This window comes from Arvicanthis niloticus, chromosome 30 (genome assembly GCF_011762505.2).
Source record: "Arvicanthis niloticus isolate mArvNil1 chromosome 30, mArvNil1.pat.X, whole genome shotgun sequence".
Taxonomy (NCBI): domain Eukaryota; kingdom Metazoa; phylum Chordata; class Mammalia; order Rodentia; family Muridae; genus Arvicanthis; species Arvicanthis niloticus.
The window spans coordinates 23,441,235-23,570,732 of record NC_133438.1 but is presented as its reverse complement, the minus strand read 5'-3'; the positions used below and the strand labels follow the sequence as shown (position 1 = coordinate 23,570,732).

At 42.5% G+C, this 129,498-nt stretch overlaps 2 protein-coding genes and 1 long non-coding RNA gene across 5 annotated transcripts; 2 read left to right on the top strand and 1 right to left on the bottom strand.

The window, feature by feature from the left end:
• The first annotated feature begins 17,154 nt into the window (after positions 1–17,154).
• On the top strand, positions 17,155–42,128 carry Tbpl1 (TATA-box binding protein like 1). Of its 2 annotated transcripts, none has more exons than XM_076928111.1 (7): positions 17,155–17,422; positions 34,505–34,577; positions 37,022–37,104; positions 37,237–37,300; positions 38,555–38,658; positions 38,739–38,833; positions 41,605–42,128. In XM_076928111.1, the coding sequence occupies exons 1-7, from the start codon at positions 17,301–17,303 to the stop codon at positions 41,682–41,684; spliced, it is 621 nt and encodes a 206-aa protein (XP_076784226.1). In that variant the 5' UTR covers positions 17,155–17,300; the 3' UTR covers positions 41,685–42,128. The 2 variants fall into 2 exon arrangements, with proteins under 2 accessions (XP_076784226.1, XP_076784225.1); XM_076928110.1 differs by having other exon boundaries at positions 17,183–17,422; positions 34,399–34,577.
• Positions 42,129–43,614: 1,486 nt separating this feature from the next.
• Positions 43,615–102,257, bottom strand: Slc2a12 (solute carrier family 2 member 12). 2 transcript variants are annotated; one of them, XM_076928108.1, is made up of 5 exons: positions 101,955–102,257; positions 78,094–79,434; positions 58,567–58,689; positions 54,549–54,681; positions 43,615–45,569 (listed from the first exon to the last, which is right to left on the bottom strand). In XM_076928108.1, the coding sequence occupies exons 1-5, from the start codon at positions 102,067–102,069 to the stop codon at positions 45,416–45,418; spliced, it is 1,866 nt and encodes a 621-aa protein (XP_076784223.1). In that variant the 5' UTR covers positions 102,070–102,257; the 3' UTR covers positions 43,615–45,415. The 2 variants fall into 2 exon arrangements, with proteins under 2 accessions (XP_076784223.1, XP_076784224.1); XM_076928109.1 differs by lacking the exon at positions 101,955–102,257 and adding an exon at positions 97,946–98,021.
• Positions 101,917–107,240, top strand: LOC143441051 (uncharacterized). Its single transcript, XR_013108307.1, has 3 exons — positions 101,917–102,062; positions 106,646–106,904; positions 106,996–107,240. It is a non-coding gene; the product is annotated as an uncharacterized LOC143441051 (long non-coding RNA).
• Positions 107,241–129,498: the final 22,258 nt, after the last annotated feature.

Sequence of the window (129,498 nt, the reverse complement as noted above, 5' to 3'; positions counted from 1 at the left end):
ATTTATAAATCTTTGGAAATCTACATATGTAATATAAAGTTGTATAGATATACCTTATATATACATATGTACATATACATATATAAAATATTCAGTGACATACATTTGTGTATTTAATGTATTAATGTTAAATTAATATTTAATTGTATTAAGTATTAATTATTTTAACCTATTAATATATATTCTATAATGAATATTAATCATTAATGTTAATAAATTAATGACTATATAAGTATATATTATATAGTGTATGTTATATGTTTTATGGATATAACAGTTATACATTATATTTAATTATATTTAAATTTTATATATTATATTAATTATATAATATATATTTAATTATTATAATAATTATATTTAATAATTAATACATATTATATTTAATATATAACATTATATTTAATATGTTATGTATGCATAAATATATAAACCCAAGCTTCTGAGTATGTTTAGGGTAGCTTGAGAGTATATGATTTCAAGGCTGACCACTTTGTATTAGATAACCAAATTAGGGAGCTACTCCTTGGGAGAGGCTCAGTCTTCCTGACCCAGTAGTCATTAGTTGCCTGTAATTCTTTGTCTTGGGGTGGGTCCTGTGAGACTTCTCCTTGCTAGTTAGCATTTCTATTGATACTCCTGTTCAGGTTATGTTTGGGCACACAAGCTACTGAGGAATCATAGGTCTTGCTTCTTGTCATTTTCAGGAGGCTCCATATCACATCAGACATCATACAGTCTTTCTGCCCTCTCCACTTCAATGTTCCCTCAACTTTAGCTTGTAGGTTTTATGTGGTGTCTTAGTTAGGGTTGCCATTGCTGTAAGGAGACACTGTGACCACAGCAATTTTTATAAAGGAAAACATTTAATTGGGGCTGGCTTACAATTTCAGAGGCTTAGTTCATTATCATCATGGTGGGAAGCATGGCAGCATGCAAGCAGACATGGTGCTGGAGGAGTGGAAGTTTCTATATCTTGATCTGAAAGCGGCCAGAAACAGACTGTCTTCTGCAGGCAACCTGGAGGAGGGTCTCGATCACACTGGCCAGACTTGGGCACACAAATGTGCTGAAATCCTCATCTCCACAGCAGCACACTTCCTCCAGAAAGGCCACGCCTCTAATAGTGCCACTTCCCATGGGCCAAGCATATTCAAACCACCACTTGCGGTCCACATATCTCTGCATTATGCTCGTGGTTTTCAGTGGTCTCTGTTTGTAAATTTAATAGTTATTTTGTCAAACTAACTTTGGGCCCTGTTAACTTCTCTGCGGTGAACTGCTGTTTTACTGCTCTGACATGGCTCTCGTGATCTCTGATACTGCTCTCTGCTCTAAGAACTGTCTTACTTCTCGCTACTTTAATTTGGTCTTGGTTAATACCAAGGGTTCTCTTGCTTCATACTTTGCTTTCAATCTTTATGGCCTTACGATTTAGATGTAAACTGCACGTAGTTGGATTTTATCTTGTTGTCTTTTTCTTAATCATATTTAATCAGTTTCACTTTTAACCAAGGCGTTAAATCTGGATACTTTTATTGTTTCTGTGCCAGCTTTTCTTCCACCTGGTCATTAAACACGTCTGTTGTATGTTGATTAATACATGTATGGGGGGGAGAGGTGTTCTCATCTGTGCCTGTGTACATGATAAACATTCTCATTCTTGTATGTGCACACAAAGGCTGGAGTTTGATCTGAGACGACCTTCTTTTATCAATCTCCAGCTTCTTTTTTTAGACAGTCTCTTGCTGAAACTAGACCTTGTTGTTTCCACTAGACTTTCTGGGCAGCAATACTCTGGATTCCACCTACATTGCCTGTCTAAGAACTGGAGTTGTAAATCTGTGCTATCTCACTCAGCATTTTAAGGTAGATGTTACAGATCCACACACAGGTCTTATGCTTGTGTGGCAAGCATGTTACTCTCTGAGCCATCTTCTCTGCCCTCAGTTGTCACTTCTATTGGTTCTTGTTCATGTTGTATCTTCAGTTGTCCATTGAAATCTGACTATTTACACATGAATAGTAGTACTTAAAAATGCCTTCATAGGAGACACTTAAAGTCTAATAGAAATCTACCTTCCTGCAGAGAAATCTGAGTTCACCAACTTTAATCAACATACAACAGATGCGTTTAATGACCAGGTGGAAGAAAAGCTTGCAGGAAAGTAATGAAAGTTGTAGCCAATCTCAGGGTCATGGGTTCGAGCCCCACGTTGGGTGCCATTCTGAAGCCAGGTTCACTTGAGAGGAAGGCTGGGAATGAAAGGGGAATGGAGGGCAAGAGAAGCATGGGGCCAAGACAACATATTCTGATCAAGGCCCAAAGTTTAATATTTTGCTTTTACATAGAAAGGGGAAGCCCCACCCCCCCAGAATCTCTTCTTGGTTCAGCCCAGGGGCTGGGTGAGGAGATAGTAGCCTGAAGGTGGTGTAAAGGCAAGCTCAGCAGGAGATCCATTCTTCTTAGCTCCGGTTGCAGACTACAGGGTGCCAAGGCCTGCAATGTAGTGTCTCCCAAGTCCTATTGTTGTTTCGTCTATTGAGGTAAACAGCTCTTCTGGCCTGCCCAGCCTGGCAGGCTGGGGGAAGGGCACAGAAAGTATCCAGATAAATGCCTTGGTTAAAAGTGAAATTGATTTATTATGAGTTTACTAAGAGTTAAAAAAAGAGTTCCTGCCCTCCAAGGTTCTAGAAACAAGAAGCAGAAGTTTGCTCAGTCTATTCTTACCTCAGGATGTAGCTTTTTTTTATGTCCCATCCAGGGTCAGAAAGCCCTTAGGTTTGGCCTCCTACTTTGTACAATCTCTGGATAATTGTGTTTAAGGAGGAAATCAAAATGGGCCTGAGCCAAGCAGCAGTGTTCCCACTGATGCTCAAAAAATGGTGGCTCCTTAAGAACAAGCCAGATTAGGTGTGGCAGTTATTAAATGTTAACTTTAACAAGTGTTGCACCAATATTCAGGACGAATTCACTAAACATTTAAGTACATTTCACCTAAGAGTAAAAGTTGTATTTTTATTTAAAAAAAAAAAAAAAAAACACAAAACAAAAAGTGAGTGCTAAGATAAGTCACATGATCCCTAGAGCAGGAACTGTGAACAAATAAACTACAGGCTGAGGTCCCCTGCTGTGGGAAAAGGCAGCTTGCTTTTTGTTAGGAAAAGAAGGAAGTAGCTTACTTTTAGGGCAGAGAAATTTGAACTGTGATTTAAAATTAAGATTATTTGTTTGTAAGATAGATTCAGAAACACTTTTGTCCAATTCTTGTGGGGAATCTCACCTGTGGTTTGGAACAAAGATAGGTAGGGAAAATTTATCTGTGGCTCTAGGCACAGAGTCACAGACAGACAGGTACACATTATTAGCTGCTCTGAGCCAAGAGAGCTAAATAAATAAGCCTCCATTGTGGAGCAGTTACTGATTTAAGTATAAAGTTACAGTATAGGGATTATTTTGTTTTTAGGAAAGATTTATAAACAGATTTGTCTGAATCATGTGGGGAATCTAGTTTCTGGTCCAGAACTAAGATAGGGAAAATTGCCACTGACTCTAGAATAGAGAGTGCAGTGTATAACTAGAGGCTCTCTAGATAGAGAGCCAAATAGATAGATGGTATAAATAAAAAGCTGTTCTAGGCAGAGGGCAGAACAGAAAGATATAAAGATAAAAGTTATATTGCCTCACAGGAGACTCGGATTCTGTCTAACATGGGCCCCATGGGATTTCTGAGTTCATTTCGTACTTGGTAAAATAAGAAAGTTCTAAGAATAGGCACATACAGTACTTACTTCATTTGTCTTAGATTGATTTAATTTTCAAAATGGGTGTGATTTTCCGTTTTGTGGTTATATTTTTTCCTCTGGGAAAGAGGTCAAGATAAAGGTTTTTCTGGTTACTGGCTCAAAGATATTCTATTTTGGGAAAAAAGTTTTGTCTGTGTGTTTTCAGAAGAGATGATTAAGGTATTTCTATCTCCCAGAATTATATGGATTAGACATGACAGAGGCAGGCCGCCAGAAGACTAGATTCCAGAGATTCAAACAAAAAATTATCTTGATTCTAAAATTTGTCTTGAGAATTGTATATTGCAGAATACACAGCCTTGGTGTAGCTACTCATCAAGCAAGCTGAGCAGACCTGCTTGAACCTCTGATGTCCTGGAATTCCAGCTGGATACAGTGAAGACACAGATGTCAGAGGCTTATCTATGTATCCTTCCCCCTGCCCTCTTCTAATATCTTAACACCTGTATTAAGCTTGAATAAGTTAATGAAGAGTCAGTGCCCCAATTCCCTGGGCTTGGAGACTGAGGCAGTTAATATTAGGCTGTCTTTCTAGGGGAAAGTAATGGTTTTATTGGAACTTGGAGGAATAGCTAGAATTGATTACATAGCCATAACCTATGGGTAGAAATCTGTAAATCTGTATAATTGTTACTAAGCTAAAGTTATAATTTCTTAGATAGTACAAAAATTATTTTGATTTCAAATTCAAAGGTTTCATTAGTATATTTTCTTCTATTAATTCGAAATTGGTGGGTACAGGGCTTAGACCCACTCCTTTTTTAATTTTTTAAAACTGATCTGAGATGGTTAGGCTGTGAGTTAAGGGCCTAATAACGAATTCATGACTCTGAATTTGTTGTTAGCGTGTTTTCCATATTTTATTTAGAAATAGCTGAAAGGTAGTAATGGACAATAGTCCAGATTGCTTTACATAAATAGTGGTTTTCAAAAATGTCAGAAGGCCACAGAATTGACATTACAAACATTTCTGTATTACTGTTCATTTGATTAGAGACCTGTCTGCTCCTGACAGCTTCCTTGTATTGGATTCTAAGAAGAAATTGAGTATCTTTGGAGCTACTCCAGTTGTGGTGAGACAGCCACTAGGCAAGACTTGCCTCTTTTCATCTACAAACAATATACTGTCCAGAAAAAGGACACACTTGCAGAATAGTCGACTGATTATATCTGCCAAGACAGAGTGATCAGCCCTCAAAAATTCTGCATTACTAGGTCTGTCAGATGATCCTGGGCTGGAAGGCTGAAGACCAGATGCCCCACGTTTTGAAGTATAGGAACTGTCCCGGTGATCAGCGGTCTATATAATTGGCCATGTTTTAGAAGCTATGCTTTGTGTTTCCCATATTTTTAGTTAATTCAGTCATTCTGGATTTCAGGCGGGGTTGAAGACTTATAGTCTCATAACCAACCCAGGTTATTTACTTGAGAGAACAGATTTGAGAAGATGGTTTTCAGATGGCACTCATTCTAAAGCCAAGACATAAGTTAGGTACAGAACTATAGTCTTTTAAGTTAAAATATATGACAATAGTCTTTTTATTGACAATATATTGGACTGGGTATTAGGTCTATCTTGAACCTTAGTGTTACAAATTGGTATCGTTGTGCTCTAATTATATTTTGAGAGAAAGTTTTTTTTTTATTCTGACAAGAAGGGTGATATGTAGCAGAATATTTCTCCCACTATAGTTTACAAGAAACTCAGTAATTTGGGAGGAGCTAATGTGGGAGGAGTAAGGAGAGGAAGAGGAGGAGCTAAGAAAGCAGAGGAGAGGCAGGATATAGGAGCCATAGAGAACCACGGGTCTAGGACTGTCCTGGGTAACAACTTATGTCTAGGTTAGTTAATTGGGTAACACCAGTAATTGTGTGGGCCATCTAATTGTGTGAGCCGTCTCCCACGATGGCATCTTGTGAGTGGCAGGGCCAGTGCTTTTGGACCAGTATGAACTGCGGTCAGAGTTGAGTAGCGGTGGGAGCACACCGCCGCTCATGGCCTCAGGTTAAAAGGGTTAAAAATTTTCAAAAACTCCTAACAGACAGAGCAGAACCAAGAGTGCAGGTCAGCTTGGTCGTGAGCTCTGTGTTTCAGGAACTTGGCTGACCACAAGATAGATGGTTGATTATGCATAGGCTCTTAGAGAATAGCCCATATAAAATGTTCCCCATGACTGTTCCTTGGACCCTGTCACAAACTGAATAATGGGCTGGCACTTTCCACAGGTACTCTCCAATAACCCTCCTTCACTCCCCCTGGGTTGTGGTTTCCCCACTGAGTTGTGATTTTTGGCTTTAAATTATCTCTGTCTCCAAAGCCCCGGGGTCAAACCCCACTGCCCCTGTGTGGATCATGGGTCTTGACCTCAACATGTTGATCGAAATATACCTCTTGCATTGCTGATTGCATCAAGTTTGGTGTCTTGTGAGTTAATGGGTGGCTGCAAATTCCTGAGGCTTGGGTAAGGTCCTCCCTTCGTGGAGGCCTTACAAGGTCTTGCCTAGTTGGGAAGATGGTGGCCCCATAACAACAAGATTTAAGGTGCTGCCACATTAAATATTACAGTAACATATTGCTTTTTATAAAAAAAAAAAAAACAAAAAAAAAAAAAAACAGAATCTTCTTTTTGTTTTACTATTTCATAGTTTATCTTTGGTCCATATTTTTCTACTATCTAAGAGTTATCTTTTTTTACTTTGCTTTTATAAAATAAATAGCAAGTTAACTTTTTAACTACATTTTATTCCAGTCCACTCGGATAATAGCTTTTCAATTTTTCATGTTTTTATATATTAATTTTTGTTATTTTGTCGGAAGTTCATATGGCTACTAATTTTATTTTTTAATTTCATGTGCATTAGTGTTCTGCCTGCATGCATGTCTGTGTACCACATGTGTGCAGGGGCTTTAGAGGCCAGAAGAGAGCATTGGATTTTCTAGTTACAGATGATTGTGGGCTGCCATGTGGGTACTGAGAACCAAACCTGATCCTCTAAAAGAGCAGCAAGTGTAATGAAAGATATAGAAAACTTATGAAAAGTATAGAAAGTTTTTATGACCCCTAAACCTGAGCCAAAAAAATGCAGGCCATCTGGTTCACTAGTTCCACAAAGAAAGCAGAACTAAATGTGAGATTTTAGGTCTTCACTGCCCCGAGATACATTCTACATTCTGGGAGGAGTACATTACTCCTGAGTCAGAGGACACTTGCTGGATTAACATTCAGGAGAGGAAGGTAGAGGCTGATTAACATTCCTCAGACATCAGGGAAGGGAACCCACCTGCGGGTGGAAAGGCCCAAAGCCTTTCCTGACACATTCCTGACCACAAAGAAAGATGCAAGTCATCTGGGTGGTCCCAGGAACTAGCTGACCACAAGATAAATGGTTGGGCAAGGTTACAGTCTTACAAAAGATAAGTGTACAAGATGTTTTCCACATGAGCCTGACTAAATTATGGATTGGGACTTCTTGAGACTTTCCACTGTTTTTATGTTATGTTTCTTTAGTTACCCCTACCCCTCCATTTGTGGGTTGCCCTATATAAGACCTCCCCTAGCCAGGCTGTCTTGTCAATTCCTCTGCTCCTGCATGAGTTATGGATTGACCATCAGCCGGTTGATCCTGAAATATACCTCTTGCTGATTGCATCTAGATTGGTATCTTGTGAATTATTAGGTGGCTGTGACATCCCGAGAGACTTGAGTGAGGGTCTCCCATCTTGGGGGTCTTTTATACCAACTCATCTCTCTAGGTCTTGGGGAGGAGATTTCCTGCTAGAATTTCCCTAGACTTCCCCCCTCCCATGATACACTTGATCTCAAATCTTAGTCTTAAGTGATTCTCACGTCTCCGCCTCCCAAGTAGCTGGACTGCAAGTGTGTCACTATTCCTGACTTTTTTCAATTTCTTCATCTTTATATTCTTCTGTGCTGTGACTGTAGGGGTGTGTGTGTGTGTGTGTGTGTGTGTGTGTGTGTGTGTGCTTGTATGGCAGCCAGAGGACAACCTCTCTCCAGGTACTGTTTTATAAGGCGAGATCTCTCAGTGGCCTCGAGCTTGCCAATTAGGCAAAGCTGACTGGCACAGAAACCATGTTTGGATCTCCCATTCTCTGCATACCCAGCCTGGGAGTCCCAGGTGTGGTCATATGCCTGACTTTTAACATGGAGCTGGGGTTCAGCCTTAGGTCCTTGTACTTGTGGCTTTATTGGGTGAATTGTCTCTACTGCCTTACACATTTCTGTTCTTGAATATAATAAACCTTTTGAAGAAGGTTTTATTGATTTATTTATCTAATCCACAGGAACAATCTGTTTTCATCTCATGAGCTGGCTTAGCAGGTAAAGTCACCTGCCACCAAGGTTGACCCCCAGAGTTTGATTCCCCAGAAGCCCTTCTATCAAAGAGAGAACTAATGCCTGCAGGTTGTCCTCTGACTTCCACACATGTGTTATGGCACAAGTAGTTTCAAATGTATGATTATATACACACATACACTTGTATAAATGTATGATCATACACACACACTCACATGTATAAATGTATAAGTGTACATATTCACATACACATACACTCTCACAGACATGTATAAATGTATGATTGTACATGTACACATATGGGAAGCGGCTCCGCTCTCACCATTACAAGGTGGCGCTTGGCATAGGCATTGCTTGAGAGGAAAGACAACTCCATATATGGAGTTGTATGCGCTGAGAGGTGTGGTTACCCAATCGCCTTACCTCTCGTCATTGAGAGTGGCCAATTAGTAGTGACATAGTGGCAATCGCTGATTGGAACAAGGAAAAGTTTTTAAGGGGATGCACGGGGAGGAGAGAGAAGAGAGAGAAGAAGCTTGCTGTACAGCGATAGCTGAATAAACCACTTGAAGAAGAACACGATTGCCGTTGCCTTATTCCACGGGTCGGACATGGGTAACGACATACACACATTTATATAAATGTATGATTGCACACAAGCACACGTGCTCAGTGCACACATGTGCACACACACACTGGTATGAGTGTAGATATACACATGAATACACAATAAATAAATGTAAAGAATTTAAATAATAGTTATAGAGTCGAGCTGAATTATTTAAGTTCATGATGATTATCCCCACCCCAGTGGTGCAGGACCATGTTCTCACTTTATAATACAGGAGTGTAGAACTTGTTTCCACTTTCCTCGTACTTTCTATGTGTGATTTTTCACTCCCTGTTTGTTTTACCACTCATGGCTTCTGTACATTTCTTATTCTTTGGTTTGGTGGTAGTGGGGGGTTTTTCCCCTCCTTCTACTAAAAGGGAATCTATACATGATTTTTTTCTCTTATGGGTAGAGATGGTTTGAATTCACTTAAAAAAAAAAAACTAAAACTAAAATTAACCTTCTTCCAAACAGTACAAGCCTAAGGACTCTTCTCAGATCAACCTCCATCCATTTCCTCCAACTTAATAGCATTGGTAAAGATGTGTGATCAAAGTTTCCAGTTTAGAAATACCATGGGTAATTTTCCAACCACTAGAGGGTAAAATGCATTTTCAAAATAATTTTTTATGCATTTGAAAGTAATTTTGGAGCCAAACGTAATGTGCACATCTTTAATCCCAGCACTTGGGAGACAGAGGCAGGTGGATATCTGAGTTTGAGGCCAGCCTGGTCTACATTGTGAGTTCTAGGACAGCCAGAGACCCTGTCAAAGGGGAAAAAAAGAAAGAAAGAAATTTTGGCATTTATCCTTAACTTTATTTTGGTTATACATTTAATTTGTAAAAATGCTCAAGTGCACATTCTGGCTTAACAACAAATACTTACTTTGTTGCCCTTATGAGATCCAATTAAATTAACATAATAAAAACATAAGAATTGAAAATCAGATATGATAGTTAATAAGTATAACCCCATCACTGGGAGGCAGCAAGAGGAGGATCAGCAATTGTAGGTTATCCTTGGCTCCATAGAGAATGTGAGGCCAGCCTGGGCTATATAAGATCATGTCTTAGAAAACACAAAAAGAGAATTAATTCTGGTGATGCTTGTGTTCATTCCTGAAGAAACCATCCACAGCTAAATCAAATGTGCATGAAACCTCAATAAACAAATAAAGCGCATAAATAAAGCTCTCCTAACCCAGAGAACCTGTAACTAGAACCTTGTTTGGAAACAGGAACCTTGAAACTGGAATGAAATCTTGATTTAAGATCAGCCTGGAGTAATGGGTAGGTCCTCAAGCCAATGAGGTGTCTTCAAAGGAAAACGTTCTGAAAGGAAGGAATGAAAAAAAAAAAAAAAAAAACAGATGCAGAGATGGAGGGATGAGATGAGAGTGGTCTATCCCAAGCCAGGGAATGCCAAGGGCTGCCAAGTGGCCCATAACACATCCTCCCCAACTCCTTGTGAAAGGAGTCAACCTGACACCCTGATTCCAGGCCTCTGGCTTCCAGAATCAGGAGAATGTGCTTTCTCCCTGTTTTCTAAACCACTGACTTCGTGGTGCTTTGCTATATTGACCACAGAGAAACTAGTACAGTGAGAAGCTTGAACATAGAGGGGTAAGACAAAGACAATTTTTGGGATGTACAAACAGACACACAAGAGAAAACCACCACCAGATTATTGAGAACACCTCTGCCTTTCTTTCTACAGCTCAGCCTATATTCATGCTTTTTCTTCTGACTATTCTGTATTTCTCCTGCTCTCAGCCAGGACTTACCCTGTTTTCCTGGTGAAGTGGCACAAACCATTTGTGGAAGGTGATGTCCTCAGACACCTTGTGTTTTACTTTAGCTGTTGTCATTTTCATTGACTCCAGTATTAATTGGTGACACTAATATAATGCCCTGGAGTATCTTCTTGCCTCTACCGCATAGAACCAAGCAAACTTCCTCTTTGAAATTGGGATAAATCACATCATCTAGTAGATTAGTTCCTGTTTTTCCTTTTCTGTTCATTGTGTAAAGAACCCAAAATACCCAGGTGGTAGTCTTCCTGTCTCTTGTAATCAGTGTTACCTCATCTGACAGAAGCAGTCTCCCCTTGGGCCTCTTTTCGGAACCCACAGCAGCCAAGGTTCCCAGGCAAAGAAGAAAATGAGGAGCTTGTTAGATGACACTGTAAGATAAACCACTGTCGCTGCCACATCTTGATTCAAACATTGCTTTTTATGAGAGACGGTGTGACACAGCCTGAACTGAAAGGAGAATCTCATTTTCCAAGGTACCGTCGTCTCCAGCTGGGATCATAACTAAGTTTTTCATAAGTCATTTCACCATCCATTGAAGCCAGATGCTTCCCAGTGGTGTGGGTGGCCAAGCCAATTAATCCCCTTGCTGTGAAAGGAGCTCTCTGATCAGAGGCAGTGTCGACTAGGATGCACTGATGGCAGATAAGGTATTTTGTGAGTTCACAGTCAGTGGAGCTGGCAGAAACCTTGCATGCAGAAAAAGCCAAACCGTTTCCAGAATGTATGATCACTCCCAATCAGGGTGAATCTTTGTTTCTTCCACGATGGAAGATATCCAGTGTAATCAACCTGCCACCAGATGGCCAGCTCATGGCACCTGGGAATGGTGCCATATTAGAGACTCGATGCTGTTCTCTGCTCTTGACAGATTAAGCACTTGGCAGTAGTGTTGCCAAGGTGACCCCTGCTAAGGGAAAGTCCGTGCTGCTGAGCGCATGTATGGCCTCCATCCTGACTACCATGGCTGTTCTGCTTAAAGGTCCAGTGGTTCAGCAGTAAGATGGCTGGACAAAGACACTGACCATTGTCTGGCTACTGTGCTCTAGTGTGTTTGCCTGATTATTAACAGTCTCTTCTGCACAGGATGCTCATAGTATTTATTCAGTAAGAATATAAGTATTTTACAGTGTGTACCCATTCAGGAAACTTCCATATACCTCTTAACAGGCTTCCTTGTCATGTTTCCCAATCTCATCTCGTTCCTTCCAAATCGTTGATCTTTTAGACGAATCATTAGCAACTAGTTTTAGCACATTCCAGTTATCTGTTAGTCATGGGGTTTGTTTGTTTGTTGCTTTTCTAGACAAGATCTTGCTATGTTAGTCTAGCCCTGAATCCTAGACTCAAGTGATTCTCCTACTTTAGGCTCTGTGAGACTTCACTACTGTCTGTCAGACCCATACAAAGGGCTGTCAAAGCCACCTGTGCTGCAGAAGGTGGATTCTAACAAGGCCACCTAAGCTATAGGAGCTTATGGGAGAACATACTGTAAAAAGAAAACTTTATTTCAGTATTTGCAGCTTTATCAACTAACAGAGATCCAACCTTGTGATAACAAGCACAAAAAGCGAATTGTAGGGTCTAGATTCATCTTCACCAAATAGGAATAAAAATGAATATAAAATTCAGAGGCTGATCAGTGGTTATGCACATGTTTAATCCCAGCACTCAGGAGACAGAGACAAGTGGACCTCTAAGTTCAAGGCCAGCCTGGTCTACACAGTGAGTTCTAAGACAGCCAGGCCTACACAGGTTCTATGTAGTTGGCCAGCTCAGGTCAGAAACCCACTTCTCTGTCAATTAGAGATGTTCTTACTGACTGTTAAGCTGGGGCCCAGAAGTAAGAAGTCCCCAAAAGAAACAAAACGTGAACATTTTCCCAATAGAAGAGTTCCACAAACTAAAAAATAAAATTCCAATAAAAATATCTTCCTGGACTAATCAGATGCTCTATGGGTAAAAACACGTATTAACAAACCTGACAACCTGGATCCAATCCCAAGGACCCACACGGTGGAGGAAAATAACTCATGAAGTTGTCTTCTCAGTGCATGGTGAAGGGGTGTGTGTGTGTGTGTGCTCTCACCAATGCTGTCCTGCTGGATATCAATCAGCTACCCTGAATACTACCACAAACATGCAATCAATCCATCCTTGGCAGTGAAAAACCCATTAAACCCCAAATTCAGGAATCTTTGAACAATGTTATTTTGATCAGGTCTGACTGTGGCCAAATGATGAACATGGGTTCATCATTTGTAAGACTGCTAAAAAAGGAAAACAAGACAAGGAAAAGCAGCTTGTGATGGTAACGAGCATCCACCATACTTTGCTCAACAAGAGAAATGGAATAAGGGCTGCCCTTTGACAGCACCCAAGTTTCTCTTGTATCAGAGTCTGCCTTAAAGGTGCAGCAAAAAAGTAATCCAACTCATCTTTCTGCCAGGTCTGAAGCATGGGGACATTGCTCTTGAAAACAGATCATCTTAGGCATCTCTTGCCCTGCTGAGGACTTTCTGGAAATGCCTTAGATCTTTCCTAGGCCGTCAGTTAATGTCATCTGAGGAACTCTGTCAGCTTGTTGGGGAAATCTTACAGAGACATGAATTTGAGTATGAATCTTCCCCTTCCACTTTCTATCTCTTGGAAATTGGCCTAGCTACTCTGTCAGCTTCAGACACCTTATTCAGTGGCTCTTGTCATGAAGTCTGTCTGGGAGTTAGGCTGTAGACAGTAAACTGGTGTTATGAAGCTAGGTTATAGCATCATGCTATCTTTTAAGCTGTCTACCACTCAGCTGGTGTAATGGGAGGACTGCTGTTATGGTAATGGGGCATATCAGAACACATCAAGGAGAACCCCCGAGGAATGAGGCAGCTCTGACACCAAAGGCTCCCTGGTCTCTAGGTTCATACTGCTTGCATTAACTTGGTGTGAGACAAAAAGCCTAGTTGCTCTAACTGGCATAGTAGAGCTTCACCGGCACAGGATGGCTAGCGACTGGCAGAAATAACTGTACCTATGATGCAACATGACTTCCATCCTATTGCCCATCTTTTGCAGGAGTTCAGGAGGCTAGAGGAGCCAGCACATTCCATAGCTTCATCTGAAAATCTAAGTTTCTTAGAGTCAGGCTTTCTGTGACAGTTGGCTGTTGTCTTAAAATGTCTGTAGTAAAGGGTACATTTTTGTAGGTTTTTTTAAGCTACTAGAACACTGTGTATGTGCTTTTATACATAAAAACTATATTATTAAAAAGTTCAACATGTCCCTTTATATTTCAGTCTTATTTCATTGTTGACTCGAATAGCTTGTAGTTATTTTAGCCTGTGTACTAATTACTCTTCTCAAGGATGCAACAAAATTACAACAAAAGGGAGGAAAAAAGGGTTTATTTGGGCTGTTTATTTAGGTGTTTGAGGGCACATCCTATAACAGTGGGAAGGCATTTGACAGAAGCATGAGGCAGCTAGTCGCTTTAAATCCACAGTTGGGAGGGAAGCACAGAATGATGAACGCTAGTGCCTGGCCAGTTCTCTCCCATTTCTTCAGCCTGGGTTGCCATCATGTAGAATGGTGTCAACCCACATTTTCTGTCCCATCTCAGTTAACCCAATCTTAGAAACTACCTCACAGTTGTGCACAGATGTCTGTCTCCTAGGTGACTCTAATCCCCACCAGTCAGTCAGTCATGGCTTCTATGATACATTTGCACTTGCAGATTCTCACCAATGAAGCTCACTAGTCTGTCTGGTCTGGGATGAATAGGGTGTCACTGCCCATCAGTCCTTGACTGACAGTAGTGGTTCTCAATCTGTGGGCCACATCCCCTTTGGCAAACCTCTGGGGGGGGGTGTTTACATTGATTCATAAGAGTAGCAAAACTAGTTATGCAGTAGCAATTTAAATAATTCTATAGTTGGGGGTCGCCACAACATGAGGAACTGTATTAAAGGGTTTCAGCATTAAGAAGGTTCAGAACTGACACTTTGCAGTTAAGACAACTAAGACTCCACCTCTTTAGGTTGTTGGGAGCCGCACTAGCCCCACGTTCGGGTGGCCAAAAAATGTTGAGGCCTAAGCTGGCCCACTTGGGGCGACCACTGTATTCCAGCCCAAGCTGCCGATCCAGTCCGCGGGTCGGGTCGGGTCGGGTCAGCAAGAGAGAGGGTGAGGGAGACCAGACAGAGTGTGTTTCAATCCCGTTTATTCTTCAGTCTCTCTTCCTAGTCCATGTCCCAAGTCTTGAGTTCCTAGTTCCTAGTTCCTAGTCCCTAGTGCCTCCAAGTTCCATGTTACTTCTTCCAAGTGCCTGCTACCTACTGCCTAATTCCTACTACAAGTTGTACTCTCTGAAGTGTCTCTTTCTCTCTTCTGTGTCTCCCTAATGTCTGATTCTCTCCGTCTGCCTCTGCCTTTTATATGTCTCACTTCTAAGCCATGCCTTTTGGTCACACCTTTAATCATGCCCTTAGGTCTTGTCTCTAAATCTGATCTCTACACTTCTAAGTCAAACTCTTAAATTACATACCTTTAATCTCACACACCCAAGGTATCTAAACCAAGATTATTGGAGTGTGCTCAGCTGTTGTAGGCTATTGTAATCCAAGTCTCATGTCAGGGTATATGGCTCAAGATGGCTGCAAAGCTGATAGCTGCTTTCTGCTAAAAGTCGGCCCCCAACATTAGGTATCAGTGCCACAGTGTTAATAAGATGCTTAGCTTACAACAGGCTGCAGACCACAACTTTGCAACAGTCTTCTGCGTACATTATAAGAGCAGAGATGGTACTGTCCCATTTCTTTCACTAGAAGGGAATGTCTTGGTCAGAAGAACAATCAATGGGGTAGGAAAACAGTATGGAAGTATTCTAGTCATTCGTGGGAAATGGACATATTAGGTACTTTTGTCTGGGAGAAAAACCAAAGGGGGAAAAAAAAGAGGGTTTCATGGGTGACAGTCTATCATGACCAGGCTTGCATTGAGCAAGAGTTCCCATCACCCTTCCAGGAAGAAAAGTGAAAGCAGAGGCCAGGGCAAGAAATGTCAGCTAAAAGACACACCCATGACCTACTTCTTCCCAGCAGGCCTCTCCTACCTTTCATTTCCATGTAATAATGCTGCCATACGAGAGCAATCCATTTGTCTCTAAAGGCGCTATCGAAAATACACTTAAAAGTGTGCTTTACTTATCTAGGGTTAATCAGGCTAACAATCAGAATCAGCACCACTGCAAACGGAACTTGCAGGCGAACTATATCCACTTCTATAATAAAGGCTCCTTGGCTATAACAAAAGGCAACCCAAAGTACAAGGCACTAGGCTCCCCTGGTATCCTGCTGGGCTTTTTGAAGGAAAGTATCACAAAGACCTTAGAATCAGTCGCCATTGTTGTAAAATTGCCTTCTAAGCAGGGGCAGTAGCCCTTAAAACTAGAGGTTTTCTGGTTTTCATTTTCTTGGTAAACCTTCTCCAGCGCAAACTCCCTAGCATTTGGAGGAGAATTAAAACTCCTGTCTGCAAAGCACAGATGGTTTTGGGTCTTAGTTCTCCTCCAACTTTATCTTGTCACTTTCTCTTAGATGTATTCGCTGTGCCCTATTCCTATAACCACCCCCCACCCACCCCCCACTCCCAGCGTAGCCAGACCTCAACATCCTCTTTTTTCCCCTCCTCTCAGTGCCATCCCTTCTAGATCTGTCGAAATCAGTCACTACAGGCATGACTTTCTCATCCAGCTTCTTGTTTCTTCTATCCTACACAAGGTACATTTATTTAATACTGCAGAGAGAGAGAGAGAATGAATGAGAACTAAAGCTAATCTGTCCTGCAGAGCTTGAAAACGTTCGAGCGTGCTGTGCGTGTAGCATCCTTGGCTACCCCTCAAACACTTCAAAGGCCCTACTAGTTGCGCACTCCCAAACTCTCCCAAGTCAGCTCAAGTCATTCTCAAAAGGCCAAGTGGCCCTAGTCAAAGGCAAAACCACCGGTTTGCGTGGCCTTTTAACCCGCTGGCCTCCCCCCCGACTGTCCAGGGCGAGCCAGCAGGGGCAAGAGCCGGGTCGCGCGGCGGCACTCGGGCCGTTATGAGTCTCGCTACGCGGGCAGCACGGCCCACGCCGTCCCGAGGGCGTACTCGGCCCGGTGCGGCCGTTCAAACCGGCGAGTGTGCGTAGCCTCGCTGCCAGCCCCGCTGCTCCAGCCACGCCCGGCCCTCGATGAGTAAGACTGGGACCCCTTTCACCCCCGGGTCAGGACTAGGGCCCAGTGGCTGCTAACTAAGCTGTACAAACGGTTGGGTACCAGGCACAGTTCTGGTTTAAATGAAAATTAAAGTCCATCTGTGCTATGCTGCTCGCCAGCGATGAGCAGAAAACGAGCACGGGGCTTCGGACCCTCCCAGGGCGAGCTCAGACCGGGTACCCAGCACCCTCTGGCCACTTCCGCCTCGCCCCGTCCACGGGCAGGAGGACTTCGCCAGCGGCTTCAGGAAGGAGGAAGAATCTAGGGGCCGGGGCTGCGAGGGGAGCAGCGAGAACCGGAAGTGAGTGGCTAGCGCGGATACCCGGAGCACCGGGGGTCCGGCGGCGCTCTAGCCGCCGCGTGCCATCTCTATGCTCCCGCGCGTCTAGTCTATTTATTGTCGCGGGGGAAGCGGCGGCCGCCCTGTACCCGGAACAACAAAGCGAGAAACGGAGCTCGAGCCTTGGGGGGGCTCCTAGCAACGGGCCTAGGCGGGAGTTCCATGGAGACTGGGGAGCGGACCCGTTTCATCTTCATCCTTGTCCTCCAGCTTCTTCTCCGCGTCCGACGCAACCAGCAGCAGCGCTGCCGCCGTGTCCTATACGACCGCCCCGTCTTCCCACGGTAACCCTGTCGGCGGTCCGGGGAGGGGGGCAGGGGGTCCGTGGGGTCCGAAGCGGCCGCGGGGCGTCTGCGCGCCCGCCGGGCTGTGGGGAGCTGTGCGGGGCGGGGACCTGAGCACGGGAGCGCTGCGGGGCCGGCCACCAGCTAGTGTAGAGGACGGGCCGAGCGGCTCGGGCATCCCAGTAGGGATAACGGGGTGGGGGTGGGGCACGCCTGCCGAAGAAGACGAGCAGGGATGGACTGAGTCCCGGAGCCCGCCCCTGGGGGGGAAGAGGGACCTTGCCACTAAGCGAGGGGGTCCGTGGCTTCTCGGAAAACTTGGAGCAGCTGCTCGAAGGCTCCCCAAATAACGGCGCCGGTGCCTCTCGCTTCTGGCACTTGCCGGGAGCCCTGCTCTATAATAATAGTAGCAGCCGAATTAAGCTACGGGAAGAAGGATCTGGAACGCGGGAAGATAGAAATGAATTGTGAATAGGGCTGAGCAGGGATGAGAGTTGGTGGGGGTGGGGGGTGGGGGCGGTAATCGCTCCGTAATCGCCTGGACGGGTCCTAGAAGTATATAAAATGGGAAATGACTGAAATAGAAAACACTCCCTTTGCTGAGCTGTGCATCTGCAGGCTCTGCCAGTGTGCACGTTGCACCGAGGGTCAAGCTGCAGCCAGTCCACATCTGTGAGTTTTACTGCATCTGTCACCTGCAGAGCGAGACTGACAGTGACTAGTGTGAACTTGGCTTGGCGTGTTTATGGTTAAGAAGAATGGCTTAGAATTGTGGCTTGTGTGTGAAGCCATAACAGATTTCCTGAGGTAATTGAAAAAGGGAAATGTAAGGAGGGCATTCAATCTTCTAGCCAGAATTTGCAGTCCCTTTCCAAGTTTGAGAAAATAGCTGCCCATTCAAATCAAGAAGTGACTTTTAGCACTGTCTGGTTGGAAGAATTATTTAGGGTTTGGATATGCCCAGTTAAATATTCATCAGTTTGTGTTCTTCAGCCTTGTGTCACAGACCACTTGTTTTATACTTTGCTAAACCATATTAGGTGGAGTGTGTTGGCACATGCCTGGGATCCCAACATTTGGGAGCCTGAGGCAGGAGAATATGAGTCCAGGGCCTGCTTAGGGTACATAATAGTAAGTTTCAGGTCTTCCTGCGCTAGATATCTGTCTCAGAAAACAAAACAAAACTGAATTTCCCATCAGTAAGTGACGTTTCTCTATGGTCCAGAAAGGTTACATTCTACAGTAATAACATTTTTATGGTCAGTAGGAGCAAGGCTCTTCATACAAAGTTGAAGATTAATGATGGAAACATTGATAATCATCTAGCAATATGCCCACCACAGGTTCAGTTGCTAAGCCTGGCTTCTCCTAAGCAAAAGGATGTCACTGTTATTGCCAGTCCTCTTGTATATTCATTCTGTGCTCCCAAAATAAGTGCCCAGAGGTGTGTGGTTTCTTGAAGAGGAGCCAGGCAGGGTACACTTTTTTTTTTAAGTCCTGTATTTCATTTTAAGCTTCTAACTGGGACTCTGGCGTCCAGCGTTGTTAGCTGAAGTACTTCCAGGTTGACAAGGATATCAGCAGCTTACCTTTAAAAGGACTGGAGTCTTGAGCATTGGAAATCAAATTAGGTTTTAAAACTCTTGAGATGAAAAAGTTGGTATTTTAGAAGCCAGGGTGAGTCTTTGCTTATTTTTATATGGCTATTCTGTGGAGGCTTCTTGAGGATCGTCCACTGTCGGCTGCAGAGCTGGGCAGTGGAACTTCTTCACAGTGTGGGTCTTAAGGAGTTCCCTGCACATCAGTGTTGCCTTTAGACTTCCTTCACCGGGACTGTCTGCTGAGACCTGTCTCTTGTGCTCCCTAGATGCTGCTCAGATCTAGCAGCTAACTTTTATTAGTCCACTTTAGGCTTTCCATGGTATTGGCCCCATCACGCCATGTTCTTTTTTTTTTTTTTTTTTTTTTTTTTTTTTGGTTTTTCGAGACAAGGTTTCTCTGTGTAGTTCAGGCTGGCCTCGAACTCAGAAATCCGCCTGCCTCTGCCTCCCAAGTGCTGGGATTAAAGGCATGCATGTTCTTCTTAATTGTATCCTGATCGGAAGTGCTTTTTTTATACTTTTTTTTTTTTTTTTTTCTGTTTCATAGGGAGTATTCAGCACATGCTCTGGGCTTATGTATGTTTTTCATTAATGGTACTTTAGTTGCATTTTCATAGGAACTTTTTTTGAAGAATTGAAGTGGACATGTCAGAAGTTCTTTATATTTCAGAATAACTGCTAAGGTTCAAGTACATTCTGACTCAAAAGATTGTATTGAAATAAAGTTTGTGAACATATTTAAGTTCTTCATCAATGGTGTGTTCAGAAGCCCATGTGGTACTACTGTTTACTATATAGACAGTCACTGTTTTTGAGGATAACCCTGTTGTGTGTTATAAACGGAACATAAGGTTTTTGTAATTCTTAGTTTAAAGCTGTTTTCACCACCTATCTTACCATTTTGTATCTGAATATTTGACTAAAATTACATTTTGTAATTTTGAAGGAAGTGCAGAAGTGGCTTCCACACATTTTTCTTCAGGTGGAAAATAATCTGATGAAAAATGTTGTGGGTATATCTGAGAAGAATGTGCAGAATTTGCTATAATGTACAACATGAAACACAGCTGAATATTTTGAATTGCCATTTCTCATCAGAAATGTGACATTATTTAAAAGGTAGCAAATTCTATATAATGTAGTTGAGTAGACATGAGAACATTTTAAACACTAAGTAAGCAACCCTAGGTGATTGATTTCTTTCTGTTGCATCATCAACTATGTGATGAAATTATTACTGTGAAAAATAAAAGTTATATTGATTTTGAAACAGTTTAGAAACTTTTCACCATGTTTCCAAGTTAAAGCCTTCAGTGTCAAGATTTTTAGCTGACATTTGAGCTGTAAAATTTTCCTGAAATTTCTGTCCATTTTACTTCACACCTTTTTTGACTGGTGCCACTTGAAGTGTGCTTTTTGTGTATGTGTAGCTGACAGAGAAATGACAGACATGGGTAAACATAACGGATGTGAATTTGAGTGGCAGATATTGTATTAGATACGTGCTGGTAGTATAATTGTTGGCTGGTAGGTATTATCATGCCTGATACAAGAAGCTTCTAGAAGGTCAGCACTATGAGTCATCACCATGTTGTGTGTTCATATCCTCTGTGTGTGTGTTCTGAGGATTGACTTGTTTACTGGATGGAGATGAAGGAGATCCTATCTTGTGTGCTGAGGCCTGAGCCCTGAGAAGAGCCTTCTGACACCTAATTCTTCCTGTGTCACATCTGTTTGTTACTCTGTGTAGTGGTGCAGCTATAGGCACCAGCAGGTCAGAGGTATGATTAAGGCTGGTTTAATAGAAAGAAGGGCTGACTGTTCCCACGTGAGCAGGAGATGCAGGGATGTGTGCATCTTAGGAGTACCACTGTAGAAGAGTTCTACAAGTAGAGATCAACCTGGGGTCTTTCAGGACACAGACAAATGTGATTTTTACATTCTGGGTTTTTGGTTTTTGGTTTTTTTTTTTTTTTTTAGAAGGGATGTGGAATATGTGTTGTTTTTATAGTTGTGAAAAAGCAAGGTCTAGAAGTATGTCATCAGTGGTAAGTGGTTGTACCACTTAGGAAATTCTGCTCCCCTGGTCTTGAATGACTGAATGTTAACACAGAAGATAATTTATCTTGAATGGCTGGGTTTGTGCAAGGAAGCATGTTACCAGGAACCTTCTTAAATGTTTAAACATTACATCAAAGTGTCTTCTTGGGCAGTTTAGATCTCTTCCCAATGGGGTCACCAAAACTTTAAAGTACACCTCTTCCCATACAGTACAAAATAAGCTATAGCTTATTTTAACTGTAAAGTATTTATTCATTAGAAAGTGCTGAGACCTAGGGAGATAGCTCATTGGGACAAGGTCTTGGCATGCAAATGTGAGGGCCTGAGTTCAGATCCCCAGAATCCACATGGAGTCAGAGGAGGTGGTTTGTCTGTAATCCTTGTGATCCTGTGGCTAGAAGAGTTGCAGAGACTAAAGAGTCCCCCAAGCATGTCAGAAGTAGCAGTGAATCAAGACAGCCTGTCTTACATAAGGTAGAGAGGGTGGGGACTGGATCTGAGGTTGTCCCCTGACCCCTGTGCACACCCGTACTCAGGCACATTCAGGCACAAACCCATTTATGTGCACACACAAGATGAGAGGAAAAAAGGAGAAATTAGATGATGTGCTACTGATAGCATTTTATCACGGTTGGTCAGTACTAATGGTGCCAAGCAAGAAAGACAGCTTTGCATATAGATTGGCCTGGATGAATGTTTTACTAAGTGAAACATTAATTAGCTTCAAAAGTGTCAACCTTCCTTCTACCTTTGAAGCTCTTGGTTGTAAGGCAGTAACTTGATCAGGAGTGGTTACATGTTCTTGGTGTTAGAGCAGGTGTATTAAAGGTATGGATGATGCCTACTTAGCAGCCACCTGTGCTGAGCATCAGGGTTCTGCTTTTGTTAATGGTGTGACATCACTGTCTACAATGTGGAGTTAATATCTGAACTTAAAGGGTCATGTGAGGCTGACAGAGCAGGAGCAGGTGCTGAGAGGACTGGTCCCCTGTGGCATGCGTGTTCATCAGATCACTCCTTTCTCTTGTTCCCAGACTCTCTGTTACTTTATTGACATTCCCTTTGATCCCAGGCTATTGAACTCATCTGTGCTATTAGGTTTTACTGTAGGGGAGTGCTTTTGAAAATTTCTAATTGTCACAGGAGCATCTGGTTATCACTTATGGCAGATGGGCTAAGTAAAGCCAGACATCTATGTTTCTTAGAAAAGGAAAACCAACAAAGCCTGGTCTGGCTCCTGGTTACAGCTATTGAAAAGCTGTTTCCCTGTGGGCCTGACTGTTTGCTGTGTAGTACTTCTGAATGAAAGAAACAGACCCCATCGATTCATTTGGCAGAACTGGCCTTTTTTTTTTTTTTTTTTTTTTTTTTTTTTTTAAAGCATAGTTACTTGTATACCTTAATTGATGATAAACTTGAAATTTGTTAGTGCTCATATCAGTCATTTTGAGTTTTCCATGCCACTACAGTTGTTGTAAAATAAGTAGTAGCTCTCTGAGAATTGCAGGAGGAGCTGAAGCAGTTGCTCTGTGCCAGGGATTACAAAAGGGCTTTAGAATTGAAAACCTTTGTTTATTGGGTAAGACTCAACCCAAATATTGAAACTATTTAACCTGGGAAATAGTTTGATAATTATAGTTGACTATCAAGATAGCTAATATAAGGTTAAGTCCAAGTCTTATAGTTTAATTGAACACTTGAAACAAACAAACAAAAAAAAAAAGTTTGCTGAGCCTGGTGGAGCATACCTGTAATCTCAGTACCGGGTACTCAGTAACCAGATCACTGTGAATTTTAGTCCAGCCAGAACAAAACCCTGTATCAAAAAGAAAGTTTTTTCACAAAAAGAAAGTGGAGTTCAAAGTATTGTCTTCTATTTTGTCTTAATATTTAAGTCCTATTTTCTTGTTGAAATAATAATTTTATAAAATGTATACCATCCTATCATTCAAAGTATATTAGCTGAAGATTCAACTCAGTGGAAGTTACTGCCTGAAATATGTCAGGCCCAAGTTTGATGCCCAGGTGCAAGGTGTCTTCTCTTACGTAGAGGTAAAGTTCTGTAGTTCTTTTCCAAGTATGCTTGTATCCAGAGATAAGACTTGTTTTTGTTTTCCTAATTAAAGAAAGTGAAGCCTGGCAGATCCTGCTGATTTGGTTGAGCAAGTAGATTAGTCAGAGTCTGTCTTGTAATGATTAAACTTTGTTAACCCTTTTTTCATAAGCCACATTGATCCCAGATCTTAAGACAGCAAAACAAAAGAGAGACGGAGATGTAAGGAGAAGTAACTGTGGCTTTTTTGCCCTCCAACCCAAATGTATGTTTATAGCTTCTTTAACTTCAGATACTCTGAAGACAGTGAGAATAGTTTTAAGAGAGCAGGTCTGTGTGGCATGGTGGCTCATGCTTTAATCTCAGTGTGGTGGAGGTAGAGGCAGGTGGATCTTGTGAGTTTGAGGCCAGCCTCATCTCCATAGTAAATTTCAGGCTGGCCAGGGCTACACATTGAGACTCCATTCTGGAAGAAAGGAGTGGTGGGTGGTGTAAGAGACTGACGGCAGTATGTCAGTACTGCTTTTTACAATAAAGCCTGCCTGATTGGAGAAGGGTTTTCCTGGTGTTTTTCCACCTTACTATTTGAAGGCAGATGCTGCTGTACAGATAGGAAGATATGAAGCTCCTCTCTAACCCAGGCTGCAGATGGGTTAAGGTTAGTCTGAGCCTCAGATAACTCACAAATGAACTTGGAGCTTTGGTGGAGAAGGTTTGCCCCGTCCCTTTTCAGACACTGTTCTGGAGCCACCACAGCTGTGGTCACTGGCTTGATTACGATGCTGTGCATCTTGTGCATCTCCTCACCTTTAACTTCAGACAGCCTGGTGACGTAGTCCTGGGCATCCTTTAGTTGATCATGGCCTGGCCACATCCCAGGATCTTCACTTGGGAGGTCATGGAAGCACAGCCATGTTGAAAATGGTCACCAGTTCATAGTCAGCAGACATGGTATGCTACTCTGAAATGTACTCTCTGTTCTGTGCTGTTATGGTGGCACAGGGACAAAGATCTGACACGATATAACAGATTAAAAATTCCTAGATGAGCCAGGCATGCTAGTTGATGCCTGTCATAGCATTGGGAGATAGAGGCAGGAAGATTTGGAGTATAAGGTGTTTGTACTAGCTTATGCTAGTATACTAGCACTATGTGTTAGCTGCATAGTGAGTTGGAGGCCATGTTGAGCTACATGAAAACATGTGTTCAAACAAACAAAAAGTCCATATGACCATCCTCTTAGCACATATTGCTAGCATGAGTTACAGTATGACAAATTAAAGCTTGGCAGTAGTCTAAAAACTCACTGCAGTGCAGACCTGTTTGAGCAGTTTCATATGCTATCCAGTGAAGCCGTGGTCACTGGAGGACCACATAGATGATGGTTGCCTTATCATAAAGAATATGAAAATTTCCTGTTACTTTGTGTTTCTATTATACCTTCATTTAGGTGCACAAATAATTATCATATTTTCATTGCCTCTGAAATGCACAGTGGGAATTACACTGTACACATTTGTAGGCCTAGGTGGAGGCTGCACCACACAGCCTGAGTATGTCTCAGAACATACCTCTGAGAAGCAGCAAGTGACTACTTAGTTGTGTTTATGTTAAAAATGTATGTCTCTAGCTCAACACAATGGCTCATGCCTTTAATCCCAGCACTCAGAGGAGGCGGAGGCAGGGGGATCTCTGTGAGTTCAAGGCTAGACTGTTCTACAAATCGAGTTCCTGGACAGCCATGGCAGTTATACAGAGAAACCCTGTCCCTCCCCTCTATACACATAAATGCACCTCTATTTCAGCTTTTTTATTTCTCTCTTGTTAAAATTAGAAGGCTTCAGATGTCCGAAACATATCTGTCTTGCGTTGAGGTGGGATCTTGCTGTGTATCCCTGACTGGCCTCAATCTGGTGATCCTCTGACTCAAAGTCTAGCTTTGAAACTATACTTTTGCTGGACAGTGGTGGCGCACACCTTTAATCCTAGCACTTGGGAGGCAGAGGCAGGCGGATTTCTGAGTTCGAGGCCAGCCTGGTCTACAGAGTGAGTTCCAGGACAGCCAAGGCTACACAGAGAAACCCTGTCTCGAAAAACCAAAAAAAAAAAAAAAAAAAAAAAAGAACTATACTTTTAGTTTGTCTTGTGTTGTTTTTGTTGTTGCTGCTACTGTTGTTGGTTTGTTTGTTTTCTGTTTTATGGGGTTGGTTTGTTTGTTTGCCTCCCTTTGTAAATAGAGGAATAAGAACGTATCTGTGAAATGAACACCATCCTGACAGACTGGACATGTTAGCTATTCTGTGATGACGCTTAACCATCTAACAGCTTTAAAAGCTGCACAAGTTAGGTTCCTTGGGTGACAAAGAATGAAGTAATTTTTGGGAAAATGAAAATGATGAATAAAGTGTTACCTATAAATAAGTCTAAATCCTAATTTCTGTTACCTATTGCTACCTTGAATATAATCTGTCCAGCAATTCCTTGATTTGTTCCAGAAATATTCTTTTAGCTCAGCTACCAAGTAGCTGATCCAATTGCTAAAAATATTTAGATTGAGCTGTTTCTCAAGAGAGCGTAGTGTTTGCTATCCAGTAGACAGAGCACGGACGGTTTCTGGGGTGTCCTCCTATTCTGTGGACTAAAAACTCTAATTTCTAAAGGTAGTTGAAATGACTTCTCTGGATTGTCCTCCTGCGCCTCTCTTTCCTCTTGTTTATTTCCAGGTCACAGTTTCTCATTATTTCGTTGCTGGCTTATTTGCCATCTGTTTTTACTGCTAGACGAACTACTAAGAGGTTCCTGCCTTGCCGACCCACAGGGCTTGGTTGACTCCAGTAACATAGTAAATGTACAGTTAGAGTGAGAGTTTGTTAGCTCAAAGAATGGGACAGGCAGAAAGGGATCTGCCCTTGGGAGCAGTATGCTATAAAGGAGACGTGTAAGGTGTATTGTAAGTAAGTTCAGCTATAAAAGGAAAATAGGGGATGGGAAACACTCCAAGCCAAGCAGATTAGATCCTGTTTTGTTTGTCTAAGAGAGCCAAGAGGTTGGTGTGTGTCTGTTTGTTTGTTTAAAGTAGGGATGTAGCACAGTTAGAAAAATAATTCTAGTAGTTGTTTGATAAATGGACTAGATGCTGGAGACGGCAAACAGAAAAGTTGTAGTAGGAGGGCTCTTGCCGTAATGATGTTCAAGAAAGCCTAAAAATAATTCTTGCTTCAGATACAGAAAATAAAGCTATGTTTGAAGTTAGCTGAGTATAAGAGAGAAAATGATGGATCAAAGAAGGTTCTGAAGCTTTGTGAGAGTGGTGCTGTGGGTTTCAGCCAGGGTCTCACTTGAGCCCAGGCTAACCTGGAGCTCTCTGTGGAGCTCAAGCTAGCCTTAAACCAATGATAATCCTTACCCTCAGCCTCAGAGTTCTGGGATATCATACACGAGTGGACATGTCTAAGATTCAGAGATTTTTAATTTAATTTCTCAGGGGCTGAATTAGACTTCAATAGGATGTCTGATTTAACGAGGAGACAATACTACAAAAAGTCATGGTGTCACTCTGTAACCTAGGATGACCTGGAACTCACTTTGTAGCCCAGGATGGCCTCAACTCCAAGCAACCCTCCAGCTTCAGCCTTCTGGTTACTGGAATTACAGGCATGAGCCACCCCACCCTTCTCAGTGTTTCAAACCATAGTCTGTAATCAGTGAGAATAGAGACCCATGGAAGACAACCCAGCCAAGAGAAGCAGCACCCTAAAATGCAATGAGTATTTAAAGTTGACTTTTCAAACTGAATGTCTAAACTTGTAGTATATTTAGCTTTTTGGCTTCTGTGGGGATCTGAGTAAAGTTGAACAAAGTAACGAATTTGTATTGTGCAGTCAGTACCTGCTCAGTCATTGCTGGTCCTGCTCTCCCCCAGCCACCATCCCCCCACACCCCCCACGCCACCTCCTACCCCCACCCCACCCCACTCCCACACAGCTGCTTCTCAGCCAACCATCTCTTTCCCATAAATAGTCTTATTTAAGGCTGCAGTTATTATTAAATTTGTAGCTAAATTTATGTTTCTACCATACTAATTTTATTGATCAGGTACATAAAATTGTATGCTTTATTTTACTTCTTGCTTTTAAATTTGAAGACACATGAAATATTCTTGTGTTCCAAAGCTTGAAGACTGTAATGAATCACCAGAAACCTTTTCCATTTTTGAACATTTCTCTGCTCATGGAAGAGGAAGAAAGGAGATAATAATAGTAACAGTGAGCATGGCTAAGTCCAAATGCTTACCATGTATAAGTACAGTGCCAAGCATGTCACATGGAATTTCACTTCATGGCCTGGCACTCTGATAGGTCCTGCGCTGTGTTTTATACATGGGGACACTGAGGCACCTGTTCAGTAGCTCCCCTCTGCTTCTACCCCATCATATGGATCATAAGAGATTGCTTTACTGAGCAGTCTGCTAAGCTCTTAGACGTCCGTGTCATTCTGTATCTCCTCTTCAATGTCTCACAAGTTTTGGAGTTCAAAATGTTCCAAACAAATTGTTCTGAGCGATCCAAGGCCTTTCTTTCGGTGTCAGGAAGTGAGAGCCTTAGCCAGAGACCTAACATCACCTCCACCAGCCTAAGAAAATGTAACAGTGATTGAATATTTCCTATGTAACCAGAACTGACATGCTTTCTTTAAAATCATATATTTCAGTGTGTGATGGCACATGCTTTTAATCCTAGCACTTGGGAGGCAAAGGCAAGTAGATACTGTGAGTTTGAGGCCAGCATGGTCTGCAGAATGAGTTCCAAGACAGCCAGGACTATATAGTGAGACTTTGTCTCAAAAGGGGGTGAAAATACATATATATACATATACAAAGAGTTGGGGGCTGACAGTGTCTTACTTCCTTTTCTGTTGCTGTGACAAAAATACCCTAATGTCAACTTCAGGGCAACAAGATTGATTTAGGTTCACAATTCAGGATTACGGTCATCTGTCATGGTAGAGAAGACACAGCTGCAGGAGCTTATGGCAGGTGATCACATGACAGCCATCATCCAAATGAGAGAATGTTAAGTGCTTGTGCTCAGCTTCCTCTCTCCTGTGTCAGGAGTTCAGAGTACAGCCTGGGAATGTTGCCTCCCACCACCTTGGTTAACCTAATCAAGGAGACCCTCACAGGCATGCTTGGAGGCCTTTTAGGTGGCTCTGGATCCTATCCTGCTGATAATTAACCAACCATTAATAAACCATTAGAGTTTACTTAAAATATTAAGGGACATATCTAAAATAAACTTTGTCTACCCAAAATAAGGAGCAGGTATATCTTTAAGTTTGAGCCCCAAAATTTAAATTTGTATTTAGTAAAAAGTGGGTGGCTCCTGGTCTACTGTGGTTCAATTTATGAAGGTATAAAACTATTTTATAGAAAACATACTCAAGCCGGGCAGTGGTGGCGCACACCTTTAATCCCAGCACTTGGGAGGCAGAGGCAGGTGGATTTCTGAGTTCGAGGCCAGCCTGGTCTACAGAGTGAGTTCCAGGACAGCCAGGGCTACACAGAGAAACCCTGTCTCGAAAAACCAAAAAAAAAAAAAAAAACCAAAAAAAAAAAGAAAAAAAAAGAAAACATACTCAAAATTGGAATTTCTTTCCCTGGCTAGCAGTGGTTGTAATAAAATCCACTCTCCTGGTGCTGGGCAGTGGCAGCAAGCCACAGCTCCTAGTCAGCTACACAACCTAGAGAGGAATCCCCTAGCGGTGGTTTCATTCAGAAAATGAACAGCATTTACATTTCTCCGACTGCCTTTTAGGCATCATTGCCTAAAGATAGCATTGAAGTGTTAGATACACTTACTTTATATGGTTTTGTGTGCTCAGTAGAGAGTTGCCAAAATCCAGAGAAATAGTCTTTGTAGCTCCCTGTAGAATTACTACATTTAATTCATTTCATTTATATTTGTTATCTGTGTATGTTCACATGGCTGTATCAAGTGTGTGGAGATCAGACAGAAGACAAGTTTTGGGGAGTTCTTTTCATCCATCATGTGAATCCCATGGAACTCAGGTTGTCAGGTGTGGTGGCAACAGGAGCCTTTACCCACTGAGCTGTCTCTGGCCTTTTCTGTAGAATAGGTTTTTTTAAAAAATTATGATAGTCATTTTAATGCAAATTATTTACATGGATGCCACCAGTCTTCAGGCTGGGTGGTGGTGGTGGTGGTGGTTGGCCTTGAACCTGCAAAGATCTCTTTCTTGCTCCAGCCTTCCAGTTGCTGTGTTTACAAGTAGATGGGTTATTCAGAATAAGTAGTATAGTTAATAGGTAAAAATGTGTATAGTGAACATTATTTTTTTTAATGAGGTATGTTTGTTTCAGCATTTATTCAGTACTTTATGTAATATGTCATATCCTTTTTGTGTGAGTTCAAGCATGCTATAAATTCTTTTCTTACATACTTGGAAAAAAAGTAAAATCTAAGCCTGGGGTATATGCTATTGAGGCAAGTACAGAAATGTCTTTGTGATGGGATGGCACCTGCCAGACAGCTAACAGTTTCCTGTTCACTAAGGCCAATGTACTGTGGCCCGGCAGTAATGTGCTTCCTTTATCCTCTTGCCACCCTTGGAGAGGAGGCGGGTAAAGGGAGTGCAGGAAGTTCAGCCTTGAGAGAGCATATCTAGGCTGACAAGAGCCGCTAGAATTAAGATAGAAACTTAGTGTATAATTCCTGAATTTGTATATATTACATGCCTTAATCTTTTCCCATTAGATTGTGCAGATATGTGTGGCAAGATTTCAGACATTGAGAGACACTGGACACCAACAAATCTGCTACTGGGTTCTGATAGGGAAGGATTCTTGTATTTTAAGGTTCAAGTTGATCATAGATATATGACAATACCTGAATACCTCTGCAAATCTCAAAAATTTATCGTAGGTCTCTAGATCACCACTCTTACTATCTCCCTAACAAAATTCACAGGAATTCCCGCATGTCCAGTCCAGTAGATACACATAGATCATTGGTAATGCCCTTAAATGCCTTTTATACTGGATTGTTAAACAAGAGTCTAGTCAAAGACCTTGTTCATGGGTACTTCTTGTTAATCTTAATTTTTAAAATGGGTTTTGTATCTTTTGGCATTAAATATTTTCTTGGTGTACCTTAGTGGGGTCACACGTTTTCAGAGGCACATCGTAAGCAGTTCAGGCCTCCATGGTCTTGCTCAGCACCCCTCGCCTGCACTGCAGTCACTATGGAAACATCAACATGGCTGAGTCCCAGGAAAAGTTTTACTACCCAGGTTCTAGCCCATTGAGCATTGTGTGTTGACCCTGTCTAACCTGTTAGGATCTGGTTCTTTCTGTCTGTTGTGATGGCACTTGAGTTTGCTGTTTAACTCATTTAGTGGTGTTCAGTTATCATATGTAACTGTAAAGCCATCTACAACCTTGGTACCTGCTACTTGCTATCTTCTTGATGACAGTAGTTGACCTTCCCTTGGCCGTGTATGTGATACCACCAGTTTACAGAAGAGGAGCTGAAGACTTGTAGAAAGCTAGGTGACTGATCACTCCACAGAGTTAATGCAAGCTCCAAAGCAAAGCCCTCTTGTGTAGTTTATACTTTATCTCAGAGATGAGAAAGAATGTTCTCTAAAAGGTTAAATAGGATTCTTGTTCTCGGAGGCGTGTTGACTGTTGGGTAGCATGGTGGAATCAAGATTCTTGTTCTCAGAGGCGTGTTGACTGCTGGGTAGCATGGTGGAATCAAGATTCTTGTTCTCAGAGGCGTGTTGACTGCTGGGTAGCATGGTGGAATCAAGATTCTTGTTCTCAGAGGCGTGTTGACTGTTGGGTAGCATGGTGGAGTCAAGATTCTTGTTCTCAGAGTGTTGACTGTTGGGTAGCATGGTGGAGTCAAGATTCTTGTTCTCAGAGGCGTGTTGACTGTTGGGTAGCATGGTGGAATCAAGATTCTTGTTCTCAGAGGAGTGTTGACTGTTGGGTAGCATGGTGGAGTCAAGATTCTTGTTCTCAGAGGAGTGTTGACTGTTGGGTAGCATGGTGGAATCAAGATGTAGCACTGCTGCTTTATAGAGAATACAGTGTTAGTGTTGAACTGTGTTGTTCTGTCTGACATTTAGAAGAGAGAGATCTCTTGGGACTGCGTGGGCCTGACGTGTTGTAAATTGGTCTGTTACCAGACTTGCCCTAAGTTGGCCAGTTCTCAAATTATGGATGCAAACTTTGTGGTCAAGCCTTTGAAGCCCTTCCCAACATTCGCAGCTGTAACACAATCTCTTCTTACAGAAGAGCAAGACTCTTCTGCTGTGTCGAAGCAGATCTATGTAGTTTGGTTTTTTGGGCCCTCCATTGGATGATAAGGTTATTTGTGTTTTGTTTTTATGACAGCATTTATTGTGATCCTTTGTGGAAAATGTGATGTGGTTGCTTCTGATGAAGTTTGTCATCAGAGCCAGGAGGGGGCAGTGTTCTGCAGGAGATCCAAGGTTACAGTTGCTGAAGCTATGGCTTTGCAGTGAATGCCAAGCACTGGGCTAGAAGGCCTGAGACCTAAAGATAGGTGCTGTGTTATCCACACAGTCTCTGTGCAAAGAAGAGGCTCTTTCTGCTTCTACATGTATGTTATAGAGTGCTGGGAACATAGCATTTCAGAACAACGAGACAGTTGTCATTCTAAACATTTTATTTAGAGATATTTGAGAAATCAAACTCAGACTAGGCATTTACTTAAAAGTGAGACAAAACAGTTAAGCCATTTTAAAATATAAGTCCTGGACAGAGAGTATGCAAGTTGAAATAACTTTACTTTTTAACAGTAAACTTAATATGTATTTGTTGATTTAAGAATTCAGATTCAGGGCTGGGGTATAGCTTAGTTGGTAAATTACAAGTTGATGTTCATCCTCAGATACAGCCTAAGCTACATGAAAGCCTGTCTCAACAAACAAAAGCAAAATCTAGATTCTCTGAATAGAGAAGTTAACATTTTGATGCATATATATGATGAATACATATATAGATATATATCATATATATGTGCCAATAAAAACTCATATCAGGCCTCCATACTAGTTAAGTGTATGTGCTGCACATATAGATGCCCAAAGAGGCCAGCGAGGATTGACCCCCCTGAAGCTGGAGTAAGGATGTCGGTGATCCTTCTAGTGTGGGTACTGAGAACTGAACTCATGCCTGTGGAAGAGCAGCAAGTGCTCTTAACCATTGAACAGTCTCTGAGTAACTTTATACACTAGCACCACGAACCTCTGTCTAAGCTTTTGTGTTGTGTACTATTCATAAAAGGGTATCTTGGTGCTGAAGAGATGGCTCTTGCAGAGGATCTGAGCTCAGATGTAAGCACCCACGTGGTGGCTTACAACCATGCATAATTCTAGGTTCAAGGGATCTGATGCCTCTATTGACCTTTGAGAGGACACACACGTGCACATGCACACACACATACACATAATATCTTTTGTAGAATGTTTCTATATCTATAAGATATTTATACTGTGTTTATACTGTAGCTAAAACCGTCTTTTAAGTTAGCATTTCCTAAGCTACTAACTAGTAAGGTTTTTTTTTTTTTTAAAGCATGTTTATAAAATTATAAACTTTGAATAACTCATCCAAGAAAAACTAACAGAATTTTAAATGTCACGAGAATTGATAGGCAATGAAAACATACGCCCAAGTAGAGAAACGCTGAAACAGCAGGTAATGATGGCCTTCGATGTTTATTTTTAAAGAGAGAGAAAGGAATTCAAACTTAAGTAGTTTTCATTGTAAGAATTTAAACATGAATTGAGCAAATCTCAAAGAGATAAAATAGGCATAGGCAAAAATAAAAAAATAAAAAAGCCAGGATCAGCTTAACCAACACAGGAAGGAAGGCCTCTCATCTCAGTGCCATGTGAGCTGCAGTGGGAGGTGGGTGGGCATTGCTGCAGCTAGCTTAGACCATGCAGTAAGACCCCAGGAAAACCATTGCTCTGTAAACCAAACAGTAAAAGATATGGAAACAATGTCCATTGTCCAAAAACACCTACTAACAATATTGAATTTGTTTTCCAAAAATCTCAAGCAAATAACAAGTTCAAATATTTTGAAAATAAGCTCTTATATATTGTTTTTCAGGGAATTTTTTAAAATTTTATTTACATTTAAGATGCCATCCCCTTTCCCCATTTTCCCTCCCTAGAAAACCCCTGTCCCATGCCCCCGCTTTCCTTTTTGCTTTTATACAATTTTTTAAAAATGTTAATCAAAGGATTTATAAGTTTGGTAATGCTCAATCAGAAGTGTAACCCAATACCCAACCTAGATATAAAAAGTATCTTTGACTGGTGGAGACATGTGAACATCTGCCTCCATGCCCCCTCTCTCTTTCTCTCATCACCTAGCTTCTCTTCTCCTTCATCTTCTCTCCTTGTTCCATCTCTTCCTCTCAGTACTCCTTCCCACTTAACTCTTTCAGGGAATTTTAAAACAATAAGAACTACCCTAAGTTTTCTGAAACTAGCATAATCTTGGTACTCAAATTAGATAGGATGGTACAAAAAAAGGGATGCTATAATTATAACCATTAAAATTCTACATAGAAATGTGGATATATTAACCTTAAGTGAAGGATTAAAGGAGTTCAAATGTGCATATGGGACAGAAAAGGAAAGGTATGCAGATTAAAGGCCAAAAATAACAGCCAGGTTAGGGCATGGTTAATACATAGAACTGAATACTGTAAATACTGTATGGTTGTATACAGGAGTTAGAAATTTTTATTTCTTAATTTTCTAAAACAGGGTCACACTATATAATCCAGGCTAGCCCTAAACCTAGGGCAGTCCTTCTGTGTGCAGGGATTCTCAGCATGGGCCACGATATCAGCATAGAGTGAATCCTTATATAAAATGCTAGGGTTTTGTATTGTGCTTACAAGGACTCAGAACCACAAGTTCCAGTCCTTGAGTGTGATATGCGTCACTTCTTACTTTAACTATAGCACACCTGAAACATGGGTGTGACTCTTGCATGTAAAAGTTACTGGGTTTTAAGGATTGAAAGTTATTTAAAGATAATTTTGTTGCATCTACTGTGACATTTTGTGATAAGAGACGTGATTTTATTCTCATAATGTTTGAAAATACTTTTTACATATTTTAATTTTAAGATTATTTGTGAAAAATAGCAGAACATAAAAGTTCAGTGACTATTTTGTTTTCTTTCCTAGGATGTGATCTTCGTGGTGGGAAACCAAGTATCTAAACTACCCCAATGGATGCAGACAGTGATGTTGCATTGGACATTTTAATTACAAATGTAGTCTGTGTTTTTAGAACAAGATGTCATTTGAACTTAAGGAAGATTGCTTTGGAGGGAGCAAATGTAATTTATAAGCGTGATGTTGGGGTAAGTATCTGAGTTTCAGTATGTGTACTCTATAGCCTGATTTGACATGCTTTTAGTGGTGCTGTATGTACTGTACAGGTAAGTTGTGAGCACCTTACTGTGCTAGGTGTAACTGATGCAACATGGAGTCCTGCAGAAGTGGCCTTCTCATGGAGACTGCAATTCTGGAGACAGCACTTTGAGTCTCAGTGGATAGATACCCTTGTAGCAGGAAATTTTCCCCACAAGTTAAGAGGAGCTAAGGTAGGAGGAGTAAGGAGGGGAAGAGGAGGAGTGAGAGAGGGAGAAATGTAGGAGGATGGAAAACCACGCTTGGACTGAGAGCAGTACAAGCCCTAATTTAATTTTGTTATATATAAATTTTCCTGTTCCTTTTTAGTTAGCTAAGTTATATTTTTAATAATCAATTGCTAAAAAATGTGATTCATGTTTTAACGTAGATGTAAGAGTTTGTTTTCTTAAACCCATTTAACCTACTTAAAGCATTAGTGTTATTAAGTAACAAAATCTTAGTGATTTGATGTCAGCGTTATAGTGACAGAAGGTGTGCATTTGGCTTTGATAAAGTACATGTTGAAAAATGCAGCCAGAAAACATTAGAAATGTGGAAAATGCAAAATTAAAGTATATCGGTGTTCCAGGTCACCCTAGTCAACATGGCTTATAGAGAAAAGGGAATAACAGATGTTGGTGTCTTATTTACTTTTCTATCACTTAAAGAAGGAAGAGTTTATTGTGGGCTTATAGTTTCAGGTGGTTATGGTGGGAGCATGGCAGCAGGCAGGCAGGCATGGGGCTGGAGCAGAGGCTGAGAGCTCGCATCTTGATCCACAAGCATGTGGCAGAGTTAGGGTCATAGAGAGACTGACACTGGGAATGGCATGGGCTGCTGAAACCTCAAACCCCAGTGACACAGCTCCTCCAAGGCCACATCTCCTATTCCTTCCCAAACTGTGCCACCAACCGAGGACAAGTATTCAAACCTGTGTGCCTGTGGAGACCATTCTCATTCAAAGCACCACAGCGGCAGGGGGTGGAGCCTTATCCTTATACACTGGTGATGGAATTATAAATTTAGCCTCTGAAAACAGCTGTTACAGAGTCAGGCTAGGTGCCCATCAGGAGATGAGAGGACAAAGGAAATGTGCACACATGTACAATGAGCGTGTCATTTCCTGGAGAATGCATGCAGTGAAGGTCATCCTGTTAAGTGGAGTAAGCCAAACTCAGCACAGCAAGTATCATTCCTTCTCTAACAGACATTACATACGTACACATATACACAGCCCAACAGAGGGAAGGCTGAGGAGAGAGAGGAGACTGACGTGGAAGCAGGGAGGAAGGAGATAGCAGGGCTGCTGAGGATTTCGGTCCACTGAGGATGAGTTGCCTATGAGACAGAGCACTAGAAGGGTCTGACAGCCAGGAGGTGGCTCGGTGGGTAAATCACTTTTTGCACAAACTTGGTGCGTTGGGATACCCAGAACCATGTAAAAACCAGGTGCAGTGCTGCTTGTTCTCCTGTGGGAGACAGAGGCAGAGATGGAATCCCTTGGGGGTACATGGCCCAGCCAGTGCGTCACAGAAGAGACTGTCTCAGTGTAGGGCAGGGTAATACACACCACAGCGTATGCCTGCACACACAGACTCATGAACGTTCACTACATATCATAGACACAGTAAAGACTTTTTTAATTAAGGGATGAATTTGAAGGCTCAATTTAAATTCTAAAAACTAAGTGCCTGTGTCTCTAGGTAAATTATCTCAAGTTTTTAGAACTAGAAACTAAGAATGAATTAAATTCAACAAAAAGAAAATCTCATTGGCCAATTAAGATTTTTTTTTAATGTGTTAGTAATAACATCTTCCCTTAACAAAAAAAGAATACACAGAAAGTCAGGTGCCAAAACACATGAATATAGTCTCCACACAGACTGTTGGATCATCCACTGTTGGCTAGCTTGGGCTACCTAAAAAGACAATCCCCATCAGAAAAGCAAAACAAAATAAGAATTTAAGCCGACAGTCTTGAGGTGGGCGAATAATAACTAAGTGTCGGATGATTTCATTTTACGGTTTCTCGTCTGAAATTTTACAGCTTATTTTAGTTTGAATGTCATCTTACTCCCTGGCAGATTTAAGTCTTGCTCAGACTTAGTTGTATTGTAGTTTATAATGTGCACATAATGGAGCAAGGAAGACCTCTGCTGGGAGAGATGTGTACAGACCTTCTCTTAGGTCTGTTCGCACACCTCTAAGTCATTCTTGAGACTTTGATTGTATTCAGTATTGACCTGGACTTGAAGGTGGTTCCTGGCTGAGTAGTGTCTCAACCCTGCATACCATGTGGGTGATAGATATCATGGGCACACAGGGCAGAGCTATTATTTGTCAAGACCAATGCTTATTACAGAATTCTGGTTTGTTTGTTTTTTTTCCCCAGAAAGTGTTAATGAAGCTTAGAAAACCTAGAATTACAGCTACAATTTGGTCCTCAGGAAAAATTATTTGCACTGGAGCAACAAGGTGAGTGCCGCCTAGGCTGGGCTCTGAGTCCTCTGCTCCCCGAGAGGACATTTTCCTGCACTTAAAGTGCCTCAGCTTTTGTATAGAATGTATTTTCTGTGCCACTAATCATCTTTTTTACTTCAACTACAGTGAAGAAGAAGCTAAATTTGGTGCCAGACGTTTAGCCCGCAGTCTGCAGAAACTAGGTTTTCAGGTAACATCTTCTAAAAATATGCATACTGCACATGTTCAAGGGTTTAATTTTATAAGTTGAAAAGTTCAATAGACTAAACAAATCACAAGAATTCTTCTCTGCTGATTTTTTTCTAGATTCTCTATATTTGCCCTTCAGTGTGAACATTTGGTAACAAATTATGGCTCTGGAGATTTAGAAAAGATGGTACTTTTTCCTTAAATCGTCTACCATAGAGACTTACATAATGCTCTGTAAACTCAAGCTTTTCTACCTCCCTCACCACACACATGCATTCATCAGGAAATGTCTTGATTGCCTCAAGACACCTGGTCAGGATGGTTAGCGAGCTATAGAGCCCTGAGGCAGACATATTGGGCAGCACCCTCTCACATGTAGAGCTGCCGGTCACTGGCTTGTCAACTTTCAAGTACTTTGTCCCCATCAAAATGTGAATAAAATTACCACTTACAGTGGCCTTGGTAGGTCACATTCAGTAAGATGTCCTTGAAGAAGTGCTCTTGAGTAGGGCTGTAGGTAGGCATTAAGTAGACAGAAGTGCACTGCCAGTGAGGGCAGGGACCACAGAGCATGGTGACGTGGCACCATAGCATTTGTAGCTCTACTGCTTTGTGCCGGCCCTGGGTTGGAGGGTAGCTCTCACTATAACTGTGTTTTACAGAGGCGTGTCTAACTGGGAGTGTATATTATATATAGCACAGTGGGAGAGACTTGCCTGGAATGTGGCAGGCTCTAAGTGTGACCCCCATTGCACAGACGCACACACATGGGGTTTGAGGGCAGAGAATGAGAAGGGAGAAATGGTTTTAAAAGATGTTAGCAGGAGCACCTGTTAACGTCAAAACAATCAAAGCTGCTTGCCCTAGCATAAGCTTGCCAGGGTTAGAGAAATCTCTACTGGTTAACAACAGCTTCTGACTGGATCACCACAAGGACACAGGAATGCCTTTAAAATGAATTTAAGAACCCAGCATTCACTCTGTGTATTAATTCTTCAAATGACAGCTTTTTCATTCTGACTCTGGAACTCCTTTTAATTCCTTTCCTTTTCTAGCTCTTTTCTCAGTTTTAAATATTCCATTTTCAACATTAAGATTAATTTCATAAAATTTAAAAGACAACAAATACAGTTTCAGTTATGCAAATACCATTTTATAATGATATTAACAGAGAATTTGTAATTAGTACAGATTGCCATAGTGAGACTTTCAAATGCTTCAAAATAATATATGTTGTTTAACTTCTCTCCCACAGGTAATTTTTACAGATTTTAAGGTTGTGAATGTTTTGGCAGTTTGTAACATGCCCTTTGAAATCCGTTTGCCAGAATTCACAAAGAACAATAGACCTCATGCCAGGTAGGTCTTTTGGGATAACATACAAACTTTGAAGCTGCCATTCGGTATAAATAACGAAACATAATTGTGTTTTTATATAGCTATGAACCTGAACTTCATCCTGCAGTGTGCTATCGGATAAAGTCTCTAAGAGCTACATTACAGATATTTTCAACAGGAAGTATCACAGTGACAGGTAATCTACGACATGGATCTGCAGGTGTTCTGGATTGAATCACCCACTTCTGATCTATGCTAGGCTTGTCTTGTGTCTGCTCTCATGATCATCCTCAGGAGGCTCCTTCTTCATGCTCTCATAGTTGTGTTCACCTCACATAATCTCAGTGTACCTGGTACACAACTGTACTTTATAGACTTTTGAATAGGAATATCCCACTATAATCTTCATAGTATAACTTTTTTAACTTATACAATATTACATTTAAATTACATAGGATAAACTCATTTTTTAAGGTCTGGAGATAGATATTAAGTTAAGATGTTAAGTTCTCCATGTGTTTCATTTTCTCATTTGACTCCTCCAGGTACTTGGAAGGGGTGGCTTCAGTGGGTGTCCATGTCCAGGGAAGCATTTGCTTGCAGGTTGTGTTTAAGTACACTGTGATAATACATTATACTTGGACATGCTTTAGGAGTCAGGACCTGAAGACTAATGTGAGCTAAGATAGATTCCTAGTCTTGTTGTTTGTAATCCTCAGTGAATGAAGACAGCAAATGAGCTGCAGCTTACCTCAGGCTATGTGTTCCCCATCTTCCTGGGGTTTACCTCAGGCTATGTGTTCCCCATCTTCCTGGGGTTTACCTCAGGCTATGTGTTCCCCATCTTCCTGGGGTTTACCTCAGGCTATGTGTTCCCCATCTTCCTGAGGCTTACCTCAGGCTATGTGTTCCCCATCTTCCTGGGGTTTACCTCAGGCTATGTGTTCCCCATCTTCCTGGGGTTTACCTCAGGCTATGTGTTCCCCATCTTCCTGGGGTTTACCTCAGGCTATGTGTTCCCCATCTTCCTGGGGTTTACCTCAGGCTATGTGTTCCCCATCTTCCTGGGGTTTACCTCAGGCTATGTGTTCCCCATCTTCCTGAGGCTTACCTCAGGCTATGTGTTCCCCATCTTCCTGGGGTTTACCTCAGGCTATGTGTTCCCCATCTTCCTGGGGTTTACCTCAGGCTATGTGTTCCCCATCTTCCTGGGGTTTACCTCAGGCTATGTGTTCCCCATCTTCCTGGGGTTTACCTCAGGCTATGTGTTCCCCATCTTCCTGGGGTTTACCCCAGGCTATGTGTTCCCCATCTTCTGGGGTTTACCTCAGGCTATGTGTTCCCCATCTTCCTGGGGTTTACCTCAGGCTATGTGTTCCCCATCTTCTGGGGTTTACCTCAGGCTATGTGTTCCCCATCTTCCTGGGGTTTACCTCAGGCTATGTGTTCCCCATCTTCCTGGGGTTTACCTCAGGCTATGTGTTCCCCATCTTCCTGGGGTTTACCTCAGGCTATGTGTTCCCCATCTTCCTGGGGTTTACCCCAGGCTATGTGTTCCCCATCTTCCTGGGGTTTACCCCAGGCTATGTGTTCCCCATCTTCTGGGGTTTACCTCAGGCTATGTGTTCCCCATCTTCCTGGGGTTTACCTCAGGCTATGTGTTCCCCATCTTCTGGGGTTTACCTCAGGCTATGTGTTCCCCATCTTCCTGGGGTTTACCTCAGGCTATGTGTTCCCATCTTCCTGGAGTTTACCTCAGGCTGTGTGTTTCCCATCTTCCTGGGGCCTTTCAAAGCCATTTGCCAGGCTCCTGCCTGTATCTTAAAAAATGAGGCAGAGAAACTGTTCTCTTATTTCAGATGCTTCTAAACTTCTGAGCCTAGATTTCTGTATAGTTAAGTCTCTATACAGATATACTAAATACAGAGTAACACAGTGTAAACCTAAAGAAGTGTGTGTGCATATGTATCCTGGGTGTGGTAGCTCATGCCTTTAGTCCCAGCACTCAAGCAGACAGATCTTTGTGACGCCAACCTGCTCTACATTGTGAGACTCTGACTTAACTCAGTAAATATATATGATAAACAAGACACCATAACAAACTTAAGAAAATTGACCTGATTCATTACCATACTTTGTGTTTGACTGTTTTTTTTTTTTAATATAATTATTGAATTGATAGAGGACTGGTTAAACACCTTACCAAACTTAACCTGATTGATTACTATGCCATGTATACATATGTGCGGAATGTCCTATGACTGTATAGTTCTGGAGAGCACTGTAACAGTGTGGTGAGCCAGAAAGGAATGGATCAGAATACAGTGTGTACAATACCAGGAAAGCTTGCAGCAGATATCTAAGTTTTCATGACTTTTCAAGGGGTGATTATATTATTAGTGAGACAGTTTTATTCACAAATTTAAGAAACATTTCTTCATTTCATGTACCTTTTGATCATGTTACTAATTATGACATTGCATAGCCTCATTATCTGATGCCTCCCCCAGAATCCTGAATCAGATAAGCAGAGGTCAGTGGTCACCTCAGTGCTGACATGAAGCTAGGCACTTTTCAGACCCTACAGTGAAAGAGCCAGAGCTTGGGTAGCCAGCAGTATTATATCTCTTGGCTGGACCCTCAGGGGGACTAAGTCTAATCTGATGACAGTGACCCAAAGATGGCAACTGTGCAAACATTCTGTCCTTCCCCCCTGTACTGATGGCTGTAGGACCCCTCTGTGACAGAGCAGTTCTTCATACCAGTGCCAGAAACTACAGCACATAACTTTGTGTTTTAAAACAGTGTACTGCCTGGGTTCTTGCTCTGACTGTCCGGGACTGTGTAAGTGTGCAGCAGTATTGTGTACAGAGGCCTGAGCTTCTAGACCAGCTTCTAGACTAGCTCTGGGAAGTCAGAGTGCCCTCGCTGGCCTCCTCTCAACCCTTCTCATTCTCCTTATTACAGGGCCTAATGTAAAGGCTGTGGCCACTGCCGTGGAGCAGATCTACCCATTCGTGTTTGAAAGCAGGAAGGAGATTTTATAACTCAAACTTTGTTGGTTAGAGCCTCTAACTGAGCACCATTTGAAACCTGCTGCACATTGGACTTAAAACACAAGGAAAACTGGACCAACAGTGACTGAGGACAGACTCGTACTCACGGCTACAGTGTAAGCTCCAGTCCCTTTGGATTTTACTTCAACCTTTGCTGTAATATAAAAAGGAAGTTTACAAGACATGACATTGCTGCTTTTACAAAAGGACGTTGTATTTATTTCCGCAGTAATCTCCATGTCCCCGCAGGCAGCGCTGTCACAGTGTGCACTACCTTACAGTTGTTTTATTGATGTCATTATTTTTCCAGTTGGAGCTAATGTGTTTGATTTGTGAATAGTCTTTTACATTTTTGTATGCTGAATATGGGCACCAAAGAACCTGTAAACGTTATCTTTTTAAATTGAATGTGCACAAATAAAAGTTTGGAAAAGATCTCTCTTCATAGCCATTCTGTAACTTAATTCACCATTTTCTCTTTTAAACAACTGCATTCATAAATTTTTAAAATCTATGCCAGCTTAGACTTTGGCTAAAGTATGTGGGCTTCTTTTTGGAGTGTGTGTGTGTGTGTGTGTGTGTGTGTGTGTGTGTGTGTGTGTATGCTACATGTATATAGTATCTTTTTATGCCCTGTTACCAAATATCAATTAGAATTTTTTTCCTCGTAGATTGGAAGTAAAAACCATGTATAATAAGCTCTAGGTAACTAGGGTAGAACTTCACAGATAAACTATGATGTTTGTGTTACTAATTTAATATGGTAGAAAATGTTAAATGTGTTTTAAAAGCTAAGAAGTTGTAGTTTTGAAGAGGGGCCTTTTTCCTGTCTAGATGGATATACAGTAGCCCTGTTACCCTTGTCAGTCTGGAAAGCCTGGCTGTAGATGGAGGAAGCAGTTGAACTTCTTTTTACCCTTAGGTTGGTGCTCAAGGCTATGCTAAAAGTCTTGTCAGAAATTGATTGACGTTGTGTTTTAACAAGAAGTGCCCATGATCGGTGACTGTGCCACTGTGTGGTTCCGGCTTGACTTGACCCAGAAAGCCGCTGGCAAGCTTGGTTCCATCTTCCCCGTGTCTGACTAGTGTAGGTGAAGGGTGACACCTGGAGGATTGAGAGAGGCCACCCTTAAACTTCCATTCTATGAGACAGGGCTCTTAGCCATGCATGAGCTCTGGATGGAAAGGCAGGGCCCGCAGGTGCTTAGTGTAGTCAGGAGTGGCTTTACCTACAAATAAGCCAAGTGGAGTCAAAACTTAGATTCTCTGTACAAACTAACTATTTCCCACGAAGCTCTGGCTTACTATTGTATTTTTGAAACATTTGCAAAGGATTGTGACATGTGCCACATATTACAAACCTTACAAGGCTAACTTAAGCACTGGCTGAACAGTACGCAGGCTTCCATGTTCAGTTTGTTTCCTTAAAGACTTCTCATACCCTGCCCCTCTGCCCCTTCAGAATGTGCGAGCAACGGTGAGCTTTTACACTTGCTTTTCCCATAGTCAATTGTGACTTTTTTAAGCCTTCAGTTTTGTGTAAATTGTTTTTATATTTGAGGTGTTGTTGTTTGTTCGTTTTTGCTGTAACGTTATAAAAAATTCAGAGGTAGAGGTAGACTATTTTAAAACCGAGGGTTTACCACTTGCTTAACAGTGAACTCCTGATTTGCAGTGTTCAGAAACATGTATGTGAGGTTGTAACCGTTTCAGTGTTGAGTGACCTGAAAGCCAGGCAGAGCCGAAGCTCTTGGGACATGTGTGAGGAGCGAGCGTGGCCGAGCCTGGGCTCACCTGTGTGCGCACTGTCCGGCACCGTCCCTGGGACAAAGCGGGAAGGAGTGAGTGGTCTTGTGTCGCCTGGTTTTCTACAAGTACTGTAAAATTTTTTATGTAAATAAAAACCGTGAATATATACATACAAGTTTTAAGTATTCCCCCTTTTTATTTTTGGAAACCAAAGGCTTCATGTGCTGGAAGGTAGGGTGGGGCTAATACTGGGTAAAAAGTTGTCTTGAAAACACAAGTGTTTCCATACTGTGATAAGAGAACAGTAGAAGGTTTACAACACTTCCCTTGAAGTTATTAGTATTAAGCTAAATTTGCTTATTACTTTTTGCCCATCCACAAGGAGTTCACAAAAGAAATAGCCCAGTGTATGTGTCCATGTATGTGTAAAACTGAATCATTTAACAATTTTTAAAATATCTTCATCTGAGAACTTGGAGGGACAAAAGAAAAAAAGCTTGCTTTGATAACCTGCCTTGAGTATTTTTAAAACTGTGGCCTATAATTCCAGACCTGTGATGAATTTGAAGTGATGCTCTGTAAAACATACCTTGCCCTCTCTTCCCTCAGCGAAGGAAACCCGTGCACATGCTTACTAGATGTGAAATACACTATGACATAATCAAGACTTAAGTCTCCCTCCCTTACAACTTCTTGGTTAATTTAGAGGCTGCTTTTAAGAACCAGGCCTCCTGCCGTGCTCCTGAGGCTCAGGCACTACTTACTTTCTCACTGCTGCTTCCTTGTCATTGTCTCTGCTCTTTGCTGCCAAGGCCTGTGGTGGGCATGCACTCTGTCAGACTGGGACCATTTGGTAGTGAAAGGAAGAAAATCCCAAATTAAGGGGTCTGGGCCTGTTTTCTATCATATGCAAATTCTGTTGGTAAAATGCTTTGTCAAATTTTAACATTCAAGTGGAAAAAATAAGAGGCCAGAGAAGCGCGCATCCTGTGGGTAAAAGCTACCTTGCAGGCATGGCTCGACATCTCTGCTTATCACAGAAAGGAAGGTACCTATCCTGATGTCAGTGCTGTTCCCCGTGTGTGAATCCATCAGAGGCGAGCACTGAGGGCCAATCTGCTGTGCCTGAGGTAGAGTGACTCCTGAGGAGTGGGAAGAAGTGCAGAAAGCTGTGGGCTGCTACAGGCTACCACAGAAGCCTTCTCAGGAGGCAACTCTTAGAGATTTGACTGTATAACTTAAAGCTAACTGCTTAGAGAGCTGGATAAATAATACTATGTTGGACCCCTTTTCTAATATTTACTAACAGCTGTTTCTAAATAAATATGGTCCCAGGAATTATAAGGTGATCTTTCTAATCATTTAAACAAACAAACAAAAAAGATGGAAAATGGTTTTATCTTAGAGTTTTTAAAATTGACATAAGACTTACAAAAGAATCATTTTGATTGACTAGTGTCTCATGTGTGATATACAAGCTGCATAATCTTTGTACTGGTGGACTTGGGTGACAACTGAAGTCTTATCCAGGACACCATCCTAATCTACAACATAGATGCAGTGAAATCATTCACAGTGTGTTGACAGAAGACCCGGAGCAAGGAGTGTCTTCAGAGACACAACATGGTAAGTACCTGACCAGAACACGACTACGTCAGAGTATCAAGCTGAGTGGCATCTTAGACAGCCTAAGGCAGAGGCAGGCCTCATCACTAGAACATAGTCTTTTCAGAGCTGAAGTAGAGGAAAAGTTGAAGGCGTTGAACCTGCCAGTATTGTTTTACTTGACCTGATGACATCAGGGCTTTGGTACCTCATGTACCTTTTGGCAAAAGTCTGTTTTGGGGAAGAGGAATTAATTGTGGTCTTTCTAGATTCAGGGTGTCCGTGTAAAACTTCTCCATGACAGTGAGGAGAAACCATGGCAGAGACTCCTGTAAGTCCTGCTGCTGTGCCACAATGGATGGAACCCCTTAGGTCTCTGTCGAGGGCTGCTGTGACTGTCCCCTTCCACACAGCTTCTTACACTCTGGGAGCTGCTCTTGGGGCTTTCTTTTTTGAAGCTGTGTTGGCACTAATTCTTCCTGGTGATGACTCATAAAACAAATGTTGTTTTTCACGTAGTTCCTGAAAGAGAGAGAGGTGTTCATGAAAATGCCATTCTTCGTTTATGTAGTATTTGAAAGTAATCTGCAGCATATTCCTTTTAAAGTTGCCCTGGGGTTGTCATGGTTTAGTTCATGGGAAAACATTTTTACTGTGAAGCCTTCATGTGTTGAGAACTGTGATACGCACACTCAGCTTTTGCTCAGTCTCTTCCAGAGAGTAAACTGGGGCAACTGTCCTCTCAGAACATGGTCACAGCACCCCTCTGAACAGACCAAGACTACAAGAGTATGTATTAGCAGCAGGAAAGGAGTGATTTCACCCCTAATCCTGACTCACTTTCTTGCATTTTCTAGCTCCCAATTATGCCAATATTCCGCCTTCTGTTCCCTCTTTCACAGCATAAATTATCCCTATCCTCATAAAATATGCTGTACCCTTTTATTTATCAGGAAGGAAGTGCCTTTGAACCTCTCTCTTCCATGGGGAACAAAATAGGTCTCAGTAGGCAATGCGGGTAGAGTTGGATAAGACTGGCTTCCAGGGGACTTGTGCTTTCATAAACAAGTGCAAAAGCATGTGATTTGGTGTTGTAAAGCCACTGATGAGAAAACAGAACAGGAGACAGAGGGAGGTTTGTGGTAGGGATTATATATTGTTCAACAATCCATAATTCCTGGAGGTCAGCTTGGGAATCCTCGTGCAGAATCCCAGAATACATTAGCACGGTACTTGGAGGGACTGTGGCTTGTAATGAGGTACAGGGGAGACAGAAAGCATGATTGTCACAGAAGGAATTGACCAAGAGAGCCATAACAGAAAGTGGGGGGGGGTGGTGTTAAAATGTCATCTCAAAGAGTGGAAAGGTCTGCTCTCTCGGGGAACTGTGCCAGGTGGCAGGGCATCCTAAAGCCCTATTCAGGTTTGTGTCCCCAACCTTGAAGGAGATTGGTCATACTGCATTTGCTCTCCAGATTAGGGATAAAATAAGCTGAGAGGTGTTAATGAGAGTTAGGTTTTCCTGAATGACAGGAGGATGGGTCAAGGAGGAAGGAATCTGAACCAAGCAAGACAGAAAGTGAAGATGTGGGTGGCAAGGTGGCAAACACAGGGCTTCAGAGCCCTGGGGAGGACTGGAGACCTGGTCTGTTGAGCACAGTACTTGAGAACATAAGGGACCAGTGAAGGTCACCCTGTACATTTGTTCTCCATGGAAAAACTAGATGCCCTCCCCACTGAGACAGCATCAGCCCCCTACTCCTGAACTTACTGGAGTCGTAAGCCTGTGATGCCTGACCTTTCAGCCCACACCACCTTGGAACACCTCTTGGCTTTGGTAATATTTTGTTCTTTTGGGTTTCCTCACCATTGAACTCCCGGTCCTTGGGGATCTCTTTCTTCTTATCTCTGAATATTGGCCTAATGGAGGGCTTGATCCAATCTTGGCCCTCATTCTCCTCTGCTTCTGAAGAATGCTCTCATCTGGTTTCATAAGGCCAATGGTTTCCAACATTCAACTCTATAAAGACTTATGGACTTAACATTCACATTCAGCTGCCTACTTAGTGTCTCTAATGTCTGATGAACGCCTCCAAAATAATTCATCTAAAATTATTTTAGCTGCCCTTGTGCCTTGAAGCCTCGGCCCCTTCAGGCTGCTGTATCCTGGCGCCTCAAAAGCTTAGATGTCACCTTGACCGCGCCTCACTCCTGTATCCAGTTCTGCTCATTTGTTAATGCATTCAACACTGAGCTGCTTTACAAGCCAGGAGATTGTGATGAGAAACAGCAGCAAACTGTAAAATTCCTGTCCCATGGGGTCCACCCATTAACATCTGTTGTCATAGCAGAGAACCTTTGCATGGTTCCCAGTACATACCTGGCAGGTCACAAGTGTCCTTAACTCCAGCCTTCGTCTAGCCTCTGCTGGCACGAAGCATTTATGTGGTACATATATACACTCGCACAGGCAAAACACATTACTTGACAGATTCCTGCTCCCAAGGAACTAAATCTAATGAGAGGTAGCTAGTAAGCCAAGTAGATGTCTCGGCTGTTAAGAACCGGAATATGGTAGACCGGAGTCAGTGATGGCAGCTAGGTTGGCAGGAAAAAGGGAGGCGGCACTAGGGCAGATGGCTGCCTCAGGAAGGACAGGAAGGGCAGCTGCTGGCTTGAGTGGAGAAGTAGGAAGCATAAACTATGTTGCTTTTCCTCCATGTCATGAGCCCCAGGGGACTGGAACAAAAGAATGAATGTGGTCACCTTTTGAGAAGAACAGAATGGAGGGGAGGAAGTTGGGAAATAGGGACCAGGTAGGTAACCACTACAGTAAAAAGGAGTTCGTGGTACCTCAAGAGTGCCATGGAAGAAGTGGATACCAGAGGGAGTCGGAACCAGCACACCCTGCTATGGAGGCAGGGTGTAGGGGAGAGATGAAAAACTAGTTGAGCTGCAGCCAAGAAAAGGAAGACACTGACATCAAATGAGAAACGTGGGTCTGGAGCCAGTGGGCGAGCTTACCAGCATGCTTAGCTCGTCTCTTCGCATGAAGGGAGATCGTGAGCAAGGCATGATGAGTAGGCACGCCTTGAGGTTAGGAAAGATGGAGACGGATTAATTTCAGCTCCTGGTACACATGGTTCAGAGGGCATGACATTGACCCAGATGAGGCAAGGAGTGTGAGAGAAGATTCGTAGGAGGAAGTCCAAGCTCACCACAGAGAGGACATGGAGCCAGGTGAGGACAGGTGTGTGGAGAGATGAGACAGCCAGAACGTAGGGCCCCATATGCGGTAAAGCTATTCAGAAAGGATCACATATTCCACTAAACACGAACTGAGAATTGGCCCCTGCATCAGGACTATTTCAGGGAAGTGTATGGAGGTCTCACTGGAGCAGGCTGATGAGAAGGGGAAATGAGCAGAATAAAGCTATAAAGAAAGAAGTGGCACATTTGGAAGAAAAACGGCACCAACATACCTTTTTTAGAAGATAGGGAGAAGCAGTATGTACCTTGGTTGGCAGATTATTTGCCTAACATTCAAGAAGCTCTGGCTTCAATCCCCAGCACCGTATAGACCAGATGTGGCAGTACACACTTAAAATCAGAGGGTCTGACATTCAGGGTTATTCTCAACCGTGTAATGAGTTACAGACAAACCAGGGATTCATGGAGCCATATCTTTAAATAAAGGGGGGGTGAGGTTGGGAAATCCCTGCAAGTTTGTATGTACGTTGATTAAAAAGTACAAAGATAAAAACAGAGAATGAAGGAGTAAGCAGGAAAAGGGAGAAGGGAAGGGGTATGAGGGTGCTGATGTCACGGGAATACAAAACTGGCCCTCAATCCTGGAGGGCTGGTGGTGTGAGCACATAGCCGGACAATCACTAGGACAGAAGAGTGGAGATCTGTGACTGCCATGCGGCATATAGGGCCATCTGAGGCTAGCACTGTGCTTGTGAGCATTCTCTGCCTCAGGCTGCTCATAACCCACCTGGCCTAGAATGCCAATCATGGCATGTCACTGTCCACGCTGAAAAGTTTGGTTCTCTCCCCCTGCAGTTAAAGCCAACCAACTCCTCGCTCAGCCTGCTGTATCAATCCCAGGTACTGTGACCTCTTAAGAGTTCTTGCCCTTCCGGAAACAAGTTAAGCCTGTTTCTGAGTTAGCCTCTGGACTAGCCGCTCTCTGCCTGCATTCTTTGTACCCCGACCTTCCTGGGTCATATCTTAAAGGTTATCTTAGCACAACCTTCTGAAGCCTGCCTCACCCCAAACACTAGTCAGCATATTTTCCTTATCCTGAGAGTACTGTTGTTTGGTTTTTCTCATTGAGAATTTGGTTACAGAATCTTCACCAGTGTCTGATGCATAATAAGTTGCTCAACAAATACGTATTTGTTCATTTATTTACTGTGTACTTTTGTATGTGTGCTCTGTGGAGACACTGGGTATGTCACGCATACACCCAGGGCCTCTCACTGAACCTGGAACTCACAGATCTGGCTGGATTGGCTGGCCAGCAAGCTTCAGGGATCCTGTCCTCCTGTCTTCTCTTACCCAATGCTAGGATTGCAGGATTCACTGCTACCACCCCACCTTTCATGGATGCTGGGGACAAACATGTTTGCTGGCACACACATAACTGACAGAGCCATCTCCCAAGCTCTCAGTATTTAGAAACAGCTCATTTGCCTACAGGAATGGACATATCACATTAACTGCTAAGAGTACACCTAACCTAAAGGTTTAGTAACGCTAAACCTTTTATAAAACATTAGGTGGTTTGTTTTCACCTAAGTTGGGGGAAAAAAGGAACGAAAATCACAGTTGAAAAAACTGAATATAGCAAGCATCCCATTGGGGGGTTGCAGTTGGCAAGGCAGATACTAGAAACAAAACGCTTTCCAATTACACGATAGCAGCTATGTTTCCTGGCTCTCAGCTGAGTCACTATTTATTTTATAAGGAACTTAGCATCCTTGGAAGAAAATTTGTTTTCTCAGCTTTGTAAAAACTGGGGCTGGGGTGGAGATCAACTCTAAATAGGAGAGAGGAAATATTAGGCAATGTGTACTATCAAATTTTAAATTAATGTGATGTTATAGTTAACTTTCTTACTCCTTAGGAAAACTCTATTGGAATTTGCACACCAGGACTGGTTTCCATAGTGACCAAAGTTGATTCACTTGTTTTATTAACGTCTAGATTCCAAAAGACTCCTTCAGCTCGGTAATAGCCCTCCTCCATCAGCTTGACTTCAGTTTCCATGTACTAGCAAGTTCCATGGGCTTTCCACTGCCCTACATTCCCTTAGTTAATGTGATAATCTACTCATACCAAAAATTTCTGTCTCTGGTGTTTGTCTCCAGGGACCCTTGCTTAACAAATGCTTCAAACACTTCTTGTAGGTTTGTAGGTTTACATAACTCAAACTGCTCACACATTTTCATTTTAAAGCATTTCTCAACCTACTGCACCCAGCAGAGAAAAAAAAAAAAAAAGTTTCTGGCTCTTTAGGATTGTGTGATGCCGAGTTGAAAGAATTCTTTTCCTTTCAGAGCTCCATCTGGGGGTTCCCCTGCAGCACGCACCCGACAGGTACTGCTGTTGCTAACGCTGTGTTTAAGCCACAGACCTGTCAGGCCACCACCTTCCAACTTCTCTGCTCCGACCCCCATGTCCTTGCCTGTTATCCCTCACAGTACTGTTGAGAGGTCATGATAACTTCACTTCGGTCTGCTCCTACTTTTCAACGCATGACTGCCTCAGACGGTGCCTGGACTGAGGTTCTGAGTAACTGCATGACTCAAAAAAACCAAATGTGGTTCTCACAGACAGTAAGTCAGGAGTGTAGTCTCTTACTATTCTCCCCCTCCCAGAGTGCTGAATACGTTTTGCTGAGTTTTAGATACACCCAAATCCTATGCTCTTAAGGGGCATTCTTGAAGACCACTGAACAGAAAGATTGGGTATCTCTTAATTCTGTTTAAGTCCTTAGGATTTGTGGTTTGCTTGACAACCCTATCCGAAAGCTGCTTAATGAGTTAAGTTTTAAAAGCTTAGACTTTTGGAAGGAAATACAGTGTGATCAATTATAAGCCCTTGGTTTTGTCTGTTAACGGAAAGTAACAGTTCATTTGGCAATTCAATCCTAACAGACTTACTATTGTTCACAAGACTTTTTTTTTTTTTTTTTTTTAAAAAAATTTTAAAACATATTTTATGCCTTGAGTTAGGAGTTGGGTAATTCAAAGTGCAAACACACACAAACTGGATTTACCATGCACACAACAAAAGGCAAGCCTCAGATGTCTCGCCTGCTCAAGCCAGCCTCTTCTGCATCAATGAGTCTTAATATTTTTCTTAGATAGCTGACAAATGTTTGCAAGTGTTTCTCACCCTGCCGCTGCCCGTGTACCAGGTACCTGCATCCCTGTGTTGACTACCGGATCTGTATCTTGAGAGATGTTTCTCCTAAGTCCCAGATTCCTGTGCATGCCTGCATTCCCTCCACTTGCATGTCTTATGAACACCACAGAGGGGATCTGTACAGATGGAACTCAAGGGCTAACCCCAACCTCCACACCAGACCCTCTGCCAAACCTGCCCCCCTTCCCCGACATCTTGCTGCCCTGAATGTCACTATTGCATACTGGATTGATTCTGGAAGTCTGAGAGCAATTCTAATCGCCTCTTCTCCCTCATCCATCCTTCCTGTCCAGGTCCCAGTTTCATGGGCTGTCTTGCTGCATGATGTCCATCTTCCCATCTTCCCATCTTCCCATCTGCCATCTCAAATAGCTCCCATCAGCCACTTCTCTGTCTACCCTTCCAGTTTTGCCAAAACATTCCTTCTAAACCCTGGCCACTTCATCTCCTTTGATTTTAAACACTTCCGCTAGAGGGGTGGCTCAGTGGAAAAGAGCATTTCTGTACAAACATGGGTACTCAAGTTAAAATCTTCAGCATGTATGTAGAAGTTAGGCATGGCTAAGCATGCCTGCAACCCAAGCACTGAGGGGTGGAGCTGAAAGGATCCAGGCCGTCCAGCTTAGCCAAAATAGTGAACATCAAGTTCATTGAGAGACCCTAGCTCAGAGGAATACAGTGGAGCTCAATAGAGGAAGGTGGCAAAGTCCAGCTTTTGCCTCCATATGTGTACTCACATTCCACAAGTATTCCAACACGTGTGTGTATATTCCACAAGTATTCCAACAACACGTGTGTATATTCCACATACACTGCACATTACAAAAAAGAAACCAAAAAAAGAAAAAACCCACTACTGCCTTTAAAGTCCAAATTCTTTACTAAGATAGAGACCCTGCCTGGCCCGCTTGTTCTGAGGTCATTCCCCCAGTCTCAAAGGCATATTACTTCCGTAGCATAGCTCTGAGTGCAACATTCCTGTGCACGACCCTACCCCAGATCCCAAGCGCTTCTGTACCCAAATGACTTTCCAGATTCAGCTCTGGTATTCTCTTCTTTAGGGGAAAAAAAAAATCCTTATACAATGAAGTTTTCTAACAAAAACAGTGTATCTTTGTGTACACAAACAACATGGTCCCCTACAATGATCGAATTTCTTGTTTACCACCTAAAGTAGAAAGAGTTTCTTGTTGTTTTCTTAATTTTTAGTGCTTTATTGGGGAAAGGGTCACTATATAGCACTGATCAGCCTAGAATTTTTTGTGTAACCCTGGCTAGCCTGGAACTCAGAGACCTGCCCCTCTGCCCCTCTGCCCCTCTGCCCCTCTGCCCCTCCCCCTGCCTCCTAAGTGCTAGAATTAAAAGTATGTGCTACCTCACCAGACTTTGATTGTTTCTTGTCTGTTGCCTTGGGGAAGAAGAGTTAAATCATAACTGAAGTAGTAGGCAAAGCCATGATGAGGGTAGCCAGTATGTGGTTCATTTATTTTAATCCTTACTGTTCCCTCCTCCCATTGCATGAACTGTGTTAGGCTATAGACAAAGTGACATCTCAGGACCCTCAGTACAAACTTGCTCTGTTTTGAGAGGTGGAGGATGGGGGCTGAAAGTTCAAGGCCAGGCTGTTTTGAGACCCTCTTTTAAACAAGCAAAAAGCAAACCTGTGCTAAATGCAGTCAGACAGCTAGGAAGAAGGGTTTATCTGCTCAGGACCAGTCCCCATGTGCAGTTCACTGATCAATCAGCCCTCCTGACAACTGCATTTGCTTCATTATAAATTAATCGTTTCCATTTTCTTTTCTTAAAGTGGTCTGATATGCAGCAAAGTGTAACCCCAAACTTGATAGTCAACTTACAATTTGAATTGAGGTTTTGCTTACTGAAGCAAACTGTTTTTTTTTAAATCTTTAGGTTGCAAACACACCAAGGTTCATCAACACAAAGTGCAAGTTTTCCAGGAGTCTACTCACTCCTGCCCAGACTAACACAGGACTCTCTGGCCAGCCTATGTCTGCACACATACTCCCGCTATCTGATCATCTGTCACCCTGAAGCTTCCCTCAGATGGAGCCTAGGGTGTCACTGTTATAGGGTGTTATAACACTGTTATAACACTGTTATAGCCTAGGGTGTCCCTGGCACCAAACATGTCTCCCCAGTGCCTGAGCATAATTTTTAAAAGAGAATTTACAACCTATTAAAAAATATAATACGGTTTTCTCCTTTGTAGTAAAGCCTAGGACTAAGCATGACCCCATTTCCAATTTAATCCTAAGAAGTACGTCTTTCTCTTCATTCCTAGACTGTGGCCACCGCTTCCCGTGGGCCATAAGTCTAATCAGTTAGAACTTGGTGTCCTGCCTCTGAAAGCTGTTTATGGCCCACTTGCCTGTTAAATTATTTATCTCATCCCTCCATGTATAATTCACTTAAGTGCCTAGAACTTAATTCTAAATTCCTAACCATGTAAGACACTCCTCACCTTTACTAAAATTAAGTTGAATGTGCCACATTGTAAGGAATTATAGACACTTATCACCAAGAGTGCTTCTGCTAATCATAGCCTTAAGGGTTTGGGCTCAAAAGACCCTTGAGCCTGTTTTAGATGAAGCACTGAGGCTATCCATGGTCCTAGCCCAGGACAAGGATTGTATCCCAGCATCTACCTGGAACCTCAAACAAAGGTGGCCTCCTGAGTGAAGAGCTAGAAAGGAAGATTTCTTTCTCGGATGACAGAGGAAGGTTGAAGCGAGGTGTCTTGAAGCTGGCCTAACACGTATAGCTAGGGTCACCTTGAACTCAGTCTCCTCGGCTTCACTTTTGATGTGTTGGACTACGGGTTTGTAGTACTATGCCCAACTTGGGATTCTTGCTCATCACTGAATAGAGTTTTAAAAGACTTGTATATCAATAAGCAAAAGTTGACAAACATCAAGGACAAGGTCAGGGAAGTAGGATTATGTAGACAGTTTTACAGCAAAGAGACTATCCTAAAAATAACTTCACATCATTTCATTGTATATAAAAACTGTACTTTAATCAAAGACCAATGATACAAATACTTACGCCTTTGCTAGCTCCACTGATATTTGTTCCAAAGAGCATCCCTTAGTCTCAGGTATGAACAGAAGAACAAAGACCAGGGACGCCAGACTCATGATTGTGTATATGAAGCACACCCATGGCAAGCCAACAAGATCTATAAGGGATGAAAGAAAGTGATTAGAAATGTATTCTGTGCTACATTGACCCCATTTGTCACCATCACTTTTCAGAGCCTATAGGAAGCCATGTGTGTCTTTGTGCACGGCAGTAAGATTTACAAATTCAGAAGATGGCCAGGTTCATTTTGTTTTATAATACCTCCCCCAGTAACCTTCTCAGGTAACATACAAAGCTGTCTTACAACCATAACAATTTCAATGTGAGATCAGGGCCAATGAAGGACATCTGTTGGGTAAGACATCATTAGCAAAAACTGAGATCCTCAAGGTTTTGGCAGATTTCACTTGTAAGCTCTCTTGACCACTTCTGAACAAAGATATAATTCCTTTCTAACCATTAGCCAAGCTCAAGGTATGTTACACTAGATATTCAAACTTGTGTGAGCTTGTCCATTGTTCTGGTTCCTGGACCAGAGTAAAAGCTCTGTATGACAAGGAATAGTGGAGAAGTATCTGGCCCTTTGTACACACATGCTCAGACCACTTGTGGGCAAGATTTGCAAATGACCCTTGAGAGCTACATTGACACCTCTCAGTTGGTCAAAAGGAAAACCAACCTGAGTGTTACATATGAAAGCCATTTTTGACTGCAGTGTTGACAGATCTAAGCATAGTAACTACCTATGGGTAAGTCTGAGATGAAGTGGGAAGGAACAGGAAGAAGACGACAAAGGCATTTCTTTCTTTTTAAAGGTGTGTGTGTGTGTGTGTGTGTATGCTATGTGTGAATGTGTGTGTATGTATGTGTGTGTGTGTGGGGGGGTGTGTGTGTGTGTGTGTGTGTGTGTGTGTGTGTGTATGAGTGTATGTAGGTGAATTCCCCCAATTATTTGATTGGCTAATAAAGACGACAAGAAGCCAACTGCTGGGAGAAGATATGGAAGAGGGATTTTTCAGGCAGGACAGGAAGAGAGGGAGAGAGGATGAGAATGAGAATGAGGAATAGACTGCGGGTGGATGAGAAGGTACAGGTTGTAGGCCAGGAATTGTTAGACCCAGTGGTGACCTCTGCCACCAGAAGAATTCCAACAGACAATAGCTGATGAGTTTTTTTTGTTTGTTTGTTTGTTTTTTTGTTTTTTTTTGTTTTTTTTTTTTTTTTTTTTTTAGGATGATAGATTCCATGCCCAACAGTTGTGTCATCTGTTGATTTTAAATATTAAGATTGTCTGATGTTTTCCACTGGCAAAGGGTGCAGCCATGTGGCGGCCATGGCACTAGCAGAGCTGGCAGCAGGGTGGTGGGCTGGTAAGAGCTTGGGTGGTGATCTCAGAGCGCAGGAGAGATAGAGCCAATGGCCATTGGCTGGGATAAATAGGCCGGTGGTGATCACTTTCTCAGGCTGTTGCACTGGGCTAGGAGTAGACAGAGACTGCCACCAGACCAGGACAGACAGAACAGTGTGTGGCATGGCACCAAACTAGGTGTGGGAGCTAGGCATGAATGCAGATGCTGGCACCTAGCCAGATTTAGCATGGATTTTTTAAAACAGCATGCTACAAGTGTATGTGTATATATGTGTATGTGTGTGAATGCATGTGTGTATGTGTGTGTCTGCATGTGTGTGTGTGTGTATGTATGTATGTACATGTGTGCAAGTGTATGTGGGTATATGTGTATGTGCATTGTGTAAGTATGTATATATGTATGAGTGTATATATATGCATGTGTGCATGTGTATATGTTTGTGTGCACACATGCAAACATGGAGGTCTGAAAACACCAGGTCTAATCCTCTATTAGCCTTTGCATATTCCTTTGAGACAGGGTCTCTCCCACACGTGAGATCCATGTTTTCTCAACTAGAATGGAAACTAGCCAGCTCTAGCGATCCTCCAGTTTCTGCCAGGCTCAGTGTTAGAGCTACAGGTGTGTGCCATGTGCCCAGCTTGGTAAGCAGATGCTGGAATGAAAGTTCTGATCATCCTAATTGCATGGCAAATGCCCCTAACTGCTGAACCATCCTCTGAGTGCCAATGCAGCTCTCTGACCATTTTAATCAATCCTATCTCTGTGCCTTATGCCAGGTAGATTGCTTAATCAAACACTTAATTAGTTGGAATTAGTAAAGCCCAAAAGGCTATCTCATTAAACTTGTTCCTCATTCTGCTTGAACACTTGCAGTAACAGAGAGATCAAGACCTAATATCTCATTGCCACAACCCATCTACCTTATTCAGACCGCAGATCTGTCTTTTGGGATATTCTGCTTGGTCCTAGGCTTGGCACACAGTGAGTCAGACTAGTGTCCTCAAAACTAAATTCAAAGCCCACTGTACAATGCGCATTTCCTAAGAACAGTGTGCTTGTGCATCTCACTCAGACTTTGCTACCCAACGGCTTATTGCCAAGTAAAAAAAAGACTCATATCTCTTAAATCACTCTGACTGAAAAGACATCTTAAATCCATGACCAATCTTTGAAAATACGTAGAAATCTTTAGACATTTCAAGTAGAAATCAACTTAATATTTTTGATCAGTCCAGCTCTTAAAAACTAATTGAATCTGGTCATGTGTAGTAGCTTGTGCCTATAATCCCAGCTGAGGGAGGATGCTTACATAAGAGGATTGCTGTGAGTTCAAGGTCAGACTCTACTATATAGGCATAGTCAGTTCTTGGAAACACAACTACCACTGGGGGGGGGGGGGAAATTCATGCTAAAACAACTATTCAAGGGTCCATCCTCCTCATCCTTAGCTCAACCAGTATAGCAGCCAGTCAGCCAGCCTTCCTGCAAAATTCAGGTCATTTGTTCTCTTTCATATATATTAATATTAATATATAACTAAATAACAGATTTTTTTTCTCTCTTTCTCTCTCTCTCTCTTACAGAGAGAGAGAGAGAGAGAGAGAGAGATTTCAAAAAATCTCAGTGTTCAGTTTTGAACAGTGCTGGTGAACCACATTGTTACTTCAGTATTTTGAGAACTAATTCGAGAAGTTTCAAGGACTTATCTTGCCTTATATAAGATCCATATTCAGAGTAGCCAAATGGCAGTGAGAAGAAATCTCTCTTTAGAGAAGCATTCCAAGAAAATAAAATAACAAAACAACAACAAACAGCATAGGCAGACTGAAAGAACAACAGAGGGGATGGGTGGGAAGATCCAAGGAGCTCAAGGTGGCCTGGGGTGGGAGTTGGGCAGCTGATTGGGAGGGTGACAAGACATCCTGAGGTCACTTGCCAGGAATGTGCTAATTGGTAGAAACTCTAAGGCCTTCCAAGCCTCCATGTAGATCCACATAGGAACTTACAGGGAGCACAAAGGACATGAGACAGAAATCTATCAAGACCCAGACCCTGCAAATATCTGTGCAGCAAGCTAGGTAGTCTCTCCCCTAAAACTGCATGCTGAGAAGTACAATTCAACTGTAAACTACATATTCACAGATAACTCAAGCAATAAAAAATAACTATAAGGTACTTGGTAGAATGTAAACAGAGATATACTGGGAAAAATTATTACATATACATATACATACATACATATATACACGTATATACATATGTGTATACATATATGTACACATACATATATACACGTATATACATATGTGTATACATATATGTACACATACATATATGTATATGTGTATAATAACTTGTATATATGTGTGTGTGTATATATATGTCTATGTATATATATATATATATATATATATGACATGATTCAAAATAATTTGATAAGTGGGAGGCATGGGGTTAGAAAGGCATTAAGATTGAAGGCTGCTTAGGCTGGGTACATAGCTACATAATGGTTTGTTACCAATCTCTCTACTTTTGGGAATATTTGAAATTTCTCCACAATAAACAGTTTTATGGAGATTATGAGGACATCAATGGAAAAGAGTTCTTACCAGTCACTGTCAGAAATGTCAAGGAGATGAGAAGGTTGATGCCCCAGTTCATGCTAGAAGTCAGGGCCATGGCGCGGCCTCTAATTCCACCAGGAAAGATCTCACTGAGCACCAGCCAAGGCACTAGGACAAAGGAGAAAATGATGAGACAGAGAAATCAATGAAGACCCTGGACACCAAGAGACCCTGCATGGTCCCTCTCCAAGTCCTGCCTGGCTTTGTGGCTGGAGGTCAAGGCAGATTCTCACTTCCTTAGGGCAGCCCTGAAAATAGCATCTCTCCTTTTTCCAACTCCATAGCCTGGGGGAAGATGAACAGACAAAAGTCCTCAATTAAACATTGCTCTCAAATTTGATTGTAATGCCAGACTAGACATCTAGATTTTTGGAAGGAGACTCTTCTTGCTATCAAATTGATCAGAAGACTTTTTTTTTTTTTTTTTATCTGCAAGTGACAGGGAGCACTGTGGGCTCTGCTTAGATTGGGAAGGGCAGAAGATGGCAAATTAACTTCTGCACACAAATTTGATTTGCTCAAACAGGAATGGGTTTTAACCATGAGCTGATTTGACAAACACCTCTGCATCTTCTCATTTGACCCTTGCCAACCCCAGGCAGGTCGAACCACTGTTCTTTTCCATTCATAGAGAAAGAGACTGTGGCTCTGAGGAGTTAATGACTTGCCAAGGTCACACAGCTCCTAACTGAAGTGGGGCACTGAACCCTGACCAGGCTTTGGAACTCCCTCTCCATGTCAACATGTTTTCTTGGCAATGGCTCAATAACTATGAATGAAGAAGCATGAAGGTAAGTATGAAGGCAGTGGGCCATGCCACCAGACAGAGGAACTGGTAAGGTTAAATAAAGCAGGTTCCAAAACCCTGGAAAATCTCATAATTAAGAATGCCAGGTGTTAGAACCAGCTCCTGGCAAGACTCCACCTGTCCTAGAACGTGGAACCATGATGTCCCACTGAGAGTTTGGACATAGAGCAGTTTGGACAAAGACCATCTCCTTCATCAAGGATGGGGGCATTCTTTGTGGTAAAGAGCCTCTCTTAAATCTCCCTGAGAAGGAGAAGGCCTTCTCTCTTCCAGCCTCTCTATACTCTCTGCACTCACTCTGAAAAAATCAGATTCTGCTTGATTCTGGGGCCCAACCATCCCCTTCCTGCCTGGCACATAGAGGAAGCATGAACTCACAGACCACTGTTCTCAACTCCTGTGATTCCCAGCAGTTTCTGGGTACACAGGAGATTGGGAACCATATCACATGTCCCAGGCCCTGCTGTTTCTTATCCAGGGAAAACACAGGCTGGGACCCCTGTTCTGGACTATGTTCTGCCTTCCCTGAGTAACATGCCAATGGTGTTCCTGCATCTCAGTGGCGAGGCAGACACAGCAGCCTGACAGATAAGGGGATCTGATCTGATGAGACAGAAAGAAGGATTTCTGAAGTGCCCAGCCCTGGCTCTATGGAGGGTAGCATTGGAAAGATGCTGTTTCTAACCATATGATCATAGCCTGGAAGAAGCTAAATGACCGGCATGGCTCAGGACTGAGCAGTCAGCAGGTCTCCGACTGAGCCATTTGCCTCTCTTATCACAATCATGACCTATGGGGAATCCATCTACTTTTTAAAGAATTGTGTGAAAACTGGTAAGCAACTAAGAAAATCTATACCAAGTTACTCTGAAGACCTGCAAAATGATTGCAACAAAAGCTGAAGGAAGGAAATTCTTGTAATAAAGACTGGTCCCAGGTAAATACAGTATAAAACTATGTAGAATCATTTTCTCTGTTCTTTGATTAAAGCATCCCGAGTGTCTAGGTTATAGCTATGTGTCACCACTCTAAGCTTAACTTCAGTCTTTAAAGCTAAACAATCTCTCTCCATACCATTATTTACCATGGATATCGATTACAACTATCAGTTGAGCTGAGGGGCCTTGCTGGCCTTAGGTTTTAGAAGACAGAAAAGGAGGTAGGAGGGAAGGTACATCTTTTCATTTTGTTGTAGAGGAATTGGCTCAGATCTTCATGATTCCACCTCCAGCCCTATCTCAGCACCTGTTCAAAACATCCTTATCTCTACCTCCCACCATGATGGCCTCATGGAGTTATTTAGTGGCTGAGTGTTGTTGAGGTCCTCAGAACTACATTGACCTCAAATGAAAATGAGCTGATTTGGTTGTTATAGGGAAGTGGTGGTGCTGCTAAGACAGATGGAGACATGATCTAGCGCAGTTGGTAGAATACTTGCCTAGCATGCAAGAAGCCCTGGGTTTGATCCACACTACCATGTAAACCAGGTGTGATGGTTTGTATATGCTTGGCCCATGGAATGACACTATTAGGAGGAATGGCCTTGTTGGAGTAGGTGTGTCTCTATGGGCATGGGCTTAAGACCCTCACCCTAGCTGCCTGGAAGTCAGTCTTCCACTAGCAGCCTTCAGATGAAGATATAGAACTCCCAGCTCCACCTATACCATGCCTGCCTGGATACTGCCATGGTCCTACCTTGATGATACTGGACCGAGTCTCTGACCTGTAAGCCAGCCCCAATTAAATGTTGTTCTTTGTAAGACTTGCCTTGGTCATGGTGTCTGTTCACAGCAGTAAAAACCTAACTAAGACATCAGGCATGGTGCCACATGTCTATAATGCCAGGTAGAGGCAGGTGAATCAGAAGTTCAAGGTGATACTCAGCTATCAATGAGTTCAAGGCCATCCTAGAAAACATGGGCCTCTGCCTCAAAAATAAAAACAAAGTGGGTGGAGGTGGTTGTACACAGCACTGGTGGAAGGTTGTAAGTGCTGAGTCTGAAGTGCTGAGACTTGTCTTTTAAAAAACTAAAAGACATTCAGAAAGTCTACACTACGCAAACAGTGCAGCAGCTGAGCCAAGTCCTGGGGCCATTTAACCAGCCCAAGTAATGAACTGAAGATTGAAAAATAGACTTCCCTCAGTGTGTGTTCTGATGGGAACTTGTCAGTCAAGCCCTGTGCCTGACATTTCCAAAAATAAAGAGCATCTTTACTGAAGCTTCTACTTCACTTCAAACTGAATGGGAAGAACTCAGGAACCAAAATATCTTGGCTGATAAAAATACTGACAAAATTGAGTGCTGTAGCAATTGTCAAATGAATACTTAACCATCCCAATATAGAGCCTGAAAAATTAAAGTATGGAGGATATTATTTTAATAGTGATGACGGAACAATAAAATCACAAGCTTTCAAACCCCAGGAAAGCAAAATAAAATTTGGAATGCAATGGCAAGAATGGCTTCCTGTGACAGACAGGAGCAAAATAGAGCAAGAGTCCTATGAGTCTTGACCGTCTCTGGAAATGCTATGCATGCCCAAAATAGAAGGAATAGAAGAGTGTGGCCTCAGTATATAGGGAAAGAGCACAGGCACATGACCCACCATGTGGGATCCAGTACAGCAATCTCTGTTTAAAAAAACAAAAGTGGAATATTTTCTTTTTATGGCAAGGGCCCATTTTCTCTCCAAAGAAAATCAATCTACTACTACATGGAAGGGTTCTTTGTCACTGACACAGGAAGAAATGGAATTCTCTTTGAACATCCTTCTTCTTCCATACTCTCACGATGGGCGAGCAGAAAATACAATGTCCTATTTGCTCTATAGAGTACTCACAACACACAAACACAACAGAACTGTGTACCTTGCCACTGCCACTCAGCAGGCATAAAACATCTCTCCTTGACTCTGTTACTCAACCCCTGTCTTACCGTTACAGGACCACTTTAGCAAGCTGTGCTCCTGTAAATGCCAGAGTCTGTAATGACCCTAATGTCACTCTAGGCTCTAATGACTGTAGAAATCTGAGTAGGCGGGTAACTAGAGACAGTAATCACTCACAGCTATGCCATGCCTATATCAAATGGTATCAGATCAACAGGGTCTCATAAGAATTTGCCAGTTTTAGAGAAGTCTACAGACACAATATTGACAACCACGGAGAGTGATATAAAAATGCCCATGGGGGAGGAATACGTTCATGTCACTCTGTGAGGACTCAGCCTCAGGTTAGGAAGGATGATAGAAATAACAGTTTTGTCCCATGTAAGTCACCCTAAGCATTTCAGGCCTCCTACTTATTCTGGCCCACTGTCCCAGTTTTTCCTATGGATATAAAACCTGTAGCTCTCTGGGCACACTTGTCATTTGGCATGCATTTTTTCTGAACCACCTGGTGAGTCAACTCAGAGTCTGAAAGACTCACTGCGGTCTTGAAACTCCTGCCAGAGAACTACCATCTGCAGAGGGAGTTCCACACTGGATTTCAGCAGAGCTCAGCAGCTGGATTGGCCGAGGAACCTATCCCTGAGCATGGCAGAAGTAAATCCAGATCCCGTGGCTTTGCTGCCTTTTCAAGCAGTACATAGCACACCAAGCTCTCCTGCAAAGAGCTGTTAAAATGTGAACAGGAGCTGATGCAGGCTGCCCAGATGCTCTTCCAACCAGATGCTTCAATGCTGAGACATTTACTCTTTTAACAACAGACTCTGGTAGGTCATCAGCTCCAGCCCCAACACAAGTAGGAACAAGCAGCTTTCATATTGTTGGCTTTGCAGTCTCACATCCCTCAGTCTCCCCGAGTTGTGATACTCATGGCCTTTTCTAAAAGAAATACTTTATTCGTGAATATTATCTTAAACTGCTTAGATTACAAGCCAAGACAGGCAATGGAATAAAACACCTATGTTTCCCAAATAAAGACTCCTAATCAAAATCAACCAGAATGATTTTTTTTCAGAAAGGCATGTTGGCAGATACTAGCTAAATAAAATTACTCCTAACTTAAAATTTAAAAATTTAAATTAAATTAAAAGTGAATCCCTCTTTATTTTTAGACAGGGTCTCGCCATGTAACTCTTCTCACTACATAGACAGTTTGAGATCAAAATTGTCATCTACCTCTGCCTCCCAAGTGCTGGAATTAAAGGTGTGCTCCACCATGACAGGGTCTCGCCATGTAACTCTTCTCACTACATAGACAGTTTGAGATCAAAACTGTCATCTACCTCTGCCTCCCAAGTGCTGGAATTAAAGGTGTGCTCCACCATGCCCAGATAAAAACTAGACCTCCTTTTTTTCTTGGTCAGGTACCAAAAAGAGAATAGGAAAGCACTGTGCCATAGGGCTTCAACTGTTCTCAATCTTGTAGCCCGAAAAGTAATTTGAAGTTTGAAAAATATATTTTTGTTACTTATAGTTTACATTAACATTTTAATCATAAATTTGCATAATAGCAGAGGATATACTACTGTCTAGCATAATCAGCTTCTAGGCCCTGGCCTTCCAGATGCTTCCAGTAGAACGTAATGGCATCCTGATTGGATACCCCCTTTTACACTTGAGCGTCGTACTGAGCCTACTGACTATAACACAAGCCCGACAGAAAGACTTTAAGTGCCAGTCCTGCATACCTCAGTGGACAAAGTTACAAACTGAAACTGCAGTTTAATTTTACATATCCAAAGACAGCTTAAGATTTTTTCCCCCTGGATATATTAACACCATAATTGGTACAAAAGAGAACAAAATGAGAGAAGCATCTCAAAATGTTTAGAAATTACCAAACATAAAAGTACCTTCAAGAGATGGATGGAACACTTGCTTATTGGGTTCCTGTGGGCAAATGTCACTTAATTTATAGAGTAATGCAATTTTTTCTACCTTTGAAATGGATGGAATTTACTATTCTAAATAATAAAATATGTGTCAAGTGGAAGAAAGTCAGTGTGAACAATGTCACTCACTTCTCTGAATTAACAACGGGTGTTTTTTGTGTGATTTGATTAGGTCATCCTTTATTTTGTTGCTGAAAGCAAATCATTGGAGATGAAAGGACTATTATCTTAGTCATGAGTCATTTCTCAACACCTACTTGAATTTTTTTTATCAGTGTTCTTCAGCTTTTATACTTCACTGTACGTATGATAACAATACTTCTCATGAAGTAATAAAAGAGCTTTCTTTTAAATAGAGTCTGTATCCGACTAAAGAGATAGGAAGGAACAATTTAAATTTACTGTTTACTCTGTATGGTGTGTGCTGTGTTTGTGGTGTACGTATGTTAGTGGGTACACCACCCACATGTACACAAAGCAGAAGCCAGAGCACAGTGTTTGTTGTCTTCTTCCATACTTGACTGCTTCAACATGCCATCTCTTCAGATTAAACCGTCTAGGCTAGCTGGCTAGTCAGCTCTAGGCTAGACAGGATCTAACTGTCTCTGTACACCAGTGCTGACTTTACAGTACCGATGCATTCAGCTATGGTCGTCTTTTGGCATGGATGTTGGGGATTCAAACCCAGGTTCTTGTGTTGACAGAGCAAGCCTTCTTATGCACTGAGCCATCTCCTGGGCCCTGTTTCATGCTTCTTGTTTTTGTGATAGAGTCTGGTGTAGATGATCCTGCACCCCTGCTCCTTCTGCACTTTCCAAGTGGTGGGATGACAAACATGTGCCACTGTATCTGGCTTAGAAAGGACAACAAATTAAGAAATATGTTGCTCTCAAAGATGAATCTTTGACAAGTGACTTCCTTTATAGCATTTTGGAGGACCCTCATAGACTATAATGCACATACCCTGATAAGACTGAAATGGCACTCCACGTGCAAACAAACATAAAAACAACGACGACGGGCAAGGAATTTCTCTTTTCTGGTTTGAGTCTGAGTGACGTGGCACTTGAAGTACTGATGTATGCAGACATAATATTCTGTACTCTGCCACCTTCATTATTGATGCTACGATTAGGAAACTATTGTGGTTTTCATTGCTCCAAATGCTTTTTGGAACAATTCTTAATGTGTTCTGGAAAACAGCTAAATGACCAATGAATGTCTGTGCTTATTAAGATCACATTAAAACCTCAGTGTGCTTCTTTAATGTCTGTGGTATCCAGGATTTACAGTGTTCCAGAACAAAAGATTATAACGGGGGGCGCTGACTGGAAGCTAAACACAGCTTGTGTGAGCAGTTGTGGAGGGACACAGAACAGATAGTGCCATTCCTCTGTGTGTTTAGTTCTGCACCTGCTAGTCGGAGAACTCACAACTGCATCATCTAACTCTAAAGAGGAAAGAGGACTTCATTAGCCCATGCCCAAGTTTCTTTAAGTTTGCCTCTGCACCTGAACACAAAGATAGTGGACAACTATGCAGGTGTGACACACATTGAAATTAACACTGGAGATGGAAATAAGTCACTCAGTCAAATCAGCCTAGCTAACTGGGGAGGAAAAGGCAAAGAGAACCGAGTGGATGTGGGTCAGATCTGAAAGGGAAAAAAAAAACCTGTTTTTAAGGTATTAAAGGGAGTTAACACTTAACGCACCCACTATGTGAATATTGTTATATAATGCCCACATTTGATGTTCAAATTCTACTGTTTAAAAAGATAATTTATGTAATGTGTCCTATTTTTATGTTTGGTAGAAGGAGATGAACACTTGAAAAGCCTTTGAGGGTGATGGTTCTGAACACTAGGGGCCTGGGGCCCAGGAGGAAATGCAAAGCTGATCAAGATCTCTTATGAAACCCAAGATGCACTTCTGGAATGTTAGCCTTTGTTCTGAACCCAGCATGGATTTGGCGTGAAGCAGTGAAGTAAACTTCCAAATTAGAACCTGCTGTTCACATGCCTGGAATTGTCATAAGTGTAAGCTGTGTAAGCATCACATGAGCAGTGGGTTTTGGAGAGCCAGAGTTGGCAGGATACAACCTCGAAGTTTAAATGTTATGGCAGATGAGTCTCCTGCTCCCCGCTAATACCTGTCCTCCAAAGGTCTGCATCAGCTCTGCAAGGTGAAATAAACCCAGGCTAGGCTGGAAAAGCTGGAAGCTCTCAAATACTCTGTCTCATGAGAGACAAGAAAAAGGGCATCAGAGTTTTTAGATATACATGTAAGCTGGAAGAGTTCTCCATGTGTGTCTGGCATTCCTTCTTGTCCAGGAGCAGTGGTTCTGACAGATCTTTGCTACACATCCACTAAAGGTGCCTATTACACACAACACAGTGGAAATTATCTCCTCTGAGGAAAGAGGAAGCTTTGATTATTGTTAAGTAACTTTAATGCCTCCAGGGAAGCACACGGGTTGGCTTATTGTCTGTATCATTCAAGATTTGGGTTTTCAGGGCTGGTGAGATGGCTCAGTGGTTAAGAGCACTGACTGCTCTTCCAGAGGTCATGAGTTCAAATCCCAGCAACCACATGGTGGCTCACAACCATCCGTAATGAGATCTGATGCCCTCATATGGGTGTCTGAAGACAGCTACAGTGTACTTACACAAAATAAATAAATACATTCTTTAAAAAAAAAAAAAAAAAAAGATTTGGGTTTTCCAAGTTCTGGGTTCCTCTCTCAGGTGACCCAACATCTGTGCAGAAATTTTATAAATAATCCTGTTGACCCATAGAGCTTGGATATCTACCATAAGTGCTGATATCCTCGATGTTCTATGAATAATAGATGGCCTTGTGTTCTGACTAAGGGGTCTAACATGTTAGCTTGTAAGTTAGGAAAACCGCAGCTCTTATTCAGTTACTGACACTGTAATTACTTGTGGCTCGGGTATGTCTTCCATATAGTTATTAACTGTACTTGTCCATTCACACCGGAGGAATCCAGTGGAATTTTTAAGGCTAAGATAATTGATGAAAATATGTCTACAAGCTCTATTACTAATCAGGGAAACAAAAAAAAAAAAAAGGAAAAAGAAATAACCTTTCCAAGTCCCAGGTTTAGACTGTCACATAATCACACAGAGAGAGAGAGAGAATTTAAAGAAATGAAAATAGAAATAAAATAAATCATTAATTTTAAAAACTTGAAATAGGAATGATTAGTCCATAATACTGCTAAACTCAAATCTCTTTTTAAAAGAGAAACCAGGTCTCATATTTGGAGAACAAAATGGAAACACCTGGAAGTCGGCATTTTGTCTGGCACCCTCAAAATGGCCTTGAATTTAAATGTAACCTTCCATGGGCATCAGTTGTCTTTACCCTGAACTGAGTATGATTAGTGAAGTAGAATTTTTGACCCAATGCACAGGGACTCCATGTGAGACACAGTCTCACCACTCCCCCACTACTTTTCCTAGATGCCAGGGCTGACTCTCAGCCACAGGAAACCAGGGTGTATCAGTCCCACAGCACAGGGCTTGATCACGGCCACAAACACTGAGAGTCTGAATTGATTGCACGAGTTTAGATAGCTGAACATTTAGATAGATCCTCAGTTGGATTTACACCTTTTACTCCCACCAGCGTGGCATTGTTTTCTGTAAAAACCTGTCTAGATTTCTAGGAAACCTGGACTACAGGTGATTCACACTTCCAGGTCTATTTCTTTCTTTCTTCTTCTTCTTCTTTTTTTTTCCTAAGCAAAGCATGATCTTTTTAAAAATATTTTTATTGGATATTATATTTACATTTCAGATTTTATCCCCTTATCCCATTCCCCTCCCACCCAGGAACCCCCATCCCATCTCCCTCCTCCTGCTTCTATGAGGATGTACCCCCACCTACCCCCCCCATTCCTACCTCCCCACCCTCAAATTCCCTCCTACTCGGTGTCCAGCCTTCATGGTGACAAAAGCCTGATACAGCTGTCTCCTTAGAGGTCTGCCAGAGTCTGACATATTCAGAGGCAGATGCTCACAACTAACCACTGATCTGATCAAGGGTTCCCAGTGGAGGAGTTAGAGAGAAGACTGAAGGAGATGAAAGGGTTTGTGACCCCATGAGGAGAGCAACAATACCAACCAACCAGAGCTCCCAGGGTCTAATCCACCAGCCCGAGAGCATATAGGGAGGAACCCATGACTCCAGCTGTATATGTAGGGGAGGATGGCCTTGTCGGGCATAGGTGGGAGAGGAGATCCTTGGTCGAGGTCTATTTCTATAGTGTCCATCCAACTGAAATTCAGAGGTCAATGAAGTTGACAGTGATGTCGTAGAACAATAGCAAGCCATGAGAACTCCTTGGGGATCAGTGTTGAGAGTATCTGAACGTTTCATGTCTAGACCATGACCAGAATTGACACCATTTATGCCATTTGAGTCCACCTTGTGCACCAGAGACTAAACAAAGGACATGTTGTACAGACTGCTTCTTTTCACTGTGTTGTTACAGTGCGGTAGATACTACCAGCCCATTATCCAGGTTAACCAACTGAGAATGTCAAGAGATGAACTTATTGTCCAAACTCGTACACTATGGAGCTGAGATTGAAGCCAGGAAGCCCCTGGCAAAAATCCCATCCAAATCTTAGCACTGTGTCAGACAGACCCAGTGAGCTTTTCTGACATTCTCCTAATGTCTCCTGCTCATGTCTATCCTCAGACACTTGGCCTGCCACCATTTATCCCTGCTGAAAACTCCCCTCTTCCAGATACTCTCACTACTTTCTCTGTACAAAACTTACCCCAATTACACAGGCACAGAGTCTCCCCCCACCCCCAATACATCCCTACCTGAAGCAACCCTTCCTTCTGGCCCTTCAGTCTCTTTGCTACTCTTACCTCCACCAAGCACCGCTCTTCCCCCAAACTGCATTCACCCTGTGGTCTCTCCTATCCACATCTGAATGTCTGTGCCACATATGTCATGCTGAGCAATTGACCTGGGGACAGATGAATGAAGAGTTTCCACCATGTTCACCATGTTCTCCCTCAGTCTTCTCTTCCTGGCATTTTTTATCCACTTCTTCTGCCAGCATGGGGCTCCAGAGTGGTTAGACAACATAGGAAGAGATTCTCTAGTGTCACTGTCATTCAGTGTCACCTGTCATTTTTTTTTTTTTTTTGGTGTAATATTCCATTTGAATATGTGAAACAAACATAGTCTAAGAGTGATAGCCTGAGCCTCATTACCCAACTTAATATATGACCTGGAGAAAAATCCTTTACATCTGCTCCTGGCAAGCAGGGACTTATGAATGAAAGAAGGGATGACTAATTTATGGACATAGGAATCTTTGGATTTGAGAGTCATGAAAAGAGTAGTCACACATAGCTCCTGGATGACACTCTAGAGTGAACAGGAGTGAAATCTGTCAGAAACCTTGACAGCTGAGCTTATTAGAGAAAAGCCAGGGGGAATGGGTTAAGAAAAAAACTATGGAGGAGTAGGGACTGAATGTATAAATGTATATAAAAGATATAATTACAGGAGATCCAAACCTGTGTAGGAGAGGCAACCAACCACCATGACATAGAATGAGGTGTGGCCTGAAAGCAATGCACTACTGTTCTATATATGTCATGCTGTATGCTGGCTGTGTATCTTCATATGATGATTTATGGTGGTAAATACAGACTACAAAGATGTCCTCCAAAAACGAAAGAAGGAAGGAAGGAAGGAAAGAAGGGAGAGAGAGAGAGAGAGAGAGAGAGAGAGAGAGAGGAAGAAAAGAGGAAAGAGAGAATAACTACACATTTGTTTCTAAGTTACAGTGGGTATTGTAGGCAGAACTGAATTTCTCCACAAATGTTACCTCAGATGAACTCATGACATAATAACAACAAGCTCTGAGCCTTGGCTCCTCTTTATTGGAGTAAGTAGATGTTCTCACTGTATCAGGAGTCTGTGATTATGTGCTAAAAAAAATTCTCAGTCACTAAAAGGAGCTGAAATGGACAAGAGCACCTTGAATACACACCATAGAGTCAGGGTAACATTTTGAACCTATGTTAAAGGATGGGGTGTGAATAATTGACTATTTAATAAATGCCACGGATAATGACAATGACCCCATTTATTTATCATGTCCCAATTTAGTTCCACATGAGAATCTTACTACTAGTTACAGAGAAGTAAGCAAGGGCTCCTTTTCTCTTAAGTCCTATGAACCCCTTCAGCAGAAGTCTGAAGTGCATGCCTTAGAATGCCATTTTAAGTACACACAAGGAAGTATATAATGTTACTTGATGCCACATGTAGGTCCCCTCCTCAGAAATTCTGCATCCTAAGGCAACCTTGTTATTTTGCAGCTAGAAAACTCTGAGCTGACAGTGAGCCGACTTGGGGCATACACTTTAACCTAAGAATAGAAACGTTTTCCTGACAGAAGAAAGCCACACTATGATCTAATATAATTAAAGAACGCCGCCCTGAGCCAACTCACACTTAAGAAGATTTAATAAGGATGGTTTAATCTTCCTTTCCATGTTGTTAGAACAACAAGTCCTTTCCCCTTTATACCTCTACTTATACAAAGGATTTGTTTGTTTTACAAGCCATAAACTCTCTAACCTCCATAGTTGAGCAATAATCGCACCAGACTAATAAGTTTTATAATGCACTTAAAATCTGGTATGAAAGGCTTGCTCCTAATAACATTTTTAAAGCTCTAACTGGCTCTTGCAGTTTATGCCAAGGCCCTACAATACGATTTTGAGTCTTGAAATGGAATCCCCTATGGCATGTTTTTATTAGGAGAGAAAAAAGTAGGAGAGAAAAGGAAATTACAGCACAAATACAGACATGACTGGCTCTTTGCAAAATAAACAAAGAATAGTTCTTTAGCTCATCCCAAAGTCACTAGGAAAATCTCTATCTCCAAGCAGTGGTGAGAGTTGACTGTTCATGTCAGGTGGGTTGATTCAGATGCTGGCCTCTCTCATGGCATGATGCAATCTCACATGGAACACCCAAGCCAGTCCTTGGAGGGCCATTCTGAGTTAGACACCATGGGATGAGAAAGTTAACCCATTCCCACATCCCAAGAGCCTTCAGTCCTCAGCTTCCTCACCCAGTGGCAATACCTTGGACCTGAAAGTTCTAGAAGAGACTTACTCCTCCATATTGTCCTCCATATTTCGGGGGGAAAAAAAACAAGCCAAGGTGTCCAAGAAAATCTACAATGACTTTCAGAACTCTGTGTTCAGCTATTTAGGATTTAACAAAGACATGCCCTGGCTGCCTCCCACCAGCTGGTTCTGAGCATAATTGTCTCCTGGCCTCTTTTCTTATAGGCAAAACCAGATAAATTTTTAAAAGTTGTACCCAAATGATGTATTTATTGTTCTACAGAGAGCCTCATGCTGGTGTCTGGCAGCAAGCGGGCTTGCTTTGGCTGGGTAGCATTCCCAAGTTACTGGGTCCTTTGCCCACCTACTTTGAGCTGACTCTGGGCTCCTTCCTTGGTTTAAAAGTCTTTCCCCAGCTCCCTTCACAATCTGAATGTAGCCTGGCACGGTTTATAAGCAGAATTATAATTATAATCACAAAAAAAAAAGGACAGAAAGAAAAAAACACAAGCTGTGTTGCAAGAATGTAGGATCTAGTAGCTGGGCTCTAATTAATAAAGCAAAAGGAATGAACAGAAGCCATACAAGCTGTCAGTCAAAGACTTACACTGTTGCCCTGTCAATACAAGCTGTCAAAGACTGAGTCATTCACGGTGGCCCTGTGCTCTGTAACAGTAGCATCCAAAGCGCTATTGGCTCAACTGGCATGTACCTCTTCTCTCCAACAGACGTCACAGGCATTACTGTGCCCATTTCATAGAGGAGAGACAACTGAGAACACACGCAGCTTGTTGGTCACATGGCCAATAAATTAGAGAGCTGGGATTAGAACCTGGAGTTTCTGGTCTCTAACTCAGTCTCTTTAAATCCCAGACTGTGTTACTCTACATTTGACATGCATTCACGACTCATACAAACAGAGGCCTTTTACAAATTTGAGTGGATGCGTAGAGGAAATGTTCACGAAGCCTCAGAGGTAGGAAAGGTTGGGATCAAGTGGAGGGGCAAGGGGTTACCTGTGTTCTGTGCTTATGGCTGGGGTAGAGAGGAATGGGAAAGAAGCCCTCGGAAAGGAGTCACTCCCTCACCATGCCTGCACTAACACTACCATGCATGCTATGCAGAGTTTCAGTGTAACTCTATGTGAAGGACGGCTCCAGAGCACGTTATAGTCTCCAGTGTAGATATACCCTTATACACAGATGCACTGATACCCTTCAGGGATGTGATGGAAGGCCCTGAGAAGCTCAGTTTTCAGGGATGGGGTAGAAAGTGTAGGATCAGTTAAAGGAGTCTGGATCTATAGACCTCAACCTTTGAGACCTCAGGATCCTTGACAGCTTATTTCCTTTCCTTCAAAAAAGTAAATAAAAATACTCTACCATCTTCTTTTCATCTTGGAAAGTGGTCGATTTCTCTAATATGATATAAAGCAACAGGCAAGGTCTGTAATGAAATTATTGGGAGACTCTCGGTATCTAAGAATAACATCAGGTTAGGCTAGGATGGCAGAGATAGAAAAGACACAAGCAAATCCAGGATTCACTTTTGAGGAACAGCTCAAGTGTTTGGTCACTGACTGAACTAAGAAAAAAAGTCCTAAACATCAACCCTGAGGAGCTGCAGGGGTGGCGAACTTCATGGGAAAAATAAGGGCATGAAGGTTAAACGGCAGCCCAGGCTCTTGACATCACCATGGCTTAGACATCGTGCTGTCGACAACTGGGTCCCCTCATAGGTAGTAGGGAACACAAAATTTGGCCAGATCTATTTTTAGAACTTCCCCAAGGCCAAGCACAGGGGAAACCTGGTCATTTTTCTGCAGATGGCCAGTGTCCTCAGACCTGATGGGAAGATATGGGAGCAAGCTGAAGTTTCTTCCCACACCCTCCTAGTTTACTATGTCAAGTTCAACTGATTTTGCTTTCTGTCTACTCTGATTTCAGTGTCTTTTCTGCTCTGCAGAGATTCCAGGCCATAATTAAGTTAAACAGGCCACAACCTTCCATACATGTCTCTACCAGCTTCACTCCATAGCCCAATTACTAAGTCTTTTCCTTTTCCTCTTACTAACCTTTGCTTTTCCCAGTTGTGTGATGTCTGACCCCCATAAGAAATCCATTACAGGCTGTGGAGATTGCTCAGTAGGTAGAGTATCTACAGTCTCAGTGTTCATACGGTGAGATCCAAGGTGAAGAATCGCCAAGGAAAAGAATCCCCAGATGCTGGTGCATCAGAGGACTTTAATAACAAAGAGATTCTGGTGCAAATAAAAATGGTAAAGTTGGCCGGGCGGTGGTGGCGCACGCCTTTAATCCCAGCACTTGGGAGGCAGAGGCAGGCGGATTTCTGAGTTCGAGGCCAGCCTGGTCTACAGAGTGAGTTCCAGGACAGCCAGGGCTATACAGAGAAACCCTGTCTTAGAAAAAAAAATGGTAAAGTTGGCTATCCAAGGTTGTGCTCTGACCTCTACATGAATGCTTCGGCACACATGGTCCAGCATATGCACGTGTGCGCATTCACACACATGCACACATGCATGCATATGCACACACACAGAGTGGTGAGGTATAAAAAAAATAAATATAAAGAACTTCTGTCTGCTCATCACCCGGAGTGATCCTGCCCTAGTGCTATCATCCTCATGACCATAGACAACCCAGGCCCTTCTCCACCGTGCATACTGTGTTTACTCTAAAGGGGTCACTAGCACTAGTAAAGGGTGACAACACTGTGGAATGTAACTTAGTGTTTAAACAGTCATTGTGGCAAAGGAGGAGCCAATATCAAAGCTCAGCCCAGATGTAGGTAAGAGGCCCCAAATGGGAGAAGCTGTGGGCTCCCTGGAGGCACTACCACAGCACACAGAACTACACAGCTCCAACTGGAAAGAAAAAAAAAGAGAGAGAAAGAAATGTCTGGCTTGCTTAATCTTTTATCTTGGTCTTTATTATAAGGGCTGAGCCTGAATTCTAACTGATGTACATACTCAATATTGCATTAAAATCAGTTATCCAGGGAAATGTACATCAAAGACTTTTTAAAAAATCACCCCCCCGCCCTCTCCTGGCAGCTTAGCCTTAGAAAAACCACACACTTACTACCTATGGCAGAACTTCAGAAAAGAAAGACTGGACCTGAAGGGATATGGTATCTATCTGTTCAAGACACCCAAAGACCAAGTTCTCAGCAAAAGGAGATTTATTTGTCCTAGAGGGACAAAGTCCAGGGAATAAGAGACAAAGACAAAAGATAGAGGACTAGGGAGAAGGGGAAGGGAACAAGGAAGAGGAAGAAGGGATATTTGTCTCAGGAAGGTGGGTGGGGGGAGGTGACAAAGATGACCTCTGGGTAAACAGGAGACAGACGTGGCCCATAGGAAAATGGCAGTTTATAAAGGTAAAAGGGGAAAGCCCTATGTTAGGATGAGGTGTATTATTTTGATTGGACAGGTTAGTTAGGGCAGCCAAAGGGGGCTTTCAATTGTTAGACTTCAATACTTCAATAGCTAGACCTTGGTAGTCAGCCTTAGGAGGAAGAAATAGCCAAATAAGGAGATGGACCTTAGGGGCTAGTTTTAGGAATGTAATTTAATGTTTAGGAATGCAATGCAATGTTTGTAGAAAGGTGTGGGAGATGGAGAAGGACAAGGTCTGAGAGAGCCATGTTTGACGTGCTGAGGCAGGCTAGTGTCCCTTCAGTGTCTCTAGTTTGGAGAAAGGGGTGGGGTGCTGTATTAACTATTTTTATTCACTTTTACATCTAATGCATCTTCAAGGAGAGGACTGACCTAAACATAGTTAACTGCCTTGTCTCAGTTTAGAGTGTCCCCTAAGGGTCCTTACATTAAGAGCTTGCTTCTAGCCTATGGTGCTATTAGGAAGTGATGGACCCTTCTAGAAGGTAAGACCTATTGGAAAATGGCTAGTCCTCAGCAGTATGCCCTTGAAGGGGAGATTAGGATCCCTGCTTCCTCTCCCTCTTTCTCTTCATGTCAATGAAGAGCAGCATTTTCCTCAGCTGTGCACTGTCTATCCTGTGAGGTACTGCCTCACCATTGACTCAAAGGCAAAAGGGACATGATGATCGTAGATTGAAAGCTGAGACGCCATGAGGCAAAAAGAATCTATCACAGTGCCAAAAAGCTCTCAAATACAATAATGTTTACCTACCAAGACCAACAAGAAACTGGATCCACCAGCTGAAGACCGAACACTTCAACATATGAGCTTCTGGACTGGTTGATCCTTCATACCCAATACCCAACACTAAATTTAAGATACATTTAAAAAGAAGAGGAGCAGAATACCCTTTAAGGGAGCATAAGCAGTGAACCTACTAGTTGTTTCCCGAATCGATCTGGATTCTCGACAGAGGGGAAGTCTGTTCTGTTGCACTGAGATAGAAAATGATGAGCTGCAGTAGAAAATGTGTTACATCCAAGACGAGCCAGAATCAAAAGAGAGAAGGGTGACGTGACGTTAAAAGACTCCAATAGTGGATAGGTTTGTGCTGGTCCTAAGCAGTTTGAGTCCCTGAACGCTGGCTAGGGGCAGCAGGGAAATGAAGAAAAGACAGATACACAGAAACATGTGCAATGAATCTGGGATGAGAGCAGAGACAGGGGTTCTCTAATCACTGGCAACCTAGAACCTCAAGTGTTTGCTGTGTGCAGGACATGGGATGGGGTTAGCTCATCTCTGTAGATAATCTCTGCAGGTGGGCAGTCTCAAGCTATAAACACCTGGGAGAAGAAATCTATGGTTGCTAGGCATTGCACATACCAAGCAAGGGTTCATACACATACATACTGAACTTCTGAGGAAAGCATTGCCTGGCCCATATGGGTAACGGCCTTGCTAGTTTGCCATGAGCCATTGATATCTGAGCCCTGGACAGACCTTGCTCATGTCAAAGTACACATTCATAGGAGTTCACTCACTTGGGGCTTCCTCTGTTCCCTACATAGGTTGGTTCTAAAAGTTCAAGGTCAATGGCTCTCTTATGATGTATACCACATATAACAGCAACTTTTTCAACCGAAGAGGGTCTCAACTTTAAAACAAGGAGGGCACATCTGTTTTATGCTTTTTCTCAGATACTAAGGTAGCCCTTGATGTTTCAGAGGATTGGATCAAAAAATAGCTATATAAAAGAAACATCTTTAGTTTCATGATGGACATGGAAAAAAAATGCTGGCAAAGAAAATCAGTAGATAGATAACGACCGTGCACAGTTTATCAGATGAACAAGTCTCACTGTTCTTGCTTATGCATCAAAGTTTAATAGACAATACCAAGTTATTCCTTGGTATACGATAACATCTATACTGATGCTTCACCAAATGTCATTAGTTCAAAAAACCAGAGCAGTATCATGGGTGAACACCTTTCTATGATAACATCTTAATGAATGGGATCAAGGCTGAGATAGACCAATCAGAGTCTAGGGTGTAGTGATATTTACTCTAGCTTCCCCTTCACAGATTATATGGGAAATCTACCCACCCATGGTGCCAGAAGATGGCCTTCTCTGGCTACCCACCATAGTTACAGCTGCTTAGTCCTGGTTTATCTCGGGTGAATGAAGACAGTACAGGATCCACCAGATCCCTACCTATCTGGAATTTGGAAAAAAAAAATCAGTATCTAGAAACTGGTATTTTAGAAGTGTAAAATTTAAATAATGAGGTGGTAGTGGAATTGGAACAGGAGAGGCTAAAGCAGTGTGGTCAAGGGTATTGATTAACTGAGACCCAATAGGTCACCTCGGCTGACTGATGATCAGAAAGAGACCAGCCTTTATTAGAGATAATTTGTCACCTTGATCCTTGTAGATAACTCTACTAACTGGAGGGAATGAGGAAGAGGGTGGAAAGATGGAGGAGAAAAGGGGGGAGGCAAGGAGATAGATGGGAATAGGAGGGCAGGAGGGTTACTCTTGACTTTAAGTATTTCCCTTCCCCTAGTGACATGTACCAACGATCCTTCACAACCTCCCTGTAAAAGGTTGAGACGTCTTGTGAGACAAAAGACTGCAGAACAGAGACAGTCTACCTCAGCAAGTGTGTCTGTGTTTGAACAGACCAAGACTAGAAAATGAAAGAGGCTTGCAGGTAGGTCCTGGTAAGTTGTCAAACTTGTATTGTGTTGGATGGGATCAACCACACATTCATCCTCCCATTTAATGAAAGAGCATGACATTCCCCGAGGAAACTGCTCTAGTAAACCAAACTTACCCAAATAAGAAAAAAAATAATTCTTCCCACCTCGTAATTCCATTCTTATTATTAGCGAATGCATCAATCATTAACAAAATCTAAACACTGCATTTGTTCCCCTTCTATCCATAAAGAGATTCATAGAATGCAACGCAACCTCAATAAAGTTGTATTCATACAATGAGCAATCTAACGCCATTGAGCAATGAATCTCTTTCCAGGTCTGATCCACCCCTGGTCAATTGTGCTAAAGTATGCTCATATGATGTGGATAACAATGAGTAACTGATCCTGTAGACAAACATGGGCTTTGTGCTTTCCAGAAGCAGATACACAACAAGCACATTTCCTACCTTTGCAGAACATTGGGCATCCACCAGTATACTCATTTTGCTTCTTGTACTTGCATCTAACAAGGCTTTACCTGACTCTAGATTGTTTGAACTGATGACAGGCAATATAGAACAATCAGAAGCAATAGAGTGAAATAAGAAGTGAGGTACTTACTGGGTCCCAGACCAATTGAAAATGCAGCCACATAAACAAGCAAGCTGGCCAGGGACAGCCATTTGTAAGCAGCTGGGACGACTGCAGGGTCTGTGACTCCTTGGTGTGCAGTTTGGCTCAGTCCAGCATTTGGTAAAGATGTGAAGGTCATCTCCCCTTTCCACTCCATGTCATTCCCCATGGGCATAAATGAGCCCTTGCTGTAGGGAGTGATTCTTTTAATCTGCTCCCTGAGACTGCTGTTGCTGATCGACAGGTTTCCTGTTGCATAGAACACGGGCTCCTCCAGGGACTGGTTAAGAGGACTATGGCTTCTGCAGATGTTAGTGAAGTTCATGTTGATGTTGAGATTCACAATGCCCATGGTCAATAGGGAAGCAGCCATCACAGAGGAGCCAATGCAGAGGAAGGTTTTGCTGCCAACGTGGTCCACAAGGAGGGTGGCAGGGATGGTGCTAACCACCTTGACCACTCCTACTCCAGTGGAGGCAAGGCTAGCTGCCTCATTGCTCTGGAAGCCAACAGACTTCAAGACAGTTGATGCATAGAATAGTATGTTTGGCTGGCCAGTGGTTTGGACAAAAAATACCAGTGCCAGGCCTATCAGGATTCTGGTCCTCATGTTGTCCTTGGACCGAAAGAGATCCCAAAACCTATACTGATACTCATCTTTCAAGGAAGATTTGATCAAAGTGAGTTCTTCAGTGGTGTCTGAGATCACCCTTAGCTTCCCAAGGACCTTGCCCGCAGCCTCCTCTTGTCCCTTCATCACCAGGAAACGAGGACTTGGGGGAAGAAAGTACATTGCGATTGCTTGCAGAACCCCCAAGGGAATCACAAGGCCAAACATATACTTCCAACCATTGGAGATGTTGGCAAATGCATAATTTAAAATATAGGCAAAGAGGATACCAGTGACAATCATCAGCTCGTTCAGCGACACAAGAAGTCCTCTTCTGTGTTGGGGGGCAATCTCTGCAATGTACACACACGTGGCAATGGAAGACAGGGAGATGGAAACCCCTATAGCAACACGCCCCATGATAAGAAGTGTGTAGGACAAAGTCATTATCAAGACTAAACTTCCGAGTCCTAGGAGACAGGATGACAGGATTATGGTGAGCCTTCTTCCATACCTGTCTATCAGCACACCTCCACTGAGAGAGGCAAGGAATGCCCCAATAAGGAGGGAGCTCACAACCATTTCCTGCTCCTGGCAGGTCAGGGCTAATAGCATTCTGATCTGCAAAAGAGCTCCAGAGATGAGCCCAAGTTCATAACCCACCAGGAGGCCGCTGATGGCTGCGGTAACAGAAGTCAGGACTGTGAACATGCTGGGACCTACAAGCAGGAAAGAAAAATGGTGAAATCAGTCCAAGAGATCATCCCAAACACACCATATCCAAATGGAGACTTGTCCCTGGGTAAGACTTTCACAATGTTGGCTTTAGACACACATACAACCAACCATGATTAATATATATATATATATATATATATATATATATATATATATATATATATATCATGGTAGAATAAGACACTAGCCAAAAAGATAATTAACAACAGCAGGAAAAATCTTTTTTTTTTTCCTTTGTTGTTTAGGAGAAGACATGTGGAGGCATTTATGAAGTCTGGCTTCCTTCTGGCTAGAGTGTTGGGGTTGTTTTTAGTCAAGAGTAAGTAGCTACGAGAGATAAGCAGCTGGCAGATAGATGATAAAGACAGAACAAACAAGGTTACCAGTCAGTGCATGCCTCTGGCATTGGATTAGATGTCCAGATAGCCTGCCTGTCCCAGACCAACCCAGTTCTTTAAAGACAAACTTCCAAGGGCAGATAGAAGAAAAGGGACCTTTACAAGAAGGTGTGAGTTCCTGGCTATGTGGAGCCCACAGAAACCGGCCTCTAAGTCTCCTGCCTTCATTCCTCATTGGTTACCATTAAACTATACTTGGCCTTTGCCAGTGCCATAGAGGTGGGAGCAGGAGGTGTAGGGACAATTGAACAAAGTCAAGGATGTGTTAAAATAAGAAAGGAAGAAATGGGGACAAGCAGCCCACAATGTCTGTTGCTCATGGGGTGAAGAAGGAGGGTAGCATGCAAGAGAGGGGAACAAAGGGGACTGAAATTTTCCTTTTTAATGTAAAACCCTAGGGGAAAAGGTAAACAGTTATTACTTTTCAGTAACAGGTATGCATAGAGATAGAGATATATGTATATACACAAGATATATCGATAGATTAAAAATAATGTGACAAGCCCAAAAACAGAGCAAACAGGAAATGTTGTTGGCAGGGGAAAAATATACATAATATAATTTAATATAATATCATATAAATTTTATAATATATGATTATATTACTATATAATATTAACATAATATAAACTTATATTCTATTTTATTTTATTTCATATTAGATAGAGTGGCCGCCGTTTCTGGGACATAACAGTGAAGCCCGTGTCATGTGTTCGGAACAGTGAGGAAGACAGCATACAGCATATGTATGTACCACATGAGCCTGCTGGTAGGGAAAGGGCAGAGAGAGAGCTGGGATAGGTACAGAGGAGGCACTGTGTGCAGGGGGAAGTCACTGTGACACTTTTCATTGTGTTCCAAGTACAACGGGCTACACACCCACTATGTCAGAGAGCATGGACACCTCAGTTTTCCTGGTCTGGAAGGTATGATTGCTTCGGTAGAGAAATTCAGTCTTCAAGGGCCAAGAGTGGTCTCTGGTTTCAAGGATTTCACTGACAGAAGATAACACTTGGCTCAGGGTTTGAGGGCTCAGGTGGAACTGGAGACAAGTCAACACAGACCAGGCTTCCTGTCACGCCAAACAAGTGCCCATGAGTATAACTTCTCATGGATTGGAAGTGGACTAAGCCAAGGGGTTGGTACCTCAAATGGCATTTGGGCTAAGCACCCAAATGGTACTTCTACAACACCCAATATACCTATATGTGTTTGTATAGACTGCCTGGCACAACATCCCCTGCCAGGAAAAGTCAGGAACGGAACTGTTTGTGTATAGTAACAAGAGACATGAACACCAGAAGCTTCATTTTAGACTTATTAAAATATTTTTTTTCATTTCCCCTGAAAGATAAAAATGTCCAGGAGGGACACATGAGTATCTGGGGCAGATGGAGGCTGAAGAGATAGAGCAAACACGGTGTTTAAAACCACAGGAATAGGTGACATCACTTAGGAGGGTGGAATGAAAGAAAAGTAACAGGGCTAAGACAGGGACCTTGGGGCACCCCATATGAGGGCCAGGAACAAGCATGGAGAAGCAGTAACCCTGAGCTGGCTGGGTTGGAGTGAGTGGACCCCACTCTCAGAGGTTGAGGTGTGGTCACTTACCTCTGCCTGCTTCTGAAGGTGAACAGGATGACATTTTTAAATGGTATTCAGAAGTCAAGCATGGGGTCACATGCCTTTAATTTCAGCCCTCAGGAGGCAAAGGCAGGCAGATCTCTGAGTTCAAGGCCAGCCTGGTCTACCCAGCCAAGGCTCCACTGGGAAACCCTGTCTCAAAACTAAAACCAAACCAAACCAAACCAAACCAAAAAAACAAAAACAACAAACAACAAACAAACAAACAAACAAAAAACCTATTCAGTTCTCCTGAAAGAAATAGGTCAAATTAAGGTGATCTAGGCACCAAATAGCCAAGGTATTCTCCACCAGCAGCAATTTAGTGTAATATGTGAATGGACAATTAAAAATAAACAAATAAATTGAGGCGAGTGTTGTAACTTGATTGCTTAGCATGCTCAAAGCCCTTGGTTCAGTTCCTGCCACCTGGCCACTGCATAAAGACCGAGTTTGGTACACATGCCTGTGATCTTAGCACTCTGGAGGTCTAAGCAAGAGGATCTGAAAAAGTTCAAGGTACACATAGAATTCAAAGTCCACCTGGACTGCATAGATTATGTCTATAAATAAATAGATGATAGATAGATAGATAGATAGATAGATAGATAGATAGATAGATAGATTGATAGAGCAAGCCATGATAAGATAGACCAGTGAATAAGAATAAAATAATCCACATCAAATAAATCAGATACAGCTAACGTATAAGAATTAAGCCATTAGATTGCTGTATCAGCAATCCATGTAATCAGAAAATAACTATTAAGAACCTTTATATAACATAAGCTTTTCTAGGTACCAAAATACACACAAATTCACATACACACAGAGAATAAATATGGTCTCTGCCTTCAAGAAATTTAATCACCTGGTGACATGTCTACTATTTATTATGTTTGTTTTAGCATAAATGACTTAATGTCTTATAGGTTCATTTATGTCCTCAGTTTCCATCTGTATCACCTTTCTCTCAGACACTCTTTAACATTCCCATCAGCAAACTCTACTACTGCAAAGAAAATCAGTGAAACCCTCCTAATTGGATTACAGTAGCATTGTCTGTCTGTCTGTCTGTGATAAAGTGTAGTGTATGTGTTTTATAAAATGTGGGGTGTGTGTGTGATGTGTGTGTTACAAAGTATGGTGTGTGCATATGTCGAGAACAGAGGACAACCCTTGGGAGTCAGCTCTCTCCTTCAGTCATGAGATCTAGGGGTCAAACTCAGACATCCAGGTTTAGTGCTTTCACTTGCTGAGCTACCTTGCCAGCCCAAGAACACTGTATTATCCACCCTTCCTTCTGCCATTACTCACGTTATCTGGGCTTGCTGTACGGACTTGTATATTTGTTAGTTGGCAACTGTAATTCTTAAGCGTGAAACCTCAGGTGCAGGTGGAGTGAGGCAGCCAAAAGGTATTCACGGTGACAAGGGTAGCCAGAGTTAAGGATGCAGTGAATTAGACAGCTGAACAACATAGGAAAGAGATGGTTGTCCCTGCAACCTTCTCCTTCCTCCCTTTCCCTCTTGGAAGATGGGAAAGGGTGTTTCCCTACAAAGAGGACTTCTGATGTTTCAAGGGTCCCCTCCTTTGATGCTGGTTCTGCTACTTTGCCTTGGAGAGATCTGTAGGCGTCAACCGTTTTGTGGCTTCTAGTCTGATAGAACTCCTTAGGGGAGATGAGCCTGGTTGGCTCCTGCTGCTTCTTTCTGGACTCAGATCACTTGCCTCTTTCCTTAGCCAGGACACAAAACACAAACAAACAGGGATATGTGCAGAGGGTCTGGAAGACATCCAGGTTTGTGACTGTCCTTAGGACCTGGAATACTGAGTACCGTTTTCAGCGATTAGTGATGGCATTTATCTGTGGATTCTTGAAACATTTTACTTTAATCTGCATACATCGCAGCACATGACTCTCTCAAGATATATCTGTTTTACCTGTCTCTGGCCAATTTACCTTTAAAAGTTAAAACCTTGCAGTAGAATATTCTATGACCTTAGGTATTATGGGAAGAGTTTACTAACGGTGGTAAGAATTAGGGACTTAGTGGTCGTTTAAACTCTAATATGTCCTTGTTGTATGCTTCAAGGAGCACCATCCAAACTATTTTCCTCACCTTGCTGCTGGAACTTATGACAACTGAAGTTCCAGTTCAAACCCGAGGCTGCCCCATCGGGTTTGGAATTCTAGCTCAGTATATAATGCCTCCAAGATAGTCACCTCTTCTCCTTAAGACCTCCAGCATAGAACATTTACCTGGTACTGCTTGTTCACATAAAAGTCCAGAAGAGAGACATAGACGAACCTTTTCTTGGGTCTACCTTTTGGTTAATGATGATGATAGAAGCAATATGTCATCCTATAGACGACAGGAAGTAGACATAACTTTCCGGAGAAATCTGGCAATAAACTGAATGAAACAGGATGTAGTCTGAGGTAATGGCAGGAGACAAATAGTCTGTGTTTGTCTAAAAACAAATGGAAGAGTTTGGGGCAGCAGGATGGCTTGAGGTGAAGTAGCCAGGGCTAGAGCAGAGAAGAACACAACCCAAATTTAATGTAACAACAAAAACCATTCCTGGACATCAAGTCAAAAGCTCGCTTGCAGCTTCTCCCAGTGTTTTCTCGTGACCCTGATACCAGCTTCCCTTCTTTCACACGGCTATTCTCAAGAAAAGTGCCACGGGGACTTTTGTACAAGCTTTGTACACCGAAGCAAGCAGAGTGTGGAAAACGTATGGCAGAAACGGAAACCTGTGTCTTCTGGCTACTTTACTGGGAGGCCCACACCTGCAACGGAAAACAAACAAACAAAATTGGTGCCTTTTGATACGGTGAGGATTCCATACCAAGGCAATATGAAGATGCGACTACGATCAAGATGCCGTATACAAAGGAGCCGTAAGATCCACGGGGCCACAAAGAGTGGGCTGGCAAGGGACACCGGTCAGGAGACAGCAACGCTGGCTACCACAACAATAGCCACACTGTCTCTGCTCATGGCCGAGTCACATGAAACCATGGCTGTACCCCACATTCAACACGAGATGCTCCATTTTCCACAATATTTGAGTTTCTGCCTGCTTTCTTTTCTCCTTTCTTCCCAGATGCCAGGGATACATAATGGGCACGCAATAGATACTTGCCGCCCCACTAAATCCCATAGTGGGCTGAAAAGCATGCACACACAGCTTCCTTTGGCGGGCAGCCAGGTGATTATACAGCTTGACCAACTGTGAAAGCTTCTCGGATTTATAGAACCGTTCTCCGTGTATTGTTTGAAAAAAACTCGCAGTTGCTCGTCGAACTGCCCAAGCACTGTGCCCGCCACTTCCTGCACTAGTTCACCTGGGTGCCTTTTATCTCAAGTCGTCTTTCAACGGCCACCTCAAGTGCCACCACCCCTGGGAAGACCTCCCTATGTGCTGTCATCATCCTGCCTTTCTGTGTTCCGCAGGCTCAGTCAAGCTTCTCTGTGCAAAGGCCCGCCCCATGGGATGCGCTGGTTCCTGGTTCTGCTCATCTTTACTTTTAGGCTGAAAGTTAACTTGGCCACCAAGCTCTGTTCTCCCCTCTTCTGTTCTCAGCACTTGTCTTTTGTGCCTGGTAATACAATCGGTTTGTTGAGACTATGACTAGAAACGGTGCCTGCCATTCCTCCGACCAGTCCATCCTCTCCTGCCCTCAGCTCTATTATACTGCTAACTTGAAGAACTTTATAATTATATGCATGCTTGCTGTCTGAACAGCATACCATCAACATTTCCAGAACACTTTCAGAGCAATTATTAGCTTGTTACCATTACACAGGTGGTTGCAGGGACTATAAAGTCCTGTGTGTATCTGCATTTCAATAAAATCAGTTTGAGCATCAGCTTGGTCTGTGCAGCCACCTTCCTGCCCACATTAGCAGTTCCTTCTCAGGGTACCGCTTTTCAAATTCTACACCACTCTCTGAGTACCAAATTCCCTGTTACCAGAAACCTCTACATTCTTTCCCTGGTTTGTATGGTTCTTCATGCTACACCACACCTCACCAATATACATTCACCTTCTCTCTCAGCTCTGTGAAATCTTATACGCCACTAAGGATATAGCTCAAGCATCTCCACTTCTTCAGGACCTCCCAGCCTTCCCTTCTTCAGTTAGTGTTAACTTTGTATCTGTAGCCTACAATGCCCTGTGACAGGAGCGGGGGGGGGGGGGGGTGGTGGTGGTGGTGGAAGGGGGGAGGGTGCTTAGGCCAGGAACACTCTGACAGCAAGAGGGTCATAGCCATGGGCTTGCTCAATCAACTCTCTAGAATGCCTCATAATGGAGGGCATCTGGCTTAGCCAGAAGACTGTGGCACATGAACTCCTGGAGGCTAAGTATACACAAACTTTTAGAGGTCACATCCCATAGAGACAGGGTGGAGTTCCCAAACCCAAAGATGCTGTCTTCTGGCCTGTGATATGTGTGGTGGCCCTGCCGTGGTACACACTGGCTTCTGACTCCTATAGGCCTACTCCTTACATGGACCTCCAATTGTCCCTTTAGCACACAGGGAAAACTCAGAAACCTGACCTTCCTCAATACCTACTATTGCTTGATGTATTGCTTGATTGCAGGAAGGATAGGAATACTGCTTGCTTCCATTTTTATACTTCCAATCCCGGGCTTGACCTAATGGTATATTCATCATTATACTTTCTGGAGACAAATGTTCTCTCTATTCTATTGGCAGGAAAATTAGTTACAAATTGGGGATCATATCTTATTATTAGCTACATTCCGCTTTGCTCTGTTACTTAGTGTCCTTTTTTATGTGTCTGCAGAGGTAACATCCCTTCTTTCTTCTCCTTCCCTCGATCCCCTCTTCTCTCCTCCCTCCCTCCCACAGTGTTTTTCAGGATAAGCCCAGATATTTTCTTCTTCTAAAATTTCCAGGTAGTTGTTGAGCCCTTTTGCTCAGAAAATACTTTTTTTAAAGATTTATTTATTTTCTATATGTGAGTACACTGTTGCTATCTTCACTGAAAGAGGGCATCGGATCCCATTACAGATGATTGTGACCCACCATGTGGTTGCTAAGAATTCAGGACCTCTGGAAGAACCATCAGTGCTCTTACCTCTGAGCCATCACTCCAGCCCAGAAAACATTTCTTTTATTACATTTTCGATATTTGTTCAGTCATATCACATCTCTGTTAATCACATGTCTTCTTATTCTTCTGCAGATCTATCTTTGTGTCACTTATACTTATCCCCTTTAATAGCTTCTTCTGGTCACCCGCCACATCACAGATTTGGGAAGTCAATCTCTTGCACGGCTTTATATTTTCTGCTCTCTACACATCTTATGATGCTTAATGCTAACTCAGCTCTCAGCAGCTCTATCTTCACCTCTGCCTGCTTGCCCTCACTGGGTGTTGCCACAGTTTGAATGTTGTTAGTCCCTTAAATGTCCATGTGCTGGAGCATGTTTCCAGCATGGGGAATTCAAGAGGTGGTCATTCCAGTGGGGGATCTTTAGGTCACAAAGAACATCACCAATAAGATGGAATATAGATGTCATCGATAGGGAATGTTAACATTGTTAAGGGAAGCTTTTTTCTCTATTTTTCTTTTTGTAAAATAGGTTCTCACATAGCCCAAGATAGCTTCAAACTTAGTATGTAGCTAAAGATAATACTGAACTACAGGCATTCTGTCATTTTCTTTCACAATTCACTGTTTTAAAATTACTGTGAGAACAAAAGTAGCTTTCTAAAATGTATGTTTCTGATAAAAAAAAAAACTCATTCTTTTCTATTGTATCTGAAATGCACATACAGTGCCTAGATTTTTCTATTTCTTTTTTCATTCATGAGCCAGTTATGATTTTTGACTACAAGAACCTCAAGACCTGAAAACCTCTGAAGCTTTACACATGATGGAATTTTCTTCAATTTCAAATGTATTCAATGAAGATGCCTCTGTTGGGTTTGGGGTCTCCAGTGATCCCCTTGTCTTTCCTTTGCCTCTCTCTGCCTCCTCTGCCTGCCTATCTTAATGCATAGATGCTTTTTCTAGCCTGGGCTAGACTTGTGGAAGTTCTGGCAATCATTGCCCCAAAGAAGCTCAGAAAGAGAAGGAATGACAGAATAGTATAGGAAGAGTTGAGTTGTGGAACAAAACACTTGACCTTTGGAAAAGATAACTCTGTGAGGGTACCTTCCTCTTCCTCTTCTGCATCCACCAAATGGAGACACACAGCAGGGCCTTGCCAAAGTCTAACTTGTTACTTGGGTCTTAGACACTACTGTAGCATCTTCATTTTATCAGTGTTGCCTCTAACTCACTGACAACTACTTCTGCTTTTCAACACTACTGCCATTTTGCATGTGTTTCTATGTCGACATAGAGGCTTTCAATAGAAGGTTAAGAGGAGTTTAATAAACAGAAACCATGCAGGCATCCTGCCTACTTACCTCTGATGTTTCTAGATGGAACTTTTCAGTGTGTGCGAGTTGTGGTAAGACATGGATGCTGGAATGTTCATACTTTCTTTAAAGAATTCCCATAAGTGGGTTCCTTCCAATCTGGGCCCGAGCACTGAGCAGATCCCAGGCAGCAACTCTGCACCCAATCTCACAAAACCCAGAGAAAGTGGGGCTCCCAAAAGCTCTAACCGGGGTAGTATCTTAGGTAAAGAGACAGCAACACCTGCCCCAATCAAAAAGTAACTGAAACACACTGGGACCCAGGAATTCATTCCTGGTACAAAGCACTGGTTCCTTCCTGTCTGTCCCCAAGCACTGAGTAGATCTGGGGCCTCAGCTCTAACCCCAGTAGTAAAACCCATCCCACACTGTTCTGATACAACCAAGATAATAGGAAAGACAGGCTTCAGTCAGAGACAGGGCAGGTAGCACTAAGGAGGTCCAGATGGCAAAAGGCAAGTGCAAAAACATAAGCATCAGCAACCCAGGGTACTTGGCATCATCAGAACCTAGTTCTTCCACATTAGAAAGTCCTGAATTTCCCATATCACCAGGAAAGCAAGGTTCAGATTTAAAATCACTTCTAATGATGATAGAGAACTTTAAGAAGAAGATAAATAACACTCTCAAAGAATTTGAGGAGAACACAGGTAAACAGGTAGAAGCCCTTAAAGAGCAAACACAAAAATCCCTTAAGAATTACAAGAGAACACAACTAAACAGGTGAAGGAATTGAACAAAACCATCCAAGACATAAAAATGGAAGTAGAAACAATCAAGAAATCACAAAGGGAGACGACCCTGGAGATAGAAAACCTAGGAAAGAAATCAGGAGTCATAGACACAAGCATCACCAACAGAATACAAGAGATAGAAGAGAGAATCTCAGGTGCAGAAGATACCATAGAACATATTGACACAACTGTCAGAGAAAACATAAAATGCAAAAAGTTCTTAACACAAAACATCCAGAAAATCCAGGACACAATGAGAAGACCAAACCTAAGGATAATAGGTATAAAAGAGAGTGAAGATTTCCAACTTAAAGGGCCAATAAATATCTTCAACAAAATTATAGAAGAAAACTTCCCTAACCTAAAGAATGAGATGCCCATAAATATACAAGAAGCCTACAGAACTCCAAATAGACTAGACCAGAAAAGAAATATCTCCCAACACATAATAATGTAAACACCAAATGCACAAAACAAAGAAAGAATATTAAATGCAGTAAGGGAAAAAGACAAAGTAACATATAAAGGCAGACCCATCAGAATGATACCAGACTTCTCACCAGATGCTGTAAAAGTGAGAAGATACAGGATAGATGTCATACAGACCCTAAGAGAACACAAATGCCAGCCCAGGCTACTATACCCAGCAAACATCTCAATTACCATAGATGGAGAAACTAAGATATTCCAGGACAAAACCAAATTTACACAATATCTTTCCACAAACCCAGCGCTACAAAGGATAATAGCAGGAAAGCTCCAATACAAGGAGGGAAATTATACCCTAGAAAGAGCAAGAAAGTAATCCTCTTCCAACAAATCCAAAAGAAGATAGCCACACAAACAAAGCCACCGCTAATAACAAAAATAACAGGAAGCAACAATCTCCTCTCCTTAATATCTCTTAACATCAATGGACTCAATTTCCCAATAAAAAGACATAGGCTAACGCACTGGAAACATAAACAGGACCCAGCATTTTGCTGCATACAGGAAACCCACCTCAGTGACATAGACAGACACTACCTTAGAGTAAAAGGCTGGAAAACAATTTTTCAAGCAAATGGTCCTAAGAAACAAGCTGGAGTAGCCATTCTAAAACCTCTAGCCTGAGAACAGTAAGGGAGAAACTCATGGCTCCACCTGTATAGGTAGTTGAGGGTGGCCTCATCAGGCATCAGTGGAAGTGGAGAGCCTTGCTGCCTGAAAGTTTGGATTCCCTAGTGTTGGGGAATTCGAGAGCATTAAGACAGGAATGGGAGAATGGTGGGAGCACACCCTCATAGAAATAGGAGGAGGGGGATGGGATAAGGGGGTTGGGAGGGGAGGAATGGGAGAGGAGATAACAGTGAAAGGTAAATAAATAAAATATCCAATTTAAAAAAAAAAAACAGATAATCAGTCTGGCAATTGTAGTTGAGCAGTTGAGACTTTTTGTCAACAATTTATTACAGGGATTTCGTATAATCCCCAAGGACAAGGTATTGTGGAAGAGGCCCATGAAACTTTAAAAAGATTGGTGAGACATACTGTTGCTGAGACAAAGAATGATGCCGACCTGTGAGCTTGCTGAGTGTCCTGTCTAGGGTGACTGGGGAGCTGTATTGGACATATGTTCCTGACCCACCTTTGTTTGACTATATCCCAGATGGGACAAGCTTCCTTGCCCCAAGTTTTTAGACCTTTTGGGATAGAGAATCAAAAAGAGAAATTATGTCTCTTGTATACTTCTTAAAGGTGCCCAGCTATTAGGACTCAATCATGTACTGGTTTAGAAATCAATCCAATATGGGAAATAACAGTCTACTTTTGGAAGACTGGATCTGGGCTTTGTCAGAGACATATTTGGAAGTTAGCTGTACCTTGCTATGATAGCAAGAAATAATGTTGAGAGAGGATCTGGATTTCAAACAAAGGTTAGTGTATGTTTTAAGGCTCTTTTAATTGTCAAGCTAAAACTGGTTTTGTTTCTTCTACAGTATTTATTGTAAGTTGCATTGACTATATAATTTCCAATTATGTTAGTGTGTTGAATCCTGGCATGTCTGTTATGGGGGTCTATCAACCAGCTTTTGTCTCACTGCCCTGAGTATTAGAAATCCTTGATTCTCTGAAAAAAGCTTGAAAGTGCTGGAAGAAGTGAGTCAGGTTTTAAGCAGAAGCAAGAGGGTAGTGGGCTTGATTATTGCTGTTATAACAGCTTTAATTACATTAATTGCTAGCACCTCTGCTTCTGCAATAGCATTGACACAAGGAGTTAAGGCAACTATTTTTGTTAACCATCCAGCAAAAAAAAAAAAAAGTTACTTATGTATTGAGTATACAAAAGGATTTATATAGGTATCTGGAACAATTAATGATTCTCTATAATCCATTCAAATTATCTGAAGGGAGGTTCAGGCTTCAAGAGTTAGAAGCCATCCCAAGTGTCATGACAGATATCATTGGAGTAGTGCTACTTTTGAAATTCACAATGATTGTCATTATAATTAGAAAAAAAAGTTTAAAGATACCTGTAGAATATTTGGCATAATCCTAACACTTCTCTGGGTGTGTTAATTTTGCATAGTGAGATTATGAATTTAAAGAATGCTGCTCTGTTGACCTTTGATGCTGTAGATAATGCCCATAAAATTATCCATGGCCTGAGCTCAGTATTTCCATTTTGTTCAAACCACAGGAATGGCATATATAGCTTGATCAGGCTAGCCCTTCTTGTCCTGGGAATACTTTCATTCCTGCCTGTCATTTTAAAGCTTATCTTTAACAACATCTACATGTTGGCAGCCACAGGACATGGCTTAAACCTGAAAATGGACCCTCAGACAGAGTTATTAAATTAACAGGCTGGCAAGCCAAGGATGGGTAAGATTCTGTACAGAGCCTTATCAACCTAAGACAGAAGTGCATTCATTGCCTTTGATAATGCATATTCCATGATGGGTAAGAAAGGCATTCTTGTCAGAATGATCTAAGACAAGCTTAGTCTTGTTAACGAAATAAAAAAGGGGGAGAGGTGGAGAGCCTTTGGGGGTGCTTGGCAAGAAGCTGACATAGGCCAAGGACAAGGAAAGGGGCTGCTTGGCAGAAATATGACATTGGCCAAAGACAAGTAAGTAGGCTTCAAGCAGGAATCTGACATTAGACTAGAACAAAGAAGTGATTTCAGGTAGGAGTCTAAATCTTAGGCTACAACAAAGATGTAATCTTAGTCAGGAATCTAAATATTAGGCCAGAACAAAGAAGTAATTTCAGACAGGAATCTAAATTTTAGGCTAGAATAAGGAAATAGGCTTCAGACATGAAAATGACCTTGGGCCAGGATAGGGAAGTAGACTCAGATACTTTGGTCATCCTGATAAGCCTTTAGAAACAGTGATTATGGGAGTGTTTACATGATTGGGTTTAATGCCTTGCTTTTTCTTTGACTATTTGTGTTTACTGTATTGCTTGTTCCTTGACTGTTTGCATCTATTGTATTGCTAGACCTTCAACCTAGAACTGACCTTATTACATGCATGTAATCAAAATGGTATAAAAGCATAAAGGAAGAGGAGGTACAGGATAAGGGTTCTAGGGAGGGGAAATGGGGGAAGGGGATGACATCTGTATTGTAAATAAATAAAATATTCAATTAAAAAGGAAAAAAGAAAAAAAAGAATTTCCATGAGTAACAATTTAATGTTTTTTTTTTCTAATTAAAAAAAGTACCATACCCATTGTTTTACAAAATTTCAAATGTGTGGACACGGGGTGAAATTTTGTTTAATTCACATACATAGTAGTCATCTTCTATCATGCATTTTCTAATTAATAAATATAAAACCACAAATAAAGTATTTGAGGATTTTAAGTCATTACTTTAAAATGCTTGAAAATTTGCCCTCTTGTGGGCTTCATTGTTGCCGTTGTATTTGGTTTTTGAAAAGGGTGTCTCAGGTAAGCCCAGGTTAGCCTTGAACTTGTATTCTAGCCAAGGATAACCTTAAACTCCTGATGCTCCTGCCTTCACCTTCCACACATTGCTGGGGTTATGAAAGTACACGACCACCACACCTGGCTCCCTTTGTGCTTTGTAAATCCTTAAATAGGGCAGCAAGGTGGGAAGAACATAAATAATACTGTAAATTCTATAATGGGGATAATTTTAGAGAACGTTCTTTATTTAAATTAAGGCTTGGGTGGTCACATAGGCATTGAGAGAGATGCTCACAGAAAATTCTGCCAATGGACAGATGGACCAGGGAGACAAAGGGACAAAAGACTGATATGATACAGGAATCAATAATGAAGGGCTAAAAATATAAGACATTGGAGCAGGGAAAGAAAAGGCTAGGGTATGCTATAAATTTGCAGGGACAAGGACAGGAAGAGAAGCCAAGAACACAATTTGGTGAAGGACTGGAAGATTTTAGAAAAGCAAGTTTGCAATAGATCTCCTATGTTAGATATGACAAGAGACTTTTAAGAATGTTGCCTACATGGGCTGGAAAGATGGCTCAGCCATTAAAGACCAAGCTCACAACCAAAAATATAAGAACGTGCCTACATAATAGTCCCCGGAGTTCATGAGTGAGTTGCAGAAGAGAGTGTTGGCTGGGGATTGAGAATGGGGAAGGAAAAGGCTACAGCATTCTTACAAGCTGGGTAAGACCAAAGCTCTGCTGTAATGGAAGGGCAAGAATCCAGGGAAAACAGAAAGCTGGGGCATGAGGAATCAGAAAAGTCACAAGTCCTGCAGAGACTACATGCCTGAGGGTGAGAGCAAAGGTAGGGAGCCAAAAGGCCTGAGGATGTGAGCATAGAGGGTTGGACCTTGCTTTACTTTCAGAAAAGAACAGTGACCTCTGAGAGCTGAATACTGTGAGGTCACTACAATGGGATGCTTCCCTGGAGTCTCTCCTTTCATGCTACACATTGAGCTCCCCTGCACTCAGCTGCAGATTCTCCAGATCCAGATCCACTGTTCCATTAAACTGAAGCCCCTGCCATTCCCCCAGCGTGCCGTCCTCTTTTCTCCAGTTAAATGTTATACAAACCAATTGGTCTCAGTTCTCAGTTACACTTTTTTTAATGTATGCATGAACATGCATGAGCATTCATGTGTGCATGTGCACATGTGTGTACACATATGTGTGTATGCATGTGCATGTGTGTGCATTGTATGTGTGTGTATGTGTGTGGTGTGTGCATGTGTGTCTGCACATGTGTGTGTGTGTGTATGCATGTGTATTTGTGTGTGCATGTGTGTGAGTGAGTGGATGAGTGTGTGGTGTGTGTGTGTATGTGTGTGTGTGTGTGTGTGTGTAGACCAGACTTGACATGGAGTATCTTCTGTCGTTGTTCACTACCTGGCTTTGTGAGGTGTGATTCCCATTCTTATTGCTTCTGATTTAGAGAGCTCTGGACCAGGGCCTTGAACCTCATCACTTTTTAAATAATTATTTAAGAGTGTAACTTATAGACCCATATGATACCTGTAAAGCATCCAATATACAGTCCCCCCTACTAAAGACAGACAGACAGACACAGTCACTCCTTCTAAAAAAAAAAAAAAAAAAAAAAAAAAAGACAGACACAGCCCTCCTATGAAAGAAAGAAGGAAGGAAGGAAGATGAGAAAGAAAGAAGAGAGAGAGAGAGAGAGAGGAAAAAAGAAAGAGAAGGAAGGAAGGCATAATCCCTCCTATTTAAGAAAGAGGAAAAGAAAGAAAGAAAGAAAGAAAGAAAGAAAGAAAGAAAGAAAGAAAGAATCCCCCCACACCACACTTTAAAAAATTAAGAAAATTAAAAAACAAAGTAGACAAGGGAAAAAAAAAACTTTATACAGCACGTCACATAGCTAGGTACTGAGAGAACATCTGTATCTATCTAACATCAAAAGCCCCTGAGAGGAGCATTGTAACCTTCCAGGCAACCACAGGCGATCACATGACTTCACCACTATAGTCATTTAAGACTTTTTTCTTTCAGATGCGCTGGTAAAAAGATACAGGCAGGAGCGCTGTGCTAGATTCTTCCTCACCCTGAAACATCACACACTGTCTCTCACACAGTAGCTGTTCCATCCATTTCTAAATGGAAATTCTCTTTTGTTGACTCCAACAAGCCTGTCTTGGTCATCTTGTGCATTGAACAAACACACATGTAGCCCTAGCTTGGGCACAGAGGGTGGGCAAGGCTCAGCACCTTGGTAACCCTAGTGAGCACTGAGCCCCCTAGGACTCCACTGTTATCCTGGCTATATGTACACCATCTCTGGTATGGATGGTAGATTACACAGAGAGGGGCATAATCCCCACCTATTATGAGTTATACAGAACTTTGCAAGCACTGCCAGTCAGCTTGGAGCTCTCATGGGTAATTAATATATATATATATATATATATATATATATATTTAAATTGTAATAGCTTTTGTGCCAGTGTGTGCATGTGTGTGTGCGTTCATGTGTGTGTGTGTGTGTGTGTGTGTGTGTGTGTGTAGGGGTGCTTGTAGGACACCACCAGAAGACAATCCCAGATGTCACCCTCATGAATGCCCTTTGAGACAGGGTCTTATTAGCCTGGACAGTTAACAAACCTCAAGGATCCTCCTCCTCCACAATGATGGGGTTACACGTGCCTGGCATTTTTACATGGATGCTGGGAATTTAGACCAGGTCCTCATATCCTCAGCCCAGCAACTTATAATTTCATTTTTTGAAAAAAAAAATGTTACCATGAAACTAAGGGAATTTGATAAAAAGGAATGTGGTCAAGTCCTGAAGTAACTTTATTCCTAAAATCTAGATTTGGCAGGTCAGGAAGTTGACAGAGTGCTGGTTGTATGATTACTCGAGATTTAAGACTCTGTGGTTGGCATCTCTGCTGCCACATATCCCCTCTCTGACACAGAGCCAACACTTGGCTTCTCCATGCCAGATACCTGGGGCTGAGAAGCAAAGGTTCTGTCTGGAATCAGAGCCCCTGATTAATTAGTGGCTAGACTTTGACAAAATCAGCAAGACTTACACTTTCTGTTCCTTTCTGACCTGGGTCATAGGATTAAATAATCTTACTCAATTCATAGCACTGAGAGAGTGGATGTGCCAAAGACTGGCTGTTTGATGAGCAAGCACACAGTGAGCATCAGCTGCTCACTGCTGCTTCTGACTCTGTATATGAGACAGTGTTAATCTCACTCCAGTGGGTCACTGTGAAATAAGAAGGAATGTTGTCACGGAAGTATTTGGTCCATGATATTCATGTCATGGAAGCCTTTAATTTGAATTGATGTAAAGTCTTCATAATATGAAAATGGAACCATTCTGGCTTTGGTAGGCACTGAAGCTGATCTCAAAACAAACTAACCAACCAAAACTAACAAACAAAATAACTACAAAAGGCTTCTACTCTATACCTATCAAAGAAGGAACTTTAGACAAAGAACTCTTCCAGGCCTGAGACAAGGAAACCAAGGGAGTAGATTTTTAAACCTCTGAGTCTGGTAATAGCATCAGATCTTTCCTAAGGTAAGGAACCTACACATGATAGAGCCTGGAGATTCAACTAGTAACTTACAGTAACTACAGGGAGCAAAGGAACATGCTGAACTGAGCCGCCAACATGCAGACAGCCAAATGCACACTATAGGAAACTATAGGGGCAAACCATTTGATTTATTCAACAACTAATGAGAGTGAGAGAGCAAGAGATCGAGACACCACTCAAGAGACAGTTGGCACAAAATTTAGTCACAAAGTATGAACACTACATGGGTCTTCACTGAAGTAAAGTAATCTTACTAAACTACCGAAAGGAAAAGTAAAACCTGGAAACAGCTTCTTACATGATATCAGGAAAGAAAATGGTACCTTATGTCTAGCATGCATTTTCATAAACTTGCAAATTCTCTTGTTTTAAAACCCACAACCCTGGATAATGGAATTGCACTGTGTAAAACATTCTTTCTATGATTCTTGCCTTGTGGGTTTCTACAGTTTAGTCCCACTGGAAATCAACTATTTTATTAGCGTGGGAATGCTCTCTTGCTGTGCAAGTTAATCCTAATTACAACACCCCCACTCCGCAGTTCTTAAAAGTCTTACACATCTGAAGCTAAGATGCTATTCCAAGCAGGCTTCCAAAGCAGCTTGCCTCATAGCTCCCAATTCCAAGGTCCATAAAAGTGTGGAGACATTGTGTATGAAGTTATGTGGACACTGCCTGCAGCCCAGAGCAATGTTAATAGATGAATCACAAGCCTCTCAAGGAACAACTACTTCCAAGGAGATCGTAGCTGAAGTGTGAAGTCAAATTGCACTTGTTCATCAAGGGAAAGAAACTCCTATACATCCAATAAAGGACACTTGTATAGAGTTTTCTAAAATAAGTCATTGTTCAAGTGTAACGGAGCCTGCTGGCATTAGGATGATAAGTTGTTTCTGTCTTATCACTTTTTGTACAAGATACATAAATAATTAGTATGTCATGGACACATGGCCGCTAAGCAAGTGTACAGACAAATGTGTTCTAATATAGATGCGAAAACGATGGCAGAGACAACACAAACCCAGAGAAATTGACATAGCTCATAGAAATTTATGATTTATGGTGCAGCTCATTTGATTCTGTCTCAGCTGAAAAGTATTTTGAGAGCATTCGGTATCTGGGCCTGAAACCGAAATTGGATTTTTTTTTTTTTTTGAAGGACTGACAAGATGAGAAATTGTCCTCATTTGGAATTCTGCAGAGTCCTTGGGGAAGCGTGGAAGAGCTATGTAACTCTCCCCTTTCTCAACCCCAAATCTTGATGCTCCTTAAGTCATTTGGTGACTTGCTCTTCTGGGAAAGACAATTCACGGGGAAACTGACAGAGAGTGTTCCCGATGCTCACCCTCGGATCTTATAAAACCAGTCCTTGCTCACACAACTGCCCGGTAAATAGCTGCTTCATTCAACTCAGCTGTGGGCTATTGCTCACTGACGGAGGCTTGTGCGGTTCTCAGAAGTTTTTAATGACCATGAGGCTAAATAGTACTTGGGTTCCTCTTACTGAGCAAATGCTCCCTGTGAACTCCTCTTTCCTGGGATATTTTAAATCAAAACCTCACAAATCTAAGTCTGTGTTTCAAGATCAGCTCATTCCTCCGAAGTTATGTACACCACAGGATTTGTTCAGGCTATTCTGTGATACTCTGGGCTCTACTTCTACCCGCCAGGGTAAGCGAAGGCCACTAAGAAGTGTCTACTGGAAAATTCATAAGGAGAATTTTCCCAAACTCACCTTAAGAGTCCCGTCAGTTACCAACAAGCACGGCCCCTGGAATCTGCTGCTTCAGCTACTGTGGCAAGTCTGGCAGAGAGGAATGGCAATGTTGGAAATATTTAACACCTGGGATGGGGCGCTGGCCTGTCAGAAGGCACTCTGGTTATAAAAGCTAGTTCCAGCATGCAGGTGTTTGTCAGCAAAGTCTCAGCCGCACAGGTGGGCCCCAGGGCTTGGATGGCTGTTCTAGGGCTAGGTCTGGCCATGTCTGCCAACCCCCGGCCTCAGCCTGAGTGCTTGATGCTCCTGCTCCTGTGGCAGCACCTGTTGCTGTAGTTGGTCCCGGATCTGTGGCAAAGGGACAACCTGTCTGCATTTTGTCTGGGTGACAGTGGTTCTTAGAAAGTGACAAGAGCTCTGTTCTTACGTTGGCCTTTGTGGTGAAACAAATCCAGCATCCCCTTTCTAAGAGTTCCCTAGAAACCATTTTCTCAAGCCTCATATCTAAGCAAAGACTCAAGTTAGAAACTCTGGCATGATTTCCAAGTGAGGTTAAATGTGCAGTATCAGAGAGGTGCTAACTAGACCCAAAGGGAGACGTTTACCTTTAAAATCGGTCTTATTATCATACAGAAGTCTTTAGTGCTTTACAAGTCCTGTTAGTTTTTTGCTGTCAGGCATGCCTTTGTTAAATATGTGTTTTTTAGAGTCAGTAATTTTGTCATTTTAAAAAATTATTATATTTATTTATGCGTAGTGTGTGCTCATGGGCAGTATTTTTTGCCCAAGGTAATAGACGTACTGTTACAATCTTTTTGAAATCAAATCTCTTATCATCTGGCCTGCTGGTTGGTCTGACTTTCCCTTCCCTGGGAATGGGTTTGTTCCCCTCAAGTTTCCTCCATGAAAAGTTCCCCCGTGGGCAGGCCAAGAAAGCCAGACTGGCCGCATTCAGAGGTTCCAGGTTAGGCTAAGCCTGAGGGCTACTCAGGCAATCTTATTACCTGCGCTATTTACTATCTATCTCAGCGCTAGCCACAGCTTTCAGGCCTCTAAAAACAACTCCTCAAGACATTCTGACGAGCAGAAGTATTTCGAAGTCCCAGACTTTGATGTCTTCAGAGGGGGACAAACAATAGACCTTCCAGAAGGGTCTGTGAGTCCAGTTCTGAACTCATACAATGACTACTACAGCACTTGACTTCTGACCTTTTTAGGCAGGAGAGAGAGAGAGAGAGAGAGAGAGAGAGAGAGAGAGAGAGAGAGAGAGAGAGAGAGGAAACCCAGTGGTGGTGAGGCAGAGGAGGCTTCCAGAACTCTCTCCGGGCAGGAATTTGGATGTCAGAATGAGGAAAGTGTGGAAGCTGAGGAAGAAGGAGCAGGCCTCAGAGCTCCTAACCAGGGAATCTCCAAAGTTAGTTTCACACCAGCCTCTGGCAGCTCCCAACCTTCCGACTCCAAGTCTGCCCTTTCACCCTGTGAAAGATGTGCTAGCTTAGTAGCCTTCACCTAGATTGAGCATCGGCCCTAAGCATCAGGATTTGAAATTGAATGTGACCCTCCCTTAGAAGGTCAACAGACTGTAAATTTTACTATCAACATATTCACTTTGAGTCATAGCTTCCTGGAAAAACCATGATGTTCACTGTCTTCCATTCACTGGGACAGAACGCCCTTCCTAATTTAAGGAGTTGACCAAGGAAGTCTTGCCAAAAAAAATGCTTTACCCATGTGCAAGAGTTGGGGTGCAGACGGGATAAGCTGCGAGTTTTCGGTTAATCTTTTTGCTGTTTGCTTTCTCAGTATCTTACATGGTTTAATCAATCACCACATCTTGGGATATACAACTTATTTTCCTTTTCTCTTGATTTCTTTCCACCTAGAAATATCAAAAAACTCTAAACAGAAATACACTGATAATCACCAAGCATATTTTAAATACTCTGAATTTTCCAATTAAAAGGAATTATACAAGTTTGAAATACAAAGAGGTTAAAAAGTGCTTGGCAAATATTGTCTCAATAAGCATCAACTTCTTGATTTAAATGAACTAAAATATAATCCAATATTAGCGAAAGGGACATAAGTGACTTCCTGAACCTATAGAGCAAGGCTGTATAACATACATGTATATGTATGCACACGATGGCTTAGAGGTGTCAAGAAACACTTGACGTAATTTAAGGACATCTAAATATAAACTATATAAACATAACCCAAAGCTGTAGTCATTTGAAATGCTAGTGAAAACTTTAGGGTTTTTTTTTTTTCCTTCAACACAATGAAGATTCATCTGGGATTAAATTGGAGACATTATTTGAGGTGTTCATTTTTTATAGTGATAAGCGGTAGCCCCTTTACACTGACTTTTGTATAAATATTCAAGATAGATGAGCGTATCTACACATTACCTTCCATGAGGATAATTGTAAATGTGAACAATATAAGATAGGAAGGTACACTGTGCTTTCGAAGCTACCTTAAAGGTGTGTGTGTGTGCGTGTGCATGTGCGTGTGCGTGTGCGTGTGCGTGTGTGTGTGTGTGTGTGTGTGTGTGTGTGTGTGTGTGTGGAGATGGGCTCACTATGTCTTCCTGGTTGGCCTAAATCCTCCTGCCTCCTCGTCCTGTATACTGACAATACAAGTGTAAAGTTAATCAACTCTTTATGGTTGTTGCAAAAGCCATACTAGGCAGTTACTCTTCTTGGTCTCTGTGACACTGTAACACAAAGACACCATTTAATTAACCCTTTGCTTGCCAGCACCACCTCAACGCTCTGCTATCTTCTGGCGCTCCTTTTCTCAGGGAATGTGTAGATAAGACCTTTCTAACTTCAATCTGACTCCCCTTACCTGCTCTTAACAGAATGTAAAGTCGACCCAAAAGGCCTTGGGGAAATAGAGAGGTCAAAGATGGCCCCAGGTGTCCATCCTTGATTAGATGAGGGAAGAAAAGACCAGGCTAAGCCCCTAAGCCTGGAGCAAGGCATTCCTGAAGTGGGACCACTTCACCTCCATAAGAGGCTTTGTGGATTCCATGCCCAAATCATAAACATTCCTGTGTAGACCCACTCCCAGAGAATGACTTCTGTGCCGCTGAGCATTGGTGACTATTTGTAACATTTCACTCGGCAGCTTGGGAATGGAAAGTATGATTGAAGCATGTGGAGCTGATGAAAAAGTATTAACCATATGAAGAAGGTCATTTGTATTCAGTTTGTCATAACACAATTAGTACACAGTCCCTTGCAAAATAGATGACTAGAAAGAGGCACGAAGAAATAAACAAGCGAACAAACAAACAAAAAAAAAGTGGAGAATTGTAAATGTGGAAGCAAAGACGAGCAGCATCTAGGTGAAGCACAGACAACGAAGTGAAAACTACTGAAGTTCTCTTTGGGAAGAAAAAAGGATTCAGCCTGGCAGTGGTGGCACACGCCTTTAATCCCAGCACTTGGGAGGCAGAGGCAGGTGGATTTCTGAGTTCGAGGCCAGCCTGGTCTACAGAGTGTAGTTCCAGGACAGCCAGGGCTACACAGAGAAACCCTGTCTCGAAAAACCAAAAAAGAAAAAAGGATTCAATGAATCTCATTTTGAAAGGCAAGTTTCCAGGAGAACAGGGACAAGCGAAGGAGCAGTTTAGGGGAACGGAATAACTCATAACGTCCACACAGTCCATTTGGGACAATAAACAAAAAAGTGCGGGCTCACAACTGAGGCTCTGATCCACCTTTCCAAGAGAGAAGAATGTGTGCATTGCGTTAAGTAAGGCAAACTGGTGTAGCCCATCGTTGCAGTAACTCCTGTTTCAACACATAGAGTCCCAAGGAGACTTCGGTCCCCCGCATGGTTGGCTCTGGGTCACTCCGTGTCGCACCGAACCCTGCCTTCCTGTCTCCACGCACCCGGCACGCTCCCGGGCTGCGCGCGCACACGCACTCCCACGCACACGCACAGTCCGAAGGGGCTCGCGGGGATGACTGTCCCCTCTAGCGGTCACCCGAGCTAGCCCGGCGTCTCACTTTACCTCCCGCGCAAGCAGGATGCCCGCCGCCGCTGGCTCCACAGCTGCCTTCGGTCTCCGCCTCTCTCCCCTTCTGGTTCAGCAGTTTGGGGCCCTCTGTGTTTTCAACAGGTACCATGGTCACCGTAGGACTCACAGCTTCTCCCTCGCCAGCGGACCACCCCGACCTACCGCGCTGACAGCAGTGGTCGCTGTCCCCATGGGCAGCATGCTAAAGAAGAGTGGGAGGGGTTGTGGGGGGGGGGCCGACCTTCGGGCAAAGCCAGTGTGATTTGTAACCAACTTTGTTTCTATTTCCGAAGGCTTTGCCCTTTTCGGTGACACAGGCTGTTGCTATTCCAAGCAGCCTATCACAGGCAGGGGGCGGGCCGTGTCTCCAGGATTGTTTTGCCTTTAGAGTTGGAAGCAAGAGGTTAAAGACTTGGGACTCAGAGGCAGTGTTTGGCCACCGGCTAGGGCTAGCTCTTGTGTTCCCGCAATTTGAAAAGCAGCTTAGAAAAAGAAGCATGCAGATTTAAATGCAAGTCTGCAAGCCAACAGTGGGGAACAATTACCCACAGATGGTATCAGTTAATCTCGCTAAGAGGAACATTTTATGTAAAGACGTACCAGAAGGAAAAGTATTAATTTTTCTTTTGTCAGCAAGCCTGTTACCCTAAAAGCCACAACACTCACCAGCTTAAACAAAACGTAAAATTTGTTTGTTTCAACGGGATTTGGGTCTAGGTAAATGCCTAGCATAGCTTTCTCTCTAGGCCTGTGGTACGGATGAAGGCCTGCTCCGAACTCCTAACATATCGATTCTTTAGACACTTTCTAGCCTGAGTTAATAGAATATACTCCTTTTTAAAATGCATAGTTGACCTGAAAGCGAGAAGCAAACAGAGGATCTTCTGTCAGGTTGCTCGTTGTCTTGGCTGGCGGGAGGATACTCGGTATTCATAGATGACTGGGGCTGTTGTAACATGAAACAAATCAGGGCACCAGAGGGAGGGGTGTTTTACTGGTTTGTGAATGTGTACTTATATAAACAGTCAGACAGACTGACATATTTTACCATCCGTACTGTACTTAGCAAATCATATCCACTGAGAAAGCCGTGACATCCCCTTAGAAATCACTGGGGTAAACACTTGAATGTATGAAGTACTTTATAAGACAGAAATTGTGCCTGATGTATGACCTCGAGCAACTCTTCTCCAAAATAAAGCGTGTTAGAGAAAATGGGAGTGAAATAACTTGCCCGAGCTTTTCAGAGCAGGCCGAGGCTCGGTGGTAAAGCACTAGCCTACTACACACAAGGTCCTGCCTGGGGTCAGAGCTCCAGAGTTACAACAAATAAATACAGCCAGTGCTCTCAACCTCCTCAGAGCTGGTCAGCAGTGGAGGGTAATTCTCCTGCGTTCTAACATTTCAGCCCAGTCCAACACTCTTTAGTTCTTGACCTTAAGAGATGCCAGGAAACACAGATTTTCATATTAGCCATTCCTCTGCAAGGGAAAACAGGCCTGCACTTGTCCTGGCAGTGACCTGTGTTTGCTTATTTTGCACACACGTTGTGTCCTAACTAGGTTTTTCATCAGCATCATGTGAACACATCTTCCTCTCATCCTTAGCACTTCTGTATCATACTCCTGCTGTATGTGCCGGTCATTCTAGGAAGAATCCGTACAGACCTCACTCATGTCTCATTACGAGTAGAAGCTCAGAGAAGATCAATGTGTCAAGACCAAAGAGCTCATAATGCAAAGTGGCTGAAGAAACTGCTTTTGCTTGTCCCCATGTGCGTTGCGGGGTTTGCAGGGTTTATTTGTGAATATAATAACACCTATTTATCGTTTCATCACATTCTCTTGCCGGGAACCTGTAACGAACTGAGTGTGGGGTGGGACAAATGTTCTTGCTGTAGGTGACTTGTATAAATGCTTTGTTTTGTGACGGCTCCCCACCCCCATTGATTCCTGTTAGCAGGAAGCATTGGATTGTTTGCTGGGGCAATTGAGTTGGCACAAGACAAACCCACTTCTGGAACACCTTATTATGATTGTAAGTGGTTCAGCGACTCTTGCTCAGCTCTCTGTAACTGCGCTATTCAAAGACTCCATAGGTGTAAGTCAGAAGTCAAGAAGAATAAGGAACCAACCTGACTGACTACATTGCCTCCTGGCATCTGAATCTGTTTCATGTCTCATTGTTGGCCTGACTAAGGCCACTGGTCTACACTCACTTTGTTCTCGTACATCAAAGTTGACTCCAGTATGCACAACCAGGGTGTGCTTCGTATTTTTAGCCCTGAGTTTCTTTGACTTTGTCCCACCTTTCTGCCTATTCACTTCTGCTTTTCCCCCAAAGCAATGATAGAGATCAGGATTCTGATTACCCAAGGTTAGTCACAGAAGCTAGAGCCTTTCTTCAAAGCAGGCAGTAAAACTCGGAGTTACCTTTTCCATTCTCCCTTCAAGCGGTGTCTCACTGGATTCTCAGAAGGAATGTGACACAGAAAGACCAAGAATCTGAACACACAGGTCTTGCTGAGTTTCTGTTTGAGCTTTTACCATTAGATCCCTTGGGATCTGTTGGGAGCTAACTGACTTTTAGCAGAAAGCGGCTATCAGCTTTGCAGCCACCTCGAGCCATATACCCTGACATGAGACTTGGTTTTCAACAGCCTACAACAGCTGAGCACACTCTGATCAATATCTTGTTTATCGCACATATCTTGTTTTGCTGTTTAGTGCTCCCATCTGCAAGGCGCACGTGGTATCCACGCCTGCGAGGCATTCAGTGCACGTGCTATCCATGTGCTATCCACGCCATACAGGGTGCGGTGCACGTGCTATCCACACTATCCACACCTGTAAGGCTTACATCATATCCACACCTGCAAGGCATGTGGTATCCACGCGCCTAGAAGGCACGTGACAAAGTGTATAAATACCCCGGACTTCCCTTCAGAAAGAGAGAGACAATAAGAGAAAAGAGAGAGACAATAAGAGAAAAGGAGACACAATAAGAGAGACATGAAGAGAGATAATAAAGGAAACAGGACTTGATCACACACCCTGTCTTGTCTCCATTCTTTGCATCTCTTGCTAGGCCCTGACCCTCGGACTGGAGCAGCAGAGATCGGGCCGCAACATTTTGGCCCCAAAGCGTGGGGCAAAACAGTCTGCAACACAGTGGCCACCAAGCCTGGCAGGGCCTCAACAGGGATCCATCTGCATTTCTACATGGTTGTCCTGTCCAGTCTTTACTGAACCCAAGAAGGAGATCAGTTTTCCACGGGTCTTGGGAGCTTCGTTTCTGGAGGACCCTCTACCACACAGAAGTGTAGCTAGACAAATATGCTATGGGTTCTTGGGTTAGCCAATCTTTTGATATGGTTGTGCTAGTGACGAGTGGTAAGATGGGTGGTAAAAAAAAAAAAAGCTACCCCATACTTCTGCCTACTGCTACCAGACTGATCCCTGTAAATCCAATGTTTATCATTACCAGAATGTGAGCTTTAAGAGGGCAAAAAGCAGTAGATTTCTGTACATTCATCTATCCCTGTATTTTTAGTTCCTGGGAAGTTACCAGCCATGCTGTACCTGATTGATAACAATCAAAGCTGTTAGTGGGCCAAATAACTAAAGCTTTTTTTTTTTTAAATATCAAGACCCAAATTATGATTGGCTGTGACACTTGGTCCCTACTCTCACCTTGGTCCCTACTCTCACCTTTGCCTTAGGGAAAAGTATCACTGAGGTTGCCCCCCAAGGGAGTCTGAACTATTAAGACCAACATCAAAAGCTATTCTTCCATTCAGAGAATATGTAATCAGCCACCAGAAGACAGGCAGTCTTTCACTCATATCACCAATAAATTTACTATACTGCACTTCAGACTGTTGTTGATAGGCAGTGCTGTCAGGACTTCAAACAGTATGGCTTACAAAACAACAGCGTGGGACGGCAGATGCTTTGTTCCGTGAAAAATCACTGCCCCAACTTTGCAGAAATCAAAATTCAAAACTTCACTAAACATGCCCAGGATCAAAAGATATTTTCCAATGACTAATTATGAGAAGTTCGAATCAAATCCTATATTTTGTAATACTATCTTAATGTTTTCCCAATTATCTATCTGCCAATCCCCCATCTATTGAAATACATTCATTTTTGTTACAGCTAAAGTAAGGGTAAATGCCTTCTATGTGGTAGCGTTAGCAAGGTCTCCACTCTTTAGGTTTCTTCTTTCAACAAAGTTTTACATACAGTATTGAGCGCAGCCTAAGAATGCCATTATTCATGTTCCAAAAAACACACACAGCCCAGACCCTGGTTATACCACAGAACGTGACCAGAAACACAAAGGTCCTTGTGCTTCTTCTGAGCAAAGTCCCACCTTAACTTCCAGAAGGTTCTGGTTCTTTGCCAGTCAATCCCCTCCACCTGTCTGGAATCCTTCAACAAGGGGAGTGTGGGTGAGGACTCCAGTGTAAAACCTCTTTCCCTGGGCTTGATTTGTGAGACTCACTGGTTTTGCCCCTAAACTATCAGTTCGCTCTCTTTATCGATGCATAGCCTGAGATGAGCCAGTGCTCTGCTTACTCATTTCCTCTTATGGATACCTAGGCTGTTCCCGACTCTTGTATATCATACATAAAGCTGCAATGAGAACAAGTATTTTTTTTTTTTTTTTTTTAATTTCAGAACCTAACATCTCAGTGTTGGCACAGCAGTTCAAGTCTGTTGGATCTCAGAGCCACGGGCTTTCCTTTGTACCCTGCTGCTTCTCTGTACTGTCTCATTATGTTTATGTGGACATTTCTGGGGCTCTCAACCTAAAAGACTTCATTACAATATAAATGGAGAAATAGGATCTTTAGACCAACAAGGAGTCGAGATACAAACTCAGTGCTTGCCTACTCCTAAGCCAAAATTAATACCCACATTGGCGTGATTTTTTTCGGTAAGGATATTTATTTTATCATTTTGTTATGTTATCTGAATAATTTTGATTTCTAAATGATTTCTTGTTTATCCATTTGATTTTGAAATAGGCTCTTGCTGTGTAGCTGGATGAGCAGAAACATTATTTTCAGAACAAATAAAGATGATTTACATAGAAAACAAGAACACTGGACGACTGTAGTGAAGGCTTTCCCTAATGCTACAGCCTGACTGTGGATCCATTTGCCAACAGGACTTGTCTACCTCGGTGGGAGAAGATGCTCCTACTCAGGCAGAGACTTGATGCACCAGAAAAGGGGGCTACCTTGGGTGGAGGTACCCTCTCAGAGGAGAATGGGGGATGGGGGTAAGGGCTCTCTGAAGGGGAGACTGGGAAGGGGGAAACGCTTGGGATGTAAAAAAATAAATATAAATTAAAAAAATAAGAATATTGGTTACTTCTAGAAGCTGGAGTGGTGTTGCGGCCCTCTCCGCTCCACGCTTGGGGGCTAAAATGTCCCGGACCTCTATGCCGCTTTGGTCTGTGGGTCAGGGTCAAGCAAGAGAGAGAGTGGGGATAAAGGGGAAGAAACGCAAAGAATGGAGACAAGACAGAGGTTCTGATCAAGTCAGAAGAGAAATCTGGGGTATTTATACGCTTTTGCCACGTGCCTTGCAGGTGTGGATATGACGTAAGCCTTACAGGCGTGAATAGCGTGGATAGCACGTGTACCTTACAGGCATGTATGGCGTGGATAGCACGTGGATAGCATATGCACCGCATGCCTTGCAGGCGTGGATACCACGTGCGCCTTGCAGCTGGGGGCACTAAACAGCAAAACAAAATATGTGGGATATCAGAGTGTGCTTCAGCTGTTGTAGGCTGTTGAAAACCAAGTCTCATGTCAGGGTATATGGCTCCAGATGGCTGTAAAGCTGATAGCCACTTTCTGCTACACGTCGGCTCCCAACAGAGTGGGAATTTCTTCCAAAGAGATATGATGGAAATTTCCAGAATGATCCTGTTCTTTGGTGATCCCGCTGCCTATGCTGTCTAAATGCTGGGATTATAGGCTCTTTCACCCACCCCAAGCTGCTAAGTGTCTTCTGTGTTTCTTTCATATGGTTAGAGTGTTATTATGACTCATAACATGTTATTTAAAATCTCCAAAATTACAAAATGAACATAGGTAAGTTCATTATATGATCACTGTATTTAATATTATAGATTAATCATTAAGTATAAGACAATAAAGCAATGCAAGAAAATGTTCATACTGTCACTTTAAGTAGGAAAATCAGTAGAAAATTATATACTCAATATTTTCATACAAGCTTTTAAAAAATACATTTATACGTTGCTCAAGAACTTTGGAAAATTAAAATAAAATATAATTGATATGGTAGGCTGGCAATCGTGTGTAAAATGTATTGCCTTAAAATTGTTTGGGGGGAGCTGGGCAGTGGTGGCGAATGCCTTTAATCCCAGCACTCAGGAGGCAGAGGCAGGTGGATTTCTGAGTTCAAGGCCAGCCTGTGTCTACAGAGTGAGTTCCAGGACAGCCAGAGCTGTACAGAGAAACTCTGTCTCGAAAAAAAAAAAAATTGTATAAAAAATACAGCTTAGTGGTAGATGCTTGTTTATTATTCATAAAATACAGGTTTGAAACACTCTCTCTCACACACACACCCCACACACATTGGAAAGAAACATACAGAAAATGTGGGACACCATGAGAAGACCAAACCTTCAACTCATAGGAATAGTTGAAGGAGAAGAATCCCAAGTCAACAGCATAAACCAGATGTTCAACAAGACCATAGAAAAAAACTTCCTTAAACTTAGAAATGACATACCCACACAGATACAAAAAGACAAATAGACAAGACTGGAAAAGAAAACCCCCATGGCTGGCCTATAATAGTTAAAACACTAAGTATATAGAACAAAGAAAGAGTATTGAAAGCTTCAAGAGAAAAAACACAAGTCTTACATAAAAGAAAACCTATCAGAATAATAGCTGATTTCTCATTGGAAACTTTGAAAGCCAGAAGAACCTGGAGCAATGCATTCCAAGTCCTAAAAGACCATGAAGGTAAAGTGAGACTAGTATACCCAGCAAAACTATCCACCATAGTTGCAAGAGAAAGAAAAAACTTTTACGTGTGTGTGTGTGTGTGTGTGTGTGTGTGTGTGTGTGGCTTTAGAATTAAGAAAATGCAGGAACCAGTGCTGGAGGTTGCAGAGAGGAATAAAGACAACCAAGAAACTGGAAAGAAATATAAAACTATAATTACTAAGACACAAAGTACCATGGAGAACACAACACCAAAAATCCACATCACAAGACCACAATACATACATGTCAATAATAACTTTGAGTACTAGTACTGTCCTAGTATTTGGTTTAAAAAAAAAAGACTTCAAATAGACTAAAGCTAAACAGAAGAGATAAAGAAGGACAGACACTTTAGTCTCATCAAGGAACTAGTTAACCAAAAAGACATTACTATTTTAAACAAACTCTTATAAACCCATTTTTTTTTGTTTTGTTTCTTCAAGACAGAGTTTCTCTGTGTAGTCCTGGCTGTCCTGGAACTCACTCTGTAGACCAGGCTGGCCTCAAACTCAGATTTCATCTGCCTCTGCCTCCCAAGTGCTGGGATTAAAGGCGTGCGCCACCACTGCCCGGCATGAACCCAATTTTATAATAAGGAAATAAAGAAAGAAATAAAGAAATAAACTAACTAAACTATTAGGACTAGAAAGATGCTTTCTAAGAGCTTTCTTAAGAACACTAGCTTTCAGAAGACCTGGGTTCAATTCCCAGCACACATAATGCAGTTCACAGCTATCTGTAACCTTAGTTCCAAGAGATCTGACACCCTCACAGTGACATACCTGCAGGCAAAACATCAATGCATTTAAACACTTAAAATATATATACTACTGAATTTAAAGATGCATGGTGATATCAACCCATTAAGAGTAGGTAATTTCAATACCTCATTTTCTCCAATAGACAGGTCATCTAGCCAATTAGATTTAAATCACATTTAAATCTTAGGTATTAGAAATTATTAGAATTATTAGAAATATTAGAACATGATATCATACATCAAGTGCACTTAACTTGTATCTCCATAATATTCTGCTCTCAAACCCAAAGAATACCCATTCTGCTCAAAAGCACGTGAGGGCTTCTCTAAAATAGACTGCATCCTAAGACACAAAACAAATCTTTATAAATTCAAAGACTGAAATAACTCTGCATATCCTATCTGACCACAATTAAATGGACAACAAACAAATCTCTAATAGATGGAGATTAAACAACTCAGAACTAAACGATGGGTATTTCGTGGAAAAAAAATCCTAGAATTAAATGAAAATAAAAACACAGCACAATAAAAAAAATATCTGAGACATACACCCTACAGGGGAAATTTATAGCCCTTAATGCACCAAAAAGAGCCTGTTGAGAACCTCTCTGGCCCACATTTGGGGGCCAAAAATGTTGCGGCCGAGCTGCCCCACGCTTGAGGGCCAAAATGTAGGACCCACATTGCCAAAGCCTTGGGGGCTAAATTGTTAGAGCCTGCACTGCCCCAAGCTGCTCCGGTCTGCGGGTCGGAGTTCAGCAAGAGAGAGAGAGAGTGAGGATGGACTCGAAGAATGGAGACCAGACAGAGTGTGATTCAATCCCGTTTATTCTTCAGTCTCTCTTCTTCTCTCCAGGTCCCAAGTCTTGAGTTCCTAGTCCCTAGTTCCTAGTCCCTAGTGCCCCCAAGTTCCAAGCTTCTTTCCAAGCTCCCTTCCAAGTGCCTAATACTTAATAATCATTTCTTCCTAGTTCTCTAGTCCAAGTGTCTTCTTCCTCAATGCCTAATTCCTACTCCAAGTTGTACTGAACTCTTCTGTCTGCCTCTCGCCTTGTATATGTCTCACTTCTAAGCCACACCTTTAAGTCATACCTTTAAGTAATGCCCTTAGGCCTTGTCTCTAAATATGATCTCTAAGTCACGTTCTTACTTCTCCGTGCTACTAAATCACACCTTTAAGAGTCGCACACACCCAAGGGAAGATCCTGGCTATCTAAAACAAGATGTTATCAGAGTGTGCTCAGCTGTTGTAGGCTATTGTATCAATCTTTTGTCAGGGTGTACAGCTCAAGATGGCTGCAAGGATGATAGCCGCCTTCTGTTGGCTCCCCACAAGAGCCCCAAATAAATGACTTAATGATGCCACTCAAAATTTTCAAAAAACCTAAAAGAAATGAATGACTTTCTAGTATTCGCCAAAATTACCCAAATCATACCACAAAAAAGCCACAACCTTAACAGACCCATAATGAATAAGGAGGTGGTAATAGTCGTAGTCATAGTCATAGTCAGTCATAGTCAGTCATAGTCATAGTCATAGTCATAGTCAGTCATAGTCATAGTCATAGTCAGTCATAGTCGTAGTCGTAGTCGTAGTCATAGTCAGTCATAGTCATAGTCAGTCATAGTCGTAGTCATAGTCGTAGTCGTAGTCATAGTCATAGTCATAGTCAGTCATAGTCATAGTCATAGTCATAGCATAGTCATAGTCATAGTCAGTCATAGTCATAGTCAGTCATAGTCATAGTCATAGTCAGTCATAGTCATAGTCAGTCATAGTCATAGTCAGTCATAGTCATAGTCATAGTCAGTCATAGTCATAGTCATAGTCAGTCATAGTCATAGTCATAGTCTTTCCATAGTCATTCAAGTCCTAGTCTTAATAATCATTTCTTCCTAGTTCTCTAGTCCAAGTGTCTTCTTCCTCAATGCCTAATTCCTACTCCAAGTTGTACTGAACTCTTCTGTCTGCCTCTCGCCTTGTATATGTCTCACTTCTAAGCCACACCTTTAAGTCATACCTTTAAGTAATGCCCTTAGGCCTTGTCTCTAAATATGATCTCTAAGTCACGTTCTTACGTCTCGGCTCTAAATCACACCTTTAAGTCGCACACACCCAAGGGAAGATCCTGGCTATCTAAAACAAGATGTTATCAGAGTGTGCTCAGCTGTTGTAGGCTATTGTAATCAAGTCTTTTGTCAGGGTGTACAGCTCAAGATGGCTGCAAGGATGATAGCCGCCTTCTGTTGGCTCCCCACAAGAGCCCAAATAAATGACTTAATGATGCAACTCAAAATTTTCAAAAACCTAAAAGAAATGAATGACTTTCTAGTATTCAGCCAAATTACCCAAATCATACCACAAAAAAGCCAACAACCTTAACAGACCCATAATGAATAAGGAGGTGGTAATAGTCGTAGTCATAGTCATAGTCAGTCATAGTCATAGTCATAGTCGTAGTCATAGTCATAGTCAGTCATAGTCATAGTCAGTCATAGTCGTAGTCGTAGTCGTAGTCATAGTCAGTCATAGTCATAGTCAGTCATAGTCGTAGTCATAGTCGTAGTCGTAGTCATAGTCATAGTCATAGTCAGTCATAGTCATAGTCATAGTCATAGCATAGTCATAGTCATAGTCAGTCATAGTCATAGTCAGTCATAGTCATAGTCATAGTCAGTCATAGTCATAGTCATAGTCATAGCATAGTCATAGTCATAGTCAGTCATAGTCATAGTCAGTCATAGTCATAGTCATAGTCAGTCATAGTCATAGTCATAGTCATAGTCAGTAATAGTCATAATCAGTTTAAACCTCATAGACAAAGACATTAGAAAGTCAAAGTCATAGTCGTGGTCATAGTCATATGAAAGTCATAGTCAATATTCAGTCATAAGTCATAGTCAAAACCTCAGTCATAGTTCAGAGAAACAGTCAAAAGCTCATAGTCAGTCCATAAAGACTCGTAGCCAAAGTTCATAACAGTCATAGAGATTGCCAGTCCAGATCTCAGAGTCAGTCAGAGTCATAGTCAGTCAAAATCATAGCATAGCAGACATAGACATAGTCAAAAATCAAAGACAGACAGAAGTGTAGTCATTTAGCCATTTATATATCATAGTCCCAAATAGTGTAGTAAAAGTCATCTTCATAGTGATGTCCATATTCAGAAGAAATAAATTAGACACATATCCATCCCCATACACAAAAACTAACTCCAAATGGATCAAACCTAAATATGAAACACTGGAACTACTAGAAGAAAATATAGGCAGTGCCCCCACATGTCACTGGTGTAGGAACGGACTTCCTGAGTAGGAGTCTGTTTGTCCAAGAGTTAAGGCAGCAGCTGACAAGTGGGACTTTATTAAACTGAGACGCTTCTACACAACTAAAGAAACAATCAGTGAAGAAGAAGCCCATGGAGTGGGAGCTATACATCTGACAGAGGATTAACATCCAGAATATATGAAGAATCTCCCCTAAACAGCCAAAATAACAAATGACCATTCAAAAAGAGGGAGAGCCTGGATCTGAACAGGGTTTTCAAAAGAAGAAAAAAAAAATAGCTAAGCAATACCTCCAAAAAAAAAAAAAAAAAAAAAAATCCCTTGGGAAATGCAAACCAAAGCAGCTTAAAGATCTTGTCTTACCCCAGTCAGAATGGCAAAAATAACAACTGACCACGAATGCCAGAGAAGAAGGAGGAAAGGTGTTTGCAAAGTGGAGCAGCCCTTCTGGAAATCAATGTGAAGAATTGTCAAAAAAAAAAAAAAAAAAAAAAAAAAAACTAAAGATAAATCTACCATATGAGCCAGCTACAAAACATCTTGGCATATGCCCAAAGGACTCCACACGTATTTGCTCAGCCATAGTCATTGCTGCTCTACTCACAAGTCAGAAAATGGGGATGACTGACATGGCCCTCAACTGATGAATGGATACTAGAAATGTCGAATATGATTCACCTGTAAAGAAAAACAAAATCATGAGCTTTGCAGATAAACGAATGGAACTAGAAACGATGATATGGAATAAGGTAACCCAGACCCAGAAAGACAAACATTGCCAGGGGCCTGCCCCAGCATTTTGAGGTTCAGAGCTAGGTGGAACATAGAGATGCAGCAAAGCCAAAAGACTGGTGATCTCCAGCCTTGTAACTCTCTCTAACTGTACTGGGGGCTAGAAGCTGATGGCTTCTGGAAACGTTAACACTCTTGCTTATTCTGTGGCTGAAAACTGCTGGCTTCTTTTCTCTTTAACTCTCTGTGCTTAAATAAGCATTGGGTGCACTTAACTCTTTGTTACTGTTCTGTACTTGTATAAATGTTAAAAAAAAAAAAAAAAACAAAAAAACATTAACTCTTAGTGCTTATATAAGTGCTGAGGACTTACAAAAAGGATTTATTGCTAAGGCTCCTTTCTCTAGTGAGTCAGCCAGAAGCCTCTTGCTGGCCAGGTGAGAGGCTCAGAGCTCCTTAACTCTTTTGAATCAAAGAGAAAAGAAAGGAAAGGAAGGAAGTCACAGAGACAGCACACACCAAGTAAAGCAGAAAATGGCTACACCACCTTGTTTTCAGCCTTTCTACAGGTTTTTAGACAAATATTTCTCTGTGTAAGAAACAATTACCTGATAGTTAAAGTGTTACATAAAAGAAGAGTTACAGAAAAGTAACAATAACAAGTTTAAAGCAATGTTTCATTCTGTAAGTTCAAAGCAACAGTTTTACATGGCTTTGCTTTATCAGAGTGTATACCTGTGGCTTCATCCTTGGACCTGAATGTTTTATGTTTTTCCTTGAGTGCAGATTTGTCCCAAGCCTATATCTCTTTTTAGTGTAATTATGAAAGCTCACTGTGTTTTTTATGGAAACTGTACTTACTATTCTATGACGAGTGGGCACATTCTATTCTTTTGTTTTGTTTTGTGTTTTGTTTTTTGTTTTTGTTTTTGTTTTTCAAGACAGGGTTTCTCTGTGTAGCCCTGGCTGTCCTGGAACTCACTCTGTAGACCAGGCTGGCCTCGAACTCAGAAATCCACCTGCCTCTGCCTCCCAAGTGCTGGGATTAAAGGCGTGCGCCACCACTGCCCAGCCATTCTATTCTTTATTACATCTTTCTAGCAAAACGAGTAAAGCCATTGTAGAGTGAAAAATTATATATACAGGCTTTTCCTTTATCCTATACCTGAACAAGAATGTAAGTTCCAGAAAGAGGAACTGAATGTAAGATTTTCACTACCCCAGGACACTTGCTGGATAAATTACATTCCTCAAGCCTCAAGCAGTAGGTCCACCTATGGGTGGGAGAGGCCCAAGGCAGGAAGGCATTCCTGACCACAGATAAAAGATTCAAACCACCTAGGTGGGGCTAGAGCAGGAAGAAGTAAAGATAATCTGAAATAGTTGGTAAATGGCAGGATAGGACACAATAACATGGTAAAAACCACATTTTTGAGAAGAATGAGTGTGCAGAGTGATTTTCACATGACTCTAGATTATTTGAGCTAGATTCTCTGAAATGTTCCACTGTTCTTGGTTACCCCTCCCTTGGTCTTCCCAGTGCTATGTTCAAAATTTGTAAAACAACCAATCATGTGTAACTGCGGGAAAATGCAACCATTCATGTGTAAGCGCGCGAAAATGCCTTCCTTCCCCCACCCCATGCTATAAAAGACCCTTTAACTCACCACTCTGGGCCAAAACCTTGCTCTTGGAGCTAAAGAGCTTGTCGTTTTGACCGCCGGCTAACTTCCCTAATAAAGCCTCTGCTGATTGCATCCAGGTATGGTTTCTTGTGATCTTTGGGTGGTCTCGATTTGCTGAGACTTGAGGAAGGGTCTCCCGAGTATGGGGGTCTTCACCATCTTAAAACTTTCTTCCTGAAATTATTTTAATCAAATCAGGAATTCTATGAAATCATTAATTCATCTAAACAGCATTAATTCATGAAAGTTCATCTCTATGTTGATCTGCAGGAAATCTGCTCAATATGGTAGGCTAATGCCCAGGAATCCTTAGGCTATGTAATAGTGACAGGAAAGGTTTATCAGTGCAAAAAGCAATCCTGGGATGAAGTCTCTTGGGGCCTTGCCTCTCAGAGCTCATCCATCGAAGACCATTTAAAAATGGTGGTCCATCTCCAGGAAGGCAACCTGCTAGCCTTAGCCTTTCCTAGATAGCTCCCGATAAAACATCACATGTTTGCTCTTATCTGAGGCTCCTAGCTCCAAATTATGACAAGTAAGTGTGCATCCTAGAACTCGGAAAGTAAAAAGGAACATTGATGGGGTTGGATGGTAGGAAGCAATGGAGAGGGGAATAATGGGGTCCCAGTGATCTGAGGGGGAAAGGAGGGGAATGGAAGGCTCTAATTAGGGAGGGAACAAATACAGGAGAAGAAGGGTAAATAACAATAAGGATTTCTAAAACACTTATAAAGAATCATACTGTTAACTACTACCTAAAATACCTGTAATACAGGTAAATTGAGATTGTGTGTGTGTGTGTGTGTGTGTGTGTGTGTGTGTGTGTGTGTGTGTGTGTTTTAAACAAATTTTGCCATCTGGGCTGATAATGCTCCATTTAAGAGCCAAAAGCCAGCTAACAAAACCCCCAACACCCAAGCATAAGATCTCTCTCTCTCTCTCTCTCTCTCTCTCTCTCTCTCTCTCTCTCTCTCTGTGTGTGTGTGTGTGTGTGTGTGTGTGTGTGTGTGTGTATGTTAAACAAATTTTGCCATCTAGGCTGATAATGCTCCATTTAAGAGCCAAAAGCCAGCTAACAAAACCCCCAACACCCAAGCATAAGACCTCTCTCTCTCTCTCTCTCTCTCTCTCTCTCTCTCTCTCTCTCTCTCTCTCTCTCTCTGTGTGTGTGTGTGTGTGTGTGTGTGTGTGTGTGTGTGTGTGTGTGTTTGGCCAGTGTTTTTCGGGAGATTCCTAAAACATATGGGTTATTGTTATTGTCAGTGGTTGCCACTCAGAGGTGGAAGGTAGAAGGTAGGTCCCTGTTGCTGAAGACACAAGGCCCAGGGGCCACTGAGAAGCTTGAAAGCCTCCTCCCTGAGGACTAGCTAGCTCTCATGGTACCAGAAGGTGTATACAAACTTCCAAAAGAGAAAAGAGCCAACAGCCCTACCCAGCTCTGATGCTCATGAACCATAACAACAACCAGCATGGCATGATGTCCCTAACTGGCACCCATACCTTGGCAATATCCAGCAGCTCTCTAATTGGACATAAGACCTGCTCAACAAGGAGAACATGCCTGGTACTGTGACCCTAGCCAGCTACACTGGGCTAGTGAAATCACGGATCCTGGACGAGAACCTACAATCACCCACCACTTTACTGAACCAGCATAATCTCTAACTACATTCTAAACATTTGTCCTTATACCAACTGATAAATAGTCGTCCCCCTCATCAAGGAAAGTTTTCTCTGCAATAGCTGGAGACCATTACAGAAAACCACAGCCAATCAAAATGCAGAGTTATGAAGCTCAATCCCAACCGGTACATCTACAATACAATTCCTACACCAGAAAGATTGTAAAACCCTGAAGAACAGGGAGTTTGCTGTGAGGCTGTGTCTTCTAGGAATGTCACAAGCTGTACCCATAAAATTTCACCAAGGACAACAACAGACATGCTAATGTGGATGACAGAAAGCCCACGAGGCCGCAACCTCCACAAAAAACCACAGGCAACTAAGTTAATGCCGAGAGCGGAAGACAGTCTTCCTCAGGGGAAAGCACATCCATTGACTATCCAATACCAAACAGTCAGCCCTGAAAACATATGTACAAGTAATCATACAGACGAGCAGGTTCTACTTAGGAATATATATGTATAATATATGTCATACACATATAAAGCATCTATGTGTGTAGTGACAGTTAATGAGAAATGAGCCCCTGAATTTGAAAAAGAGCAAGGAGAACTGTGAGAGGGTTGGGAGGGAGGGCAACAGAAAGGGGAAATGACGTGATTATACTATTCTCTCAAAAACATAAAAGAAACGGCTGAGCGGTGGTTGCACACGCCTTTACTCCCAGCACTTGGGAGGCAGAGGCAGGCGGATTTCTGAGTTCGAGGCCAGCCTGGTCTACAGAGTGAGTTCCAGGACAGCCAGGGCTACACAGAGAAACCCTGTCTCAAAAAACAAAAACGAAATGATTTTTAGATTACAATATGCACACACACATACACACTTATTTTTTTTTAAGTTTGGGCATGTATTCCCTTTTAATCCTAGTGCTTGCTGGCCAGGCAGCCTGGCCTAAACAGTGGGCTGCAGGCTTTGTCTTAGAAAATATTTTGTCTTAGAAAATGGATTGCTATTGAAGAACAACATCTAAGGTGGACCTCTGCACCCCACGTGTACATGCACACGCACGCGCACACACACATACACACATACACAGAGACACACAGACACACACACTCACACAGAGACACACAGACACACACACTCACACAGAGACACACAGACACACACACTCACACAGAGACACACAGACACACACACTCTGATGCACGTGCGCGCACGCACAGGGCAGATTAACAAAAGAAAAGTAAAGCACTTTAATTTAACCAAATTTGCATGACAAATATGTGATCAGAAATGAGAACCCCTGTTAGCGTTTTGTCTAAGCTCTGCCCCACAGTTACCTGGCAACAGTCAGGTATCCCTGACTCACTATAACAGGGGCTGCTTGCCCCCTCTTCTCTCTCTTGCTCTTGCCTTCGTGTTTCCTCTCTGTCCTCTAGCCCCTCCCCCCCTTCCTTTCTCTCCATGTGCTCATGGCTGGTCTCTCTCCTCCCTCTCCTTCTCTCCTTCTCCCTTCCCCTCCCCCTCTCCTCTGCAGCACCCAGAGGTGGCACGTGGGGAGCAGTATGAAGAGTACCTGTCCCAGACTGAACAGCGCTGGCTGAAGCTTGCCCTGAACCACGTGGGGCCCGATGCAAAGGAGAAGAAAGTGTTTAAAGTAGCCCAGGCCATGGCAAAAACCATGCTTTGATAACGCAGTCCAAGACAGTGCGCAGGTCAGACATTAGACTGAATGACTGAGGCATGGGTTCTACATCACTGGTGTTGAGCCAGGCATGAGGAGGCCCCTGCAGAGGTGGTCTTCTGTGGAGCCGTGGGTGCCCACAGTCAGATGGGGCGTACCCTACCTTCACAGTGGCCTCTGTCCACTGAGGGAAGATTAGAGTGGGATGTGAATTTGAGGACCCAAGGCTGTGTGCTTCTGTCCTAATAAAACTGGGCTGTGTGCTTTGAAAAAAAATTCTCTCTCTCTCTCTCTCTCTCTCTCTCTCTCTCTCTCTCTCTCTCTCTCTCTCTCTCTCTCTCTCTCTGCCTCTACTACCTTCTTAACTCCCCTTCCCATGCCCTGAATAAACTCTATTCTACACTATACCATCATGTGGCTGGTCCCTCAGGGGGAAGGGATGCCTCAGCATGGGCCTGCAGAGATACCCCTTTCCCCATACCTTACTGTGCATCCACCAAAACATATCCCCTCTTCTCTTTATCATTTAATAAACACATCAACCCCCAAGTTACACACAGAGCAGCACATCTGAAATGCCAGGAGTCAGGCCTAGGAGAAGAAGGATCCCAAGTTCCAGGTCAACCTGAGCCATATAGTGAGACTGTGTCTCAAAGGGGAAAGAAAGAGAAATGAGGAAGGGGATGGGGGTGGGGGAAGAGATGGAATAGGAAGAGAATCGGGGACCCCAAGACACAGGAAGGCTGTTTTTATTTTTTATTTATTTATTTTTTTAATCTAGGAAAGCCAGGGTGGGATGGGGGGTATTTATTTGTTTTTGTATTTTTGTTTTCTTTTGTTTAAGCAGAGACAGCTGTGTAGACAATGTGTTTGGAACAAAGCAACATGTTCAAATATAGCAGACTGTGTGTGCCCAAAAGCAACCCATCCAGGTAAGGAGAGGACTTGAGGTTTATTCTTGTGACTTTTTAAAAATGTGACCATGGACTATTTTGGAGCTGACTGAATGCATCAAACTGGAAAATACTGGCTTTCTTTTTCCTGTGTTCTCTTCCCCTCCCTTCCTCTCCTCTTATTTTATGCACTGGAGATTGAAGCTATGGTCTCACTCATGCTACATACAGACTATAGCTCTACCTCTGAGCTGTAGTCCCAGTCTTCTTTCTCACTGTTTGAGGCACCGGCTCATGAAGTTGCTCACGCAAGTCTTAAACTTGTAATCCTCCTGCCTCAGCCTCTTTCATAGTGGTCTATGTCACTTCTGTGGGTTAATTTTGCCTTCTCCGGCATACTTGTGTGTAAATAGCTCTTTCCAGTGCCACCCCCAGCCCCATAAAGGACATCCTGCACCCGTGACTCCAACCCCTGTGGCACATGCTCCATGTCACCTTTCCTGAAGCAGAGAGATGAGAAGGCTCTGAGGTAGATGGTATCCCTCGATGTGGACCTGGCTTGTGGCTCCAGGCTGTGTCAGTGTGGAACACTTATGCAGAAACACTGCTCTGAAAAGAGGGCCAAAGGTTCAAGCCAAACACAAGGGGAAAACCACCAGAGAGACATATCAGAGAATCCCTCAGTCCTGCACATTTTAGAATGCTTGATAGCTCCTCGGCATTTTATTAAAATATTCGCTTTCGTACTTAATTTTGAATTTTTATTTGTATTGTATAGGAGCACCATGTTTTATCAATTTCAGGCACTAAAAACTTGGATCTGCCCCCTGTGAATATGTTCTGAAAATGTGGGCTTTTCTAGATGACTGTGCCTGCTAGAAACCTCTTGGGTCAACTCCCAAATCCTCCCTACCACTCACTAAATCCAGGCTGCCTCACCACTACCCACATGACAGCCAACCACGAAGCACAGGTCTTCTCTGCCTCAGCAGATTCCAGATTGCAGTCAAGAAGGGTTTAGTCTAAATCTATATGTCTTCTTCTATTTTAGATGAGATCTTGGTATGTAGCTGTGGCTTGCCTGGAACTTACTATGTAGACCTAGCTGGGGTTGAATGGCCTTGAATATCTCGGCCTCTGCCTCCTGAGTACTGGGATTCTAGACATGGACCACCATGGAGGGCTTGAAATCAAAATTACTTAATTTTCAAATCTTCCATCGTGACTGGAGAGATGGCTTAGCCATTAGAGTTTAGGCTCACCAGCAAAATGGCCAACCTTTCATCAGCTTCCACCTGTTCTAAAGAGTGATCAAAACTCCTTACTGGTGCTTTAAATGTCATCGTGGCCTAGTGTGATCTGGCCTTGCAGACTCAGATCTTTCTGGTTTAGCTCTGCAGTCTAGGTGCACCCTGGACTCCCCCGAGCAAGCCCACAGGCTCCCTGCTTGGCTCGTTCTCCTGTTCTACTCTTATTACTTACTGGCTCTCCCATTTGCTTCCACCTTTTCCAGTGAACAACCAGGGCAAAGGCATTCCATGGGCAGAGAGGCAAAGGGATAGTTGAAAGTAATTTTTTTTTTCAGGTCCTTTCTTTCTGAATAACGTTAGGGAGTAGGTGGTTCAATCAGAGCTGGTCAGACTTTTAAGCAGAAGAGAAGTCAACTCAGAAACTAGAGGATTCATAAGACGCTATTATAAGGCTAAAAAAATTGATTACAAACATTTGGGATCACGTCTCAAGACAATATAGAGCTGACACATCAGCTGAGCTCCTACAGCTAAGCTGCCAAGTGGAGCAGTGAGGACAGGAACATGGTGCCTTAGTCAGGTGCCATGACACACAGCAGCTGAGAACAGAAGCAGGAAGCTATGAGTTTGAGGTCTGTCCCCAAAAATGAAGAAAGGCAGATAAGAGGGAGGGAGCTAGCACTCTGAGTTAGAGGGGCATGGATCCGTAGTTCAAGGTCAGGGCTTCTGTTACATAGCATAGGGTAGAGGGGAGGTAAAATGCCTACTATGCAAACATAAAGACATGGGTTCAAGTTCCTACCACACATGTAAGAACTGTGCTTAGTCACTCACATCTGTGACCATGGTGTGATAAGGCAGAGCTAGCCAGATTTTTATGGTTCACTCACCAGCCAGTATAGCCAAAAATGGAAGCTCCTGATAAAAGGAGGGACTATGTCTTGAAAAATTAAGGTAGAAAATGACAGGCCATACAGACACACCCACAGATACACACACAGAGACCAACAGACAGACAGATGGACAAACAGTTAGACACACAGATGGACAGACAGACACACAGACAGATGCATACACACAAACATATATACATACATACATACACACAAACATATATACATACACACAAACACACACCACACCACATACCACAAGGAAGGGAAGGGGGAGGGAAGGAGATAATATAAACTTATCATTTTATTTTGGGTCCAGGACTAGACTATCTCTGCCCCAGCCCGCGGGGATTCGGCGAGACCTTAGGGAAGGGGGCGAAAGAATGAAAGGACAAGAGACACAAAGAATGAGAGCAAGTCTGGGGTTCTGATCAAGCTCTGAAACTTTAATTTTGGAGGCAGTTTATAAGGACACAGCAAAATGGGAAGTTTGGGCGAGGGACATTGCTTAGGGCTATCCCACTATGGAATCCTTACTGTCTAAGACCAGTCCACTGTCATATCCTTATTGCCCTAGACCATCCCATTGTGGTAACTGGCTCCCAGGAAATGCCAGACGTTCTTTAAGTTCCTGGGACCTGAGACCTGCAAACGCCTGTTCTTAACCTTTTACTGACTAGTCTTTCTAGAACAGCAGGTAATTTCCTGAGGTTCTCTTAGAACAGCAGGTAATTTCCTGGGCTTGGCTCCCGGCATATCCCTGCATTCAAAACTGTGTTCATGAGATGCTATCTGTGCTGGAGCCTCTGTCTGTCTGATCCTGGAAGCTAGCAGAAGCTCCCCAAAGAGAAAAAGAAAGTAGCTCCCCTGCTGACCATATGTTTCTTTATGTGGGTGCATCTAATTGATACCTGGAAACCCATGGCAACAAAACCCAGATGTGTAGATTTCTATTTTTCTCAGTGGGCTGGAGGTGACCAGGGGCACTGTCCTGTATCTGTTACAGTGGTGACTACTTGAGTTAATAGATTGTTTGGTGTGTGGTCTAGAGGCAGGGTCATGGAAGGTCCAAGCTTGTAGAATCTAGCATTACCATGGCCAGAAGAGACACAAACTATGAGAAGTTAGGGCTGGGAAGATGGCTCTTTCTGTCAGCCAAGTACTTGCTGTGTGAGCATGAAGATCAGAATTTGGACCCTTGGAAACCATGGAAACACTGGGTGGATGTAGTAGTTCACCTGTTATTATGGCTTGAGGGTAAAGATGACATCCTTAAAGCAAGCTAGCTAGTCCATCCTGGCAAGTGGGGTTCAGTGAGAGACCCTGCCTCAAGGAAGAAGGTGAAGAGTGATTGAGAAAGATCCTCATGCCAATCTTGGGCTTCCACATGCATGTGGACACATGTGTATCCACATACATGTGAACATGCATACATGCATGTGTATATATGACATATGCATGCATATGCAGCTTGGGAAATCTGAAGGTGATCGAGGAGACAATAGGAAGAAGCTACATCTCTATGGTCCCATGAACATGGTATTGGTTTGGGGTTTCTCTGAGGCCCGGCTGTATTTTATACCTTCTAGTACTTGGAATGAAACGGGTAGGTGACACATTCTTTTCTCTCTTCTTTGATCCCTTCCCGTCGGCATTTTTCAGGTACCCTAGGCTTCACTGACCTCCTATCTTTCCAGGTGGGTCATCCATCTCTTTTCTCAGCTCCCAGAGCTGTATTGCCAACTGGAGTCCAGAGAGTGGTGGAATAAAGCGCCACTCTGTTTCCCCCATTAAAAGTCTCTAAGCAGTCTCTAATAGCACTGAGGTAAGGTCATGACCACCTTGTTCACATTCCTCCAGGGTGTCTGTAATCTTGAGTGTAATCTTCACTAACTATTTGCTGAACCCTGTCCAGAAGAACAGGATGAAGGGGAGAGGGCTCACAGCACGAAACCCCACCTTGGCCTTGTGTTGAGTCATTACCGTGTCGTTTGAAGATTCTGGGACTTGGCTTTCATAATAGCTATACCACTGGTAGCTCCAGAGCCTCGTTTTATTCCAGATTCCTCACCTCTATAATGGGATAATAATGATGCCCATCCATCTCATGGAGTTTGCAGAGGATTAACTGAGTTGATGCATAAGCAGGATTTAAGCCAATATGTGAACATAGTGCTCCCTTGTAAATGACAGCTGCTAATACTGCCAAGAGTTCCACAGATGCGGAAAGTAACACTAAGAAAGAACCAATCAAGGGTAAGACGGCATAAATTCTAATGTTTGATCTTTATTTTTGGACTTTTAGAAAACGAAATGATACCTACAAATTCGTTTTACTCATCTCTAAGACAAGGGGACATATACCGACTTTCGGTAAAGAGCTTTGATGTTTGCCCAAAGCCAAGTGCCCTCATTTTGGCAATATTCCTATAACATACTTCAGGGAAACAGCAATTTTCAGCCTGCCAATGAACTTATACCTTACTTTAGCCAAGGGGCAGGCTTGCAACAGCCTGTGAGCTAGCATACACCACGCTGCAGTCGACAGACGTAGGCTTGCAGGAGCCTGCAATGATAACTGGATAATCTAGCCTGGAACCTGGGTCTGAGCACACGAGTGAGTGAGTGAACTTCTGATCTTGTCTCCTGCCAAGTTTGTTTTTCCTTCTGTTAAGGTAGCCTTAGAGGCATTGCCACTTTATATCCCGACTCCCGTTTCCTCTGTATCGCTTGAAAAGTAAACATCAGCCTAGGTGTCCGTGGCTTTTTGCTAAGCCTCTACTGCTAAACATGCTAGCCTAACCCATATACCTTTCTTTTCACCTTTTTCATCTCCTCCTCTGAGCAGCTTGCCTGCTCTGTTGCTTTCTCTCAAATGCTAATAAAATTGCCCTAGGGTATCCTAATGAGTCTGCTTTTAAAATCTCTTATGGGTAAGATTAATATCCCAAGAGGAGACCCCAATGTCCATGGTAACATATGGCAGCCTACATGGAGCTCCCCAAAACTTCTGGTAACACTTTAAAATGCTAAATAGGTTTCCCAGCAGCTGGTGGAAAACAGGTGTGTAGGCATGTTTTTGTGTCCTGTGTAAAGTTTACTTTTGAGTTATTCAAATGCTGATCTCTCTGCCCTTGTGTTTCAATCCGGCACCTTTAAATGCTTATACCAAGAATCTCCTGTCTCAAATTTGTGTAAACAATTGTTACCATTTACTCTCTGCCTTGTCAATAAGTGTTGATCACCCAATGGCTGGGCAGAATGGAGAATAGGGCAGGACATCGCCAATCAAAGGAGGGAGAGAGGGATAAAGGGTGAGAGGGAGATTCAGATCATCCTGGAGGATGGAACATTGGAGCTGGAAGGAAGGGGTCCAGAGAAAGATCATGGAAACACACCTGAAGCCCAAAGAACCAGATCAATAATAATATGCAAGTATCCTGGGAGGGGGCTGGGAGACAGCCAGATTAGCATAGAAGGTAAGCATTTAACTGCTCAGCTATTGAGTGGCAATTTTAAATAAATCTTGGTTTCTCTGTGTGATTATTGGGGGACTATCATAAAGTATTAAAAAAAATACATCCACTGGATTAATTCACTGCTTACATTATATTAAGAATGTAATTCATGGACTGAAGAGTTGACTCATAGGTTAAGAGCACTGACTGCTCTTCCAGAGGTTCTGAGTTCAATTCCCAGCAACCACATGGTGGCTCACAACCATCTGTAATGAGATCTGGTGCCCTCTTCTGGTGTGTCTGAAGACAGCTGCAGTGTACTCATATACATAAAATATATAAATCTTTTAAAAAAGAATAATTCATGTACAGAGGGGTGGGGAAACTGAGGCTATAACTTTCTTGGCAGAAGATGTTTTTTTCTAGCTCCTATCACCTGATTCTCCTGAACTCTCCAGGCACTGTACAAGTCTCTATTCCTTCCTTTTCCCTTGATTAATAGTTGGGTGAACAGCTCTGAAGCTACAGTTCTTTTTGGCACATGTTATCCAGAGTGTAAAAATTTCCTAATATGCATCCTCTCAAAAGGTTTTAGTTAAGCTAAAAATCAGATGAAGGATTGAAAGTCATCTTAAAGTTGTGAACGTTGTACATAAACATGATCTGTCTCTCCCCCTTCCCTGGGGGGTGGGGGGTGACGATGCCAACAGCAGCCAGTAGATGGGGATCCCAGTGATGATGCCTAATCTACTTGCCTATTTATCCATTCAAACTCTACTGTCTTTTGATAAACAAGGTTTAAGTAGCATGTGGTACCAGCAGTGTGATGACCAATTCAGTGGAGAGAAACCACCAAGAATATACAGTGAACGAACACACTTTAAATTTTCAACTCTTTACCTCTACCTCTGCCCCCCACCCACACACACCTCCCACATAACCTTTAAAAGTACATAAGTGAGGAAAACATCTTAGATGTTTGTGTGGGGCTTGGAGACTGGGGGGTACAGTGTGGGGTACAGCTCACAGGGGCAGGAACCTACATTTACTCTTCTCTGCTGCCCCCTGCTGGTATAGTGATAGCAGGGCAGATTTCCAGCTGTAAGGACAGAGAAGAGGATGGGGTAATAACTAGAGGAATAGACAGAGGGTGCCACTTGAACTTGGTCTGCTTTTGCCATCCTCCAACTCTGTGTAATTTCTGTGACTCCTCTCAGTTACCTGTATGTGCTGTCTCTGAGCCTGTCTAGGTCTTTGAACCTAGAGAAAAGAGAGGTTGTCGTTCATTTGGAAACTAGTCCACCCACTCATCCATCCATCCATCCACCATCTATCCATCCATCCATCCATCCATCCATTCATCCATCCATCCAAATACTTGCTTGCTATATGCTTACACTGAGCCTGGTGCAAAGCAAAGGGTAAATTCAGAATAAAGGAGACATTTCTGGCTTCTTTCACTGCACCTATCCCTTGCCTTCTCTTCCTTTCTAAATGTGAGTTACAGAGACAAGTCTTTGATCTGGGTTTCTTCATCTTCTCATAACATAAACAACAAACAACTTTCCACAGCTTTCTAGGTAATGAAACACAGGTTCATGAGGCCATTGTGAGTCTCATCCCTCATGCTGGCTACCTTGCACTTCACAGTAAATTCTATGTGGCAATACAATATTTAAGGGTTTGTACATGTAATAGATGGAATACTTTATCAAATCAACCATCTTGCTTTATGGTGTTTACAGCAAAATAGAAACCAAGTGGTTGATGGGAAAAGTAAGTCTGTCTTATTTCAGGCAAGTAGGGAAAAATAATGTCTCACAACCTGTTCTCGGGCCCTGCCTCTTGAGCATTGTGACAGACTCTAGAGTTTCATTACAAATGAAATAGTCCAACGTCTGTTTCCTCTGCAAAGTACTGCATAATATATATGTTATTTAAATGGGTTCATTAAAATATGGACTATAGATTTAGGTAATGTAACAAATGTGCCATTCTGATACAGGGCATTACTAATGAGAGAGTTTGCATGTATGGGTATATACAACTTGTATATAACATCTGCCACATAACCAGTGGATAATACTCACTTCCCCCCCCCCCCGAAGAAATGCTGAGCTTCTAGTAAATTTAAATAAATACACAGTTGAACTCTGTGACATCCTCTTGCTTCTGAGTTCTTGTTCTAATTGCTGCTGGATGGAAGGGAGGGATGGGACATGAGATAAGCTTGTGGCCTCAAGTTTGCAGGAGGGGCAGGCAGGCCCAACCTCCAACTCACACTCACGTATGTTACAAAGCAGCCGGAGCCACGGCTCTATCAAGAGTCAGGAGGAAACCCAGAGTTAGGGAAAGAAGCCGACTGTAAAGGCTTGTTTATGTGTATAATTCAAAATCTGTAGCTATGTGATTCAAAATCTGTAACACTCCAGAACAGACAAAAAGTAAGAGGCAGCAAAGGGTTCAGCAGTTTTGGGGTGTTGTGGGGTGAGAGAACAGTGAGTGAGCAGAGCATAAAGGATTCTGGGAAAATTATAGGTGTTGAATGTGAAACTGTAATGGAAGATAGATGATGATGATGATGATGATGATGATGATGATGATGATGATGATGAGGTGGGAGCCCCAGTGTACACTGACTTCTGATGTCATGGATATTTTGATGCAGATTTAGGTAATGTAACAAATGTGCCATTCTAATACAGGGCATTACTAATGAGAGAGTTTGCATGTATGGGTATATACAAGGGATCTTTGAGTTTTCTGCTCAGTTTTATTGGGAACCTAAAACTGCTCTAACGAAGTAGATAGACAGACGAACAGATGATTCCACGAGCCTCAGGTTAAGCGGATGCCTCGGATGTAGCACTGTCTCACAAGTATTACGATGCCAGATTAAGTTACTCTGGTTTGAGGAACTTGTGGAGACGCTAGTCTCCAAGTGCATGCTGTTGTCTTACTGGTGCCAACGGAGGCCATCCTTTCTGGACTGGTGGTGATGCAGCTCCATGCAGCAAATAAGAACTTCAACAATGATGATGAAACAGCTCTGTCTACAATCAAGAGACACTGAGAATTCCAAGCAAAGACTTCCCCAGAGAGCAGCTGCAGAGCCCATCAGTGTGAGCTGGCTCACTGGGCAGGGAGTCTGGGAGTGAAGCCAGCATGAAGCCAGGCCTGGTTCCCGAGCAGACACAAGATATTCTTCATTGTCACTCCTTCTGCACATTTGGCACAAGGTGGTAGCTGGTCACAGCTGGACTGTGGGGAATTGAGGCAATAGTCTGTATGCCGGACAAAGTTGGCAAAAGGCTGAGACACAGCAGTCACCTGAAGAGCGCTCCCCTCTGCCTCAGCAAATCCTTACTGCAGTCAGCCCACAGGCATCAGGGGGCCTGGCAGACTGTGCATTCCTCTGCTCAGGGGAACCATGTGAAACCTCCTTGCTGGGAAGCCAGGAAGGAACTTCAGGTTGCCAACTGAACTGAGAAGTAGCAGTGCTCTTAGATAGGCCCTGTGTCTGAGGGAGGACAGGCCAGAAAGTGAAATTTTCCACCCATCCTTGGTCTTGTAGAGAGGCTGAGGGAGTTGCTGTGTGTGCTCAATTTTAAGCCCTTCTTGTACGAATAGCAATATCACATATATGAGATTTTGGAGATGGGGAAAAAAATGGAATCTGAAGACTCACCCAGCCACAGTTTTTGCCCTTCAACTTTACAAATGTCATGAATTGCACCTGGATAATTTACAGAGATGCTGAAGCTGCACTGTCCACCCCTACCCCCAATCCGCTTATCCCTCCACATTCTGCTCCACCTCCACACACTCACAGACAGGGTCTGCAGTACCCTACCCTGGGGACACTGATAATCAGCAGGAGACAGCAGTGGCCTGGGACTGAGAAAACAAGACTCCCCCTGGCTTTGTTTTACCTAAGTCTAGATGCATGGGTGTTGCTGGGTTGTGCAGAAGATAGAGGACAGGGAGGCCAGCGTGGATACACAGTACAGAACCCAGACACTTCAAATGGCTGGAGGTTTAAAAACGAAGGTGAAGCCCACAGGGAGGAGTTTGTTCCTGCCTTTTCTGGCTTCTGTGTTTGTTAGCAATCTTTGGTTTCCTTGGCCTTAACAGTCACTTGGCCTAGGAAGACCGATGGGTCCATGTCATTTTTCTTTTAACCAGGACCCAGTCACACGCCAGTGTGCTATCATCTTAACT

Coding starts and splice junctions, on each gene's coding strand:
- Tbpl1 (XM_076928111.1), top strand. CDS start 17,301: ATGGAGACTGGGGAGCGGACCCGTTTCATCTTCATCCTTGTCCTCCAG. Junction 17,423..34,504: donor GACCGCCCCGTCTTCCCACG/GTAACCCTGTCG, acceptor CTGTGTTTTTAG/AACAAGATGTCATTTGAACT. Junction 38,834..41,604: donor AGGAAGTATCACAGTGACAG/GTAATCTACGAC, acceptor TCCTTATTACAG/GGCCTAATGTAAAGGCTGTG.
- Slc2a12 (XM_076928108.1), bottom strand. CDS start 102,069: ATGGTACCTGTTGAAAACACAGAGGGCCCCAAACTGCTGAACCAGAAG. Junction 79,435..101,954: donor GCATCCTGCTTGCGCGGGAG/GTAAAGTGAGAC, acceptor TCCTGCTTGTAG/GTCCCAGCATGTTCACAGTC. Junction 58,690..78,093: donor TTCAATTGGTCTGGGACCCA/GTAAGTACCTCA, acceptor CCTTTGTCCTAG/TGCCTTGGCTGGTGCTCAGT.